The sequence below is a fragment of the Neolamprologus multifasciatus genome, chromosome 3 (genome assembly GCF_963576455.1).
Source record: "Neolamprologus multifasciatus chromosome 3, fNeoMul1.2, whole genome shotgun sequence".
Taxonomy (NCBI): Eukaryota; Metazoa; Chordata; class Actinopteri; order Cichliformes; family Cichlidae; genus Neolamprologus; species Neolamprologus multifasciatus.
In genome coordinates, this window is record NC_140441.1 from 29,916,539 (window position 1) to 30,055,921 (window position 139,383).

Here is a 139,383-nt window from a genome sequence, read left to right on the forward strand (position 1 = left end):
CACCAATGCACTCTAATGCATGCCTTTGAACTGTATGTTTTTAAGTGCATGAAGTGTACCTCTACCTCTGTAGCTGAAACGAGTCTGTATCCATCATTTGTGGATTTACTGATTTGTTTTAATGTGGCACCTTTTTTTTTCCACAAACTGCAGATGGACAAATCTTTTGTGGTCACAATTAATGATCAATGGTGATTGAAGAGGAAGCTTGAACCCAGGCTCTGGACATTTTCATGACAAGTAACAGCGCAGACATCTGCTAATGAGAGAACATGTTTTTTGTTCACCCCAAATTTGACAAAACCCTCAGACATCCAGAGTTAACTAACTAACAATGTGGAGCAATCTCAGTGTATTTAGCTGCTTCTTCCCTAAACACAATCAGTTGACTGAGACAAATGCCTGTAGTCATCAACTTTGGTCAATGTGAACGTTGAAGGAGATTTGTTCCATAGACACCTTATACTAGTGTTTCCTGCACTTAATCCAACACTTCTGTTTAAACCCAGATTACTTTTATAGTTTGTAACAGCTAACAGTCTCACGCGCTCTTTAGATTTTTGAAGTTTTGTGTGTAATGGTTTAGTCTCTCACACTTTACCCTTTTCTCCCCAGTATCACAACAGTATGACTCCCAAAGTACGGCTCAGTAAACAAACAAAGACTCTAAAGTCAGAACAGAAAGAGACAGTTGGAAGATTAATAATTGCGTTTTTATGATGCGTGGTAAATGACACCGTCCTCTTCTTCTTCTCTGTGTTTTTGTTTGTGTGTGTGTGTGTGTGTGTATGCCTTAGAAGTCAAAGTATACATTAGCCATACTTACAAAAACATTTTGAATTTCATTTAGAACTGAGATTCTAAGTTGTAAGCATTAATCTCATGCTCAGCCAGGAGTATGTTTCCCCACTTTCATAACGCTAAGGTGTCAAATCCGTGACCCCCAACAGATGGTTTGTTACACACGGGCGACAAGGGCGAGCCACCCTTAACTTACACAGCCTCACACACTATAGATTTTTAAAGTTCTTGTGTACAGTGGTTACACAGTAAGAGAAAAAGGAGAACACTAAGGTCGATTAGCTTAGAACTTTGTTTTATATCTTCTCTTTGAACAAGATAGAAATTTAGGAGTAACATGGCCTTACAAACCCAACAGTGAGATCTTAAGAGATCCACAGCCTACGGCTCTTCAATGGGGTGTCACAGGGTCACCAGGAAAAAAATTGTAAATGTAAAATAATAAAATAAATATTCTTCTGTAGCAATAACAAAGTATAACATAAATTATTCAGTAGCAATTACACAAGAATATCCAGTAATGTCCCTGCCTACAATTAAACACATTCAATTACCGAAAATCGGGGGCATCTGCTGTGGCAAATGGGTGCAAACCTTTTACCACAAACTTAGTCACTGCTTGGTGACATTCGTCTATCCTGGCCTGAAAGGAGACGCTACCGGTAGACTGCAGAGAGAACTGCCAGCATCTGAGCCAGCCAGACTCTGTCTGTCTCTCTCATCATGGTCATCTAAATGCACAGTAATGGCAGGTTTTGTAATAAGGCAGATCGCGCTAACATAATATGCACTGTTAGTTGATTATTTACCTGCCGCATTAACGGGAGAGGACGTGCAAACGTTACCGCTGCTTCTGGGTTGAGATTCACGAGTCCGGAGCGGAATTAAAAACACGACATTCATTTAAGGTTATCGTGCGTTTTGTGAGCAAATGCTTTTGCATATTTGTAGTGTTTCCTCCCTTAAATGAAATATCTACTTTGCAAGTATTGCAAGTTGCCCTGTTGTCATCCGTTCTCGTAAAGTATAACCAAACTTTTGAGCGTTTGAGCCGCCATGTTTCCTGCCACGTAAGCGACGCTCCGCAACGTGTTGACGTCATTCGGGGCGACTGGAATCGATAAGGGAATCGTTTGCAAAAATGGCAAACAATTCCAAGGAATTGAAACAGTGTGAACCGGTTCTCAACAAGAACCGGGTTTCGATACCCATCCCTATTAATGACCTGATGATTTTCATTAAGAAATCAAACACTTCTTACATAATTCTGAGGAGTGAAAGTCAGGGGCGATTTTAGCCCATTTTTGGGGGTGCTTCAGCACCCCGAAAATGAATCAAAGCACCCCCAAAGATTTCTTATTTTTTTTGACAATATTTGCTGTTTGTGTGACACACTACTAAAATATAAAAAGCATACAGTACTGTACTTGTTTGAGACGTAACATTTTAACAACAAAAGTATAGATAACCCCCCCTCCCAAAATGGTTTGTTCCAGCTCGCCTCTCCCCTACTCTGGCTCTAGCGCCGTTCAGTGTTGCCAACTTAGCGACTTTGTCTCTATATTTAGCGAGTTTTCAGACCCCCTAAAAAAAGACGTGAAAGCGCATATCGCTTTTACTCTCAACAAGCAGCGGGTGCTGTAACGCAGTCAGTTCTTCTTTTACTCTTTTACTCTTATGCTGTTTTGTGGATCACAAGGTTTAAAACTACTTATAAACACACACACACAAAGTAACTCCACCAGAGTGCCTATTTCAGGTCACTTTTGCCGGTGTTGTGCCAAAAAGTGATTGTCTGCCAAAAAGTGATTTCCGGTATTTGCCAAAAACTGATTGCTCGTATTTAAACTGCTATAAGTAACTTGTTCGGCTATAATATGTGAAACATATGTTAAATGCATCCCTCATGGATGACATAAAGTCATATTGAGCCACAAACAACATTCGTGTAACAAGGTAGAAGCCGCAATCAGTTTTTGGCAGTGACTTTTATATAACCTTTATTTATGCAGTTAAAAAAAAATCTCATTAACATTAAAAATGTATTTTGTCAGAGTAAGCTGGCCAGGAGGACAGCAGAAATGGCAGCAAATATGACAATAGTTCTGTAAAAATATTTTAAACGAGGATAAAGGACCGGATTGGTTATAATGTAAGTACAATAACACAGAGCTGTAAAGATACTTGAAAAAACAGATAATTTTTGAATTCCATATATAACCCCTTTGTAAACGCTGTTCACCGAAGTCTATTTACCAACATACATAAAGATATTACACATAAAAAAATACACGGAAACATTGGAAATCAGTTTTTGGCACAACACCGGTCCAAGCCCAGGTAAAGGAGCAGGGTTGGAATTGTGACATTAAAAAAACAATAATTGCTAAAATAAATTTAATTAGTAGTTCTAAATAAATTCTAAATGCATTTAGGACGTTTTTTACTCACTTTATGTCTCTTCCACGATGTTATTTCTCTCTCCAACAACATAGATTACAATTACATTAGCATGACCAATTATGCAAATTAGGTGATGCCGTCATTTAGCGACTTCTAGCGACTTTTAGGACAACCAATAGCGATTTTCCTTACTGAGGAGTTGGCAACACTGGCGCCGTTGCTGCCAGAGCGATGGTGGCTGAGACGCAGCAGAGCAGAGGTGTAAGTGCCTGGCTTAAAACAGGACATGTTAGCTGCATTTAACCTTCAGTTACTCTTAATAAAGTTAGGTAGGAGTCAGACCATGTTTCTTTTTAGCTGAAAAACATTACACCAGGTAACCTGCAGTGTTGAAAGCGTGTTTTGCGACAATGTTTGCTACCCTACAATCCGTCCTGCTCTGTAGTAAATTCAGCGACATTTGACCGTCCTGTTGCTCCCATTAAAATGTATATAGCCTATTTAAAATCGAAAACTTTAAATTGTCGGCAGCCTACTGCTGTTACCACCGTCCTGTTTGAAATGGATACTAACTAGCTAACTGACTGAATGCCCATTAACCTTGTAACTCCTGTTGTGTGTGTGTGTGTGTGTGTGTGTGTGTGTATATACAGAGAGACAGCCAGGTTCATAATGGATATAAGGAAGTTTTTTCAAAAAAAGGAGCCACATTCAGGTAAAAGTGTAAAATCAAATGATCTGTCAATCAAGAATAATGTTGGATCAGTGTTTCAATGTTTATATCTTTTATTAGATGTTAATGTGGTTTGGTTATTTGCCTTTTGGTTGAAAGTACACTGAGACAGGACTTTTTGTTAGTGATCTTAATAGAATTTTTTTCATATTAATGTAATTTTCCATCTAATTGAATACAATCTATTTGTGTATGATTGTCAGTCCAAAGAGGGAGAGAGGAAAGAGGGGAACATGAGGAGAAAGTACAAGGTCAGGAAGAACCAGGTAAGAAAACAGACAGGGAACAGTGACAGGCACAACAGAACAGGGTTTTAATAGTTTTGCAATTTTCATTAGTTTTTATTTTTATTTAGTTTTGACTTCAGATTTTCAATTTTATATCAGTTTTAATTAGTTTTTACCAATTGTTTGCCAGTTTAGTTTAGTTTTTATTTTTTTGAAAATCCTTAGTTTCAGTTTAGTTTTGATTAGTTTCAGTTATAGTTTTAGTTGTGTTTGCAGTAATTAAGTGTAACAAAATCCCAGTTTCATCATATCAGTCATTCTCTTCTGCTTATCCTTGGGTATGTTGCTATTCCAGCTACCATACCCTGCACCCTGGACAGGTCGCCTGTCTGTCGCAGGGCTAACATGCAGAGACAGACAACTCACATTCCCACCTATGGGTTCTTTAAATAAATAAATAAAGGCAGATGAACAACCATTGATACCAGGCAACTATAAAATGTATATCTTGGCCCCAATGAGACTATTAACTCTTGCAGCACCGGGTGTTCGTAATTTTGGTTCAAGTGAATTGATAAACTTTTTGAAGGCAATTGAGTCACACAGTTATGTAGATATCCCAGTCCTGTTGTCTCGGGATGCATCACGCTGCCTTGCCTGGGGTTAGCTTCTGTTTTCTGGGGATGAGGGTTGAGTGTGCTCCCTTACCTTCTCAAGGTAAGCTAGGTTAGCCTTCATGTGTGAGCTTTTCAAGTGCACTTTAAGGTTTGTGGGATTTTTTTCCCTTTAGAAATGTCCCTCATAATTTGTCTCTTTCCACTACAAGACACTTGCTTTATCCAAAACACAGTCATATTCAAAGTAATCCCAAATTGGACTGTGGCGCTTTCTCCCGACCTTTCTTGACATGATTCTGCGCGTGGATGGAGTAGCAACACAGACGACTCGACTAACGTACTTGCCACCTGCTGGCATAATGAGACAGCAAGAAAAAAATATGGAAACTAAACTTCATTTTCACCCTTGACTCTTGTATGACACGCACACATCAATGAAAACTAAACACATTTTTGCTATAAATTCAGTTAATTTTAGTTAGTTTTGTGAACACTCATTACAGTTTTAGTTAGTTTTCCTTTTTTTGTTTTTATTTTTTATTTCCGTTAACGAAAATGTTTTTTCACTTCTAGTTTTCGTTATTTCGTTAGTTTTCGTTAACGATAATAACCTTGCAACAGAAACTGTTAAACTGGCAAAGAAAAAAAAAACACAACTTATTTTACTCACACAATCTGGAAGTTGTGTCCTCCCTATATTAAAGCTGTTATACAGAATCTGCAAAACAAACTGGGTTGAAACATTTTTGACCCTCTTTAACAACATTCCAACATAACATTATCATTGATTGGGGAGATTAAAATTAATGATATATTTTTATGTGGTTCAGCCACAACTCTACTAAAACCTCAGCCAGTAATAGGTAGGCCAACTTTTGGACCGTCCAGTTGTCTGTATGACTGCCACAGTACGTACATCACATTTGCACACTATCAGAAAGTGCCAAACAGCCCTGGTGGAGTGAGGAGCTGTAAAGAGAAGCAGAAGCTCTGTTTATATTCTAAAAATGTTTTAAGCTTGTTTCAAAGATTCTGTACAGCAGCTTTAAATGTTTTCCAAAAGCACACATACACTAATCAGTGTTTCTCAAACGTTTTACAGTGTGTACCACCTGATAAAATGTTAAGCTCTCCTAAGTACCACTGTGAAAGCATGAAACTCATAAATCTTACAACACAAAATTAGTATTATTAAATTAGTAAAATTAGTATCTGCAATAAAGATTTTTTCATACATTGTATACATTCTACCACAGGCAAAGTTGCCTCAATTTTTATAGTTTTTATTAATATTTTGTAATAATTTATTTGTAATAATTTATTCTGTTCTGGGAGTGTATTTTTATGTATCTGTATTATATTATACATACACATTAAAAGTGAATCTCTGTCCAAAAAATGCACTCAGTTTACTTTTTACTCACTATGAGCATCATTCATTATTCTCGCCCAGTAATTAAGGTTAGGATTTTTTCTATTCCGATCCATTCTTCTTTGGCAGCATTTAAATAACCTTAATCAGATTTGATGGTTTTGTTACAGACTTTTCAAAAAGTGTTTTGCTTTTCTTTCACAAATGTGGGATTAAATTGTGTTAAAATGTACAAAACAGTGATGTCATGTTTTGTGACGAGGACCCAGGCACAGAGAGACTTGATGAATTTAAGAATCTTATGATTTAATAAAGAAATTTGCAGACTTGCACAGAGATGGTAAAATTATGATGACTGATAACGGAGACGAAGACAAGAGATGATGAGGACAGGGAGGAACAGGGGTTTAAATGCACCAAAGTGACAGTCAGAGAGAACTCGGGACAACATTTAAGGATGCAGGGACTGACAGAGACAGGTTTATCTTGCTTGACTGGGCAGCCTTCTGGGTGCTCAGCACCCCCAAAGCTCTGATCCTAGAACCGCCCCTGGTGAAAGTGCCCTGGTGGAGTGAGGAGCTGTAAAGAGAAGCAGTTTATATTCTAAAAATGTTTTAAGCTTATCAGTGTTTCTCAAACTTTTTACAGTGTGTACCACCTGATAAAAATGTCAAGTTCTCCCAAGTACCACTATGAAAGCATGAAACTTATAATCTTACAACACAAAATTAGTATTATTAAATTAGTAAAATTAGTATCTGCAGTAAAGATTTTTTCATCCATTCTATACATTGTACTATAGGCAAAGTTGCCTCAATTTTTATAATTTTTTTATTAATATTTTGCACATTTGTACATTTCATGGACTCTTCTATTTTTGGAGTGTATTTTTTAATGTATCTGTATTATATTATACATACACATTAAAAGTGAATCTCTGTCCAAAAAATGCACTCAGTTTACGTTTTACTCACTATGAGCATCATTCATTATTCTCCCCCAGTAATTAAGGTTAGGATATGTATTTTTTTCTATTCCAATCCATTCTTCTTTTGCAGCATTTAAATAACCTTTATCAGATTTGATGGTTTTGTCACAGACTTTCACAAATGTGGGGATTAAATTGTGTTAAAATGTACAAAACAGTGATGTCATGTTTTGTGAAAAGGACCCAGGCACAGAGAGACTTGATGAATTTAAGAATCTTATGATTTAATAACATAATTTGCAGACAACAGACGACGAGGACAGGGAGGAACAGGGGTTTAAATGCACCAAAGAGACAGTCAGAGAGAACTGGAGACATTTAACCTCCTAGGACCTGGCGTCCACATATGTGGGTTATTTAGACCAAAATACTCAATTTTGCTCTACAAGGGCCTGATATCCACTTACGAGGACAATATACTGCTACTGTTCTATCGTAATTTCTTAGAAACAAAAATCAGGTAAAAAAAACAACAACTTTGTTTTTACATTCATCAGGTCCCAATCAGCCCAAATATCAGAGAGAAATTAAAAATGCTGTGGAGGAGTTCGGGTGGATGCAGGGATTAACAGAGAAGAAGTCTTATCGTGATGAGTAAAGTTTATCTTGCCTGGCTGGGCAGCTTTCTGGGTGCTCAGCACCCCCAAAGCTCTGATGCTAGAATCACCCCAGGTTTACGTCATTGTCATGAGACACTCTCACAAACAGAATCACGATGGTTTAGTAACACAGTAACGCAATGTGCTTACTAGGGATGGGTATTGATAAGATTTTCACGATTCAGATTCCATTTTCGATTCTGTTTAACGATTCGATTCTTTATCGATTCTTTTTAAAAAGGAGAACACTAAGGTCGAATAGCTTAGAACTTTGTTTTATATCTTCTCTTTGAACAAGATAGAAATTTAGGAGTAACATGGCCTTACAAACCCAGCAGTGAGATCTTAAGAGATCCACAGCCTACGGCTCTTCAATGGGGTGTCACAGGGTCCCCAGGAAAAAAAATTGTAAATGTAAAATAATAAAATAAATATTCTTCTGTAGCAATAACAAAGTATAACATCAATTATTCAGTAGCAATTACACAAGAATATCCAGTAATGTCCCTGCCTACAATTAAACACATTCACTTACCGAAAATCATCTGCTGTGGTAAATGGGTGCAAGCCTTTGACCACAAACTTAGTCACTGCTTGGTGACATTCGTCTATCCTGGCCTGAAAGGAGACGCTACCGGTAGACTGCAGCGAGAACTGCCAGCATCTGAGCCAGACTCTGTCTGTCTGTCTCATCATGGTCATCTAAATGCACAGTAATGGCAGGTTTTGTAATAAGGCAGATCGCGCTAACATAATATGCACTGTTAGTTGATTATTTACCTGCCGCATTAACGGGAGAGGACGTGCAAACGTTACCGCTGCTGCTGGGTTGAGATTCACGAGTCCGGAGCGGAATTAAAAACACGACATTTATTTCAGGTTATCGTGTGTTTTGTGAGCAAATGCTTTTGCATATTCGTAGTGTTTCCTCCCTTAAATGAAATATCTACTTTGCAAGTATTGCAAGTTGCCCTGTTGTCATCCATTCTCGTAAAGCAAAACCAAACTTTTGAGCGTTTGAGCCGCTTAGGCGCCATGTTTCCTGCCAGGTAAATGACGCTCCGCAACGTAGTGACGTCATTCGGGGCGACTGGAATCGATAAGGGAATCGTTTGCAAAAATGGCAAACAATTCCAAGGAATTGAAACACTGGGAACCGGTTCTCAACAAGAACCGGTTTTCAATACCCATCCCTAGTGCTTACGGGAAAGTAACAGAAATCTAATTACATTTTTGCAATAGTAATCCCTTACATTACTCGTTATTTGAAAAAAGTCATTGGATTACAGTAACGCGTTACTGCCCATCTGTGGTCATCATCATCACATTCCAAGCCAGACTAGGATCATACCACTATGTGAAAGAAAGAGGGGAGGGAGAAAGATGCTCCAAGGATAGAGACTGCAGTAGTACAGAGGGCTGGATTTAAATGCAAGTTCATCGGGAAAGTGAAGAAATGGGCAGAATCAGAAAAAGAGCAGAATCTGGATGCATTTCACTGATACGGATATGCAGAATCTGTAAAATGACACCCATTTTTATTTTCAGTCACTTTCCAGTGAGGAGGACAAAAGACCTTAAACCACATGACCTTAGTAGTAGCAAATGCATAAAAATTTAACTTTTATGAAAACGCTGAATACAAATTGCAAATACAATTTTTTTCTGTTCAGGAATGCAAGTAATTAACTGCAATTAGGACAAAAATAATAACAATAATATTAATAATAATAATAATGTGCTTTATTATTGGTCTTTTTTTATAAATGGTAATTTTCAGAATTCATTAATAACAATAATTATATTTTAACATTAAGAACATCATTTTAGTTAAATAGCTTGTGTATCTGGTGGATTAACCATTAAACCGATATAAAAAATAATTTTGGTAGTTACCAAAACATTAAACTGGGGCAGTTTTGCTCCTTAAACGTACAACTCATGACACTGTACGATTTTATTGTATTTCCTGGCCTCTGCTCCATTCAGCAATTTAGACAGAGCTTCAGTATTAATGACACAGAGATCATTTCCCTTCAGGAGAACTCCCCAGATCCTGCAGAGCTCCTGAATGACTCCCCCTCGTCATCAGTCAACCTCCATTTACCCCGTATTTCGCCCAACCACATTTGAAGAATGGCCCCGCCCCGAGAGGAAAACGCATTTCAGCACGGGACAAGTTGAAGAGAGCTTTTACCCATGAGGGCATAAATCACAGCAGGAGACCCAAAGCTGGTTTAAAATATCATTATTATTATTTATGGTACTTTTTCCTCAGATGAGTGTTTTTACAGGTATAAAACAGGCCTTTTCAGTAATGCATGTTACAAAAAGAGACAAAAAAAAAAAATGGTTTGTATTAAATCAAAATGACAGATGGAAACATGAACAGAAGAATTATTCTCTTTCTCAGGTCCAATAAGCAACTTTCTGTCCCTCTCCTTTCAAATCAGTACATTTCCAGTCAATTTATAGAGCAGGAATACATTTAATATGTACAAAACATGGGAGTAACACAGTTTTAAGTTTAACTGGACATCTTAAGAAAATGAAATGATAATGGAATAAAATGTAGGTTTGTTCTTTGCTTCAGTTGATCAATAGTTAAATGATCAAACAGATTGGACCAAAGCGTTTCAGAGCCGTTTCATTTCCCTTCAGCATCACTTTCCTTAGAAATCTTTGGAATGGGCTTTGCTCTTCTAGTTTTGAATTTGTATTTATTCAGACAGGCAGGTCTGGACTCCTTTCTGAGGTTTAGGCCAGTGGAAAAAGCTTGGAATTGGATTTTGGCAACAAATCCCAAATTACAAGACAGAAGTTGTTTTAAAGTTTAATGGAGGGTTGTAACAATAAACAATTAACTAGAAGTTCTTCTCCCTTTCAGGAAAGCTGAATTCTCTCCATTTTGTCAACAAAAAACACAAATTTCAGTTTTCAAACAGGGTTGTATCTGCTCTCTAGATAAAATGTAGATGAGAAAACTGACACCACATATATCAATCTACTTCCAAGAGCGTGTTAGCTTATCTTAGCAGAAAGACTTGAAACAAGGGAACACTGCATTTTGTTTGTTTAATGTGTACAAACTGCACTTTAAAGCTCAATATTTAACACATTGTATCCAGCTTGCTTTATTCATATAATTTTAATTCATCTAAATTTAATTTATATTTAAACAGTTTAATGGTTATTTATGGTTTATTTTGTGTTTTTTTGTGGTTTACCTAAAAGTTAAAACAAAACCAAAACAAGCTAAAACAACTACACATCAAGTAGCTAGGTCTTTACACTTTTGTTCCAGTATCAACTTACCTTATGCTTTTATAATAATTCATATTAAATTGTGTTTAACATTTACTTTATGACTCACTGATTATATTGGTTTTGTTTAATTTGAGCTGAACTTTAAAACAAGGCTAAAATAAACAACTTAAAACAATTAGCCGCTAAATCCTAAATACCAAGGTGCTAGCTCCATTAGCATCAAGAGGTAGAGCTTTAAAACACTGCAGTTTTCACATGTTCAATCCTTTGTTTATGGATTAATAATCAAAATACAATGTGTTAATTATTTAATTTTGCTGGCAGAAAAAGAGTCGAGCTTGTCATTAATGCTAAACTAAGCTAACTGGCTGCTAGATGTAGCCGTATATATACTGAAAGGGTTTGACAGGGTTTAAATCTTCTTATCAAAAATAGCCAAAATTTATACAACATTTGGGACTCGAATACAAATTTTAGGGCAAAAATGGTGGACTTAAAAACATTTTTAAAACTTTACAGTTGCTTGAACAAGCTTATTGGACAGAAAAAATGAAAAAGGATGCACAAAGTTTAGTTTAGCATAAACCAAACACTTATCTGGATTCATCCATTGCCAAAATATACAGTAAACTTCAACTCCTTCCGGTCTTCTTTCTCATCTTTTACAACCTATTCCAGTCATTTCAAATATCAAAACCGCTATATACATTATAAACACGCATCTTCTGTACATAACGGTCACTCCGTGGCAGAACAAGTCAGTGAAGTGTCAAACTCCACACAGTAACACATGTTTACAGCCACAGATATTACAGTAAAAAGAATATAAAGTGATATGACAATATGATGCTTAGATAAAACAGTATATGTGTTGCTGAAGGCTGTAGAAATGACATGTTTAGCTGTTAATAATCCTGCAAATGGCATTTCACAATATTGGCTTTAGTGTGGTTAATGTAAGCACCAAAAAAATCCTTTAATTCTCTGAACCAGGAGATTTAAATACATTAAAAACAACAACAACAAAGTGAGCAGCGTCTTAGTGACACATTCAACAAGCAAAAATGTCTTTGGCAGCGTGGCGCGATACTGGTTAGAGGACAATAAATGTTACAGTACGTGGTTCATAACGTGAAGCAGAGGGTACAACATTTTCTCACGTGTCCATTCGGTCCACGAGAAGCCGCTCACTATGAATCTTCACCAGCTGTTTCACTCACAGATCGCCCCCCATTTCCAACACTGAGCATGCTCTGTGCTCTCAGATCGCATATCCTGGAGATTAATTGTTGATATGTTTTGGTAGATCTTTAGATTTATCCCTCCACTGCAGTCTGTAGTTAATGATAATAACAGTCTTTTTTCATTTTGACACCTTGGACTCGTGCCTCTCTCCTGGTCTCTGTTGTTGAGAGACCTCCATTCCTTCTCACCTACTTAGAGCCTTGCAGGGTGCTGATTCAGCTGTTGGTGTTGGACCTGAATTCTCTGCGTACAAGTCTGCTAATCCTTAAAAAAGCAGTTTGAGGTGCTAAATGTGAAGCTACATGAAGACTTCAGAAATCTGTAAGGCAGTCAGTTTTAGACAAGGTGACCATTTCGCTATCTGCAGATGGAGCCAGCCCGGGTTATTTCCAAGTTAATCAGCTCCTAGCAATGGTTTCATACTTGGTCTCAAAACAAGTGATGCAGTTTTCCTTCAAAATAAGAGCGGAGGTTCACGACGAAAATTGATGAGAAATGGCATCCTTTTCTCAGACAGATGAAATCGTAATCACCAAACCTCCTTTTCTTCATATCCAAGTAAAGTCTACAAAAAAAAAAAAAACCTTCCTTCTTCTCCGCTTTCAAGTTTTGTTGTTCCTAATATTGTCCATATCCCATCGACATGCCCATGCCCATTCCCAGCCCCAGTCCCAGGCTCTCCCTCAGCCCCCTCAGCTGCTCTTCTCCCAGTCGGATCTTGTCCTCCAGCTGCCGCTGCTCCACCAGCAAGGCGGCCTTCATCTTCACAAAGTGGCTGCCGAAGGGAAAAACACAAAAAACCCACAGTGAATATTATTAAGACGTTTGAGGTAGAATGTTTAGCTTTGATACTTTGATTTATGGAGTTTTAACATGCTTTAGTGTCTGTTACACGCTGCCCTTCAACACAAGAAAATGTATTGAGCTCAGCTTATATTTAGTGAAGCAGTCAGATTCCCATGGTTTGCACGAGCTCAGGTGCATGCTCAGAGACAACCCCACTAAAAACCCAGGTCATAACACACATTATGCACATGACCCAGACTTTTTAGAGTCATCCCGATATCTGGCTTCATGGCTTCCCTTGGCGACCTGGATACGGTCTGGCACGATACTTTAAACCATCTCCACTGGATTTTCAAAGGTCCAGAGAGAACTCACCAGACGCTGCAGGATCTGTGACACTTTCCAGTCTCCAGATGAACCCATTCCAGAACTCCTGACTACACTCTCAGAAAGAAAAGTGAGCTCTCACCGGAACTCTCCACCGGTGGGTTTGTTTATGTTGCCACACTGGGCATATATCCCACCTGTAGTCTCTGTGCTGCTCTGGAGAGAGGCAGCGGGCCAGCACGCGGCTCACAGCCTGCTCTCTGCGGTCTACGTGGTCCTTCAGGTCCTGAGCCTCGGACAGCTGCCTCATGAGCTGACGCTTTTTCTCCAGCAGGGGGAGCTACAGGGCAAATGGAGAGGGAGAATAGAGGTATTTTAAAAACAAAACCTGATGCACTACAAGTCCACTCTGTCTACATCTGCTCTTGTCCTCGTTTCTCTCCACCCTCATCACCCTCACCCTCTCGTGGTGCTCCGTATCAGGGTCCAGTGTGTCCAGCGTGGTGTCCACCCTTAGCAGCCTCCCGGACAGCGACAGCAGCAAGCTCACCACCTTGTCCAGATCGCCGATGAACATGCGGAACTTGTCCACCTCGTTGGGCTTGCACACGGAGACCACCATGCTCTCCACCTGAGAGCAAACACGAAGAGCAGATTTACTGTAAGTCAGTGACGTGATGGACAGAGCTGATGAAACACAGAGCTGATCCAGTGGATGTGAAACCTTACCCAGCATCAACACGCTTCTTCATTCTCCATAATGAAGATGCTATAAAAAATAACTGCCACGAACTTTTCAAATAAACCTGTCTGGCTTTTGTAGCCTCCTATTGGTTAGAAAATCCAACACAATGTGCTAATTTAAGTGAAGAAAAAAACCTAGCAGGCTGAACACTATTAGCTTTAAAGGTCCCCACACTCTTACACTCACTTATATTTGCACCGTTCATTTGTGTTTCTTAAATACTTCCTTAAAAGTCTTCTCCTTTAGGGTTTGTCACAGTGGCTCATTTGCCTCCATCAAACCCTATCCTTACCATCCTCCTCTGTCACACCAACCATGTGCATGTCCTCCTTCACTATCCATAAACATTCTCTGTGGCCTTCCTCTTTTCTTAGTATTTAAACTCTGCCTCTGCTGCCTGCATGCTTACCTATCCACCTGCCTCCATCTCATTCACACACATGGATTCTGTCTTGCTTCCACTGACTTTTATTCCCCTCCTCTCCAAAGCATACCTCCTCCACTCCAGGATCTCTCCCACCTGTTCACGACTCTCCCTACTGATCACAGCGTCGTCTGCAAACATCACAATCCACAGAGACTCCTGCTTGTCCTCATCAGTCAATAGAAAAAGGGGCTCAGAGCCAATCACTAATATAATCCCAGTCTGTGTGATTGTTGTGTTGGTGTTGTTCCTGGATCATCATAATATTTGTCCAGGATCAACACTGCATCTGACCAATCACACTGTTATGATGTCACAGAAAACAAAAATGCTGATGACATCCACTTAGGAGGAGAGGCTGTCCGGGTCAGGCTCAGGGCGGGGGTTAGGATGCAGTTGTGGTTAAGGGTATAGTTTGGTTAACCTTAACCCCTATCACTACAATGTGATTGGTCACTTGCAATGGTGAACCTGGACCAGAATTAGTTTTTTTTGTTTTGTTTTTTTATCAGGAACAACACCAACATGAGGATATCAGATCGTGCATATCATCCCACCCCCACCATGAACCCATCTGTCAATCCTATCGCACACCTCCTCGCTGTCTCACTGTCCTCATACATGCACCACCCTCACATACTTCTCTGCCCCTCCTGACTTCCTCATGCAGGACCACAGCTCCTCTCTCTATCATATGCTTTCTCTAGATCCACAAAGACAGTGCAGCTCCTTTTGACCTTCTCTGCACTTCTCTGTTCTGTGCTGACATAATGACCAGGTGAATGAGTTCGTCCTTACCTCCTCTCCCAGCTGTGCATTGGCTCTGATGTCCTCCTGCAGTCCTCTCTGAGCCTCCCTCAGCACTCCCAGCTTCTTCCGGAGGCTCTCCATCAGCTGTTTCTGCACAACAGAGGAAGAACTTAAAGCCCAATAACCAGGAGCGGTCCTCTCCCTTTATCTCCACCACACCCGTTCTTCAAACAGCAGTCGCATGAATTACCTTGTAGGTCAGCTCGTCATCCTTGTCGCGCTCTCTGTTATCTGTGAAGTCCTTCATCTGCGACAGGATCTGAGCCTTGGCCGTTGATGTGCTGTAATAGGACGAACAGCTGGAGCTAGCTCCTGACCGCCTGTGGAGAAGGCACCGGCAGGGGAGTTTATGTTATTCCCACAGTGATAAAAGACAAAAAGAGGTGCAAGACAGACAAAGCTGTAAAAATACGGTGATTACAGGTGCATGTAAAAGAAGTGCAATTAATTACGTGGGTTTAATGAGGCAAGACATTAACGAGCGGCATCTCGGCTCCAAAACTGTGAAACATGATGCCAAATGAGAGGACAGTAAAGTTTGTTTTGTTTTTTCAACACTGTGTAATGCTTAGGAGAGTTCTGTTTCAACATAACACCAGTGTGTGAATGTGAGAGTGAATGAATAGTGGCATTGTAAAGCGCTTTGGGTGCCTTGAAAAGCGCTATATAAATCCAATCCATTATTATTATTATTATAATGGGTTGAAATATTAAAAATAAATCCATGACTTAGAATTTTACAATTACTTTAACTACGTTTTTTGGTAACTTGACCCGCTTCCACCTATACGGCTTTGTCTGGACTACAAGTAAGCTAAAATAAAAGTTTTCTCCGTTAAGTCAAAGAACTTGTCTTCGTCAGGGTTCAATCCAGGCCTTTGGAAAGGTTTGTACGATGTTGAAATTAAAGATAAGAAGGGTATTGTGTCCGTTCACAGAGATAACAACCTGCTCCTAAACACATTCATGACAAAAGGTGCTGTCTTTAATTATCAGTGGGAAGTATGTGGAGGCGAGTCACAAACATCTGGTTTCTGGGAGTTTACATCAAGGAAGATCTGATCCCAGAAAGCACAGCAGAGACTTTACTTCCCGAGTGTCCTCAGGAGACTAGCATTTTAACATACTGCTTCCACGTGGGGTTTCCTTGTTGTGTGGTGGCACAGAAAAAGGTCCAGAGGGTTATCAGTGTTATCAAGGGTTAAAATTATTGGAAACTGTGAGGACCTACACAGTTCCCACTGCCTCAGACAGCCTAATATCATAATCATATCACAGATCTCTCCCAGCCCGGTCACCTCCTGTTTAATCTGTGAAACAGACTAAAAAACTGTTTTTATGCTTTTCCCCTTTTTAAATCTGTTTTTAAATCTTATATAGTTTTATATGTTTTTTAGGACTGTTTAGATTGCTGTACATAATACAGTGACAATAAAGACACTTCATTAAAAAAAGTGAAGACAAAAATGAAAAATAAATGTTTCTTTGTTGATTGAACCCGTCTGCGCTCTATGTGGTGCTAATTACCCATCATGCACCTGTGTCTGCGACTACAAACCATCAGTAAACCTAACAGAGAAGAACCAAGTCTTTTGGAAAGGTTGTGGGAAACAGAATGAGCTTAGATGAGAACAGTTAAGTCTTGTACAAATCAAATGGTCTGTGTAACGCGCGCGCACACACACACACACACACACACACACACACTCTTCTCTTATACCTATCCAGGCTGTCTGTGCTGTGCTCTACGGGTTGTGCTTCTCTCCAGCTCTCTGTGCCCGACTCGCCCTCACTGCTCTGGGGGAAGAGCTCCTCCAGGCTCAGCCCCTCTCTGCTGCTGCTCTCCCCACCCTCCAGCTCCTCCTCCAGGGAGCTGCTCTCCGCCCTTGTCCTGCCTGACGGCAATGCCTCAAAATCAGGGAGCGTGTCGATGTCCGTCTCCAGGACCGTGACAGGGAGGGCGAAGCACGGGAGCTCGCTTGTGATGGGAATGTCCTCTCCCGGAAGCTCCTCCTCCTGGAAGTCATCGATGTCGGTCTCTAGGGGGACGTCCAGGTCAGCCTCCAGGCTGTGCTCTGGGCTCGGGCTGAGGGTCGTCTCTGATTCGGTTCCTGTTTCAAGGATCTTCTGCGGATCTTCCATCTGGAAGCCTCTATCCACACGAAGTTGCTCGCAGTCGGTTCGACTGGCATATCTACCGGAAGCCTCGATGACACCTCCGTTTTCTAAAATAGGAGGGGTCGCCGTGTTGCTGTGAACCCTGGGGGCTGAAGCTCTCTCCCACTCGGCTCCAGGTCTCACGCTGGGCTGCTGTTTGTAAGGTTTGACTGTAATTTTGTTGTGGTCTGGGCTGTAGCTGACGTCCGTCGCAGATGAACTACAGAGAAACAAGAGAATTTAAATAATCTGACACATCAGTAAACCAAGCACAGGAATTAGGAGTCTATTAAAATCAGTGATGGGAATAACGGCGTTACAGTTGCACGGAAGTAGCTATCTACGCAAGTAATCTGGGTGCTACAGCTTTAAGCAGCGCTCCCGTGCTCAGCTATCACTTTCTGCCCGACGATCACTTTCTGGCACAACACCTGGAGCTCAGGGGGCAAAACAATCACATGAGTGCTGCTGTTTGGCTGAAGAAGAATATAGTAGTCATGGTAAGCCAATAACATGACCACTTAAAGATGACAAAGCAAAATGGTGATATATACCAGTTTTTAAATTGTGTTGATAGGCCACGTAAAACCAGAGTCATGATAAACAATATATACGCGGCGTTTTTTCCTCAATAGTTTCGTCACGTTTACTGTCTAAGGACAGCGCAGCAAGCGCTCTCTACTTATGAGCAAAAAAAATCACAAAACAAAAACAGCCCGTTCGTCTTGGTGGAAAAATACACCATGTCGACCAATTAAAAAAAGATATGGCAACATGACATTTGGTTGTTTAGGAAGAGGGGGACGTTTTAGGAGTGACGACAAGAGAGAGAGAGAGAGAGAGAGAGACAGCAGAAAAACAGAGAGAGCGAGTTTTGAGAGATTTGTGACGTTTAGCGTGTTTGGAGTGTGTAGTTAATGTGTTGTCTTGTGTAGTGTTGTGGATAGTTTTGTGTTGTGTGTCAGAACAATGAGGCGACTGCTGTCTCCAGGTAGAAGCAGGAGTGATACACCTGCTGCTGTCAGACCTGCAGGTATCAGGCTGTGATGTTCTTCTTTATAGTGGACAGAAATTATTTTTTGGAGTGGCACAAATAATTTGTGCGGCATCTTATTGAATGCAGAACAGCTGATTGTTCTGTAAATAGTTTGAAATGGTGATAAAAGAAAGTGGTTGTTACAGTATAAAATATAAATTTCTACTTTTATTTTATTTTATGTTTTTTTGTCTGATTTTAGATCAATTGTGTTAATACAGTACGTCAAAATGAAAACATAACTGTACTTTCAGACACGTGAGGTTGTGCTGAAAAGAATGAGACCAAACAAAGCAAAGTAAACAGTTTTTAAAGGTAAAATGTAGAGAGAAAATCAAAAGTAGTCAAAAATGGCCAATTATACCCTGGACCAGAGGGTTAAAGATTTTTTTTAAAGTAAAGCAATAGTTACTTTTCAAGTAATTAATTACTTTTAGAATCTTGTAACTCAGTTACTAACTCTAGTAAGTAGAAAGTAAATAGTAACTATAATTAATTACTTTGTCAAAGTAACTTGCCCAACACTGATTAAAATATTAACAGTGACTGATATTAGCCCATTAAATATTGATCTTTACTGGTTTTCTATTCCTGAGAACAGGAATCGATCATTTTCTTGTTCTGTTATGCAAAAGTTTTTTCTTCTCGTTTTTCTGACTTTTCTAAAACAAATAATTCAACATTTAATGAAAAAACAAAGTTATTTATAAACCTCAGCATTTTCTCCAGTCTCACCTGCTCACACTGTTCTCCTTTGCTACTGAAGGAGGATGAGGCGGTGGAGGCGGCAGAGGTGATTCAGCCTCCCTTTCTCTATGGGGCGGAGCCACCGGCCTGAATCCCCTCCTGGAGAACATGGGGCTAGGCGGAGCAACGGTAATGAGGCGTTCCTGAAACTGAGGCTGATTCTGATTGGACGGGGCGATTGTGCGTTCCTGGGTTTGACTGCAGCTGCATCTCGGGCACCCGCCCTCCACCACTTCCTGCCTCTCTGGAGGAAGACTGAAGGACCTCTGCCTGGAGGTGTCAGGTGGAGGGACGTAGGTGGACGAGTGAGCTGAATAGTGAGCCCCTGGAGAGTTGAAGGAGGCAGGGATGGAGTGAGGAGCAGCAGAAGCAGATGAGGAGGAAAACAGAGTGTGGTGAGACGCTCGCCGGCGGTGGAACTGCTCCCACTTTGGGGGTGGTGGTCTTGGAGGAGGGGGTGTCTTCTTCCTGTTTTGCCTAGAAACACTCGATGCATCTCCACGTCTCATGTTGCCTTCCTCCACCTCACTCAGGGTCTGGCTGGTTGCCATGGAAATTGAAGGGGACCAGCGCTGGTTGCTGTCGAAGCGGAGGTCGTTTTCGGACATGGCTCGACCTCTGAGATAAAGAGGAGCTGGTGGAGGTGCAAAGGCGTAGCCGTTGTGGTCATCGGTGCTACTGTCTGTGTGTCTGAGGCCCCATCGAGGCTGCTGGAGGTGCTGCTGGTACTGACCGATGTTCTCTGGAGGTCTGGACTCCCGCCTCCAACTTGGATAGTCCCTTTTGTTGTAGAGAAAGAAGAGTGACACGAGAAAGGTTATTTTATAAATAAATAGACAGTGAGCCAAGCTTATAGATAAAGGAATAGCTCAGAAACATCGCAACACAAATTCCTTGTAACAGAGCTCAGCTGAGGATGAGGCTTAGTCAACACTAATCAGAGACAGAGCCAGCCTAGCTGTTTCTCACATTCACACCACATGAATTTTCAGCCTTTGCCGGTGATTTCTATATTTCTAACTTTGACAAAGCCTGAAATTTACAATTTAAAAATTTCTTCGGTTTCTTTTTGTCTAAATTTGAACAAAAACAGTTCAGTTCAAACACCAAATGACTGCAAAAAACATTTATTATGACAATGTCCAAAGACTGCATGAACTGAGCATCAGAATGATGAAGAAATGAGATTTAAGTGACTTTGAGTTTGGGATGATTGTTGCTGCCAGACGGGCTGGTCTGAGTATTTCAGGAACAGCTGATTTGTGTGGGATTTTCCCACACAACCATTTCTGTGGTGTACAGAGAATGGTCTAAAAAGAGAAGATGTCCAGTGAGGAAAACAGTGGGTGGGTGAAGAAGAATGACCAGATTGCTTCAAGCCGATAGGAAGGTAACAGCAACTCAAGTAACCACTCGTTGCATCCAAGGTATGCAGAAGATGGGCTACAGCAGCAGTAGACCACACAGAGTGCCTCTGCTGTCAGCTAAGACCAGGAGACTGGGGCTACAATTCACACGACATTTAGATGGCATGCTGAGGTTTTTCCTTGTATCACTGGTTCAGGCTGGTGTCGGTGTAACAGTGTGTGGATACACGTTGGTCCCCTTAGTACCAACTGAGCATCATTTAAACCCCACAGAGTATTGTTGTTGACCGTGTCCATCCATTTATGACCACAGTGTACCATCTTCTGATGGCTGCTTCCAGCAGGATAACACACCATGTCACAAAGCTCACATCATCTCAAACTGGTTTCTTGACCATGACAATGAGTTCACCGCACTCAAGTGGCCTCCACAGTCACCAGATCGCAGTCTAACACAGCACCTTTGGGATGTGGTGGAACGGGAGATTCTCCTCATGGATGTGGAGCTGACAAATCTGCAGCAACTGTGTGATGCTCTCATGCCAACAAGGATCCAAATCTCTGAGGAATGTTTCCAGCACCTTGTTGAATCTACACCATGATCAATTAAAGCAGCCGCAAAGGCGAAAGCTGTCCAACACTGTAATAGCAAGGTGTACTTAATAAAGTGTTGGTCGTTGTGTCCTTGGGCAAGACGCTTCACCCGTTGCCTACTCGTGGTGGTCAGAGGGCCCGGTGGCACCAGTGTCCAGCAGCCTCGCCTCTGTCAGTGCACCCCAGGGTGGCTGTGGCTACAATGTAGCTGCCATCACCAGTGTGTGAATGTGTGGATGACTGGTTGTGTAAAGCGTTTTGGGGTCCTTGGGGACTAGTAAAAGTGCTATACAAATACAGGCCATTTACCATTTACACCGTAAGTAATGATGTTTTCCTTTATCAAAGAAGCAAAAATAAAATGAAGTGTGTGCCAGTTATCGACTGCACTTATACAGACTGAAATCGTGAGCATTGTGCTTGCTTTTATCCATGCTGGCAGGATTTTCTTACAGTTGCACGTCACAAAACACATGCATCTTTGATCTTCTATTTAAAACTGAAATACGGGAGTTGCTGCTGAGAGAAAACATGCTTCAAACCTTCTAACTGAACAGAAAAGGTGGTTTAGAGCAGGTTGGGTTGAAATTTTTGTTTTGAATTGGTTCCAAATGCCACGTTTTTCACAAATTCTTCTGATGACATTGTGCTCTATTTGTAAAGTGTGTATACTGTTAAAGTTTTGAAAATGCTTTTGGAAACAGTTTATTTGCCCCCCAAAATTGAGTCTTCCTGTTAAAATAAACTGCTAAATAAAAACAATCAAAGTTCGAGTAACAAAAGACAAGATGGACATTTCCAGAGGGAGTATTCCTGAAAAAAAGCACATCAGGAACAAAAACACAGAGACAGTGAAAGTTCAATTACAGTAAATGTTTCCTTTGTGCATACCATGCTCACTGAACTGTTTCTGTCTCTGGTCAAATCCGAGCAGAGGCCCTTTAACGAGCACTATGCGTCCTAAATGCCCCTCCCGCTAGCATACATCCAACCACATATCATTATGGTCATTTTTCGAGCACGCGTGATTACTCCACACACTTAGAGCTCATTACAGGCAAATCACAGCCGGGCATGACTGAGTGGGATTTCCGCCCGCCAGTGCACAATGGCCCGACCGCACCTAAACGCCTCCGGAGAACCACACAGGGGATGGAGCGAGTGAAAAGAAAGGCCGTGAGCAAATACGTGAAGATAACCAGGTCAGAAAGAAGAAGGAAAAAAAAAAAAGGTGCGGGTGAAGAAGGAAGCGGCTCACCTCTCGGTCAGGCTGTACTTCCTGTTGAGCTTGCTTGTTTCCTGCTGCCTGGCAGGATAGGTCTGTGGAGAGATTTAATGCCGGTTAATAACACCAAAGGAATGAAGGAAGGCTTCAATTTGGAGCTGAGTGATGTTCAGCACACGTCCCAGCTGAAGGGAAATTGGTGTGTTACTCCACCCTGCAGTGGTGACGGGGTTTAGAGAGGTGGAGGTAACTTGTGCTGAGTGTGAAGCATTTATAAGTCTAAAACCAAACTTGATGAACTACAATGAGTCAACATTTTATTGTTATATAGATTGAAATGCACTTTTGTTTTTAATATATTCTCCATCTCTACCTTATTTAAGTTGTCTTCTAAAAACGCATTTGTCTGACTTTTAATAATTATATTAACATTTGTTGTGTATTTTTGTGTAATTTAATTGTAAATCTCTTCATCTGTACATTTTCCACTCCGAGTTGTTTGTTGTCTTCCTATTTATAACTTTTCTTTCTTCATCACATCACATGTGCTCGAGTGAGGACTGTTTAGTAAGGCTGCTTTTTGTAATGGAAGGCAGCGAGACCTTCATAACACTGAAAACACAGGGTTTACCCTGAAGTCAGTTTGCTGGGAATCATCCTTTGCAGTACACTCCTCTGGCTGTCTTCTTTGTGGACAGCATTTGTGATGGACTGTTCCTGCTCTCTGTTTGGATTGCGTGCCTCGTTGTCGTTCTGTGTTTGAGTTCTGCTCTTTTTTGCTTTTGCTTTGCATTTGGGTCCTTTTCTCCCTGCACGTAACAGTTACCTGGGATGCAGTTAAAGAGATTGCTAACCTCATCTTCGCATTATTGCAGGATGTTTCTGTTTGTAGTACATGTAGCTTTTGTAGATTTGTTTGTTCACTTAAGATTTTATTTAGACAGGATGGATCGCTCCTTTCATCTCCTGCACTGTTGTCTATTTTACAGTCAAAGCCACTATTTTATGTCAGTAAAACAAGCATATTTTGCTTCCAAGGAGCCGGACTTATTTTTTAAATTGGTCTTGAGCAATAACTCTCCAGGCCTTCTTCAGTTGATCCATCTACTGTTCACTGAAGCCTCATCATAAATGTCTCAGTGGACCTTCTTAAGCAAAACAGGGAGAAACTGAAAACTGAAAATCAATGGAAACAGGTTTGATGGAGTGATGAATCCATTTTTTTTACATTTTTGGTTCAAATCACTGACAATATGTATGGAGGAAGTCAGGAGATGGGTCTACGGCCATCTGTAAAACATGGTAGAGGCTCTGTCATGGTTGGGAGCTGCATTTCAGCCGGAGGTGTTGGAGATCTTGTCAAAATTGGTGGAATAATGAAGAAAGAAAGTCCCTTCAGATTTTGATTCACTATGCAATATCATCTGTAAAGTGTCTGACTGGCAACAACTTCATTATTTTTTACCATGATAATGACCCCAAACACACTGTCAGTGTAGTAAAAGCATACCTGGACAGAAAAACCCAGAAGTGACACACTATCAGTCAGGGATTGGCCTCCCCAGAGCCCAAAGCTCAATATACTTGAAGCAGTGTAGGATCATCTAATGGCAGCCAACATCCAAAGAAGAGCTTTGAGAGTCCTTCAAGAAACCTGAAGAACCATTCCTGAAAACTACGTAAAGAAGTTAGCTGCCTAAGACAGTTCAGGCTGTGAACTTAGGTGTCAGATGGAATAATATGAAGACATATGAAGGGGTGGCTTAAGACTTTTGCACAATTTTCTAGAAGCTTCCAAAATTGTTTTGACTACACAGGGGAAATAGTGAGCGCGCACACACACACACACACACACACACACACACACAGCTGTGGAGGAATATTTTCTGACTGTCTGTGATGCAAATCAGAACGTTCAGATGGTTTTTCTGTTGGCACAGCTGGAAGTGAATTTTACATATTTGGCCGTCACTTGATGTCAGCAGAGCATAAAACCAAAAGATAACAACTAATAATAAGCTCTATTTCACAAGCACTTGGATGGCTCTTTGACTTATTATTAAAAGGGACTTAGCACTATTTATGACACGTTTTGGCCATAACTGTTATACAAGAGAAACATTTTTATACAGGAAGTCTGGAACTGCAGAATAATGCGTTAAGCTGTGAAATAAATGTTGTGGAGTAGACCCCATGCCCTCCCTCTGGACACACAGAACAACTGACGGCTGCTGTCATTTAACCAGGTTGTTTACATTCTTTATTCTGTAGCTCTGTCACTGTGGTGGATGTAAAAACATTTTTGTCCATCTGTCATCGACTCCCACCCAGTCTGCTTTCTGGTGATGCTGTTCGGTTTGTTATCATTCTTTACGTGGCTACCGTAAAGAAAGCTCTCAAAGCTCATGACTCTACTGCTGCCTCAGCCTCGGACTGTTCCCACCTCGCAGACATCCCTCAGTGGATGCTACGGCTGGTCTTAGTCCAATTTCCCCATCACCTCATGTATAAAATCATGCCAAAGCTAAAAACAGACTCATAGAAGAATATTAAGCTGGAAACACGGCTGGATTGACATCTTCATCTAAAAATAATTTCGTAACCAAGTTAAGTCTTCCAACTGATCGTAATCTGCTGCCAGCTCAATGATTAACATGAATTTGTTTCATTTTGAGTATAAATAACAACTGATGGCCTTTGGGGAAGGATATATTGCTTCAAAGAGTACATTGTGTGTTTTTGTAATGACGTGGGAGGTAAAATTAGAAGGAAAAAAAAAGGAATCTAATTTTGCAAAACATCAATTGAATTTAAAGGCACAGCCGGCCTCCTTTTACTCAGTGACAGACCACAAATAATAAAAGCGGCCGCAAAGATTTTGGTTTCTGTCCTGTATCCAAAACACATGACCACACAGACACACACACACACCTTAATGACAGCACAAACCTCACTTCTCAATACAAAAGGGAACTGCGTGAAATGAGTGAATTTTAAGGCTGACCGTCACATCGACACCTGGATATTAGGGTTTCCCCTTATCACCCATCCAGCACATCTGTTACCACTAAAAAACAATGGACCTTGTCAGCGGCAGATTTAAACACACGGGGTTATCGCTGTGGCATCAAACCAGCAACCTTTGACTTGAGAAGAATGCCGACACGGAGGAGGCCGAGGTTCACGGCTCCCCGGGGGCCTCGGTGTGGCGAACCCTCACAGAAGTGTCCTGAACCAAACATATGCTGAACTCAAAGTACATTTAGTCCAAAACAAATGTCAGTGTGGATTGCTTGGTGTTGAATGATGAGGGCACGAATGTGCATGAGTTCACAGAAGAAGCAAAAGTTCAGACGAGGGTCTGTGCCCCCCTAAGTCGAATCAATTTGTGGTAAAGATGTAACCCTACGCCGCTATTATCGCTGACACAAGTGTCCCGCCGCTGCTCGTTCTCTCTCTCTCTCTAAGTTCTGCTGCAACAATCTGCTGAATGAGAATTTCAGACTGTGACCGCATGCAGGATAAGAGGCCCGGCTTCAAACCCACTGTTCAACCGCGGAGCACTTGGACCGAGCGGCCACTTAGCTCCAACATCCAAGCGAGGCCACTCGATCCCTTTGTGGTGCTGGTTGAAAGGAGCGAGATAGTTTTCGGTCTCCGGTGATCATCTCAGCTTGGTCCAGCAGAAAAGTTTACTTTTCACTCTCTAAAGAGGTACTAAGTTTCAATGCTGCTGGAACACTGGCTGTGATTCAACTTAGGCAGGCTGCCTCTCAGGATCATTGCCTCAATATGATAACGCAACGTTAACACAGAAATTAGTTTATTGGTAATTATGGCAAACAATGGTTTAGCTTGAGCGCCACTTGTGAATGCACAAAAAGGTGTTTTACACAAAAAAGCAAAATAAATTGGCATTCAACCCAACGAAAAATCATAAAGTCTGACTGACTGAGATAAGTATTTTTAACCATTATTTTAAAGCGAGGTTTACTCAAGCATAAAATAACAGTTTTGCTTAGTTTAAACGTTAACTAAGGTGCTTTTTTTAAGGCCTTAAAAAGCAAAAACACAAAGATAAAATCAAAAGGCGTCACTAGGGATGGGTACCGGTGTCCGGTGCCATGATGGCACCGGTTCTGACATAAACGGTAGTAACCAGACCGAAAAGCAGCGCACATTTCGGTGCTTTATTTCGGTGCTTTTTTTTCCTGAGATGTGATACACTTTAGATTCTAGCCAATCATTTTACGTTTCCGAGGATAGTAGGCGGGGCCAGGTACGTAAGTTCTTTTAGAGCAGAGCTACAGATTAAAAATGCCCAAGGCGAAGCAGTCAAAAGTCTGGCTGTACTTCACAGCAAAATATGCAAACTCAGCAGCCTGCAACAAGTGCTTTAAGCTGATACTGTGACACTGTCAAAGGAGGTAACACCTCGAATCCGATGAAACACCTGGCGACGCATAGCGCTTTTTTTTTAAAGCCGAGAAATGCGCCGTATTTGATAGCTTGCTGCTAGACCTCACACCGTGCACATCTACTGCGGGTGTGGTGCCTGTTATCGGACCCGGAGCCCTGCTAGTGTAGCAGAAATGATGATGGCAGCAGCAGCCGTTCTTCTCTGCGTGAGTAGCTTCATGTTGTTCATGTGTAATTTACGTTGAGTAGGCTAACCACGTTATTACATTAATGCATGTAAGGTGAACTAGCAAACACTGTCATAGTTACATGCGGCTGTCTTCTTGTTTGATGGCAGATACTCCCTTCACCCTGGCCAAAAAGGCTAAAATGACCAAAGAAAAAGTGGAAAACAGCTAAACATGAGAGGTTTTTGGACAAAGTTTTTGTTTTTTCCATTGTTTAAGCACTGCTTCCAGCCAAGAGTGATACCATATATGCCCCATAGCTGCAGAAAAGGCTAACATTGTTATCTTTTTACAAAAAAAAACAGCTAAACATGAGAGGTTTTTGGACCAATTTTGTGTTCTCCATTCTTTAAGCACCAGTTTGAGCACCGTTTAAGCACCGGCACCGTTTCAAAAGTACCGGTTTGGCACCGGTATCGGATAAAACCTAAACGATACCCATCCCTAGGCGTCACTTTGATCTGTGGTTTTCAGTATTTCCTGTCCACTGTACAGCAAGCACCCCTACAAACAAAATCAGCGCTGTAGACTAACCTTTTGCCACGGTTAGGTGCGCATGTCATGTGACGGGCAGGAATCTCAGCGACCTCGACCTCAAGGTCAAGGTCAGAGGTCAAGTTTTCTGAAAATCATGTGAATGTGGTAATTTCATAAGGAAATTACCCTAGAATCCAGAAAATAATAACATAGGTGTAAATATTAAAAATCTCAGACAAGTTTAAATTTCAGTGACCTTGAGTTCAGAGGTCAAGTTTTAAAAAAAAAAATCTTTGAAGGAGTTTCACTGGCTGCTGCCAGTACTTTTACACATATAAAATCAACACAAAAGAGTTAGTAGAGCAATCAAAAAAAGTATTACATATTATTATTGTGCAAAACTGGTATAAAAGATTAAAAAAAAAATTCCTGGCTATTCATTATTATTGTTATTATTATTGTTATTATTGTTATTGTTTGTTTGTTTTTTAATTTCCAACTGCTCTTAAATGTTTCACCTGTAATTTTCCTATAGGAAAATTAGATGTTTTATACCTTATTATTACTATTATTATATTACCTTATTATTATATTTTAAACTGTAATCCCACATAAATCCTTTATCAGAGGCCAAAAATTAAAATATGGAGATAGAAACTTTGCTGGGGTTTCTTCCTGTTAAAAGGGAGTTTTTCCTTGCCACTGTAGCCAAGTGCTTGCTCATGGAGATAATTTAATTGGGGTTTTGGAGTCTTCACCTTACAACATAAAGCAACCATTAGTAGTAGGGTTACTGCAGGTGAGGCAGAGGCAAAATATGAAGTGAACAAGTCAATGAGGGTTGTTTTGTTTTTAAAAGGGGACAGTAAACGAATTCTACTTTGCTGATGCTATTGTAGAGCTGGGCGATATATCGAGTTTTTAAAAAATATCGATATATTTTTATACGAGATATAAGATGTGACAATATCCTTTATATCGATATAGTCTATGTTACGTTATAATTATACTTGTGGAGCCGCAAATTTGCCTCTCTTTCGTCCACTTTTCTCTTTACACAACGTTACTCGGCCTCGCCTCTCCTTCACTGAACACAACTCCCCCTCCTCCCCCATCGCTTCACCTGCAGGCAGAGACAAGATGGACACGGCAAATCTCCGTTAACGAGTTACTGCGCATCGCCCCGTGTGTGGGGCTGGACGCCATCAATGTGTTAGCTAGCTAACCACGCTAACGAGCTAACCACGCTAACGCCATGCAGCCCAGAGGCGCTGCACAGCCTAAAATCCTTTCATTTTCTCAAAAGCTGACAGCGCGCCTTATGTATGAATTCTGGTTGTGCTTGATGGCCGCGAACCGATTTTATGTGGTACACAGCGCTCAGCAATCTGTCAAAAAATGTTTTAGTACGACTTTGGTAAGCTACGGTGCTGCACCGGTTGATGGATTGTCAGAGCATTACGGCTACCGAGGAGCCTCGCGGAGTGATACGTACTGTGCTTCAACGTAATATTACCCTACTGTGTATAAGGACCATAAATGGCACCTGTTAAGAGACGTGGTTACGACGAGGATTTCAAACTCAAGGCTGTCAGTCACGCAGTAGAACTTGGGAACAGAGCAGCTGTGAAATCTGTCTTTGTTATTATGCTCATCGTCTGTTAGTTTACATTTTGACTGCACAATTGTGAGCTTTTTGTTATGCACAAAAACAACATTGTTTTCTTTTATTTATGGAGCATTATTATTTAATAAATGCTGATAATTTATTTTTGAGTAAATTTTTGTACATCTACGCTCTATGTTAATAAAAGTGCCTGTGTGACATCTGGGACACAGCTTTGACTAAGAACTCTCTTTTTGTTCTTACTTTATGGCTTTAAAAAAATATATCGAGATATATATCTTATATCGCCGTCCAGGTAAAAAATATCGAGATATGAAGTTTGGGTCATATCGCCCAGCCCTATGCTATTGTATAGTCGTATCTGGGGCATTACCATGTTTCCTGCTCACTTAGTTGGGGCAAGGCAAAATAAAATGGAGTAGACCCTTGGAGCATCCCTCTTACCTCTGCAGATGTGTAGCTCTGTGCTGAGAATCCCGGGGGCAGAGCTTGTCGGTTCTCTGGTCGCTGGGAAGGGGTGCTGACTGGATAAAAAGCTGATCGTGGGACGTGACTCTGGGTTTGGCTGTGGGAGAATATCTGAGGTTTGGGCTGGAAGTTGTGGAAGTTCTCCTTGTGTTGTTGGAAGTCTTGAGTTTTTACTGTGAAGCCACAGCTACGATAACACTCCTGATGAGAGGTGAGCTGACAGTCTTCTTCCCTTTCCTTCTCTCTTTCTCTCTCAAGCTCTTTCTCTCTTTGATTTTGGAGTCGCTCTCGTTCTCTGGCTCTCTCCATTTCTTTTTCCCTTTCCAGCTCGAGCTCCCTTTCCCTTTCCCACTGTCGGACCCGCTCCTCTCGCTCTCTCTCCCGCTCCATCTCTCTCATCCTTGCCCTCTCCATTTTCAGTTCCCTCTCTTGTCTTTCCTTTTCCTGCTGCTTCTCCCTTTCTCTTAGCCTCTCCTCTCGCTCCCTCAACCTCTCCTCCCTTTCTCTCGCTTGTTCCCTCTCCTTTTCTTTCTGCCTCTCCCTGCTGTTACTCACAGACTGCCTCCTGGCCTCCACAGTATTTGAAAGCAGGGAGCTTTCCTGCGGTCCCCCCTGATAGGAATATCTCCTTTGGTTTGGAGGCTCTCCCCCTCTGGTGCTCCGGATAGACCCCAGGGCATTTGAAACAGACACGCCCTTGCTCGTTTGCTCAAAAAACTTCATTCTATCTGCAAACGGAAGGATATCAGAATCCTCCGTTCGAGAACCTGAAGACGAGCGGCCGTATGTTGATGTAGATGATGAGGTGAAAGCACAAACTCCATGACGAGACCCTGTTACTCCTAAAACGCTCTCATTGGAAACTCTGCACTGTCTGTCTTGATCAGGTTCTGGTTGGAGTTTGTGCTCAGGGGTCCAACGCCAACGGCGGGCCTTGCCAGCGGGAGCTGGTTCCTCCACAACTCGGATGCCAACACCAAAACTCGGGGAGCCTGGGTCCAGAATTTGGACAGACCTGGATAAACTATTGTTCTGAGGGTAGGTTAGGGAGTGAGACTGAGTCTTTAAGACATCACAGTCTGATTCACTTGAGGTGTTTGATGGTATGACTGGTTCTGAGGTCTGGGAATCTTGGGGAAGAGAAGGAGTGGCAAATGTAGCCTTGGCACCCTCTTCCTGGGCTGGCTGTTCTGCATCTCCCTCCTCATTGACATCTGGATCCTCCTCCTGGACAGTTTCTCTACTACACAGTAACCCTCCTGGACCTCGACTGCGCTGAAGCTGGGCCTTTTTCCTCTGAATTTCATTGCGCAGGTTGGTGGCAAATCTCTCGCTTCGCCGGCGGTTCCTTCGATGGTTCCTGGAAGAGTTGGACTTTTTTGCACTTGCCTCACCTTCTACAACTTCTTGTTTTTTTTCTTCACCTTTTCCTCTGTCCACTGCTCTTTGCTCATCCAGTAAGGTATCCATACTTGCAGCAGCACTAAGAGGCTCAAAGTCCCGCTCAAGCATCTGCTCAGAGCTCAGTCTTTCCTGTGCTGACAATCCTGTGCTCTCCCCTGGCACGCTCACAGAGCGACCCCATGGCATGTGATGCTGATCCGGTGTGAGAGAACCGCCATTCACATTCAGCCTCTCTCTTGAATCTTTGTCATCACCATCTCCTTCGAAGAACACAGATCCTGGGGTTGAGCATCGGCTACCTCCCCATTTGTTTGACGTGGCATGAAGGTGGTTTTGAGAAGCTTCTTGGTGTTCACTCATTGGCTGAAGTGATGAAGGGGACCACTGGCTGCTGCAGGGAGACAAAGAGGGCTCAGAAGGGTTTGATAGACTGCATGGTTCCACAGAAGGGCTGTCACTGTTAAACTGCAGCAATTGAAGTTGTGTAGCAAGGAGCTTCTCGGGAGCACTGTGCCTGTGTAGCACACTAGAGCAGTGCTTGGTCTGAGTGTGGGAGATACGGGACTGCTCTTGAACCTCGGTGGAGGCTTCTGCAGGCAAGGCGTCAGAATCAGAGGGGAGCTTGGGATTTAAGGAAGTTGTCAGTGGTTCAGAGAGGTTTTCTGAGGTGCTCTCTGAGTTGTAGTCTTTATGAGCACTAGTGTCACATTTTATAAATCTAATATCTTCTGTCTGGATACAGTGCGTATCTAAAGTATCCTTCTCGAAATTCCCACTTTGACCTCCTTCTCCTGGTGCAGGGAAGCCATTATGCATTCCTGATTCAAGATTAAGCGAGAGCTTGTTTTCTTCATAATAAGAAGAAACACCAGAACTTTCAATAGGAGCAGAAGCACAACGTGGGTTGGTGGAATTGGGATGACTCCGGGTTGCCCTAAAACTATCCTTTCTGGTTGGAGGCTGAGGAGGGTTCTTTTTTCTTTCCATTCCTGTTTCTCCATTTCTTAGAATCTCAAAGCCTCCACCCCTCCGTTCCTGCTCATAGCAGCAGGACGAGGGTCTCTCTTTTACCTCGATGGGCCTTGGTCTCGGCCTAGTCAGTGATCTGGACTTTTGTGTGATCAGCGGTGCCTCATCTTTGCCCTCACTAGGTGACTCGCAAAGGGTTGAGGTGTCTCTAACAGGGTAGCCTTGACAAGACAAGAGGTTATCCATTGAGTTGGCTTCACCGGGTCTCAGAGGGACTGTCGCGTAGTCAGATGTGTTTGAGCTGGCGGAGAAGGAGCTGTAGGCAGAGTCTCTCTTATTGTTGAAGAGGGTGGGATCGACTGGTGAATTATGGGAGTCGGAGTATGGCTGCGTGGTGGGTGTAGGTGTGTCCAAGCTCTCCATGGAGCCCAGGGAGCTGCTTCGGTCAGTGGAGGAGTAAGGTCTGGACAGCTGACTCCACTGCATGGACAAATCACTGCAGAGAGATGGAGATGCAGAAGGTCAAACGAAATGTTTCAAAAACAGACACTGGGTGGTGCTTTGGGTTATTTTGCAGACTAAATAAGCAAACTAATGCCAACTTGATCTTTGGACAACACATCAAAAACTATCCAGATTTTTCCCAGAAGGTATTTTTTTTAAAACAAGGACTTTTCTGTATTCATTTTGAAAAATCTCTCTAATCACCAGTTTAAGGTGCTGTCAAGATTATGGCAAAATAACAAGTAAAAATATAACTCTAACCATAAAGGAGTAACACTGCACACAGTCTGATAAAGACAAAAAGAGAAATGCACTCAATGGCCAATTAAAATGCAGCTTCGTTTTAGTTTTAAAGGCAAAATTAACCCTGCGTGTGTAGTCAATATGATCAGTGCTGTATGCAATGGGCCCAGGTGTTGCCATTGCTGCTGATTAGATACATGCCACCTCTTCCACAGTGCCTGCAGAAATGTACACCAAAACACGTGCGCCAAAATATCTATGTACATGTGGGTGGGGTCATAGGGTTAGGGGTGGGGTTAAATTTAGGGCTTGGGGTCATTACCACTGAAGACTTCAGAGGTAGTTTTATTGGTATTATTGAGTTTTGGGGAACTGTTCAACTATTCTTTGATTAGCATAGTTAAACAGCATTATGGATTTAGGGTTAAGCTACTTGCCATTATTAATTATCAAACAATTCACATCCAACACGTAATTGCCGACTCATCTAAAGATTAGGTTGCGATTAACATTCACTCCTGTTTTAGGAATTTTTACTAGATTAAAAAAACTTTACCCTTTGGGTTTTCCAACACACAAAAATACTCTGCCAAAAAGGACCTCATTTACTCTAACCCTGGATGGGTTGACCCTAAAAGCTTCATTTAAAGTAGTTTAAAGGTTTTTGCTGGGGAGCTGGACTGTAACAACTGCAGGGAAAGTCAATACAGTATCAAAATCAAAGTAAATTTTAATGTACTCTAAGCAAATTCATGTGGTTTCCAGAACACTATGATGTTACTCCTTGACTGACAAAACAGTTAATGCCTTTAAAAGCTACATATACGAAGTCATCTTTAATTTTCATACTGCAAGTTTCGATTACCCCGCCCTTCACATCCCATCCATACAACATTTCCACTGAACAGCTGGTGGATCTGTTTTCTATCAGTGGTGAGCTGAAGATCCACGGCAGCCCCATGCGTTTTAAAGCCCCTCAGAGGAAGCCTCTTTAGGCAGAGAGGGATTTCCTCCTCATCAACTCACGCTGCCTACAGTCAAGATGTCTAAGTCATTCCTTGATTCCTCTCATCCTTTTTCATCTTCCTCTTTCATTCCTTTCTTCTGATTTTTGTCCTACCCTGTCCCAACTTCTTTACATCAAATGCACAATATTTACCCCCCCCCCCACACACACACACACATATATATAGCTTTTAAAAACCATTTTACTTTCTAATAACTATATATATATATATAGCCAAAAAAGAGAAGCGTCTGTACAATATAATCTATCCTAGCACATTTGATTTAGATAAGAAAAAAATACTCCCCCAGCTGAATCAAGAGAGAAAAAAAGGCAGATGAGAAACAGATGAGGTATCCCTTCTAGGGCAGACAGACATGCAATAAATGTCATATGTACTGTATATCAAATGTTGCTCAATGGACTCAACTACCCGCCACTCAACCGCAATGTTGGGTTTGAATTTGACCTGTGACCCATGTTACACATCATCCTCTCGAGCTCTTTGGCCCCCCTTGTAGTTTCGACTGTTTATTAGGCCAAAAATGACCCCGTTTCCCCCAAATGACACACAGGAAAAAGAACAAAAGAATTCCCAACCATCTCAACTTCATGGAGAAAACCACACGAGACAGAATAACAGGGAGCAAAAGGAGAGCTTAGGCAGCAAGGATAGAAAAATACACTTCGCACATATTGTCTTATCAAGCGGGCTTTGAGGGCACCCAGTGTTCACGTGCTTGGTTCAAATCCAGCGCCATAAAGGTTCCAATAAAAACCTGCAGGCATTTTTAATGTGGTATTTCTTTTTCCTGTAAAGAGGAGAGAGTGGTCACTCACCCTTTTGTTATTTCTTTGGTGTCTTATTCAAACAATGGGGAAAGTCGCCAGAGGAGGGGTTACAGGAGACAGAAATTTCTGAAGGGCTTTGATCTCAAACCAACATGGGCAAGACAACCAGCAGACTATCTCCAGGCTGCTGCTTGTGGTATTTATGGTTTACAATTCTTTGCTTCAGAAACTTCAGTTGTAAACTATTCAACCTCAACTTACTCTTTTACGCTAAATACAAGTTTTATGCTCATGTATTCCAAAGTTTTGATGATTTGTAGTACGCGTATAGGTCATTTTTCTTTCCATGCTCTTACCAGTAGGCTCTATGTACATGGTGTCTCTCACATTAGACAAGCAATGTTTCTGTGTTTGACAGCTACCGTTTTCCAGTATGGCTGGATAATGTAAGAATTATATGAGCCAACTCTTAAAACTTCACTGGCTTTTGGAACATGAAGAGGAATTTATGTCCTTTATATAATGATCATGGAGTAATAAAGTCAAGACTTTAAAGTCAATAATAAAATTATTGCAAGTGACCTTTAACTCATTAATATGCTGTATAACAGAAGTTGTTTAGAGCTGCATATCTGGATATGTGGATCCAAACAATGCCTTGAGGGAACTGTGCTACTGTGCCATATAAATAAAATTGAATTGAACTGAATATTTGGTTTGATAGACTTTTACACCAGAAGCGATTTCTTATGCAGGGATCTGTGCCAACTCCCAGTTTCAAACCAAAGATCTTTCATGTGTTATGTGAAAATGCTATGAAACCACACCAAGCTGAAGCAGCAAACAACAGCTCTGCAAAATAAAGCAAACATGGAAATGCCGACAATTGCAGTTTCTCTAGTGTCCATCCAGACATGTTCAGGCATGTTCATCAGTCTCAAGCGTTCAGTACTATAATGACATAAATGGGAGCCCTGGGAGTGGTGCAATATAAGTACATAAATCCCTCAATAAGATCACGGGTAAAACAGTGAGACACAATACTCTGACTGGCAGGGTGGAAAGTACGCTTCATTATCTGCATGAGAAAACAGTCTTTGAGGGAAGTGAGCAATGGATGGGAGAGGAGAGGCTTCTGTATAGGTTTGACCTGGGTGACAGAGAGAGGAAGAGAGGAAATGAGACGGGAGCTGGAGAGGAAATGACAGTCACTCCTGCCCAATCAGACGCAATGTGGAACATGTGAGTGTGAGGTTTGACGAAGATGCACCAGCACAAATACACAAACGCATGATGTGAGAGTTACAAAAGGCATACACACTCCTGTAAATGTGAAAGCTGGAGATATTTTATCCCTACTTTACTTATTGCTTACACATGGTTAGAGCAAAAATAAAACACACACACACATGGACTGTACAAAATGTACTCTCCTTCACACAAACACAGTTTATTGAACGTCTTCCTCTCTTTGTCCACATTTTCTGGGAGTCACACGACATTGTCCAGAGTTATGCCGGGAGCTGCCTCCTCATCCGACTGATGAGATCAGGCGGGAGAACTGTGGGAATAAGAACCCCCCACGCACACATCATGTGGGACTATTAAAACAGTGGTACGTTAGATCACTGATTGCTATCAAAAGGAGAACAACTGACAAACAAAGACATAAAGGCTATTTTTACTGTGAGTCAATATACAGGCGGAGGGGACTTCCGTGTGCTCTTTGAAGGATTACAGTGTAGCTTGGTGAGATCATACTCTAATACAAAGAGTTTTATTCAACCTGACTATCCGATTCAATTATTTGTCACTGATGTATTACAGTAGCAGAAAAAAAAATCTCATAGTTAGACTCAGAGCTGAAGTAATACTCGTTGATTAGAGAAATTTTCAATAAAAAGTAGCACTTTCACTAAATAATTAGTCATTTACACATGCTGCTTGACAGCTGGCCACCATATTGGATGTGCTGCACCCAGCGGTTGATGGGGAAAAAATGTGTAGTCCCCAACTGGATGGCAGTGGTTCCTGGGGGTTTCTGGCTCTCGCTGGGTGAAAATTCAAACGATGATCACAGCAATATGTTAGCAATCAAATAATCACAAGAAGGTCTGCCAACCAGTTGGGTGACACATGTTTTTCCCTAGTGACAGGTGGTTGCCAGGGGGTCACTGACTGGTCTGAAAATCTGTGTGACTGGGACTTGAGCAGTCCCATCGACTGCAATCAACCTCTGGAAACCACTCACAGCCGATCAGGGAACACTAATTTTTCTCTCTTGGTTGCCAGATGGTCATGGATCAGTCTCTAGGCCTGTGTAAGTGGGACCTTAGTCACTTAATCCCACATTGTCAGCATGAGCACCATGATATCTATATGTCAGAAAACATACTGCAAAACTACAAAGAATACAGTTTATGTACAATGGTCTCCCACCTGATATTTTATATGAGCACATGGGCAAAACACTGTCAGAGGGCCAGAAACTCAACAAAAGGCAGCTTCATGTTAATGAATTTGGAGGGGAATGACTAATGAGTCTGGACTGCTGTTTAACTTATTATTCCAATTATGTGCACAAACAAATCTTTTCTGTCATGAGTTTGAACATTGCAAGATCCCAAATGATGGATAAAAAGCTGTCTGTGCTGCATGTTTTAACATCGGGTGGTCAATGGGTGGCCAGGTATAGTAATAGTCTTTTGTTTTATTTTAGAGTTAAACCAGTTTGAAACATTCAAAAGTATTTTAATGTACTGATATTCCTTAAAAGAATCACTATTTTAAAAAATCATTATTATCTATATTCTTTTATAGACGAAGGCATTTATTCTGACTTCAAATATTCAGTTTTAATGATTGCAAAATTGTCATCCTGGAGTCCATATTAAGACATGTTTTATGCTAACCTAAAATGACAGCAAACTGTGATTCTTTTAAAAGAAAAAGGGAATCTGTGGATGTTTTTTGGGCTGGCTGTTGTAAAATGATGTTGTAGATATTGAATTCAGTGAGTTTAAGGTCATTCAGCACCATGTTTCTTATGTTTTAATTTAGCCAGATAAGTTCAACATCAAATCTATGAAAAGTGGGATTTAATTTAAAAGTAATTTTGAATGGAGTCATACAGGACTTTTATGACCTGAGTAGTAAAAAAAAAGAAACTTGAATACTTCCACAATTTAGAGGTTTAGCAAAGCTGGGCTTAATGACATAATTAACTACTATCTCATGGCTCAATGAACAATTGCTAGAGTCCGAAGATCTGTAATTGGTACAGATTAATTACACCACATGGCAGGAAGATATGATACTGAAAACACACCAAACTTCAGCCGAGAGGGCGTCTGCGATAAACCAATCAGCAAAACAAGGTTAGCCATTAATGCGTTGCTGTGTGATTTGGATTAGTCGCTGTGAAAAAGACCACACTGGAAAAAGTGTGACTCTTTCATGAAGCATTCAAATGTTTGGTGTCCAAAACTCAAGTGTACACCACCACTTTTTAAAAACTCTGCTTTTCATCAACATCTCAACTGGAAAGGTGAATTACTTAAACCAATTTCCACTCCACCCCATTTTAGTGTTATTCTACATCTTTCTTAAAACGTCTTGATTTAAACTGCAACTATTAACTGCAGAAGGCCAAATAACAAAACAAAATCCATCTGAATTTGTTGTTGCATCCTTTTCACTTTTTAAAACCCCGAGGGCTCTGAATGGATTTGCCACCGCAGCAGAAAACATCTTGTCCCCCACGAGCAGACGAACAAAGAGCTGGTCCCCAGAGAGATCTGATTGGTTATTGCTTTGGAATGTTTAAATAGAAGCCAAAAATAGACCTGCTTCCTGTGTGGGCCATGTTGACATTAAAACAGTGATGTCACCTGCTTCCTGGCAATTGTTGGCTTTAGGGGCACAGTCAGAGTCATGGGGACCAATTTTTTTTTTTTTAAATCCCAGGTGGTGACTTGCAAATAATGGGATCATACTGTATGACTAATATAAAGTATGATGTTTTTGGTGGAGCAGCAAAACCTGATTTGCTGTAACTCAAATGAAGATGCTCATCTTATATTCCCCAGCTTGTAATTACTCTTCCCCTCACTGAGGAAACGACAAATTAAAGCCAGGAGAAAAACGAATCCCAAAAGAACCTTAAAATCAGAGATATCACTGAGCGCACCATATAAACAACAGCTTTACATGGAGATCATCTGAAACACACTGTGTCAAGACTACGTCAAAACATCTTGCATAAACCTTATCGGTAAAAGGTCTATTGTCATTAATAGTCATTAGGGAAACAAAGTGAATATCTCTGACCTCTTCAGTTGCTTAGGCCCATTTTACACCTGCCATTTTTTGTGTGCATTGCATGTTATGCCACTGCTACCGCGACCAGGTTGATGACACAAGTGTACGATCCTGTCAGATTTTACTGCCATTTTATAATATAACACAATTGAGTACTAAGAAGGTGTTTCTATGTGTTTAAAAAAGTACATTTAAAGGGGACCTATTAAGCTTTTTTGTTTGTCTTCTATCCTGTTATATATTTTTAATAATGGATGATCATAATAAATAATTAAAAGTTTCAAATGATGAGGTCAGTGTTTGTGTAAGTATTCACTACAAGGCAAACGCTCAGGCTTAACAGTCCGCTTCAGTTTTTTTTCTATTCTTGGCTCCATATGATGTCAAAAAATATGGAGCAATTTATTTGGTATTCCAACTCTGTAACATGCAACTTCTGTCTGCTCAGGAAACTGAATTTCCCAGAGGAACCCACCCAAGGGATTAATACAGTTTTATCTAATATATCTAATCTAATCTAAAATACAAAAGCCCCTCCCACTTGCTTTCAACCCTTTCTTTGAGCCAATCAGAAGAAAGTTAGTTTCAAGACAAAGGTGCTAAAACAGCTTATTTCAGCTAGATGATGAACTGCTCACTATAGGATGTATTCCAAAACCGAATCCAATGTTAAAAATATGGAGCTAGAACACAAACGCTCTCGTGTTGTATCTTATATCTGAAAAAACATCTTGACTCCCTCACGGGGCTCAGCTCAGACCCAGAGACCACTGGGTTTGTGCACCACTGGAAACCCTGAGGCCCATAAACATCACGCTCACAGGCTTCATGCTATAAAGACTTATGTAGTCCAGTGCCAAATGTCACTATCAACAATATCAGTCAGTATGATGAATGTCTACCTCGACCTTAAGCGATATAGTACACTTCGAAAGTATGTAAATATTTATTAAACCAAGTGATTTATTGCTCAAATCATCTTTCAAGCAAACAAACAAAGCTCCTGCTACTTTCACATTCTACATATGTAAGACTTACATCACTGAAAATAGTAAGGCTTTTACTGCTTTACATAACTGCAAGCTTCAACATTTAATATATTCATTACGATAATTAATTTAATTATGAAAGCAATTCCCCGTAGTGATATAATCATGTAACTGCATTCAAATATAGAAAATCCCCCGTAGAGCACAAACAGAACTTTACATGAGCTCGGAAGATTTCGTTGAATAAAACCCACCTTTTTATGGCGGCTTTTATTGAATGAAACCTAAAGGTTAGAAAAATTGTCAGAAAAAATTAGGGACCCCGACTCCCCACCTCTCAGGAAAATGCAAATAAACAGCACCACCTACTTACAAGATACATAAAAACTTTGTTCACACGTTAGCTCACCTGTTGTCAGTCGTGTGCCAGGGTAGTGTGTAAGGGCCGGGATGGAGCTGCATGGCAGGTGGAGGGGGTGGAGGAGGGGGGAGAGGTGGAGAGTCGGCGGTGGGGAGGCAGGGTGGTGCTGGAGGAGGGGACGGAGGGGGAGGGGGAGGGGGAGGGAAGGGCAGCTCCGACAGCTTTGCCAGGTGCCAGGAGTGAGGCCTGATGAAAGGGACACTACGTCTGTGGAGAAAAAAAGAAAAACAAAAAAACACAGGTGAGAATCAAGTGTTTAATCAATCAATCACCTGATCAGAGAGGAAGGTAACAGGGCCCTGATAGCCAATTTACCGGCAGTTCAATGGTACCTACTGCAGTGTCCCTGTATTACAGGAACACTGCGTTCTTCTACTAAAACACATCCAGAAACATCCTTTAGCACCACTTGAAGGCCAGTTGAATTTAGGGGACTCCTGAGATTTTGGTCAAACATAAAGAAGCTGCTGTGGTGTTGTATTTCCCGCCCGGATGCTTCCAGTGTGTCTGTATAAATGTGAAACATGCTTTTCCCCTGGCAACTAATGTGATTTCCTTGTTTTTAATAGGGCCGGTTTTCCTTTTTCCTACCTACCTCATGTCTATGGGATCTTTTTACCCACCACTTCTAAGCAGGATGTCTGAATATGATTAATATAGGCAAAACGTATAAGATGACATGCTTGTTTGCAACCACAAGCCTAAGTGTCTTGGATCGTAAGAGCTCACATAAAATGTATCCCTATAGCGGCAGCGCCTTGCCAACCTAAATTCTGTGGAAACGGCTTCCTCGCAAGCTGTTTGGACTTCAGCGCTATGCCCATTAAAAACTCATCTAACGTGTACAGTAAGCCCTCCGGTCTGATCTAAAGCCAGGCATTCCAGTGTATCCCAAGATATTCACTAAGTCCCTTGTTCAGACTTCCGATCACATATGCTCGCCAGATTCAGCTCAGCCCCCCTGCAGACAGACTGCCGAGATGGGCTGATTGAGCAGAAGAAAAGAGTGAGAAGACTAGACAGTTAGAAATGTTACATTCCTCAAATTTGAATGGACCTTTATGGTGGTAATCATATCTTTAAGAATAACACTGACTTGGAAATACTGTTGCTGGATGGAAATAACATACTCCTAGTTCCTCTATAGAGAACAGGAACTAAGAGGTGTGAGCTTGAATCAAACTGAAGTCAGAAAAGCTGGGAATTTGCTAAGAGACTTCACCCAGTGAGAAACTGACTTTAAAAAAGACAAAAGGTTCAAGTATCTGGTGCAAAAATCTTAGATATAGAGTATAACAATTAATAAGCTTTAGTAAAAAGGAAGTGTTTTTGGAACCAAAAGGATGCTTTTGGATATTTAAATCAAAGAAAATCTCATAAAATTCAATTTGAAATGATTTTCTTTATTGTATTTTACTTCATTTTGACTTTTTGCCACTGACTTTGACTCGGCTTGTTTGACTTGACATTTTCTTTTACCTAGTCATTGAAAAATGCCATCATCAGTCAAATAACAACTCAATTAACCTAAAATTTCACAAAACCTAAACTGGCTCGCTCCAATTTCAAATACACTTCAGCCTTGACTGGCATTTTGTCATTTGACTCGAGAGCTTGACTTGTCCCAAAAGATTTAAAAGTGAGTTTGAAAACACCCGAAATACCAACTGGATGACATGGTGGATAATTATGACAAAAAAGGGCCAAAGTTTAATTCCCAACAACACCCTGATGAGAGGACTATTAAGGTCATCAAGCACAAAGTACAAAAAATGTAAAATTAGACTATTTTGGAAAAACATAGGGAAGTACAGTTTTGGGAGAAGAATGCAGATCCTGGCACCAAGAGGGAAAGGAAAGGACCATTTTTGCATATTATTGTTTATGATAAAGCAGGGGCAGGAGACCCATTTCCAAAATAAACACTCCAGTTTCCTGATTCTGGCTCCTTAAGAGGGATTTCTATCTGAAACCGCTGATTGTTCAACTCTGCTGACAATGTCCTTAAATTATCCCCTGAGAAAGTTTATGCAGAGCCTGCGTATGTGCGTCTACGCTCCTACGTGTATGCTGCACTATGTGTGGGAACTATCCAAACTTGACCAGACAAAATACCATTATTGAACAAAATACAAACATTGGCAGACCCCCCCATTTCTCACTGCCACCTCCTCAGTTTCTCCAAGTTTAGCTTTCCAGAGATTGATTACTGTGAAAAATCAAATGAAGTAATGCCAAAGTCAGATGGAGATGGTATGCACGACAAAGGGTAAAAAAGAAAGGAAAAATGTGCAGCTTAAAAGAAAACAGAGCGCTAATCTGCTGTTGTGCAGCAATGCAGGGGAGAAGGGAAAAGCTCTCCAAAACCACAAAGCCAATCAGTGCGTTTCCAAAAGGCTGAGAGCAGCAGCCAAGAGGGCAGCAGTGATCAAATTAGGGGATTTACAGCTGCACCTCCAACATAGGAATACATAAGTGTTCTTACAAACTTGACTAAAGTGCTGTACAGCTTAAAACAAAACCAAAACAGAAAGTTTCACAGTATGAAAACTTGGATGAATGACTAATAAAATATTATTTTAAAAAAAATCTCAGCTAATAAAATAATAATAATAACAATAATAATTATTGTTATAATAATAATTATTGTTACAATAATAACAATAATAATAACAAACAAAAAAAAGACAGAAAACATATGTTTGAATCATTTCTGTAAGTCTCCATGCAGCATAGAAACTGACCGTGAAGCTATTCTAAAGCGTTGGAAAAGCCGCCATTAACCTCCTAGGACCTGGCGTCCACATATGTGAACATCACATTTTGGGTCATTTAGACCAAAATACTCAATTTTGACTACAACGGCCTGATATCCACTTACGAGGACATTATACTGCTACTGTTCTATCGAAATTTTAAATGAATATCCTCATATGTGTCTCTCATTCTTCTTAGAAACAAAAATCAGGTTAAAAAAAAAAATCTGCAAATTCTTTGTTTTTACATTCATCAGGTCCCAATATGTTCAAATATCAGAGAGAAATTAAAAATGCATGCCGTGGAAGAGTTCGGGTCTTAGGAGGTTAAAGCACAGCCTCCCTTACCCTCTAATCCCGATCACAGGGCAATAACAAGTACTTCTTCTGATAATGTTACAGTGGTAGAAAAGGGTCAAAGCTGTTACGAAAACAGCTTTTTAAAAAAACGTCACCATAAATTTTTGGTCAAAGATTATTTAAAATGAAGAAGACTGTGTGTAGTTCAAGTTTCGTAAACCAATTATTAAAACACAGGGTTTAAATTAAAAGCTGTGTTTATGTCAGTTACAAAAAAATGAAACAACTCACAAAGGACTTAAACATTGGTGTTAAATGTACACCGTAGGTATCTTATAACTGAAAACTCTTAGGAAGCCCTACATCCTAATCTGACATGGACCTCCATAGAAATCTACATGTCGCATCAATACAGCCCACAATGACCATGATTGGCCAGTTGCATATCCGTTGAGTTCCCCTGTTCATTCTCAGATGCTTTCTTGCAGCTTCATAGAATTATGGGTAATCTCGCTCTATTTCCTGGAGGGTTAGTTTCTGAACTACTGGAATGGATGTAAGGGAATGCACAAAAAAGAACAGCAGGGAAAATCTAAGGGTATATATATATATATATATACTGTATATAAAACTTTAACCTATTTTACTCAAAACTGTTCAAGATCTGTACTACATTATAGTAACATTATTATAGTAACATCCACAGGGACTCTTATTTATGAAAAACAGGAAACACACAAAGGACCCGGCTCTTACTGTCCTTTTGACCACGGTGACTGAAAGATCTGGATCAACGAAACAGGCTTAATAATAAATCCACAGAACTCCCACTTTCCTGTTCCTGACACTGTAACCCAATTGGCTACCTGTCCCCCAACTGGCAACAACAAGCAAAGAGGAATCACATGAAGCACATTTTTCAAATAATTCCCTGGCACACCCTGAACAGCAGCTTGTGCTTGATGTGGAGTCAAAGTTAATGAGATAACAGATGATAATTGTTCCGTTTCGACCGCAACCAATTGGGAAATTCAATCACGTTGGCTCTACGTAGCGAGCTTCTACTTCTAAATGTATTCTCTGGGAGTTATGCAGGTTTTTTAGGATCTTAAACAGAAGAGCTGGACGGAATGAGACAAGTGGCAAGGAGACGAAAAGAAGACACAAGCTGGCGACAGCAGTCAAAGGCCGAGAAATTATGAATTCTCAACTCTGAATGAGCCTCTATTAGAGGATCTGCTGGAATGTCCCACTTAATGGTCAGCAACGGCAACAGCTAACTGATACCGCAAAGGTCACAGCGCATAATCTCAGTCACACACACTGTCTCAATACAGTACAGACCGAATGCCAGAAAGGCGGCTGGACAAACAAGTAAGGACTGAAACTGACTGAAGACACTTTGCTTTGGAGACAGGACGGATTCAGTTTCTTTAAAGATTCACAGTGACAAGAAGCTGTGATTTTAAAATGAGCCTGAGGATGCAAATGTTCAGATTATTCCTCGTAAGTTTGAAAATAATGTTGCATAAGGCTGTCAAACTTACCAGACTCCCCAAGCTGAAGCGTCCACTGTCAAACTGATCAGGTCTCTTCACAGCTTCCCTGACAGCCACAGTTCAAGTTCAAAGACACTCTGCTGCTTTAAATCCCATACACAACACTCTCTTGCTTTTATGGTCACAATTTGGAAAGAAATTCGTCCTCAAGCCAGCTGAGGTCTGATAAGAGTCGATGTGTGACTTGAAAGTGGAGTCCAAGCCAGAGAGCTTGTTGTCCATCTGAGGAGGTAAAGTAGGTGGCAGGTTCTGACCAGGAGGGAAAAACCAACCGACAAGCCTCATCTCCCCTCTCCCTCCTTTTCCTCTTTACTTCCTCCCTTGCTCCTCTTGCTGGAAGACAAAACATGACTATTACTCCCTCCTGTAATCTGCATTTCTCTCCTTACTTCCCTCCCTCTCCCTCTCCCTGCCTCTCTCTCTCCCATCTCATTCTTTCCCTGCCTCTCTCGCCCTCTCTCAGGCAGGATGTGTGAGTCAGTGAGGGAGGAAGTATTGTGGAGGGCAGATAAAGTAGCGCACGGCTGCTAGAATAATACCCAGAGTTCCACACTGTTATTGTCTGACGGGGGTGTTCAGAGGTACTTCCTCCTTGTGTGTGTGTGTGTGTGTGTGTGTTCGTGCACATGTGTGTTTGCAGAGCATGAAAAAGCCATCGAAAGAGTAAAGACAGCAGAGACTGCTGGAGAGACATGGGGGGGGGGGGGGGGGGGGTTACACTTTGGCAGAGAGATGAGAAAAACAAAATGTGGTGAAGGAAAGGGAACGTAGTAGAGGATGGAGAGGTCTGCAGAATAATTATAGACAAACACAATGAGTGGTGGTGATGGATGGACAGTAGAGAAAACACTGTGCTACCGATAAGAAATATTATCCTTTGCAATTCAAACTTTGCGCTGTAGTGTTACTCAAAGGACAGAGCAGCTGGCAGGAGAAAAAAAATTGGTCAAATTCTAGCCTCTGTCTCAATTTTGGCTCCCAGTGATTCAGGAAACAGGATTAATTTGGGGGGGGGGGGGGGGGGGCTATTATGATCTCGAAGGTTTAGTTTTGCCTTGTTGTTTGTACCTTTTTCCATTGCAGTGGTGCAATTCTGCTCCTTTGTACAAGAACAAACTCATTCAATGTTAGTTTCACCTAAAACTGTGATTGCTAAAAGAACTTCTGGGAGTACTACAAGCAGAGAGCCGAGTACAGCCGTCTCAGACACACACTTAGATAAGCTGTAATAAGTTGTACCTAATAAATTTAAAATGTCATTTTTAAGTTACAATTTAATACTAGTATTTACAATTTGCTAAAGTATGTATCAATGGGTTACAACAACAACAAATGCATTGCAATCATATCTTCATACATTGTTTTTTTTTTTTTCATTTAAAGCACATTAGTTTTTAATTTTTAATGTTATATAAATAAAATTTACTTATGATGATTCTTTTTGGAGAGTGGGTTTTGGACATACTAAAAAAACAGAACAAGAAACAAACCTAACTGTTCCCAGTAGGCTTCTAGTAGCTTAAATTATATTCAAGTGTTGTGAGAAGAAAAAAAAGCATCAACCACATAAAAATCCCATCACGGCATTCCCAGTTTAGACTCTAGCTGGGAACTTACCATGCATGTCGTTACTGTACTGCCTTATCGCTCATTTCATGTCAACTCTCAACCATGCACTTCTAGAGGAAAGCATGAAAGACCATTTATACTTAAAACACACAATTGAAAAACCACATAACATGACAGCTGAAATACTTTTAAACTAAAGCTAATGATGATGATGATACCAAAATTACTTTTTCAATTAGATTATAAAATGTTGGAAAATCCCAAATTCACAAAAGAAGCCAGAAAAACTTCAGATAGGTTCTTTGAATTGCATAAACAGTCCAAAAACCAGATGTTAAGCAGATGTTAAATTTACAGTGGTTGCCTTTAAGAAGCTGAGGGCAGAAAATGTCTGGATTTTCCTTTCTTTAAAAACTGATTTATCCTCCAACAGGTTTTTTCAGATTAATCTATCAACTGATTACTCAAGTTTCAGGTTGAATGCAGCTTGTGGGTCAAAGTGGACATTTTTTCATTTTAAACCAATTCAGATTTGGGGAGAAAATTTCACCCAGTTGTTTGAATGAAAACAGTGTTGGATAAGAGAGATGTAGAAAGCTATATTTATGAGGGTTTCATATCTTTTTCTTACAGATACCGTGAGGAAAACTCAACTAACCTGCAGTCAAAATTTAAAACTGTTGGATTGTTTGCTCTGCGCAGCAACAGACCACCAAGGCACGCTTAAAGAAATTATGATCATCCACTTATTCCAGTAACAGGTGAACCAAGCCAAACAATCACAAAGTTTATATAAAGATGATCTTTCAGAGGGTAAACTCAGCCTCAAATCTGCATTCTTCTTGATGACCCGTAGGGGGCAACCAGTGTGGCTGCACAATTAAGTCTGACTATATAGATGTCTATGGGGAAATGATCGTGCTTCTCACATGATTTATGACCTCAGTAAACAGTTTCCTCGAGAGTTTGCGGTCCCCAGTCACAGCTTCAAGACTTATTTAACGTGGTGTGATGTTGATTTTGCAAATTATGGTCCAATTTAGAGTAAAATCAGGCTTTTTTCTGGTTCAGAGTAAGTCTTTGGAAGGTGAATACTTTCACTTAAGGTAAGTACTTACGTTGATTGGTCTACATTTGCTTAGCATAACGAGTCTTCGTTACCTTACTTAGTCACCGTTTTCCTGTTATTTCCAGCCATTTGATAAACAACAATAATGTGCTTTATGCCTGCGTACATTAAACCTCACAGAAGCAAATGGTTAAAATTTCCTTTTGGTGTGAGCACAAAACCTATTTGGTGAGTGCCAAACACTGAGAAACACTGGGTCTATTTTGTGATTGACAAATCTATACCTTTTGAGCATGCAGTATCGCTCACTTTTTATGTTTGATATCCAAAGTCTAAGATGGCACTCAGATCCAGGCTTCAAAAACAGGAACCAGTGGTCACTGTGACTATTTGCACCTTTTATAAAAGAGTCTTTTGTTTTTTTTCTTCAGAGGGTAAATTCACCTTTGCGGTGTCGGGCTAAAAGTGTATCAATGTCACTATCCCCTCAATACTGACCAGACATGAAGCTTGCAGAGCAAACAGCAAGAGGTGAGTGTCCAGCATGAACGGTGTTAAAGTTTAACCAAGCACACAACCGCTGATACTTAATAACATGAGGCCCTCTGTGGGCTTCAAAGGACTTCCCGGAGACGTATATCTCCTGCAGACCCCACGGAAAGCACACTGTGTACATGCATGTGGGGAGATTCCTTACATTCCCTGTCTGCTCCGTCAGGGTCAAGGGTCAGCTATGCTAGAAAGCCTTAAACAAGCTCACCTCCTCCCCTCTATCCCCTTTGTGTTCGCATGATAAGAATCTATTTGTTTGCTTAATGGGTCTCTCTTGTGTGTGTCTGCATGCAATCAGACCCTTGTTTGTTTGCCTTGCAGCCCCTCATCACCATTGATTATGGATTTCTGACTGGTACCCGCTTGTAGGCATGCATTTACTGCGTAGACACAGGCATGCAAACATACAGCCTAGTTCCAAAGGGTTAAACACACACATACACACACAGCTTTCGCATACCAGGTAATCAGTACAGTGAGACTAGGCCCATACCAGAGGCTGATGGCAGGAAGGGTGAAGTCCACTTTAGCCTCTGCAGCACAATGTGCTGTTTGTTACTGGCTGATCCCTTCGATTGTGTGCGTGCTGAGTCTGAAATTAACTTTTTGACTCACAAGATAAAAGCACAGTTAGATTAAAAATAAGCCCCCTGCAAGCATTTTTTACAGCAAATAAGATAATGTTCAATACAACAGAATACAAATCTAATTTTAAGTAACAAGCAGTTATTACTGGTTAATTCAAATTTTTTAAGTAACCAGTGCCTCCTGTTGTTAGAACTAAAAAAAACTACATTAGAAAATTATTTTAACACAGAAGGAATCAAGATGAGTCTAGTGTCAGAATGTAGGTAAGAAGGAGACCTTTCATATGATGCAACTTTGTTTTGACTGGTAACCCATCTCACGTCGTGGTATGAACTTGTAAAGTTTATCCAAAATGCACTTCACAAAGTTTTCTCCAGTGAAACTATCAGAAAACAGAAAAAACATCCAATGTTGGTTTCTGTTACTCTTTGTTAAAGAAATTAAACCACTGCAGTTTCTTATTGAAATCCCGATGTATCCCATGATATATGTACTCAAAACTGGTCATAGAAAAACAAAACTGTGACCCCCTTTAGATTGTGACACTGAGAGGGGTATAAAATTGATTTGACTACAGTTTTAAGCAGAATTTCAAACTGAGCTTAAATGTATTTTTTTCTGCCCTAAAAGATTCAGATTGCAGCGCTCTCATATACTTGTGAAGCTTTGAAGTAGTTAAAAAGCACCAAATTTCAACCCATCGCCATATACACTGATGGTCTGAAACCTGGAAAACGTGAAGGTATAAAGGTCATAACAGTGACTGGAATGAAAGCATTTATTAGGTCACCATCCAATGTAAAGGTTTATGCTATAGTGGGCCTCAATTAACAGTACTGCTAATTATCAAAACCATTTTATGTTTCTTTAATGGCTAATTCACCAGTAGCTAAAATACAGTCAAAAGTATAAGACCACTAGAAAAATATCATATTTTGCATGGTTGGATCTTAACAAGTAGAGCTCAACATGCAACAAGAAGAAATGGGAGCGAGACAGAACATTTTTTAAGCATGCAATTTATTGAAAACAACACTTAAACTGACAACGCTTAAACTGCCTTAAACAGGCTATGATCAAAAGTTTAAGACCACACCTCCAAAAAATCCTGTAAACCCCGCCAAAAAAGAAATCAAAGTTCCAAACATGAACTCAGTATTGAGTAGCTCCACCATTATTGTTGATCGATTCAAAAAGTTGTTGCCACATGCTTGATGCAAGTGTTTCCATGAGGTGTGAGAGAAAGCATTTCTCCAAGAGGTGAAGATGGCCGTACGAAGGGCATGCACTGACTGGAACTGTCGTGCACTTTTGTGAACTTACCTTGCCATCCATCCCCAAAGTTTCTTAATTGGATTTAGATCAAGGGAACATGCAGGATGGTTATCCTCCTGGAAGAAGTCCCTTGTCCTGCAGGCATTGTGTACTGTAGCGCTGTCCTGCTGAAAAACCCAGTCGTTACCACACAGATGAGGGCCTCAGTCAACCCTCTCTGCAACATCTGGACATAGCCCTCCTGAAGCTCCACTGTTCCACCGAAGGAAAAAGCACCCCAGACCATTATGGTGCCCCCTCCACTGTGGCACGTAGAAAACTTCTCAGGTGGGATCTGCTTTTCATGCAAGTAATGTTTGAAACCATCAGGACCTTCAAGGTAAAAAAAAATTCTCATCAGAGAATAAAACTTTCTTCCTTGGTCTTCTTTGGCATTCAAGGAGATAAGGCCTTTGAGGCCCTTCAGTCTCAGATGCTGTCTGATGGCTATGGGGTTGCAGTTGGCACCAGTAAAGGCCTTAATTTGGGTCGAAGATCATCCAGTGTCTTGACGGACAGCCAATTGGATCCTCCGGCTCAGTGATGGTGAAATTTTTTGGGTCTTCCATTTGACTTTTCGTTCCATAACTCTCAGGGTCATTTAAGAAATTCCAAGTGACTGTCTTACTGTGTCCCACCTCAGAAGCGAAGGTGTGCTGCGAGATACTCTGCTTATGCAGTTCAACAACCCAACCATGTTCAAAAAGGGACATTTTTTTTGCCTTTGCCATCAGAATATCATGACAGTGTGACTATCTGACAGAAAATAACAATGAATCCACATTTTTGCACAGATTTGGCCTTTTAAAAGGCACGTGGTCTTAAACTTTTCATCAGCAGTAAATCAGCCTTATTCAGTTTAAGTGTTGTTTTCAATAAATTGCATGCTGAATTTTTTTTTTTTTATCTCACTCCCATTTCTTCTTGTTGCATGTTGAAGCTCTACTTGGAACCTTGTTAAGATCCAGCCATTGCAATCTTTCAAGTGGTCTTAAACTTTTGTTTGGGACTGTACCATTATGTTATCCATGAATGTTCAAATTACCAGTTTCCCAAAAAACCATAAAAATAGTAAAGACCATTATTTTCTGATTAAGATGCCAAATTACAGTTATTTACATGCATTACTGAACAGAAAATGAGCTTTAACAGTTGAATGTTGTCCTTGACTAATTTCTGACTTCTTTAGTCCACTGTGCCAACTCAAATTGTGATTTTTTTGTTTTTTAATGTTCAGTAATATATGAAAATAAATCTGCTTCTGGTAAATAATGACACAGGCTCAGTGCCTTAGCTACATGCAGACTTATCAGTTTTACTGTCATTTTAAGTCCATCCCAATAACAAATGGGTTTGGGTTTTATCTGACTGATGTACATTTAAGTGGTGCAATCCTTAAGTTAAACACCGTTAATTTCAGTTCCTGTGTATATTGCTGAAACGTCTCTGAAATCAGCGTTATGCTACCATTTACTACATTCAACAATCTGGAAAATTTTAAGCAACATTTTTCTTAAAGAACATCACTGTGGTTTGTAACTAAGAAGTAAAAGGTCCTTCCTGCTGATGCACAGTAAAACTTTAAATGACAGATTCTTATGTTACGAAATGTGTTCGAATGGCAGTAACAGCTTAAGATAAGACATATAAGGGAGCTGAAGTTTAAACACTGAGTAACTGTCTGGTACTCACACTGTTTAAGTGCCAAAGAGAGTCGAAATGTCAGATGAAGTATAATCTGAAAAGTGGTTGAAATGCTGAAAGTTCAGGTATTAAGATCTGAAACTATCAGTAAATACTGAAAGACGCAGCAGTTAATTCAAAAGAAAGTGCTGAAAGTAGCTTATATAGTGCTAGCCTAAACCTCAAGAGACAGAAATCACTCTTAGCTGACTTGTTGTATTGATATTTCAAGCAAAGAACAGCGAAGGAAAGAAATCATCAGAAAACAACCATATGAGGTGTCTTCATACAACTGATTACGTTTATAAAGTTCTTCTGCGTCAAACACATCCTGTTCCAAGTTACAAAATGCATTTCCACTTGTTTTTTCCCCTCACAGACACTAAATGATGCCACAGAAAATGAGAACATTTCCTGTTTGAATTCAGGTTTTTTACTGTGAATGAAAGGATAAGACTAGTTTTATCCATGACAATTTATCACCTAAACACTTGCACCCTATCAAAATCATTGCTCTGTACATTAGCTTATCTTTAACTTATGGACAGTTTTTAAACCATTTCCTCATGTGAATGAATGCTCAGGGGATTCAATTAATAACTATTTGAATATATAGATTTGCTTTTTAACATTAACTTGTATTGCCATGTAATTAACCAATGAAGTACTTTTCAATTTGTCAAAGCATAATGTGTGTTTAAGAGCACGTAGCTTCCAGATCTAAAAGTAAAGCTATTATGGAAGTGAATTAAACCTGCACTCCTTTTAATGGCGACCAGGTGATGGCTCTGGTTGCAAAAGTCCAGCTGTATAGAGATGAATGGGAAAACAGCCTTTAACTCCCATCATTTAAGACCTTAAAAGCTTTTGGTTTCAGTCTCTAGTTTTAAGTCTTCGTGAACAACAGGAAGTTAACTTTGTAAATTATGCTCCCCATTAGAGTCAAGCAGGGTAAAGGAGGGTGTGCATTTAAAAACTAATAATTAAAAAATATTCCTCTACAGCAGATTCTTAAGAAAACGGTTTGCTTTGATGACAGACTTTTTGTGCTATCCTGCAAACTGTAACACAATGCCCCATATCTGCAAATATCCATACTGGCAAGAAGGAAATGTAAATTAACTGAAATCAGCATCAGATTGTTAAATGTGAGAGTTAATGAGTATGTGAAAAAGATTTGGCTCTGTATTGTGTTCTGCAGCAGACTAACTTGTGAATGACAGTCAGGCTTATCTTTTCACTCAAGAGTGTGGCTGCTCTTCTCTACCGCCTCACATTACAGCAGCTCCACCATCACTTTCAAAGCCAACAAGTTTGCACATAATTACTTAAATGCAGGATGCCACAGACACCAGCCCCGGTATGTGCAGATCAAAAAACTGAAATAAGGGGCTTATTTCTGACGTCAGTGTTTAGGCAGAGAGATTAGGAATAGTTGTAGGATTATTTTGTGAGTCTTCTGACACTCTTAGTCAGGTTGAAAGTGGCTTTAAAGGAGAGGAACAACTTGTTTCAGACAGAGGATGAACTGGTGGAGTTACATCATGACCCAGTATAAGATGAATACAGATTATTTTGGACTCTGAGTCATGCAAAGCTTCTCTGATAGCGTGCAAGAATAAAAAAAATATGGAGCAGAAAATGAGTAGAAATAAGTCATCTTTAAATTGAATCAAGTGAAGTTTTTAACTGGATTCATTTTATTTAGACCAAGTCTGAAGTAAAACAGGGATTTTACAAAATAAAAATGAAAACAGTGAATTCACTACATACTACATTATGGCTCATCTGTCACTGCATGTCAATGAACACCACTCAACCTACTCGAGTCTCAGCTGCCTAAGCCAAAGCCTGAAAACATCATGTTCACTAGTATGGCTCCTGTACAACCTGAGCTTCCTTACTTCCATTTCTAACCTGTTTCCAATCACAGTGTCTCTCCATCTTTTACCACTACCTCCCTGGGTGGTGATGGACTAAACATAAACTTTAGGAGCTATGGGAAATCACCAAAATTAAAGTTTGGAGCTGAGCTGATCACACTTAAGGTCTTGGTTCATGTGTGTCCACATTGGCCCCTAGGAATTTGTTTTAATTTGAGACGACATTGTCCATCTGTTTATGTGTGTATACATCTGCGTGTGTGTGTGTCTGTTGGGGGGAGTCAAACCAGTGTCATGTATCACAGTTTAATGGGCCAGTTAATAAAAAGCAGGCCGGAGGAGACAGATAAACTGTAGCAGACCACACGCATTTAGGAGAGACTCAACCACATGTTAATGCTGATACAACACAGTGTTAGGGCAGCTAATCACCATTTCCAATATGTCATTAGAGATATTAGAGAAATACCTCATTAGAATATAATCCAAAACATGGGTCTCGGACTGGTTGGAAATTATTTTAAACTGGTTCTCAAATCAGTCAAGATATAGTTCTTACCTGGGCAGGAAAAGTAGGAGAGAGAGCAGTAGCTTGGGGCGTACTGAACCCATGCCACCAAATGAGCCTCATAGCATATTGGCGTCTAAACAGGTTAAAGAGAAAATATTAACGTACTTCTCTGAATCAGACTTTAGACGGCTCTAAATATTCTGTTTAAGTCCATACTTAACTCTGAATGCTTTCGAAGTACAGCAACAACACACACCTCCTGTTTAAACCTTCTGTTTGCGAGGGGCAGCCAATCAGAATATACTTTGGTCAAAGCAGAAGAAGGTATAACAACGTGCTTCAAACAAATGATTAAGTGACGGGCTTCACAACAACCACATTTTGGTTAAATAGGGATTATTTTTAGCAGTGGATTACACAAAGCTACTCTGATAGTGATATAACCACCAATTGCTAGGGCTGCTGGCAGATTATCACAATTACCTGCAGTTTTCTGCAGGGTGCAACTTTTATAATTGTTTTAATCTGACCATCACTGTCACAAAGACCTTTCAGTTTCAGTCCCAGCTCGGCATGCCACTCTGCTTGTGTAAAGTGAACTCCAACCTAAAAGTTGGTGTCCATCCTGTTGATTTAACATTTTGCAGGAGAGCAGTCACCCTCAGACTAAAGCACATAAACACACGCTCTCTTCTGTTCACAGTGTCGATATTTCATGCTAAACAGTGTCAGATCCAAAATCATTTGCAGTTGGGGCTCTAATCAGACCCAGAGTGTATGTATGTGTGTGTTTATCTGCGTGTGAGGAAGAGGTTTTTGAGGAATGCCAGGAATGTCTATTGTTCAGTTTGGGAAGGAGTGATGGGGGGCAGACTATTGTGTTTCATGGTTCTTGGCACCGCAGATCTCAGTCTTACGCCGGTCTCCAGGGGCCATGTGGTACCAAAAAAAAAAGCAAAACAACGGGATGTGTGTGTGTGAGTGTACTTTTTAACCATCTATCTGTCTGTGGAAAATTCCCCCTCAGAATTGAGTATGTTTGAGTGTGTGTGTGTCTGGGCCCACAAATCAGACAGAGTCAAACAAGCATTCACTAACAAGAAAAACAACAAAAGAAACAAAACCGCTCGCCATGTAGAGCGAGATGAGCCGGGCTGTCAGAGGAGAAACTCTCTTCCAGGAAGAATGTTTCAAATGAACACGAACAAACAAACTGCGAAATAGAGTAGCACTGGTAAAACAGCCAGCCTGTGGACAAAATCAGAGAGATTACAGCAGTGCGAGGCAGGAAGCGAAATGTTTAACTTAAGATTTTGTTTTAATCTGTAAAACATTCAGACAACACTAGAACTGATTGAGCTAGACTAAATATACAGGTGAGGCAGGATATCACTGACATTACAGCTAATTTAACTGGGAATGTCCAGGTAATCATGCCCTCTTTTATCCGTCAACACACTTCAATTACAATCCCCCAAAACAATCAAGACTAACAGAGCTTAATACTCACAATTAGAGGCACTTTTGTGAGCGGAAATTAAATTATTTAACTGTACTCTGATGAAGCACATCAATTCTGGTATTAATATTGAAGTTTTAAGGAGTTAAATGATCCTGAAGGTTTCATCTAGAAAAATAAACCCACAGCAGAGACAGAGCAGGATATGGGCCAAGAATACATGTAAAAACTAACAGCTCCAGCTTAATCCATGTATTGCACAACAAAGAACCGTAATGTTTCAATCACACCTGCCAGTGTCATTGGAAACAGCATTTTTTTGACTAGAGATTGTCAAGGGTCTCTGGACGTACCTGACTGAGGCCTCAGTGAATACAGTTTTGCAAAAAATATATGTTTTATTTTTGTTAATTTTTCAATTCACATTAGTTTCAGTTATTTCAAGTACTTTCCAGGGTAGGTTTGCTAGTTTCAGTTTAGTTTTTATTGTTTAAAAATGTTTAGTTTTAGCTTGGTTTGTACTAGTTTCAATGTTAGATCTAATCTTTTTAAACCTTATAATATAAAGGTATTAGCTGAAGGGTGAAACATAAGAAGTGAATAAGTGATAATAAAACTGAAACCAGCAAAGACTAAAATTCTTCTGCACTTTTATTTTATTGTAGTTAGTTAAACACAAAAACATTGTTTTGGTTCTCTATTTTTGTAAAGTTTCTAGCTTTTATTTCTTTTTACCAGTTAGGTAAAAAGTTTCACCACATCTACTTTATTAATTTTTCTCTATTACATTTTCCATTAATTTTCTGAGGTTTGAGTATCACCAAGCACTTTGTGCCTCACATATCCTCTGCTCCTCGTCATCTTGCAAACTTTTAATGTTTAAAAATGATGCATTTCCTGGAGTTTTTCTTCGAATTCGGGATATAGTTTAATCTGCAACAATTTTGTGTCTCATTTTCTGCATGAGTTAGTTTCTAAACCTAAATTTGATAATTCACTCATTTCCCATGTGAGCATTTGACGTAAAAAATGATTATTAAAGAAAATAAGAGACACTATGTATAATACAACCACAGTGGAGCCAGCAGATGGCAACCTGGTTTCAGTTGGTTCAAATTAACAAGCACTTATTGAAGCCATTATCTTCTCAAAATGTGAATGAACTGATGTGCAGTGCGGCTGTGGAGAGGCTTAGTCAAATAATAAAATAAAACAATATAATTAAAGGCTCGGCACACTCTACCACTTCTATGCACAGTTAGAGATATTTAGTAATCTATCCATCAACCTTCACATCCATCCACACATCCAGTTCAATCAATCCATCTATTGATTTGCAGATCTATTGATTTATCTAGCCATTGACCTATCTAGCTGTCAACCTATTCACATACATTTACAACCATTCATAATCTACGGACCTCAACCTATCTACCAGCCCATTAGGGCTGCCACAAACTAGTATTTTGATAGTCGACTAGCCACCGATTATTTTTGCGATTAGTCGACTAATCAGATCATGCATCCATTGGAGGTAAAACGTACAGCTTATTGCACCAGCATGCATCTGCTCTTATATAACTATCATTAGCTTAGCTTACAGTTTTAAGTGTTTAAGGTATGTGCTAACTAAAAATAAAGACAAGATGATAGTTTATTAAATTTTAATGAAATCCGCAGACTGTTTCGGTGAAGTTTAATAAACTCAGCCGTCTGCTCCTTACTATTTAAAATATAACAGGACATCGGAGTAAATTCTCGAGCATCTCACACTTCTGATAATCAGTTGTCTGCTTGACGTTTATTCAGCTGTGTAAAAACTATAACTTTGATCTCAGCCAAACCGATTTACTCAGGAACAAATAAAATACAAAAAAAAAAAAAGCCAAACAATAACATTTTTAAGTTATCTAAGTGACTTATATATGTTTAACCTGAGTAGCGAAAGACGGCGGTGGGTTTGAAAACGATTTGCCGGGAGTCCGGTGTTTTCACGGGCTCTAGTGAGCCTTGCCCCCGGCTAGCTATTGAGCTAGTGGGTAACAAACGTCTCCGAAAACATCGGAGCGCTTTTGAAAATATGTGGTGTCTTGATAAACTGAGCAAATATTTGAGGTTTACACAGCTACATTCTCGCCTGAAAATATGTTAAACATTAATTTTGTGACCCAGAAAGAATAATAAGAGTAATATTAAAACTAACTAGCTGCTGCCATTGTTGTCAACTGAGCAAGGTCGCGCTGGGCCGTGCTATGAATTCTGGGACACAGTTTCTTCTTCTTCGGGGTTTAGTGGCAGCTGGCATCCTTGTATATGCAGTGCTGCCATCTTCTGCTTCAGTCCGTTATTACACTCTTAAATCCTACTACTTATTCCTGCGTCTTTTGGGATCTTACAAAGCTTCAAACGACGCGTCGACTATTGAATCAGTCGTCGACGATTTTGATAGTCGACGTAATCGTGACTAGTCGACAGCCCATCAATCAATCCATCTATTGATCCATCTAGATCTATTGATCCATATTTCTATCTATTAATTTATATCAACCCACTTATAGTATATCTTCACCTACCTACTTATCAGTCCATCTACCATCAGTCTAACCGATCCAGCTAACATCTATTCATCCATTCATCTACCTATTTATATCCATATCAATCAATTGATCCCTACATCTTTCCATTGATCCATGCATCAACTATGTGTCTATTGACAGATCTACCTATCTATTTGTAAATGGTAAATAGACTGATATACATATGGACTTAGTGCTTTTCTACTCTCTACAACCTGCTATTCACACCCATTCAGACAAGCACTTTCTTCTAGAAGAGTAAGTTATTTACTTACCTGTTAGCTAACATTCACACCTAGATGGAAGCATCTGGTTTAATGCCCAATGCATCTGTGGTCTTGCTCAATTTGGCATGCAGACTGGAGCCAGGGATCAAACCACCAACCTTCCGATCAGTAGATGCCCTGCTCTACCTCCTGACAGCCACCCCGTTAATCCACCCATCCATTTATTTGTCAGGGACAATGCACACAAACTGAGCTCATATGACCTGATTTAACTACTAGTTAATTTTGTGTTAAATTAATGGCCTAAATCTTGCAGCTTTGCTACATGTCATCTTTTCTCACGTTCCTATCTGAGTCAGGAATCATGTCAAAACATGTCAGTATTTTCTTTCACCTAAATACCAGAGAAGTCCCACAAACCCCGGATTCTTTTCTCCCCTAGCCACTTTCCCTGGGTCCATTCTTTCATCTCCTCTCCCTCCTCCCCACGGCGGCCTTCGGTTAAAAACAAATGTTTGACTAATGTGAAGCGCAGATGAAAGGGTGAGTCGAGATGAAAGGGCTTTGTCATAAAGTCGTGTTTACGCTGTCAAAATCATCAAACGTGATGTCAGGCTCTCTTGTAATTATCATTTTAATTTCCTTACGTATTCTCCTTCTGCCACGTAACTCCAGCCTTTGCCTCGCTGAGTCGGTGGGTATTTCCTGTTGTTCTGTTGTCTCATCTCTATGAGTTTTAGACATTTACCAGATTGCTGACAGAGTATTTATAGAGACGTATATAAAAATGAAATTGGGTATGACAGAGCGAGATAACCTTGATCTGTGCGGAGAGACTGAGCAAAAGGTAGGTTAACACAGAGAGAGACAGACTCATGCCTGCATCCACACCAATGGCTTTCTAATTAAATTAAACTAACATTCATGTTTGGACTGTGGGAGGAAACCAGAGCACCCAGACCCAACCGAAGCTGCCAAATTACAGACCTGAACCCAAACCGAGGCTTTACTTCTTTGGCTCTTTCTGCGCTACCATTTACTCTGCAACATGTTGCAAGTCTTCTTCATTATTACAAAATCATAGAGAAAAAGAGCTCTATGTCTCTATACTGAGACCTCCCATATTCCTCTTCATAAAGGGAAACCTGTACGTGGAAAGCAGCAGTAAGACCCAAGCACAGCACAGATAAGCCATCAACTGTATGAAAGGCGGCCCTGAGGGGGAGGTGGTTGCAAAGCTGTCTGCAGATTTGCAGTAAGTGGGGGAAGCTATATGGGATGAGCTGAGCCACCCGCTGAGCAGCAAAATCTAAATTAAAGTGTTTTAAAAGCAAAAAACACCAAATTTTGCCTTCACCACCTTGGTTGTTAAACCTGACGTGGAATGAGAGGTTTACGTGTAACCGAAGACACAGCGTGTTCACTGGGTAACAACTAGTGATGTACCATTCATTAGCCACTGAGTATACTTTGGATAATTCTGCTTAGGGCTGGGTATCGTCACTGATTTCTAGAATCGATTCAATTCCGATTCACAGGGTCCCGAATCGATTCGATCCACGATTCGATTTAATTCGATTTGATTCGATTTAATTCGATTCGATTCACTTTGATTTGAATCTGGGAAATTTTGACAGTCAGAAATATTATAATTCAGATCAGTACATTTACATATTTTTGTATCTATAAAAAGGAAGCTGACACACCAAGACTTTATCAAAGGTGTGAGCATCACAGCAGAGGCCTTTGTGTCAAAGTAGCTGAGGATCAAACACAGAAAAACATGAAGGTGATTTTCCTGTTCTGGGATTTTATAAAAATTTTCTGCAGTACATCAAAAACGAAAGAAAACCATTAATCAACATATGAACATTACCTCTGAAGTTACAGCGGTTTTATTAGAGACAAGGCTGAGCGTTTTGCATTTTGCATAATTTTAAAAAGTTTAAATTTGTTCGGTATTGAACGGCAGAAATTAGGTTTTATTTTTGGAAGTATATAAAACGAGCGCTGTAAACAACGGTAGACTTGTGCGTAACAAGCAAGCGAATAATGCAGAAAACAGTACAGAGAGAGAGAGGGAGAGAGAGGGAGAGAGAGGGAGAGAGAGCGCGCAAGAGAGCGAGCATGCGAGAGAGAGCTGTGCATCGTGGTCGAAGCAAAACAATAAAAGTCAGAGTGAATTCATGACGTTGTTTATGTGAAGCCTAGTTTGGATCTTCTTTTGCTGCTGGTTCGGTCAATATTGTTTGGAGAGAGATAAAACTAACAGCTTTAGAATCAGCGCATAAAGGGCGTGAACACAAAGCGCGGACCGCCGACAGATCAGAATCAGCGCGCTGTCGGCTTTCAGCCCCGACTGTGAGAAAGGCAACATCTCACTGATTCTGATCCACGGTTGGGCTGTGTGTTTAAGTCTTTGTGCAGAATCCATGTTCCTGCTCTCATTTACTGTCTTAGCTGTTTGATGGTTGTTGAAATTTTGTGAGATTTCACCAGAGATTCTGGCATTTCGGGCAAAATAAATTTATATTAAAAAATCGATTCAGGATTTTAATGAATCGATTTTACGTTATCCAAGCCAGAATCGATTTTAATCGATAAATCGATTATAAAAACCCACCCCTAATTCTGCTTTTAGACTCTAATAATGAACGTTTCCCATCTTTTTGCAACCAGAGAAGTCGCCCCCTGCTGGGCATGAAAAAGAATGCAGGCTCACTTTTTAGACCAGGAAGCTACCTACATCCATTTTTACATTGTGACACTGGTTTATCCAGACTTTGAAGACACAGTACATTTTATCTGTAAAGTCACATTCTTTTACCAAAATACTTTGTTACTGCTGCACATTTATTAAATGATTTTTCCTCTTAAATTCACACAGATACATATTCTTCGTACAGGAATCACTCAAAATAGCTTAAGTGAGATGCAACAAAGAAAGTCAAGCAGTTTGACTCTATCTATAAATACTGACGTGGAATTAATCGCTTCTGTTTCGCACCAGTTAAGATTCACGCTATGTGTAGTTCACTGCCGCCCCCTAAACGGGTTTTTTGGTACTGAAGTTCTAAAGATTTGGTGCTTCCATTTACAGTTGCACACATCAAAATGGTCGAATAAAACTAACATTTTAAATGCTTCTTCCGGTTTCAAAGTTCATGTAACTGTTATCATGGCTGGCAAATGTAATATAAACATAGGCGCATGTACACCTGCATGTACAGAGGAGCTTCCTATTCCATCAGTCGCTGTAAATAAACTGTTTGATCTTTGTCCGCTTCCCATTAAAGATGCTGCTTTTCACACAAGTAAACACACAAATCTTGCTAACACATTAGCTGGACAGGAAGCAGGGACGGGAAACTCTGGGAAGAACAGGAAATAATGATCCAAAAGTTGAAGAATGTCCTCCTGCATGCTCCGTGGCTGCCCACCACAGAGGGAAGCCAAAACACACTCACACACACACTGCAGCTGAAATTAACAAAAGGTCTCTGAAAACAGGAAGTACTATAAAAGAGACATTTCCAGGTCGGGCCAACAAAACATCCCCAAACTTCACTTCCAGAAATATATTGGAAAAATCCTCACTCGCTTAAAAACACCCCAAAATATGTAAAGAGACAAAAATACTCAGAGGTGACAACACTTTGAAAAGGAGGGCAGAGGGCTGGCAAGCGTAGAAACGGAAAACTATTCTTATCAGAGAACACAGACGCTTAAAAAAAGCTCTTATGTTTCATTTATGTAGGAAAATGTGTGAATGAGATGTTCATTTCATTTTTAAGAGATACAACAATGCAGCAGAGGAAATGATGTTCCTATAGATGTATGAAGCTAACCTTTTATGCAAAACATATTTATGAGTTAGAAAAGAGGGATTAGAGCTTCAAAATGTCTACTGAAAGTCATCAAAGTCCAGTAAGACAGGTGTACAGAGGCGCAGGTAATTTCCACTGTGGAAGGTGGAACAGGTGGTATTTACAGACTGTTCATAAAAGACAGACATAGTGAAGCCAATGCAGAAGTGCCTTAAACCTGGATTCTTTTGAATGGCCAGCAGGGGGCGACTCCCCTAGCTGCACAGAGACTTCAGGTTGTACGGAAGTCTGGGAAAATTACTGGTTTCATTCTTGATTTATAATCTCTGTAAAAATGTTTCTAGTGAGTTTATGATCTAAATCGCTCATTTAAAGTCTGCTTCATTACAACATGGAGCTCACTTTGAAAATTATTTACACATTTATGTAAAATGGATTATAAAGCAAACTGTTTCCATATGGATAGCTAGCGTTGTTATTTACACTGGCATTTTCCTCCTTTGACATATCAAAAGAAGTATATGTCAGTCATATCGAATTCACATGAAGAACTCCCCTATATAACATGTAGCAAACGATCATATCTACATAAGCATGTCTTCATGTATGCTAGTGTGACTTTTATTATATAGTGTGGCTAATTCTGGGGCTGTTTTGGGGTAATTAAGGACAAAAATGCTCTTTACTGCCCTGTCTTTCATAAAATGATGTTCAAATTCATGTTTTTTTGCTTTTCTGTTAAAAGAAGCATTTTTAAGACAGTGGTTGTCTTAATTAAGAGAAAATACAGCAGTAGTTAACAATAGTGTGGGTCTCTTTCACCCTTAGCTGGCTTGTTAAAGGAGCCATAAAGCATCACTCCTGAAAATAAAAGCTAAAATGGACCCAAACACACTCCCCTTTTCTTACCCTCCACTGAACTGCTGGGCAGGCCAGTAAAATCCTGCGGTTTGCCAGATTTAGCCTGTGGGCCTTCCTTTGGCCTGCTCCTCTTTCAGCAACAGGACAATGTAGTATGTCTGATCTGAATGTGTTTTATTTAAAGAATAAACAATGGCGCTAAGAATGGCGAGAAACAGATAGAAAACAGACTAAATGCAACATCTCCGTAGCAGCTGACAGGCACGAGAGTGAAGTCCTTACTGTAAATGCAATGGAAAGCTGTCAGACACAATACGCCCTTTTGTAAATCATACACAAGCCTCTATTTCAAAGCTTTCCAAGCACAGTTTAGCAAAAAAAAGAAAGAAAAAAAGAAGTAGTGCTTTTGTGCAAAAAAAAAAAAAGTTGCACAAAAGTACTATTATCAAAATCATCATCTCTCCTCGCCAACTCCACATTTCCTTCCACTGAATTTACATCTCATAATTAAATCCACAGTGTGTACATTTTCCCCACAGGCCCCATCGGCTGAAAAGACCATTTATTCAGAGGCCACTACTGTACAGGGGACCCCCGGTGAGTGACTTCCTGATGTTTCCACAGGCAAACGTGTTGAGCACATAATAATCCACAATATTACTCCCCATGTAAGGCCGTTTAGACCATTTGAGCTTTAATTGAGCTTAAAATAACAGAACGAGTGCGCAGGATCATTTCTCACCTTTATTAAACACATACACATGTGCATACAGATGTAAAAACATAGCAGTGCTTTAGTTTGGTGGGGGAAAAAGAAATGAAATGTAAATTAAATGTAGTCTTGCCAAATTTTTACAAAACAAGATGATTGGTTGAAAGATTCCCTTCAGGTTGCCAAGCAAAAAGACAAAACGGGCACAAGCTTAGGTTCCAGAAGAGGGCGCTGTTCAGGCCTTGTCAGACTATGAGCTTATAAAGCGCTGATAGGGCTGTGCTTTATCAACTGGAAACATTTCCTGTGCTTGATGAGGCCCTCATCTTTTTTTGTATGGAGAAAAAGACACAAACTTCAGAAACTATTCAGCTGTCATTCTCAGCCTGTACTGCTCATTTTTACAACGTGTCGTTTTCAATGCAAACGACACATACAGTTCGTATACCTCTTTGCAACTGACTGATCTCTAGGCCTGTGTGAATGGGGCTACAGCAGCTACTTACAACCATTAGCAATACTTATTTTTTCCAAAATGACCAGTAATTACCAAGTAGTTGCCAGCAAGTCTCGAGGTCTGTGTAACTGGGACATATGCAAGCTAGCTAACCACTGGATTAGCACAATAGCTTCTTATCCAAATATAGTCAATTCTAGCTTCTAAAAACTAACATGTTGTGGCCAAAACACTAACATGGAGGATTCAAAATGTGTCCAAAAGTCATTATGTAACGTTACAGTGGCTACGTCCATGCTTTTACACTACCTGTAACTCTGGTGGATAAAAACATGTTATAAGCTACTTGCGGTTGCTCCCTTGCTACAAGGGGTCACCACAGCTAGCAGCTCGGCATGTTTCATTTGGCATGCTTTTATACCGAATGACTTTCCTGATGCAACCCCAAAGTGGATTTGTGTCTCCAGCTAGAATAAACCAAGAATTGTGCAAACCACTGCACCACCAGAGGCACCAATGGATAAAAAGATGCTAAAATGCCAAATGTGCCACACAAAATACATAAATAAATAAATGGTAGGCCTTTATAAACCTTGGTGACCAGCTGAAGCAACATCTATGTGCAGGAAAACACTGCTGCACTTTTTTTTTTATAATGAAAGCACATAAAAAAATGGGTGTTGAGTTAACTGAAACTGTAAACTTATGAACTGTGAACTAATCTTCCACATTTTGCAGTTTCAAGTATTCATACAAACACTGTAATGCTACTAAATTAGTCTGATGTGAAACGAATGGCAAAAGAGGGACGTTCTGTTCAGCTAGCCACTTTTTGGCATCACCGAGTCCAAGCCAAAAATATCTGTCCCACCAAACCACAGCATGTCACGCTTTTTAAACATTCCCACTAAAGATATAGTAAGAAACACGAACGTCCATCCATTTACATCTCTGCACCAACAGCCCCTATGTGTTACTAAAAGAGGTGGTAATGAGTTTTGGCTTTTGACTAAGGGCCCTTTTCCACTGTTAAAACTATACAAGCAGAGCCAAGTGTGAAAATGTGAGTATTTCATCATCCCTGGCCAGCCAGTATGTGTGTGCAGTACTTTCAGAGGGTTCCTTGTTCCTGTACAGTAATGACTAAAACCAGACTGGCAGGCGGGTGACGTGACTGGCACAGCGTCAGGGTGAAAGTGCAACACAGTCCCACCTAATACAGAGGCTGTGATTGGTCATTAGTGTCAGTAACGTGTCAATCACAGGGGGTTTAATTTATGTGTGGGTGACCAAAATAAGAGCACTCCAGCCGAAAAAACAAATAATACCTCTTTATGGGCACAGACAGAGAAACACGCAGGCTAATGGCACAGAAATGCTGATTCATTCAGAGGACCTTGCACAGATTGAAGGAGGTTATAATACTGAATGTCATCTTTACAAGGCTGTGCTGTTTTATGAGTTTTAAGCTGAGATTCGCCCACATTTTTAACCACCTGAGCTCCAAACAATCACAGAAGAGGGTGAGGGGGACAATCTTTAACGTTAACTTTAATTAAAGTTCATTCAGTTAGTTAATTCATCCATTTTCTAACCGAAGGCTCCCTATTTCTTGGCCACAGTTTCAGCTGTTCTGGGACATAAAAGTGTTCCCACCAATTAAGAGACCAGCTCTAATAGAGGGTGCAGACTGCATGATGCAACTGCAGTGGAGGATGGCCATTGTTAACGACAATTTATAATTCTAATTCACACAAAAACAGAGGTGGACATAAGTTTAGGTGGAACTTTTTTTTTCCTTTTAGCTGCTGTACATAATTTCCAGAGAAATCCTTCTTAAAGACTCCATGCACTTTGGTTTAATTTGCCATTCTTCACTAATGTATAGTCTATCTCTCAGATATAAAACGGTGAGCTTTTCTGACTATAATTGCTTCCTCAGACATGGTGACCATTGTAACGGCAAAAATCATGTGCATTCTGAGCACAGACCGCCTTTAGAGGAAGATCATTTCCTCCACCTGCCAATTGCTGCATATTATGCCGTCACCCACACTGTAAACATTATCCTTTCATCTTCCTGCGTTTATCCAGGTCCAACATGCAACAGTCCAACAGATGCCAAGATTAATCTCCAGCCCTTCTGATGGGAGGCCAAGGTGTTTCCCCAAATTAGCCAAGAGATAATGACCTGAAACACCTCACCCATGAAGCACCCTAGTCAGATGCTTGAATCACCCCAACGGGCTCCTTTCGATGTGGAGGAATACACGCTTGACTCTGAGCCCCTACCAAATGGCCAATCTCCCCATCCTGCCTCTAAGTTGTCATTGCCACAACTTGTATCTGCAATCTCATTCTTTCAATGATAAATCAAGGGTGGGAACGTAGATGAAATGCTTGCTTTCAGGCTCAGATCTCTTTCTGTCACCAGACTGGACCGATCCATCCAGTCTCACTCACAATCCACACTGAACTTGCATACATACTGTTCATGCAAATTTCATAACAAATAAGAGTAGGATCTGAGCTTTAGATAGAAGGATTACTTCATAGGTTTTATGTGCAAATTTGCCAAGTGTACATTTACTGCTGCCACTTAGTGGATGAAGGCTGAAATCTAACACATGTTTATATATAATAGTTTTCCCTGTTTCCTTACGCTTTGTTGTTTTTATCAACTTTTCTCTCACACTGGCGTTGATTTTTTCATACTACCTAACTTACTTAAGATGTAAATCCAGGATATTAGTGGTGTTACAACTACTGCTTTGTCTCCTTGGACAGCTTCAGACAGCTGTTTGGCAGCAACGCGCCTTGTTCTGGCCTTGAAACCAGACCAGCCGTCCAGCACCTCCGGGTTTTCTGCTCCTGTTTCTGCAGCAGGCGGATTAATTCTGTTAGGTATGCACACAACAGTATTTACACCCACATGCGTACTACGCTGTACATCATATTCAGCAGGCTCAGGCTGACAGATTGACCAGTGGACAGACAGAAATGTCTTTAGGAATGCAACTGGCGATGAGAACTCTCCCAGTGAAACGCACAGTGGGTGCTGGTGTCTGGTATGTGTTGCATGTCTGACTGCTGGGGCTTTCCCAAAGCTGTGTGAGAGCCAACATGTGTCCACACATATGCTAAACACTCAACACTAACAGTCTGATCGGTTACATAGATATGCTGTAGATGTACTGCCAAGTTAGCAGCTTCAGACTTTCTGGATATTTACAGCTTAAATTTACAACTTTTTCAGATGTTATGGAAAAACATGCAGCTCGTTTCTTCAGTTATTTGGCAAAATGTTAGATTTTTGTTGTTTTAATGCAATTCTCAGAGCTCTGGTTGATATTATTAGCTGCTTAATTGGTCTGAGCAGCAATTTAAGATGAAACATATAGGTTTAGTCTATACAAATAGCCCTTAACCCTTTCCCCTATAAAGATGAGCTCCCCTGTACTCTTAAAGACGAGTTCTGAACCCTCAGTATATCAATAAAGATGTGCTTTGATGACTATTTGAATAGTTTCCAAGGGGTTTCCAAGGGTAGCTGCATAGGCAGGGACCACTCTCACTAACCACTAATTCACACACGGTCATTTTGTTGTAAAAGCAGGCCTGAAATATGAGAGAGACTACTCACATCGGAAGAGAGAAACAAGGGTTATTCAATGTAGGCTCAGAGTCAATCAAGCCAACAAAAGTACCAGAATAAATATCCCCAAATCAAATCGCTGATAAGACTGTGACGTGTCATCACATGGGTCAGAAGTATTAAAGTTAAAAAGGTTTAAAATGAATGTATTCTTAATGACATTTAACAATACAAATGGTAGTATGACTATTACTAATCTGTGTGAAATCAGGAGAAGGTCACTTGAGAATTTGGTTCTGTGGCCCCAAAATATTTTAGAGTATCAGGCCAGCCATTAACTCAACTCCAGTTACTCATTCTGTGTGCTCTGAAGTAATTGCTTGTTTGCAGTCATAGAAACAAGTACGGCCTCCCTGAACGAGTCCCCGTAACAGAGCGCCCATTGTTGAAACACTTTATTACACTGATCAACCAGTATTTTGCTGCTAGGAGTCAACTGTATCACTTGCAAACTCATTTTCATCACCTGTTTTTTGGTTTGTTTTATTTTTCCCCAGTTATGACATGCCAACTGTTGGACAACTTAGGATGGCTGGACAGAAACAGTGATGCCTTCAGCATTCAAGAAATAAGTCTGGTCTCAAGGAAAGTGATGCCAAGTATAGGTAAGGAGTTTTTGTTGGTCCTGAATCAGCAGCAATGGGAAGCATTAACACAGGTTATCCAGAATTTCGTTGGCAATCACAGAGCAGAGAATTATGCTGAGCTTGTGGATAACACAATGAAAATATATCAGCTCATGAGTGCCAGAATGACACTGAAGACGCACTTACCTCAAGTGTTTTTCCACCAAATCTTGAAGATGTTAGCAGGCAGGACAGATTTGATGTAAGATAGAAAAGTGAACTGCTATCAGGGAAATTTTGATCGGGGCGTGATTGTGGACTACTGTTGGTTCTTGCGAAAGACAGATGGCTGTGCAGCACAAGCACAAAAGCAAGCATCTAAAAACAGTTTCGAGCATGCTGATCCCTGGTGTGTTTTCAGAATGAACAGATTAAAACAATTTTTGTTAGAAATAATTACAGTTAAAATGTAATTACAGTTAAAATTCCTGTCATTGCGTCGATTTATTATATTGATATTCAAAACTATCAAAACGTCAGTGATAAAAACCTGACACGCAAATTAAATTCAATTTCATATCTGAACTCACTGTAAAAAAAAACTTGATAAATAGCTGAAGTTCACAGTTCAATCAAAGTAGCAATCGGTTGAGTCCAGCTCCTGACAATTTAAATGCCAGAGCTCAGATCTGCTGTTTTTTTCCACCTGCACTTTTTTAATCCACATTAAGATGCCAAGTGGAGTTCAGTTGACAGGCTGAAACTGTCCGCGTCATTAGCTCCAGCTCCAAAGCCAAAACACAAACGATGGGTTTTTTTTCCCTTTGTGTGTCTGTGTGTTTTTGTGCACAATTTTCTACCCTTTTACTATGGCTCAATAAGGTGTATCCTTGTGTTAATCAATACAGCGTGTTTATACTGCACATTACTCCTAGCTGAGGAGTGTGCACCACTTCAACTTGCAGTTACACTTCTGTGAAGGTGCATGTCAAGCTACAGTGTAGGGTACAGAGCTGCACTGTAGCCTGCGCCTTAGACCAGCGGTCCCCAACCTTTTTTGCACCACGGACCGGTTTATGCCCGACATTATTTTCACGGACCGGCCTTTAAGGTGTCGCGGATAAATACAACAAAATAAAACCAGTACCGGTACCGAAAAAAGAAGATTTATTCATAACACACATGAAAAGACCCAGGAAAACAGAGTTAACGATAAAAACGATAACAAAATAACGCTGAAAAATGATAAAAACCCTGAAAACCATAAATTTCAGACCTGAGCCTCAACTCTCGCGGTACCAAACGACTCACGGACTGGTACCGGTCTGAGGCCCGGGGGTTGGGGACCGCTGCCTTAGACTACACACAATCTCACACATCCCATGAATCAAACATTAAAGTTCTTAGGAGAAACAATGCGTAGCTGTTTTTAGCAGAAAGCTCTGACAAGCATGCTAGTTGCAAAGTACCTAAATGATAAACAGAAAACACAGGTGGGATTTATCTGCTATAGAGCAAGATTGTTCTGGAAAGGACCATAAATGGTGCTTAAAGAGAGTTGACGCAAATGCAAAAGTCCAAGTCAGAGCAAGTGTCAGTTGCTGGATGTGTACACAGTCCTGTGAGTTTTTGAATAATGGCAATTATGACTTTTAAATAAAGCATTAAGGATATACAACTGCTGGTGTAAATGTCAACAAACACACACACACAAGCAGAGTCACCTATACTCAACCCTCACTGCTCATCAGTTTCCTTTCAAACACCCTGAAAGTCAAAGGCTTCCCGTGAAAAACATCTTATGTGTGAGAACGCGGCTTTTAGGTGCCGATGAACCGGGGAAAAGGACGGCGACTTCCTCCCTCACCTTCCTTCCCAATGCTGAGAATCAAACTAAACACAATATTAGGGGTCAACAAGTCAAAGAAGACGAATGAGCCAACGTTCACTGTGAAGCCACGAAATTACTTGTTGATGAAGTTTATGTACGAGTGCCGTTTATTTGACTATTCATTCATTGTGTACTATTATGGTTGTTTTTTTAAATTATTATTCTTTTCTGAAATTTGCAATCTTAGCTTGGGAGCTTGACATGCCTCAAAATAAAAGCAGAGAGGCTGACGGGAATGATGCTGTGAATAGGCCGAATGCTGAATGGCTGAAAAATAAAAGAGAAAGGAAGCGACAACTTTGTTCACCGTGAAGAAAAAGAAGCCATAAAACAAAAACGAACACAAAGAAGTGCCTTGAAGGGCAATGACAGCGGCTGAAGAGGACGTATTAAATGTTTTAAGCTCGAGTTTCACATCATCTCATTTCTAAGATGAAGAACATTAGCCCCTGCTGCAGAGAAGACCAAACTAAAGGCCCGGCAATATCATAAGCGTGAACCGCATTACTCTTTTGACACTGCCCCCTGGTGATAGTACACTGTTACAGCACGCACATGGCAGTCTGCAAAGCACGTGAATGTACATTGCACAAGGTTAAAATATCAATACTACAATCTAAATATCAGGAGAACAAATCGAGATGCTTTCAGATGTGTGGCTACATGTTGGTGAACTTTTCCTGGATTCTGGCTCCACTGACAGGTGAGAGGTAGGAATTTCAAACATGATACTGATAACCAGGAAAATACTCAATACTCAACACCATTTTCCAAGAAGACACAAATCAGGGGTTTAGGGTTGTATCAGGAAGGACACGCAGTATAAAACGAGCCAAATGAAACATGTGGTACCTGCTGTAATGACCCTTTGTAAATTAACCGCAGCCGAAGCACACTATCTTAACGATACCATAATGTGGCTATCGGGTAACTGATAATAGTTAAACCAGTCACAACATTTGGCAACACCTCCCTGAGCCTGGTTCAGCCACAGCTTTCTTCCTTTTAAAAGGGAGTTTTTCCTTCCCACCGTCTCCAAGTGCTGCTCATAGGGGACATAGGGGTCTTTACCTTAAAGGTGAAGTGTACTGACTTCATAAATATGCACTGACCAGGTTAAGAGTTGTGGTAACTGTTCAGTACTTTAATGATGTTGACATAAACTAGTTAAATCAATTACTATCTGAGTCTTGATTTATTTTGACAAACCTTACTTAGTAATGACCCTTCAGGTCATCTCCTTGTTGCCAACTGGTGCCTTTTCATTCCCCTTTAGAGCTTTCTTCCGCAGAAAAGGAGCACCGGGTAAAAAAAATTGACAGTGCTGCTCTGTAACCGATCTCCTGCACTCGTTGGTTTCCCACTGCTCAGCAGCTGCAAACACATGAAGCCCTTGCTCTGAGAACAAAGTAAGAGCCTTTCTGATTCTTCTGACTTTCTCTCTCAGCACAATTTCACATGTAAATACAGCCAAGAATCACAGCAAAGTCATTATCTTTACCAAACCTGTAGGGGGACTTTGTTGAACGATGTTGCAGTGATAACCTCATTCGTGAGCCCGTTCGCCGAGGTTCTTTGTTAGAGGTAATTACACATTATAATATTATCTCAGCTTGTTCTTGTTCAGTTCCTCTCACCGTTGCAAACTTTTATTTAAATAAACATTTACGGGAACTCTCACGAATGCTGGTATAGCTGCTTCTGCAGCAGCACCGAATCCGAGTCTGTGTGAGAGGTATGCGTAGCTTCTGATTTTGTCAAATGACATCTCCACCCACAGCTCTGTCTGCTAACCCTAGCATGAACCTCTCGTGGATCTGTGTAGTTCTCACAGCGTTTACCTCCTGACTGTGAGCTTCAGTATCCTGTAGGATCCCTTAATGAGAATCAGGGCTTCTTGTCTGCTGCCGTAGAGGGGGGATCCGTTTATGTTAATGAGTTCATCACCAACTTTCAGCTTCTTGCAGTGGGCAGCCTTCCCTCCGTCCTCGATCTGCAGACAAAGACACGATTTGGTTGAGATGAAAGAGGACACTTGGAAGGCAAACAGAAGGACATTCAAGAAAAAAAGAAATCATTCTAATAATAAAAAAAGTCACTCAAAGACACATCAGCGCTGCCAGAACGACTCCTTTAAAGCCCATTTTGAAGACATTTTTTGTTAAACTGTCTTTGTCCCCCTGGCAACTTCACCCTAAACAGCATCTCCAAAAACAGCCCGAACCAAACATCCCACAGAAACCCATCACATTCCCCTGTAATAGACTCTCTGTGTGTGCGTTTGGCACAGAGGTGACTGCGGGTCACACAGTGGTGAAGGCTGTGCCGTTAATGCATTGCTGAGATGTTTCAGGGTGTTTTTTAGGCTGCAGAGAAGTGAGACATTGACGATTGTGCGGTGCAGTGTGGTGAGAGGTTTCAGTTCAGCCATAAATCTCTCACACACACACACGAAGAGGAGAAAGCATGAAAGAAATAAAAGACAGGAACACACAGATGGACGGGGCAAATGACCTGCTTACTGAGCGGACCACCGGCAGGAAGACAGTCAGGCCAACAATGACAGAAAAATCAGGATGGATCTTTTTTTGTCATTTATTTTGTTGCGGTTTTATTCCCACATTTCGAGAAGTACTGGAACAACATGCTCATGCATTCAAAGAACAAATATGCATGTCACTGCAAATGCACTATAGCGCTTCTGCTGGCACCTCGTTTCAGTAGTACTAACGCTTCAACATAGGTAGTGTGTCATCAGTGACAGTAGCTCATTGGAAAAGCAGGATGGAAAATGCCCGCTGTTTACCTACACTTACCTGTTTACTAGGGGTGCAACGATACACAAAATTCACGGTTCGGTTCAGTTCGATACTTTGGTGTCACGGTTCAATATTTGTTTGATACAAAAAAAAATGTTCATGCCTTTTTAATTTGTCATTTATTAAAATTATAAATATATATTTTAACTCAAAAGTACAGTTTTTAAATTTAATGTTGCTGAAACAACAAAGTAATAAAAAAAATTAATATCTGATTGAGGAATCCCTCATCTTTGGAAAAGAAAGTTTATTACAGAAAATGTCTCTTTCCAAAATAAAAGCTATACTATACGCTTCTTCTGGGCTATATTCTCAGCAGCATATTAAACATATCAGGTCCCCATAAGGAGAATCATGTGCTAACGGCTGTCTAAATGACTCGGGTAAAGTTTGTAGCATGCGTGCTTGTTGTTTTTGTCTGCTTCCACTTGTCTTTGCACTAGGATGATGTCGGCGTAAATGTGCAGTCATATTCGTTGTGTTCCCACTAGTGCTGTCAGCATTAATCTCGTTGAAATGACGTTAACGCCACAACACGGCAAATCTCCGTTAACGAGCTACCGCAGATCACCCCATGCGTGGGGCTGGACACGTTAACGAGCAAACTGCGCTAACACACTAGTTCCCACCAATGTAATTGAGCATTGCGTGGCACATCCAACATACTGTTTTACTTTAGTCCATGACGCGCTTACCTTCAGGGTCATATGTCACATGAAAACCAAAATAGTTCCAAACTCCAGATCTGAATGAGGGTGGGGGAGGTTCAATTTGCCATGTTGCAAGGAGAGCTTAACTTCTGTCTCGCTAGCTTGCCCTGCGCTCAGTGAATCTGCGTTCAACTACTCCGCCTAGGCTGCACTGTCGAGCGCAGATCCACTGAGCGCTCAACACAGACAGCATCATCAGAAGGAAAGTTGATAAAATAAATTAAAAATGTTGTATTGTTCGATACATATGCGTACCGAACCGAAAGCACTGTATCGAACGGTTCAATATCGATACGAGTATCGTTGCACCCCTACTGTTTACCTATACTTACCTGTTTACCTACACTTAAAAATGCTGCAGCCTGGGAGCATCAATAAAACAGTTGTTTCCTCGATCATTGGAAACATTACTGTAAATTCTCTTAAAACATCAAAAAGTATCAAACCATCAAGTTGTCAGAACTTTTCCATCACAAAGTACCGGATCGCTTCTCATGACATCCGTACTACAAACCACATGAGAATGTCTGCTTATTAGCTAGCTGTGAACAAAGCAAATGCAGGAAGTCATTGGTTGATTTTATGGTTTACTGCTGCAGTGTGTGTACCCTCCAGGTCTGCAATACTCTGTGGCATCCCTGATGCAACGCATACCTGCTACTCTGCTCAGACCTGCGACGTACACCTGGTAGTTTAGTCGAGGCTGGACCATGTTCTCTCTATAAACGAACCGTTTTAGAGTTTAGATTCGAAACTTGACAGAGTCCGTGCAGTTGTCGTTGTCCGATCTCCACACACAATCCACAGCAAGGAGTAAAACAAACCCGAGTTCGTTTTAAACAGAAAGTGGTGCAGGTGTGAACGCACTCTAATGATTACGTCATATTTTTCAGCTGACTGTCTGCATCCCCACCTGCATGCCTCACAGAAACCGCTGCATTAGAGGGGGAGGAAGTCTTTTAGTGACCAACCATCATGTACAATCCAACGCGCCAGAACAGAATCAGTGGACAAGCTTTATTTTGAAAGTTCGAACGCTTATCTCATCTTGCATTTTCTCAACCGGATAAGCTTATTGGCCAATCTGGTGGCGTGGTTGTCTGTTATGTTATTCTTTAAAGAGGATTTCATCTCACGGTCTCCACCTTCACCATGTTGGTGCTCATACATCTCTTGATCTTTGTTCTGCAGCAATGAATTGAATATTTGTCCAGTACTTTGGTTTAGAAGCCATGAGACTTGAACAACTTTGAGCCTACTTTGAGTGACCTGTGTTTCTTTTTCCTGTACTGAGTTGGTTTCTGTAATATTTAAGTCCTGCTTATACAACAAAATGACTGGGTGTGCCTCAGAAGTTGAAGTGAGGGTGGTCTCTGCCTATGCAGCTACACTTGGAAACTATTCTAAAGGTCATTAAACCACATCTTTATTGACATATGCTGAGGTGTCAAAAATCATTGTTACAGGTGACGCAAAGGCGAGGTTGTCAAGTTTTGGGTTGTGTGTTAATCGGTCAACTCAAACACTTTGTCATCTTTTATAAGTATGTTGGCACTGTCATGCATTTTTTTCTCTCACTGCCTCTTGAGCTAAAACAGTTTTAAAAATGTACCTTTTTGCAAAAAAACAACAACAAACAAACCAAAAAGCACAAGTGAAGGTGGCAACAGATTTCTGTTCACAAACCACTGTCTTAATTTAAATGTGTTTAAACTAAGGCTACGTCCACACGTACATGGGTATTTTTGAAAACGGAGATTTTCCGTTTTCGTTTTAAAATCCGGTGGCGCTATATTCCTAACCGTGCAGAAATGCTGGCCAATCAGAAGTCTAGAAGCCTCGATGGAAAAAAGTAAACAAAGCTGGGGCATAGAAGCAGAACCGAGTCGTATGTGTGGAGGGACAGTAACTGTGTGTGTATATATGTAAGCATTTAAACACTGCAGAGAGTACATTTAACAATAACAGTATTGTAGAAATTAATTTCACCGAAACAATAACGTGGCGCACACTGTGACGTCAAAAAATGCGCACACCTTTAACTAGGGATGGGTATCGTTTAGGTTTTATCTGATACCGGTGCCAAACCGGTACTTTTGAAACGGTGCCGGTGCTTAAACGGTGCTCGAACCGGTGCTTAAAGAATGGAGAACACAAAATTGGTCCAAAAACCTCTCATGTTCAGCTGTTTTTTTAGTAAAAAGATAACAATGTTAGCCTTTTCTGCAGCTATAGGGCATATATGGTATCACTCTTGGCTGGAAGCAGTGCTTTAACAATGGAAAAAACAAACATAAACTTCATGTTTAACTGTTTCCCACTTTTTATTTGGTCATTTTTGCCTTTTTGGCCAGGGTGAAGGGAGTATCTGCCATCAAACAAGAAGACAGCCGCATGTAGCTATGATGGTGTTTGCTAGTTCACCTTACATACATTAATGTAATAACGTGGTTAGCCTACTCAACGTAAATTATACACGAACAACATTAAGCTACTCACGCAGAGAAGAACGGCTGCTGCTGCCATCATCATCCTCATCATTTCTGCTACACTGGCAGGGCTAGGGGCCAGGACTCTACTCTTCAGCTTTTTGGGGGATGTTGCTAACTCTTCGTCCGATAACAGGCACCACACCTGCAGTAGATGCGCTCGGTGTGAGGTCTCGCAGCAAGCTATCAAATACGGCGCATTTTTCGGCTTTTAAAAAAAACGCTATGCGTCGCCAGGTGTTTCATCGGATTTCAGGTGTTACCTCCTTTCCACAGTATCACCTTAAAGCACTTGTTGCAGGCTGCTGAGTTTGCATCTTTTGCTGTGAAGTACAGCAAGACTTTGACCGCTTCGCCTTGGGCATTTTTAATCTGTAGCTCTGCTCTAAAAGAACGTACGTACCTGGACCCGCCTACTATCCCCGGAAACGTAAAATGATTGGCTAGAATTCAAAGTGTATCACATCTCAGGAAAAAAAAAGCACCGAAATAAAGCACCGAAATGTGCGCTGCTTTTCGGTCTGGTTACTACCGTTTATGTCAGAACCGGTGCCATCATGGCACCGGATACCGGTACCCATCCCTACCTTTAACACTGCGTTTTCTCAGTTTTTCTCGTCCACACGTAAACGCAAAAACTGAGTTTTCAAAAATATCCACCCTGGCCGGAGTTTTTAAAAATCTCCGTTTTCAGTGACCAAAAACGCCGTTTACGTGTGGACGAAAGTTGCAAACGCATAGAAAAATCTGTGTTTTCAAAAATACCCGGGTACGTGTGGACGTAGCCTAAGACACTGATACTGGGTAATCTGGGAACACAAAACTTTGTTTCAGAGATAAGTGATAAAATGCTGTTGGTATGTATTTAATTACCTCTAAAAAGGATCTTTGTCCAGTAAAGTCACTTAATACAGAGTTTAGTAAGAGTGTAATTATTCGATTACAGCAGGGGCATGTAGGTTTAAATGGTTACTGAGAAGGGCCGGGCCGCCGCCCCCCCAAACCCCCACCTCCCCCAAATTTCACAACCCTCAAATAGTGACTGAAATCCTTTTTCTTCTTTGGCTTTGTCAGAGGTCACCAGGCAGCTAGAAGCTGGTTTTATTATCCATCACTTTCAGATATCAACCCCAGGTGAATTCCACTATTAACCCAGAATAAATGCTCTTTAAAGATGTCTGGGGCAAACGTAAAGGAATATATTCCAGGGTGGAAACGGAGAGCAGACCTGCCCCTCCTTTTATTAATCATTCATTCATTCACTTTTTTGCTTTTACTGCTTCAGAAAAGAAAAATCAAAGGAATGCGTGTCATGGAAACACAGGTCTGATTTCACGGTTTCAGGATTTTACAGACACGCAGCGGGAGACTCAGCCCTGCGAGCCAACTCAAACATAAAGTGAGATCTTTCACATATTAACTCATTCTTTCTGCCGAGCTCTCCTGGGTCTGATGCTGTCATCGACTTCAAAGGTTAAATATTTTCATCCAAACATGAAAAACTTTAAGCAGTTAGTCACATTTGAAAGGGACACTTTTATCACAACTTTGGGTTTTGGTAGCACTCTGTTTCCGTGCTGTTTTAAAACTATTTTAAGAGTCCAATTTAAGAATGATGACTTAGTGACTTAGGGTAAGTCATCAGGTCTTTCTAATATGCATTGGCCTGTGTCCATTTATCATACCTGAGAGGAACAATGCCAGAAAATAATTTTCTATCAACATCCCTAATTATAGCAAACAGATGACAAAAAACACCCCTTTGGAAAACCCTGCTGGAGCATCTATTAACAATAAAACAGTAAAACAACAGTAACATCAATGGTGATGAAGGTGGGGTCAGGTCGGCAGATTGAGGTATTACTCTCTTACTCTCCAGGTATATAGAATTTTCCAGGTTGGCTGTCAAATTAAGACACTCCTTACTGTTTTGTATTTGCTTCCAAGGACTCGGTCTCAAGCAACAGTGCTCAAGCCTTTTGGCATTGGCTGCCACTCACATTCAGTCCTTTCCTTGTACCTGACCAGGAATAATTTTATGACTTATTATTTAACTATTAATCATTCAAGGATAAAAAAAAGGGCACCTAACTCAAGAGATGAACCACATAACAGTTAACTTGACAGGAAACCAATTTTAAATTGTATCTTTAGGCATTTTATTATTAGCAGCCTGTCACAAAAACATCAACAGATTGTGACCCATCCTGTAATACCATGCTGAAACTATCTGATTAGATGCCAAACATATTGCCAGTGCATTAAAGAAACATAACTGGAAAGAAAAACACTGTGAAACATTATCCTCCCCAAAGCCAGGACCTCAACATTACTGAAGCTGTTTGGGATCATCTAAAGCAGTAATTTTCGAACTGTGGTAGGTGTACCACTAGTGGTACTTGAACTCTCTCTGTGCAGGAAGTCTCCATTTTTTTAAAGATTAAATAATATACCATTGTGGAGGTATGCAAAGACTACACAAGAGCTTTGAGTCCTCTATGAAGAGCAGCCTTTGCTTATCGCCAGCTGTCGTGGCCACTACGGAGTGCTTGCGGGCTCGTTTCCCTGGGTCTTGAAACTGCAAAGGCAGCACGGCGCTGTTAAGTTGATGGTAAAAACGCAGCCCTTTTCCACAGTGTCACCGTGCCGAGATCCTAGCCACCATCGATGAGTCAGAGGCCCCCAGGAGAATCGGTGGGGGTGCGGGAGATGCCATCAGTAAGTCGGGAACTATCGCCTGGATGCCGAAACTCCTGGTAGCCAGGAGAATCCGATCCGCTACTTCTGCGAGTGAGCGGTAATCCTTCGCGGCCAGCAACGGGCAGTTGGGTGGGTCATAAGTGTGGTACTTCAAGAGCCATATTTTATGAGGTGGTACTCATTGTGAAAAGTTTGAGAACCACTGATCTAAAAGTTGCTAACATCCAAAGAAAAGGTTTGACTGTCCTTTAAGAAACCTGGAGAACTATTGTTGAAGACTACTTAAAGTTACAAGAAAGCTGCCTAAGAGTCTGGGCTGTGTTGAAGAACAAAGGTATTATTGACTTATTAATAATGACTTTCAAACTGGATAGAAATCTACAAACTCTGCTTGTGCCTTGTTACCTGTATTTCCATGTACGTTTCAATAAATCCATCCATTCCGCTTATCCTTTTCAGGGTCGCGGGGGGTGCAGGAGCCTATCCCAGCTGTCATAGGGCGAGAGGCGGGGTACACCCTGGACAGGTCGCCAGGCTGTCACAGGGCTAACACACAGGGACAGACAACCATTTGCGCTCACATTCACTCACGCATTCACACCTATGGGCAATTTAGATTTTTCAATTAACCTTTCCCCACAAGCTGCATGTCTTTGGACGGTGGGAGGAAGCCGGAGTACTCAGGGAAAACCCACGCAAACACGGGGAGAACATGCAAACTCCTCACAGACGGACCAAAGGAAGGGCAAATGATAAATTGACTGGTTCTTATACATCACGTTTCTACTCAGCGTGAGCACTCAAAGCACTTTACACAACATGTCTCAATTAGCCATTCACACACATTCACGGAAGCACTTTTTTCTATTCACGCACATTCACACTCTGATGGATGCAAGAACTTGGACTTCAGTATCTTGCACTAGGATACTTTGGCACACAGACTAGAGAAGCCAGGGATGGAGCCACCAACCTTGTGATCAACAGATGACATACTCTACCTCCCAACCTATAACCACTGAAACTTTTCTTCAGTCACCAAAAAGCAAACAAACCCTGTGGCACCACTGACAGCTAAACATGGATGGTTAGTGAAACTAGCCTAACCCTATAAAACTAGGGTTACAGGAAAGTAAGGCACAGGGAAGCTGTAGGATGAATGTTAAACTGTTCTCAGTAAAAGCATGTTGAGCATCCCTGACAGACAGGGATAAATATCATTAAATGAAAGGAAGACAAGATTTTGATCTGGATTATTTACAGTGAAAAACTAATCCAGACGTCAGGTACAGACTGATTCTTACCTAGTCTAACATTTTAAAAACATCTGAGCCCTGGGCTGTTAAAAGCTCAAGTGTGTTACGCTTGAACCGTGCTGATAAAAAGCTGATTATTAGCTTTTTATTAGAAACATAAATAGTTCATAGAGTTTATGCCACAGCAAAGCAACACTGTAAACAAAAAAATAAAGAGCACAAGAGGCAGAGACCAATTCATTAATAAGCGGCTAAAACCACAATAACAGCTTCAGGGCATCATTTTGAAGCTGAAGTTTACCTTTGACCCCTACACAGAGGTGAGAACACAAAACATTTTCACAGGGAGCGGTGAAATGTAATGTACATCACACTGAACTGTGTCTACTGAAGCCACTTCCACACACACATTACTGTAAAATACAGAACACACACGCACGCACACAGACACACATATGCAAAAAGGCCGCCAGGCTGTGTTGAACCCATGTGACACAGTACTTATGTTCGCTTGTTTCTAATGAGTTTGTCATTATGAAAACAAACCAGGGGCAGAAATGGCTGCAGTGCTGGGATGTTTAACGCTGCTTACAATGAGGATCACTGTTACACACACACACACACACACACACACACACACACACACACAGTGTCCAAAGCACAACACGCATGGTTTAGGAACTCAAATACACAGCAATAATATGACCCCTAATTATCCAGCAATGTAATAAATGCTGGCCTCTAATGAAATAAACAGTGCTGGTGGAAGATTAAAACGCACTCTGGTCGACGCTTGGCTCTGCTAAAACTATCAGTGTGCCGTTAAGCTTCAGGAGTAATCTGTCATTTTCCCATGGATGAAAGAGGAGCGGAGCAGAGCGGAGGAATGTAATGAGGAAGGGGGAAACGTAGGATGAGAATATGATGAAGAAGAAGACAAGATGTTTAGAGAAAGCAAGGCAGCATGCGCTGAAAAAGGGAAGGAAAAAGGATTTTTTTAAAAAAATAAGCCAAAAGGTAAGTGCCTGAAGAAATATAAACAGGAAGAGAGATGAAGATGAGGGGGGAGATATACAAGAGGGTGAAATAGTGTAGACAGATGAAATAAAACAGAAGGGAAACTAAAGAGGAATAAAGTGAGATGTATAGATAGAAAGAGAATAAGTGAAAGGAGGTGGATGGAGGGAAGGGGTGGATGAAGAGCAAACAGAAAGGAGATGAAGAGGGGAAAAAAATCAACTACATGAAAAACAAAAGAAGAAGGAGATCTAATGAGGTTAATGTTTAAAGGGGGTTATAAAGAAGTATCAAAGGAAATGGAGATGGAAAACAGAGAAGAAGAAGAGAGGAAGCGCAATAGAAAGATGGGAATGAATGGGAAAAAACTGAAGGAATAGTTTAGGGGGAATGGTAGAAAAGCACAAAGTAAAGAAGATGCAGGACAGAACAACAAAAGGAGGGAAACTTATGAAGGCTAAAGAGCAGAAGTGAAAAACAGGGCAGGAAGAAAAGATGATTAAGATCAGAACCAAACAAGATGAAGAAGAGAGGAAACAAAAACAAGGAAAAACAACAGAGGAAGGGAACTTACAAGAGAATAGAGAAAGGACTAAAAGTGGAATAAGGAATTAAGGAGGATGTAATCAAAGGTAACGGTAGAAGGAAGAAGTAAGGTTTGGGTGGAAAGGAGAAAGATTAAGGAAAATGAGGAATAAATGAAGGATTAAGGGAGGAGGACTGGAAAAAAAAGAAATGTGGAAGAAGGGAAATGAGAGCCGGATGTAGGCTGTAGGAGTATACAGAAATGGGATGATGGGAACTCAGACAAAAAGATGAAAGAAAAAGAAGGAAAAATACACAGATAACAGCAGGATAATTAATAAGGAAGAAACTTAAAAGAGAATAGGCTATGTAGATAGAGAAGGAGTAAGGGAGGACAGGAGGTATGAGGAAGGTAGGAAGAAGAGGCTGGATGAGCAAAAGGAAGCAGGAGGAAAAGGAACAGGGGAGGGAGGAGACGACCTCAGGGCGGCGTGCTGTAATCTGCCGCGTACACCTGTGGGTTTTACATACTAAACCCCAGCATGTGGGTTTGTGGGGCATAATTAGAGAGCGGTATTAAGAGAGTTTATGACGCACAGAGCAGGCAGATGTGTGGGAGGCTGAAGTCATTACCCAGAACTCGTTTCTTGACAAGCTTTCGTTCTAGGTGCTTCACATCATCCTGCCAGAGAGCCAACTTTCCACAAAGGTTGACCGACGATCGGTAGCAAAAATTTACAGCACGAAGATGTCGGCTTCAGGACCCGCGTTAATCAAGAGTTTATGAAAACAAACTCAGGCAACATTCCTGGAGATACAAGGCGCTGGCTTGATAATCTATAATTAAATGTCAACTTAAATTACAAATTTGGCTTTGACATTGATGCTGCACTTCCTTCTTTGCAGCGGCGCTCTCATTTTGTCTGAGAGTGACTCTCAGTCCTTCACAGAAGCTGTAGCAAACGATGAGCTATGAGGAGGGAGGAAAATGAAACTGTAAAATGCAGTTCCTCAAGCGGCCACTTGAGGCACCATAGACTTCAATGTTAAAATGTCCTAATTTCTAGCAGAAATACACATTTATAGTGTGGTCCCCGTTTTGATTTCTTTGGAGTTTCTCCCTCATAGAAACTAGACAGAAGGTGTTATTGTTTGTTTGTTTGTTTAATAAATAAGCCTTGGTAGTTTCTGTTTTGTTCCTGAACATCCGAACCAATTTCCTCTCATTCGAGGGTGACGGTTTGTCACCACTTTGACAAGGTCTAGAAGAAGACCCACAGTCGAATAACTTTTACTCATGTATAATTGTTTGAAATGATGACCCAGTGTGCCATCATGCATGTGCCAAACAGTAGAAAAACAATCAAAACAAAGTGAAACAGCTCCAGAGACACACTCTGCACACAAAGGCCAAAACATCTCTCATCTGTCACACCCTGCTCGATAAAGGGTTTCCCCCTCACTTTGTATGTATCTATACACCTCCTCTCAGCTGTTTCACAGCTCAGCTTCACTCCAGTCTGACCTACATGTCTGCAGTGCATGTGTGTGTGTGTGTGTGTATGTGTGTGTGTGTACTGCTGTGGGATGTCCAGACAGGGTGAGGTCACTCCACGCACTGAGGAGTCAGAGAAGAATGGCCTCTCTGTGAGCTGAAACACACACACACACGCAAGCACACACACACACACAGGTCAGACACACCCTTTTATATTTAGATTCAAGTGGTGACTTCACAGCCTCGAGGTGTGTGTATGTGTGTGTTTATACAGTGGCACAGTGCCCACTGCTGTGCCCTGGAAAAAGACGGAAATCCCCCCACATGCTAGTCACAGGTTGTCATCACTCAGCTATCACCTGACTGCGCTGAACAACAGTCCCTTTATCAAAAACTGGAACGATTAGCTTCAGACTGAAGATCATTAACTGCAAAATTGTTTGTGTGTGTCTGTGTGTGTGTATGCGTGTGTGTGACAGAGATGATTAACACAGAAAACATGTGCACTTCAATATTAACCAGCAGGAGACACACATGCATGTGTAAACACATGTATTAGCCGAGTCGTGGAGGCATAACTGGGCTTATTTTGGCCTCATCATGTTAATCATTAGGTTTTTTTAAGGGGAAGACTTGGTTTAATGTTGCAGGTGGTTACCGTTAAATAGATGTCAACGCAGAGTCCTCTGAAAGCAGGCCTGTGCGCCTACCATGGGCGAGGCGGTGCAGGAACACGTGCATTTAAAACCTCAAATTGCAGAAAGGACGAGACAGAGAAAATGAGCAGCTCTAAGAAAGTTTGTGTGTAAAAGCAAAGATGCTCCGAAAAAGGGAAAAAAAACAAGCGCTGGCACGCAGCAGCAGAGTCTGGGAAAAGCTGTGTCATTTCTTTCATTGCTGGCTACAGAAGCGAGAGAAGGAAACCACTCTTCGATTGTTTACACAAAGACGTCCAGAGAGAATAAAACAGGGTTTTTTTTAGGTTTTTTGCTTTTAGGGAGGACTCTGAGAGTAGAGTGGATGTGTCATATGTTTGAATGACACAGAAGCTGGGTTTTGAGGTGCATGTAACATTCACATGCAAGAACACACACAAGGAGAGGATGAGGGCGCAAACATGAAGCTGAACAAGCCTGATGAAATCCTTTTGCCCAATGACCTGTAAACGTTTGTCTTAGTGTGGTGCTGTTGGTCATTGTGTGATTATAATATGCCACTTTTAGAGCGCCAAACACCTTATTGATCCCTTAAGTGTACTGAATATATTAAGTACATGATAACTAAATAATAATCAGTATTAGTGGAGTTTTTCAAGTTTTAAAATGCACTTTAGGGGGCAGCTATGCACATAGTTTGAATCTATGTTACCTTGTTTAGCATTTTTCTGTTTAACAAAAGTATTTTTATTACAAATGTGGCCAAAACCGCTTTGAGGGACACCTATTATTGTGTTTTATATGGACAAACCCCAATTATTACTGAAGCAGCGTTCCTAATCTAAGAAATGATTCAGATTCAGTTTTAGTCTTTAGATGAGGTCACAAACTGCTGCAATAAGTGCTTAAGAATTTGCTTTGCTGTGAGAAAGTCCCACGTCTTCCTCCCCTGCCCCTCTTCTGGTTTACACCAGCGACCAGTCTCACGGCAGCTTTCTAAGTCTTTGCTAACTGTTAAATAATAACAACGTGTCCATACTCCTTTAGTAACCTAACGCTTGACAGGGATCAAACCATTTTGCTTCTATTCTTTGGCCATGTGACCAACACACAAATGGCAACAACGTGGGGGGTGAAACTTGTATATTTTTACTATAAATGGAAGAATTTTAACTTAAAGATGGAAAATATTTTTGTGACTGAAAACTTTTTTTTGCAAGGAGGACAAATGATGATAACAATGAAGTCGCTTTTCCAATTATGAAATGCAATATATTGATAATTGTCTTGTTTATCTGGCATCTAGCCTTAATATAGCCAATAGGCCAATTTCATAAAGGAGTTATAAAAATGAAAGAATAACTTTAAAAACTATGATGATGACAGCAGACCATCTGCCTGGATCTCACCCTATCCCCAGCATCTGTCACACCAACCCTCTGCATGCTCTCGTTCCATGTAGTTTTCCTCTTTTCCTCTTGCCTGGAGCTCAATCTTCAACACCCTTTATCCAATATATCCGCTCTTCCTCTTCTGCACATGTCCAACCCATCTCAGCCTTTCCTCTCTGACTCCCAATGAAACTCTGAGCAATTTAAACTCTTCCACTTCCAGCACAGCCTCCTGTCTCTAAACCATACATCATACTCACTACCATCTTGTAAAACTTCCCTTTCACTCTTCCTGCTGTCCTTCTGTCACAAATTATCGTGTGCACAGTCTGATGCTTCGGATGGTCGCCAGGTATTTTAACGCATCCACTTTCACTACCTCTACTCTTTGCATCTTCACTGTTACACCTGTCTCCCTTTCACTCACACACGTTTGTTCTCTCTTGCCTCTGCTCACTTTTCATTCCTCCTCTCTCCAGTGCATACCTCCAGCTCTTCAGACTATGATCAACCTGCTCCCTACGCTCACTACAGAGCACAATGTCGTCTGCAAACATAGTCATCTGTCAAACTGTCCAACCTGGTTTTTGACATACTGCCCAAACTCAGCAAATCTCTCCTAGTTGTTACCATGCAAACAGACATACGTAAAGGAGACCTTTTTTTTCTTGCATTGTAAATTTGCCTTGTACAGTCTTTTGTTTTTTAAATTATATTCTTTACTTTTCCGTCACTTTGCTGCTGGAACACGTGAATTTCCCCACTGAGGGACAATAAAGGATATTTCTCTTCCATTCTATTCTATTCTATTCTATTCTATTCTATTCTATTCTATGCTATTCCATTCATGACTGATCACAGCAGAAACTTTGCTTCCTCATGGCAGGAAAGGCGATGATTTCACTGAGTTAGCTGGTTTCTTGTGAGCATGGAAACGCACTGAATGATGCTCAATGGTGCGTCTCCTCCGTGTCAAGGCCCTAAATAGAGCCATCAACATGACAGGTAAACACAAGACCCTCCATGAACCATGCCCCCCCAATCATGTTTGAGTGGATCCCAAGGACAAAGACCCTGGAAGTGGGTGGGGGGTGTTTGGGACGAGAAACCCCCTCTCAGGACCTCCTGCTGTGCACCAGCTTTGAGCTTCTGCTATTGTTTACTCCTCCATCTCCCAAGCCGAATGCCTGCGGATGCACTGAGGAGTAAATTTGGAAACAGCAGTTTGAAACGTGGAAACATGACTCGGAGGGAGCTGCCAGTTCTTTCTGCAGTTCTGAAGGTAGAGGCCAGTTTCTCCCACATTTCCTGTTATGATAACATTTGAATCCACCTTCTTTTCCACTACTTGGGGCTGCTCACAGCCACAAGTCTGAGTCACTCTGTGTTTGACCTCCGCAATGAGATCAAGAACTGTGAAGAAAATAAGCAATACGCTACAGACTCCAGAACTCCCAACACTCACAGAAGATAAAGAATAAAGCCTTTTCTGGTGCCTTTGAGGTGCACAAGTTGTCATTTGAGCAACCGCACAGGATAAATCCAGGAATTTATTTCTTTGCGTTTTTTTTTCATTTGATTCATTTTGGTGTTATGATTTTTCCATTCAAAGCTTTACTACCACTTGGCAATGCTTCTTTTTGTTCTTTTGCACTACTGACAACATATATAACAAGTTAAAGATTAAAAACTTAAATATTTATTAGCAATGTTCAACTAAATACCAGAATTGAAAATTAAAAGTTTTTTCATTTAAATGTGACTTTTCAGTCCCCACACTGGAAATCACTGCTCCAAAGAACTGCTCCTCTACCTTTGACAGGCAATAGCTATACAAGCTGACAATTTGCACCATTTTAAACAAGTGCAAAATTAGGTATACAATCATATTATATACTTTAACTATTACTTATTCATACTTTGCCAAAATTCACTGATTTTTATACAGCACTTTTCTTGTCTTACTAACCACTTAAAGCTTTCTTTATCACACATCTGCACCTGTGGCCAACTTAGAATCACCAGTTAACCCAACATGTAAGTCTGATTGCTGTTTGCCATGCTGTTTCTTCTAAAATGTAATCTAATGGTCTTTATAAAGGCCAATACTGATATATCGGTAAACAGCTAATATCTACGATATCAATGTAGCTGATATATCGTTCAGGTTCTAGTTCATTTTTAGTTCCTTTATTAACTATTTTTAAAAAAGGAAGTTAGAAAAAGTATCTTTAAAGGTGTACCTCTTTTTTTGTATAAAGGACTTTGGTTTTAAATGTGTTACTGCAATTAAATGTACTCACTTAGGTACAAAAATCCATCACTGGTCCGCCTCTAGTTTTCAGATGATTTTTCCAGTTATAGACAAATGAGGGCCTAATTAATCAATAAACAGCTGAAAAACTGAATGATGATGAAAACAACCATTAGCTAACCTTTAGGCAGTGGTGAATAAAGCAGCTTGAGAAACCTACAAACATGTTCTCCTTATCAGCCAAGTAACATCATGAACTTCCACGGTTTTGTTCCCTTTAGGCCCTCTCTTTGTTTCTTTGTCTCTATAAACGTGAAGTGGAACACTGAAGCTTCAGTTACCCTCAAACAGCATCAATAAGCTTGTTCTCCATTTACAACTGCCATTAGAGTCAGGAGAACACCAGCTGATGGGTTTTTTAATGACGCAGTGTGAAGCAAATCTATATTTGAATATTTTAACTCGTCGATTAGTGGAATAGGAGAAAATGCATTAGAAAACATGAAAACTCTTATTCTAGGACCCCTCCTTTTCAAGTTGTGACCCCAGAGTGAATCCCACAGGTTTAAAGCACTACTACAAGCATATTTAAGAGTTCTCTTCTTGCGTCCCCAGCATTTCATGTTATGTTCATTTTTTCCCCTCACTCATTCTCATACAGCTGCACACACCCTTCATCAACCTCTGCCCTCCACTCTGAGCCTTGTGAGCTTCTCCTCCCTTCCTCACACCCACACTCACACAAGGCCTCCTTTATCAGGGTGGGGAGGAGGGGAGCTGCAGGGACGGAAAAAAAAATAGCTCCCACGCTCACACCGAAAGCGCCAACGGCCACACGTATGTGTGCGTTTGCATGATGTATACGGGAGTCTAGCTCCACTGATCCGTGGTGTTGTCCTTAAATGGCCTTTTTTCCATGGAAGAACCCAAGGGCGCAAACATGACAATGCCCCCCCAGTCAGGCACGTCCTTTTTTGGGTGAGGTTCTACTGATTTGGCCTGTTTAGGAGAGCAGAGAGCCCTGGGTCACTGACACATTTGGATCAAATTCAAAACAAGAGTGAGAAGGTAGCAGAGGAAAGGAAAAACAAGAGAAGAGTGAGAGGAAGGCAACAAGAAAGAGGTAAAAGAAAGGAAATTAGGAAATCCAATGCCTTTTTAGGTTATTTTTAAGTCAGTCAAAATCTGAACACTGACTAATCACTGCTATCCTGAATTAAGACTCGAAACCACAGAAACATCCTGCGAGCTCCGTCACATGGATGAACTGCAGCATGTGAGCAAACGCCCTCTCACTTGTGAGCATAAGTCGTCTCTCTCTGTGCTTCTCTTAGAGGGGAAATGCTTCTTCGACTCCTGGACAAACTCTGGTTAACTGACCTGGACCTGACGAAGCCCAGACAGGAAGTGAATCACGCACATCTTTGTTAATCCACTGATTAACAAAGATGTGGCTCATCCTCTCCCTGTCTGGTGTTTTTTGCTCAATCCTCATCCCTGTATTTGCAATCTTGTCTGGAAGGCACTGCCCAATCACGGACGATCAGCTGGAAACTGGCCAATCGACTGATGCACCTGAATTTATTTATGTAGACTCCGTACAACAAAGGAAGTGAAAATCACCTAGGGTTAAGCAGTCTGATTACAAGCCACGTTTACGGGCCAGTGTTTACCCAACAAGAATACATCTTCTAGAAGCAAAGTTTAAAAAGGAAAATAAAAATATAATATTACAATAATACGAAGAGATTAAACATACAATGCAGACTGAAAATGGTAAGTGCAGCCATGTGAGTGAGTTTGACATGAAAACTAGAGGATTAAAGGTGCTCTGTGGAAGCGTGTACACTCTTTTGCTCTTTGCTCAGGAAGACTGAGCTGCATTAACCAAGGTTTAGCTTTAGCTGAAGCCAGAAAGGAAGCCAACAAAAATGCTTACTGAGTAAGTTAGCAGACTTATCAGTGTCTCAGTGTCACAAGTCTATCATTAAGAAATGGGAGAATTTATTGGATTATATTTGTTATCCCATTAAATTATTGCTTGTGCATGTGAGTGTGTAAGAGAGTTTTAGAAACTGTGATTTCAAACCTGTTGATTTATCATTTACCACAAGTTACCATGGAAACCCCCACAACAACTGAATCACCTTCAAAACACCAAAAACGAAAATTTACGTTAAACCTCAAGTTTCCTCCATATGCCCAAGTTCTGCGTCATCCTACGAGGCTCTAATTTCAATTATGGCTTCAGTAGTTTTCCTTTGTCATCTCTGGAGCAGAGCATGAAGACCTCCAAAAATCACAGAGAGACTCATGCTGACCTACTCCAGGCATCTGCAGGCCTGATGAAAGCTAGAGTCGGTGTTGAACCACAAAGGCAGGCTTGAATCCTCACCTTTTTTAGAAAGCAGAAGTGGCCGACAATATAAAACACAGTCATTTCTATAGAGGAAAAACGGGGAACTTCCTGTGATTCTTTATCAGTAGGAAAAGCTGTAAAAAATTCAAAAGCTATGCACTCCTTCACATTTTCCAAAGCTGTCCAGTGGACCAGATTGGAGGCTTTGACGGGCCTATTCTAGCTCCTGGGCCTTATGTTTGACACCCCTGAAATACATAATGTTGACAATAGCACTGGGACACCAACACACTGCAGACAGGAGCAGCTCAGCCATGAAGCTCCCAGCGCACAGTTGTTGTGCAGATGTTAATTCCAGAGGAATTTGGCGCTCTGCAGACTTAACGTGATCCGTCACTTCGTAGTAACTTTGCGTAACTTCGCAGAGTTGCTGTGGTTCCTAAACGCTTCCACTTTGCAATAATACCTCTTACAGTTGGTTTTGGAGAACCTAGTTTCACAAACTGCCTTGCTGCAACAGCGGCAGTGCGCTCGAATTCAATGAGCTCTTTTGAACAGCTCATTCTTTCACTCATTTGTAAAGACCTCTGAGGTCCAGTACGCTGCTCCATATATGCCACACAACCCACCAAATAACCGCAGTTGCAGCTAAATTGCTTTCACCGTGGAGCACGTTAGTAACAGGTTGTGGAAAACAAAACACAGTGGACTTTCTGCCCTGCCATGAGATGTGTGTCTGCTCGACATTTATTGAAACCAGTTGGCACATTCCTCCACTTACATCCAAACATATGTACATGTGATCCGACTTGGTGGCGTCTTCTGTTTGTTTTTAATCCAGGACGTTTTCAGTAATTATTTATAATGTGCCGCAGCCACTTTCTGGTGGGTCTCCCCACTCGTATATTTTTATTAGCTGCACTCCCGCGAGGAGACTAAATATTTTAAATTCAAATTAAAAAAAAAAAAAAAGAGCAACTCTTCACGTTTGAAGAAATGCCAAGAAGATGTGACTGGACGAAAACACAGTCACTAGCTCAAGCGCCGCGATGGCTTAAAAATGATGAGAAATAAAATACAAAAAGTGGAAAGCGTGCAGGATGTTTAAATGTCATCATCAAGTCCCACGTCTCTGCAGAAGCTTTAAAATTCACGTTATTTCACTTTTTATAAGGGCAAATAGAGGAAAAGCGCATAAATAATGGGGGGAAACTGTATTCTTATGAGTTTTATGAGGCTATAAACAGTTTTCACACATAAAAGGCTGCACTAAAGAGCTGCTTTAGGATTTAAAGTTTGATGTAGTTTGTTGCATAAATATTTGAACTTTTTCCTTTAAAAAAATTTTAAAAAATCACCTAAACCAAGAGGATCACTAAACAAAAGAAAGTGCCAGTGCTGTTAGGTAAACAGGATGACAACAAGAAGAAATATGCCGCCCATAATGTTTGACTGGCAGGTGACTTTGGAAATTCCCCCACAAGCATTTACACCAAAGATGCTCTTACCACTTTAAACTCCAGTAAAGCCGTCATAATCTCGCCTAATCTGGGAAAGCAAGCCCCTCATTACAGGCTCCAAGCTGTGAACCACATCAAAGCTCCACGGCCCAACAATCCTCAGGAAGCCCAGCAGCGTCACGCTAACCCCCGACCCAACCTGTCGAACTTTAACCCTCAGTCGTCATCAAGATCTATACATCATCAAAGCACAACAAGCCTCCAAATCCCATAATCCACCACAATCCTGACAATCAAACTATCACATTTAAAGGCACTCACACGCTAAAGTGACAGCGTCACACACAAAGAAACAGCAAGAACTTTGTGACTGTGCGACCTTCAGGATTCTCTCTCTCTCACACACACACACACACACGTTTCCATATCTCAGTAGGGACATCTAATTGGCAAAATACTTTCCGTTTACCCTAACTCTTGGCCCAAACCAAACCATAACCTAATTGTAACCCTGACACTAAAAACCACAGTCTTAAAAATGCCTTCAAACTCCTGGGATGGGCAATTTGTCCCCACAAGTATGGTAGCATTCCAATGTTTGGTCCTCACAAAGACGTATAAACAGACGGAGGCACGTGTGTGTATATGTACACACCAAAACGGGGGAAAGTCCATTTTGGGGATGGATTTGAGCTCAGGTTGATATGGGGATGACACAGATAAACAAATGAAAACAGTTCAGCTCAGAGGTTTTATGAGGACACCCTCACACTGCCTGATAACACATACACAAAGCACAGAGTGTGGCTCTGGTCATTCAACTCTTCTTGTGACATTTGGAAGACATGCACACAATTTTGAACGGCAAACTGAGACTCAAGCCAAACACCAACAAACGAAAAAAAAGAAGATAATAAGAAGGCCAGCGCGGTGTTCAGTAATCACTGTGACACTGCAGACTGCTTTAAATGCAAGACTTAAAACAGCCATGCATACATCCACAGCCATCTTCCACAGGAAAAACAGTTTTTCCTGTTTGCAGCGCCTCTGCCTCTAAGGTAAGACCATTGACAACCTATGGATTTTCTCCAGTCCCCTGATGTAGAAAATGAACTAATCTATGCAGCCTATGTCTGAATAAACCGCCATATAACCAGATTAAAATGAGCTTCATTCAGCAATCTAATCTGACGTTGTGTGTGTGCAATGATACACACAGTGCAGGGTGCTGCATATCCCAGAGACATTTATAAAATACGACTCAATTACTGAAAAATGTGATTGGCTGTTTCCTAAATACACACACTGTATCTGTATGGACACATTTAACCTCTGATTGTCATATTATTCTACACACTCACAGGAAAGTTATTCCTCTGTGTTTATGAAGTTTTGATATTTATACTGTTCCCCCCACACACACACACACACACACACCCCTGGCTGTGTGTTTCTGGTGGAGTATGGCAGCCATTAGTTCCGGTGACCAGCGCTCACAGCAGCAAAGGTTAAAGGGCTCGGCAGCCTGGTGGGACCAGAGGCCGGCCGGTTTGATCCATCAGTGTCATAAAGAGACTCTTTGTGTCTCTCTGACATACACACACTTAAATATGAGTGAAAGATTAACTTCTTAATGTGCACTAAACGACCCTGCCCTTCTCCACTGAAACCTGCCTCTACCCCCGACCTACCTACACCCGCCCGCGATTCCTCACTCTCTGCACTGGATGTGCTTTGTGTGTTTACGAGCACCACAGATAGAGGGTGTATTGTATATGTTTTTACTCCTGTCACATCAAAGCTGCTTCTCGCTCTGGACTGCCATTCAAGGATTTTTTTAATAGAAGTCACAACATGTCATACGGAAAAAGACGAGACCGAGTTTCGCCGACGATCAGATCAAAATCACAAAAGCTTTTGTTTGATCACAGATGAAGAAGCTTTTTGGCATCTTGCAAGTAGAATAGATTGAGTTCTTATACGTATTAAGTCCCAGCTTATTAGGGAGGAATAATGGTTCTTTTTGTTTGCCTTTATCTGGAAATGAAAACGATCATTAGCTGGCAACGACTTGCTCACAGCAAACCTGTCATCAGGGGATTAAAACAAACCTCAAAAATCAACAAAACAGTCTCGAGCAGTTCATTTAACAGTTGAAGACAGATTTAAAGCATCTCCAATTAACACTTACTGCTTTAAAACTACCAATGGAAAACTATTTGATAGCTAGCCACAGCTCTGTTTATATGTTTTGAAGGCCAACAACACCTCAGTTTTTCTGTTTTTCCTTAGGAGCACTGACACTCTGTTTCTATCATGGGGTAGCAGCAATGTCTAAGGTGGCACCTAACATGCATGAGCTTACATCATAACTTTAATGTTTGTTGGATATCTAATAAAGCATGAGATGTTCTTATAGGGTAAGAAAAAACACCTTTACAATTTTATTTAAGAACTAAAAAGGTAAGTTTTTGAGTCCTCATCGTCAATGTCAATTTTTTGACATGAGTATTCACTCACCCATCCAAATCATTGAATTCAGGTGTTTCAGTCATAACCATGGCTGCAAGTGTATCAAATCCATCTAGCCATGCAGACTGCTTCTACAAACATTTGGGAAAGAATGGATCGCTCTCAGGAGCTGAGGGAACTCGTTGCGTGGTACCGTAATAGGATGCTACCTGCATCAAGAACAGTCGGAAAATTTTTCCACTACTAAATATTCCACAGTCAGCTGTTAGCGGTATTATGACAAAGTGGAAGCATTGGAAATGACAGCCATGAAGTGGTAGGCTACTTAAAATCACAGAGCAGGGTTAGTGGATGAGGCATACAATGTGCAGAGGTCACCAACTTTCTGTAGAGTCAATCGATCCAGACCTCCAAACTTCACGTAGCCTTCAGATTTGCTCAACAGAGAGCTTAGAGAACTTCACGGAATTGGTTATTTCCTTGTGGAATGTCTTCCCAGAAGAGTTGAAGTTGTTATAGATGCAAAGGGTGGTTTCATATGTGTGTAAAGGCAGACGAGCGAATACTTCTGGCAACCAGATAATCCTCTGGGGACCATCCAATTTGAAATCTTCACTCTCATCAAAATAAAAGTGATGCCATCCTTGAATATGCAAGTGTTGTGTGACCCACCTGCCACGGTGCAAGGTTTCAATGCAAGGTTAGTAATATTAGGTCAGAATAATGAGCAATATCACAAACTAAGCACCTACTGTTACCAGTAGTTAAAGAATATTTCTGGTATTACTGCTGCCCCCTGCAGTACCTCCACAGCACACCAGGGGGGTACGTTGCCCACTTTGAAGATCAGTTCTTCAGTTCTGGTGCCACACTTCACAGGTACTTTGTGTTTACTGACAGGTAAGCATCTTCAATGCAAACTACTGCCAACCACAGTAAACTGACCAAAGCAATCACAAGAAGGTTTTCAGTTCAGCTCTGTATATCTTTTAGTGATAACTTCATGCTAGCAATCGCTAACAACCTCCACCAGTGGGAATAAACACTTTGCAGGTGGTTACCAGGAGGCAACTAACCAATCTCTAGGACTCTGTGAATTTAAGTGATAGATTTCACTCTGACAGCCAGTAACTGTGAACAACCTCCAGCAACCACTTGCAACAGGTTAGGGAATACATGTTTCCCTAGCAACTGGTGGTTGCCAGATGGTTGCCTACAGGTCTCTAGGCCCGTGTGACCAAGGCCTTAACCAAATGCGGCTTCTAACTTTCTTTTTGAGTACACATTTTACATTCAAATGTTGCAAGCTGGGGATGTTGCAATTATAAATAACAGTTAATCCTCAGCTTATCCAAAATATCAAGTACAGCTGCTGTGGCTGAAAGATGAGTTGAGTGCTAAAGTCAAATATTTTATGTTATTATATGTTATTAAAGGTCCACAAAAACTCTTGTCTCAGAGACACAAACCAAACCTTATGTGAGTTTCTCAGAGATGTGTTCAATGACTCGTAGAAACAGATAGTTAGCAAAGTGTATCCCGAAACCTGAAACCTTCAGCTCCTTCCTCTGCAGTTTTCTCCTCCTCTATCTTTTGATGTATTATCTCTCCATCCGTCTGTTATCCATTCATCACCCTACAGCTAAAGGGACCGCAGACGACCCCGGTCTCCCCCTTTTCCCACTTAAATCAACTCTTCTTAGCTGACGTCTTTTTTGACATATTTGTAGGCATGACACATCCTGCCTCTGTCTTTACTCTTCATTCACCCCTTTATCCTCCTTAATCCACCATCTTCCTCCCTTCTTACATTTCTAAGCATCTGTCTGGTCCCAGTTTATCCATCTTTCCTACATTTCACTCCCATATACATTACTTCTTATCATTCTTATCCCTGTCCAACCTTACAATTGGTACATGTGCAAGCTTTACTGTCAAATGAAATGACTGAACTCATAATTCTACATCTAAAACCTGCTCTTTGAGGGTCATGGAGGCAGTTAGCTAAGTTAAAATTTTATCTAGAGTTGCAATGATGAGTTAATCAGCAAATAACTCCCTTTTCAAGACAAGTTCCCAAAAGGAATAATTTAAATTTGGGGCATTTGCACCATCTGTCACACAAAAGGAGACATTAGATGGATATTTTTCACAGTTATGTAAGGGTTTTTTTACACCACTACATAATTTAAGATGCAGTCTAGTGTAGTCTTTCATCTTTTCCTCTAAAAAATGTATTTATATGACTGGTTGATTTAATTAACATTCAAAAACCAATTTCCCCACTACAACAACAACAGAACCTGCAATATTTTCTAGTTTTGGTTATTTTAGTCGTTAAATTTATCACAGCTGTAGCTTTAGTGTCAGTAGGAGTTGTTTCAGTATTTATTTTGTCTCCCACAATGGTCCAAATGCTGTCTGAGGCATTTTTGTTTTTAATGTGAAAAATAGACTTGAGACACCACAATCCCTCTCATTTGTCTGTTTGGGCACAGTGACAGCGAATATTGATTATCAGCAGCTTTAATCAGCTTTCAGAAACCAGACTCCCACTGAAACCCAGCAGATGAATAAACAATCTGGGCAAAACTCCTCATAAATCCTAACCTAGAGGAATGCAACACACCCACTGTCACCCTCCTCCCTGCACCCATAGACTTTGGTTCCCTGCTCAGAAGCTCCACTCGTCCCATTTCCAATGAAGATAGAACATGAGGGGAGAAATCCCACTTAACATCCCTCTAAGTAACCCACGTTGCCTGACAAGGACGGAGGAGCAAGACGAAGGGATGAAAGGACTTTTCCTTCAGACGCCACCGATGAGAGACAGGAGGGACGACGATAGAGGAGCAATCGCACAAAGAGAGTTTTGTGTCATTTTAGACCTCAAACTGGAGTAGCCTCGCCAGGCTAGCTACAAGTATGGACCGCATTGCGTGGTGGAATTTGTGTGTGTGGTACATTCTTCGGTTTGGGGCATGGCTACGCTGCAATAAACTGTAAACATATAAACACAGATGCAGAGAAACGCACACAAATTATTCCTGTAACAGCCCTTCTTAATCCGACATAATAGCTCGGAAACTGCTTCTAAGAGTTGAGGAAAATAGCTGCGCTGCGGTCGGTGGAAAATGTTATAGAAAGGAGCCGAAAGCCAAGAACAAGGTGGGATTAAAGGAACGCGGTAATCAAGGCAATCCACTTCAATAAACTGTGAAATGAGGTAAACTGGGACCGCAACCAGAAACAACTGGGACTGCGATCAGAAAGCAGCTGTCCATTAATGTGACCATTGTTTTACTCATTTGTCAATCAAGTGTTTGGTCTATTGAAGATCAGAAAATATCTCTCATCGCTTTCAGTGTCTTGGTTTGTCCACAATGACTTGATTTACAGTGACTATAACAGAAAGCAACTAATCAACTAATGAACAAATCCATCAGAGTTTTGTGCAAATCGTTAACTTTGCTTAACCTTGTGTGTCAGCGCCAGAAGCACGAGTCTTTTAATTTTTTTTATCATTTTTTTACTGTTAAAAGCCAGTTAACTGCTGGATCTGTTAACATGCCACCAGGGTTAGGAAGGGAAATCACCATGACTATCACAAAACTAACATAAAATGTTTTTACAGTGGAGTTTTTTTTACTAAAGCCTAAAATAAAATAAAAATCACATTAGTTTAGTAAATAGGTTAGTTAATCAGATTTTGTTAAAAGATAATCAAATGCAACTTGTCACTATAAATATCCTGTTTTGTCCATTTAAAGTAGCAACATTTACAAGGGTTCATTTTGGAGTGATGAATGGCTAGAATAAGCTAATGGTGTCACTAATATCTCCAGCTTTTAATTTCAGGTCATGTTTCCCAAAATAAACATATTTTAACCATGTTACTGAAAAAAAAAACAATAATAATAAGTGGGCCTTGAATTGCCAACACTGGAGGAGCTAAAAACTGGCTTGCCAAAACTTGCTTTAAAAAAACAAAAACCTGATGATTGCATGCAGAATATTACATGTTACATTTTGGGACATGGGAAGCTCCAACTGTTAAAATAACTAATGTTGTCTGTGTGAGAAACCCCTTTCGTCTGGTCCCTTATTCACAGGGGATCGTCACAGAGGATAGCACCACATGTTTGATTTGGCAGTTTAGTTTGATGCTAGACGCCCTTCCAAACTGAATCTGAAACTTTTGCTTGTTCAATGAATGTACTAACCAGTACACAGTGAAGCCAATACACCTACTGCTGTTGCCTTCCTAAACAGCAGTACATAACAGAAATAACATCCGCTTGCTGGTGCTGTTTCAGCTGGTCCTGGACCTCAGTGTGTATGATTGGTTTTTAAGGATATGTCAGTGCAGAAGCTCAGAGAATCTCTGTGTTCTTTAAATCACAACAGATGAGACTTTCTTTGACTTCTTGACTTGATGCTGGTGCTCTGGCTGACGCAGAGGTTTTGTCTGCGTGGTGACCACTATCGTCCGGAAGTGGACTGCAGCATTGGAGTAAATGGTGACATCACCAGTTTGAGGGTGACACGGTGGATTTTTTTAGCAGAACATCAAAGAAAAAATTGAAAAAAAACAAACAAAATAAAAACAACAGGTAAACATTAGTCTTTACCCCCTATGTCAGGGGTGGGCAATTCCAGGCCCACGGGGCCTGGAATTGCCCACCCCTGCCCTATGTGTTCAGCTGATATTTGTCCACTCGTTCAGTGCTGACAGTAATTTAAATTATACATTATTATTAGTGTTTCTACACACAGTTTGCTTTAAACAAATGCCAAACCTACTCAGGCAGCATTTAAGTACTTTTTTTATTTTTTAAAAATCAATCAATTAGAATGTCACCATCCTTACACTTAATTTCAAAGTTCAGGAGCTTCTAACAAGCTAGTCCCAGCCCTTCCCATCTTATGTTTTTCCTATCAGCTGTCTCATTGGCCAGGTCGTTGTTATGGTGATCCTTGATTGTCTCACTTTAGAGTCATTTTAGAGTGACTCGAACGAGCAGCAGGTGGACAGCTCTCCACCTGCTGCTTTACTGCTGGCCACAGTTTATGAGGACGGTGTTGGAGTTTATCTGCAGCGTGACGGGTTAAATTCGGGAGGGCATACTTTTGTGCCCTTTTGTGTGTGTTGTTTTAGAAACAAGGTTAGGCATGACTCAGTGCTCCCCTCACTTGTATATTCTCATTATAGTCGTGTCCAAATTCATGGGCTGCATCCTCCTGAGGACTTTGCGGTCTACATGGGCCGGGTCCTCAGAAGGTCGGGTAGGCCGGAAGTAAACGGCTGTGAAATGGGACGGTCTAGCCTTCTGATTAGCGTCACCGCTGTCTTGGTGGAGTTTAATAAACTCGGCCGTCTGCTCCTTGCTATCCAAAATATAACAGGACACTGGCGTAAATTCTTGACCGTCTCACACTTCTGTTTAATCAGTTTTCTGTTTGACATTTATTCAGCTGTGTGAAAAGTTTGGCTGGGCCGCGCTATGAATTCTGGGATATGGTGGGCCACGAAGGACACACCCGACCCATCCTTCAAATTCGGGGAAAAGGAGGACGCATTTGTCGGCTGCATTCGGAGGAGTCTACGAATTTGGACAGCCTTCGGCGCGTCGCTGTGATGTAATTGGTCTACATATACGTCCTCAGGAGGATGCAGCCCATGAATCTGGATACGACCTGTGTCTCTCTCTTTCACCAACAGCACTGCTGTGTCTTCTTCTGTGGGATCCAGATGCCAAGGAAACACATTTGCGTGCACTGTGAGCACGTGACGTGTTTCTGTTTGCTTCAACCTCAGTCTCAGCTCTGATGCTGAATCTCAGCACAGTCAGCTTAACTCAGGGCTCTGCATTATGATTTTAGGACTGAACTCTGATAACAGAGCACACTTTAAAAATTTTGTTTTTATTTCTCTGAGCATCCTAAACAAGAACAAAGTCACTAAAATGAGACTGCTGTAGGTAAGCGATAAAGACTGTAATCACCCTGAGGGTGCGCTGCAACTGGAGAACAGCCTAATTTGCTTGTGCTTCGTCTATTTGCATGTGTTTTCCCCAAACAGAGGAGCGCTGAGCTCTCAGGGCCCTGACAGGAGAGGAGTGAGTGTTACTGTGAGTTCATCATGATTGTAGGCATGACGTGTTTAAGGTGACAGGGCAGTAATAGTGTTGAGGTTTACTGAAGCTCTATAAAGGTGAACGTAAAGGTGAGCTGTGAGAATGATGATTTAAAAGGCTTTTACACTGCAGCTGTAAAGCCTGCTGGCATTTGTGAAAATAAAAATAATAAGGCGGATTAAAATTCAAGCGATTGCTGTCAAAAACTGTTTTCCATCATATCAACATTTCATGTGTAATCTGAGCTAAGAAAAGATGGCTGAGGTGTGTGTGGGTATGTGTCCTGCCCCTCAAGTGAGGGGCTAAAAGGGGGAATGCCTGACAAAAATAACAAGAATTGCAGCAGCCTCGAAACTGCAATGATATAATTTTGCTCGAGGGCAAGTTTCACTACACAAACAGGGGTTTTCGTTGTGTATCTTCGTGAGCACTGGTCTCATTAGCAGGCCCTTACGTTGGGATCTGTTTTATGATTCAAGTGTAGGTTATTGTTGGGCACTTATTTGTGATGCTTAAGGTAAGGGCTTCATTGTGTCAGCACGGATCCTCACATATCTACAAAGTGTGTGTGTGTGTGTGTGTGTCTGTGAAGGTTCTCAGTCATCCAGGTCATCGTAGTCAAAGGAGCTTGCAAAGAAAAGCGTCTGGACTTCTTTAAGTTACTTGAAGACGTTTCACCTCTCATCCGAGAGGCTTCTTCAGTTCTAAGGTCAAATGGTGGAGAGTCCCAGATATAAACCTGGTGGGAGTGTCCCCCCTGTGTGTGTGTGTCTGTGTGTGTCTCCAGACGTAGCCTAAAAGAAACCACCAAAGGCTCCACAGATCAGAGACAGAAGCATTCCAGCCCCGCCCAAACACATGCACACATCTGTCTACAACTTCACCTACTCACAAGCTACATGTTTCCCTCAACCAACCGTTTATCTCAAACATTTCATGTGTTAACTCCATCTGGATTATTTTCTGTGGTCAGGCCTCACAGTGTGGCTACAAGTCATCTGTGAAACACGATAACCTACAAAGAAAAAAGGCATGAAAACCGGGGTGTTTATACCAGTTTCTTGCATGAGCTTTCGAGTGAAAATCAAGAATTCGTCCCGTAATATCAGAGCGAGCAATGCAGTGCTGAAGTAAATGCATGAGAAAATAAGAGAGGAAACAGAAAGGTGAACTCATGCTGTGTCCTTACTAGACCAAAAATATTTATCACGATATACATTTGAAAATTTGCGATAACAATATGACTGACGATATAATTGACACTAGACAAAATACTTTACAACTCCACAACTTTATTAGTGCAAAAAACCCCATCAGTGTATTTTCACTTAAACAAGCAGCTTTTTTTTAATGTGCATTAAAGTTATATAAAAATGTAACAGTGCAAATTCCTTGCTGACAGTTTAACCAAAAGACATTTCCAGTGGAAACTGGCCAACATGTCCTCAGCATAACCATGTTTAATATCCACAAAACTTAAAAAGAGGTATTACACACACAATACGGTAATATGTTGAAGCACAGTACGTATCACTCCACGGGGCTCCTGCCTACGATAGCCGCACTGCTCCGACAATCCATCAAGCGTTCGTAGCTTAGCAAAGTCGCCCTAAAACATTTGACAGATTTTTGAGCACCGTGTACGACATAAAATCGTTTCGAGGTCAGTAAACACAACCAGAATTCATACATAAGGCACACGGGATTATAAGGTGCTCTGTCGATTTTAAGTGTGCCGTATTTTCCAAATAACACGGTAATAACGACGGCCCGCTAGCATGCTCTACCAAAAATCGTGCTTTGTTGTGTATCTGACGGACAAAAGCTAAACCAGTTCCACACCACTGAAGTTGCAGCATTTTTACAAACCAATTCTGGTTCATCCGTTTCATTCAACGATCCACTTTCGCTCTTCTCATTCTACGTCGCTGCCATGTGCGTATGTAAACAAAGACACTGCGCATGCGCGTTTTACCCAGATTCTATAGCGATATTTCATTTTCCTATCGTTGCCCAACATTACACCGTTATTACCGTGAACGGTATGATATAGCCCAGCCCTTGTCCTTACTATTGCACCTTAATCATTAGATACACACTTGTGGCAGTCTGTCGTGAGAGGATGAGAGGTGAAAATGTCTTTATGAAACTTTAAGTCAAGTCGATTCCTTTCCAATCTGCTGGGCTGGAGTCTGCATGCATTCAGCTTTAAAATCACTCTGAGTTCTTGGCTAGCTTTACTTTAGCATGTTGTGTGTGCAGGTGCTTACACAGAGCCAAAGTTATCTCACCTTCTCTGAATCTGACTTTTAAGTTATCATGTCATGTGTACCTTTGCTGGAATGGCACCATCAGTGGCCATGTTATGTTGGAATAATTGCAAAAGTAAAGTTACTCCCTCAATTGGCAGAATGAAAGCAGGAAACTCAACTAATCACAAGAAAAAACTGTTACAGTGTCAAATTAAAACATGTTGTTCATTTTCACTAATTATAGCGTATTTTTTCATAATGTTAAGAGTTTGATTTTAAAATGGTCTGGTTTTGACTCAATTCAGTTTTGTTTTGTCTGAAAAATGGTCCAAAAACTAAGAAGAAAAGCTGAAAACTAACAAAAAATATTCATATCTGATAGGCAGTAAAAAGTGGATTTTTTTGGCTCTGCTTTTGCTTCATAAATGAACAAAAAAGAAAAAAATAAACCTCATAAAGTAAAGTTCAGTACAAGTTGCTGGAAACATGAATACTCCCACATTTTTTCTGCCGCCCTCTCATCAATGCACTCTACTGTGCTGCTGTGCGCTATGTTACTGCACAACATATGTTTTTGGTTAGGTAGGACAGTTTGCAAAGCAGGGCAGTGAACAGGAAAAACACACACACACACACACACACAGAGTAGGTACAATAGCATCTCTATCTGATGGCATCTTTATCTACCCCCCTCTGAGAAGACTGCTACTGCAGGCTACCTTTACTGGAATGCAGGGGGAAAACACACACACACACACACCAGCTGTTTACAACCCCAAGACAGCTGGCTGCATACCTTTGACCAAATGTCAAAACATTCCTTTGTAAAAATCCCTGAGTTTTCTGTTTCTGTCGTCAGCAAAACAAAAAGCAAAACAAGAAAGATATCAGCTGGGAATCTCAGATTCTTGCTGTTTTGAAACTCATTGTGCTGGAATGCTCCCCACAAGAAACGCAGCTTGATTTCCAGCAGTAGAAGAAGAAGGAGAAAAATCCCTCTTAGCCACAAATCGAAAACATCAAACACTTTTGGAGGCTCACCCCTTTGTGCCAACATGTACTGATTTACAGTTTGGATTAAGATGAGACGGTCTTAAAGCGCTAAAAACCCTGCAACAACGTGCCATTGCCTGCTCTGCTTCAACTGCACTAGATTAACAATTTTAAGCAGACAAAACTGATCATTTAAAGGAGTTTTACCAGTTTATATCCTTATTTATCCTGTGATAAAGCCATTAAATCGAGATCCTGGATCAGTTAAGGGCTTCCCAGATTTCCTTATGATCTCAACTGTTGTGAAAATAGTAGATTAAGTACACTACTGTGCTAATGCCAAACTTTGTTAATTACTCCTGATTAACTTCAAAAGTCATCCAGATCCACAAAAATGTGAGGCATTAGTGCAAAAACAGGCAGGAGTTCATGACCAGCCAGTAGGGTGATAATCAGATAAAAATAAAGAAACACCCAATGAAATTTTCTCCACTGCAGGAGTCATATCATGGTCTTTGCTGGGTTTGTGAAGACTCCACAAAGCTCCGCATAATTTTACTCTGAGGGAGCCCAACTTAAAAACAGCTCGGTCAGAGTTCAGCCGTTGGAAAAAAACAGCACCAAAGCTACCTCCTGCTGCCGGTCAGTGCAGCGCTGCTGGTTTCTGTGGTTTCGGTGATTGCGCGGCCTGGGAGATTGGCCGAGAGTTTGCGGGCTGACTGAGAGGAGACTGGAGATGGTGATGGGAATGGAGACCCAGCTTTATGCAACACCTGGACCACAATGAAAATGGACCGTAAACAAGCAAGAGTACAGCTCCCAGAACAGTACAGGCTCTTAACTCTTTTCCTAGGCTGACAACTGAAGGAACACCAAACCAATCTGAACGTGCAATTTGAATTACTCTTTGTTTTGGCATGCTTCACCCTCAAGTGATAGACTGTGGTCATTTATTACCCCAGCTGCTTATTCACATGATTCGTTCTTAAAATTTTAATCGAGAGTGTTTCCTTCAAACTATTTCTACAATTTTTCGTTTTTTTGCAGTAATGAGCAGTTTGGAGACAAAGTTAGAAAGTGTCAGTGGATATATTTGACAAAGGGTGTTGAAGATGAAGCTGCCAGGCAGGTGAAAAAGAGGAAGACCACAGAGAAACTTATGGATGTAGTGAAGAAGGACATGCAGAGGGTTGTAGCTGTTAAGTTCTACCAGAGGGCGGTGTCACAAACAACCGGTCTGTGGGCTACTCAGCTTGTGCTATTGTTGGTCCTACAGCCAGTCGCAGAGAAATTCTAACATGGAAGTTAAAACATACATTTCGTGCTTCCCTTTCATCTTCCACGCCACTTCTCAACCAATCAGGATTTGACCGACCCACAATGTCTCCACATCGAGCTCCACATTAGAGTTTTTTTGGAGGTCTGCGTGTAAAAATGTGTGCATGGGTTGCATACCCATAAATCTTTACTACGCGTAGGCAAATACAGCCATAGAATATTAGCTATAAAAGGTGATGAGCAGGCTACGGAGGCCACGCTGTACTCAATAAGGTTGCAATGCAGAATTGAATTAATTTGAATTAAATTGAAGTGAACTAAATTGAATTGAAGTCCTTCCCTGGGATGAGGAACTTTCAGGAAAAAGCTGATTTCACTGTTATTGTTTGATTTATTCATTTTCTTTTTTAATAAACAGGACGGGTGCAACTTCTGTGTGCACAAGCCATTGCATTACCACACGCACCAATCCAACATTTGCCAGTTCTAGTCCGATATCTGCCAAGCCGAACTACAGATCACTGCAAGTGTTAACTCAAGCTTTGCTCCCGAGTCTGGGAAAAGAGACTGGCAATCATCAGGCTCAACTTAAACATTTACGTACTGGCATTTATGATTAAGATAATAAATGACAACGGGAGAAAACTAAGTTAAATTTAAATATTTTAAAATGTTATTCACTTTACACCACATTCCAAATTATAATGCAAATGATATTTTCTCTGTTTTTCCTAAATAGTCGATTCAAATGACAGTCAGCATAATTTTCGAGTCATCGACCAACAGAGTATAATCCAAATGTTACTGAACAAAACTCCCAATGAAAACAGTATGTTTTTCAAAAATAAAACCTTAAAATACACTGTTCCAAATTATTATGCACACAGAGTTTCAAAAGATTTTATAGGTTGTAGAGAATTGAAAATGGTCATTTGTTGAATTTGCAGCATTAATACATCAATTTCACTAAAATTAAAAGCTTCAATCAAAAACTTAAATCTTAACAGGTCAAGTTACATATTAACATAGGACCCCTTATTTGATAGCAGTTTTATAATTCTTGCATCCATGGAACTTGTAAGTTTTTGGAAAGTTTCTACTTGAATGTCTTTGCGGGATGTCAGAATGGCCTCCCTGAGCTGCTGTTTGGATGTGAACTGCCTCCCACCCTCATATTTTTTTTGTTTGAGGAAGCTCCAAAGGTTCCCAATAGGATTGAAGTCAGGGAAGAATGGGGACCACACCATGTGTTTCTCTCCTTTTATGCCGATAGCAGCCAATAATGCAGAAGGGGTTTCCTTGTAGCATGAGATGGTGCATTGTCTTGCGTGAAGACGGTTGTGTTGCAGAAGGCACAGTTCTTCTCTTTCTACCATGGAAGAAAGTGGTCAGTCAGAAACTCCACATACTTTGCAGAGGTCATTTTCACACCTTCAGGGACCCTAAAGAGGCCGACCAGCTCTTTCCCCATGATTCTGGCTCAAAACATGACTCCACCACCTCCTTGCTGACAACACAGCCTTGTTGGGACATGGTGGCTGTCCACCAGCATCCACCACTGCATCCATCTGGACCATCCAGGGTTGCACTGCACTCATCAGTGACCAAGACTGTTTGAAAATTAGTCTTCATGTAGTTCATGGCCCACTGCAGCCATTTCTGCTAGTGAGCATTGGTTAGGGGTGGCCAAATAGAAGGTTTATGCACAACTGCAAGTCTCTGGAGGATCCTACACCTTGATGTTCGCAGGGCTCCAGAGACACCAGCAGCTTCAAATATGTGTTTGGTGCTTTGTAATGCCCTTTTAGCAGCTGCTCTCTTAATCTGAAGTATTTGTTTGCCAGAAACCTTCCTCATTGTGCCTTTATCTGCACGAACCCATGTGTGCTCTGGCTCAGCCACAGATCTCTTAACATTATGGTGATCACGCTTAAATTTTCGTGAAATATCTAAGGTTTTCATTACATGTCCAAGGCATTCAACTATTTCACTCTTTTCAGCAGCAGAGAGATCCTTTTTCCTTCCTATATTGCTTGAAAATGGTGGTCTGCTTAATAATGTGGAACATCCTTCTTTAGTAGTTTTTCCTTTAATTGGGCTCACCTGGCAAACATAGGTGTCCAAGATTGTTTTCAGTGATACAAAGAGTCCTGAGACACAATTCCATCCATGGGTTTAATTGAAAAACAACTTATTTAATCTTTATGACACTTAAACACAATTTGCATAATAATTCAGAACACGGTGTGTTTATTTGGCCCTGCATCTCCGCTGCTGCGTCCTGCTGTTACTGTATTTATATTCAGGCTAGATTCTCCTTCTCTCAGTCTCAGTGCACCTCCTGTTACTTGTCCTCACGCATACCTCACGTGTGGAACTAACCAGAGACAGATGAAGTGAAATAATGTTAATGGCCTTGGTGACAACACATTATGTTCCAGTAAAAGTTTCCAAACTAGCGTTACACCGAGCGTAACGACAGCAGGAGACAGAAAAGCATCATGTCTGACCACAGCTTGGTTCGATCTCGGGAGGAGACACAAATCCCTTTGGGGTTGCGTGAGGAGGGGCATCCGGGATAAAACTCACTGCCAAATCAAATATGCAGAGCTGCCCACTGTGGTGACCCCTTGTGAATAAGGGAGCATCTGAAAGCAGCTTTTAGTCTATGATCTGACTAACACCGGTCTTCAGGTGTTCTTTATAATGACCAAATTCTATTATTAAAGGTACAACTATTGTACATCTGAGTAAAAGACAACCTCAGTGACCGTGGTTTTTTTGGAGGAACTGAAGGCCTTTTTCCCCCTGAGCTGGCTAAAAGAAAGCATCAATTTATTATCAAGAAATTCAATCTGAATGAGCAGAGTTTGTTTTTTAAACTGCAACCAGTCTGGTTTGACTCATTAAGACAGATTTGTCTGAAAAACAGTCAAAACATTAAGCAGATTATGCTATGAATTCAAAAAAATAGCAAATATTTGTATATGATAGGCAGTAAACAATGAATTTTTGCTCTTTTTTTGCTTTATAAATTAACTGAAACATCCTCCAAGTAAACACCAAAGTAATTAAGTAGTAGCTAGTTAGTAGTAATAGTAGTATTAAATAATGGTAAAGTTCATGTCTTCACTATCTACTATAGAAATTTCTGTTTTTATAGAAGTTTTTTTTTCAAAGAAAAAAGTCAAATTTCAGAAAGACAGTACAAACATTTTTCTGTACAAAGAAAACAAGTTTCTTAAAATTTAAGCTCAAAGAGTCATGCTGAGAGATTTATTTCTCCAGCAAGATTTCTTTATCACACAGAAAAACAGATGACCTGTTGCCCTTCCTTTGGTAACATTCAGATTTCTCAGGCATTAAATGTGTAGTTAATCTTCTTTGCACTGACAGAAAGGAGAGTTTCACTGGTCTGGCTGTATTTGGCCCCTCCTGACTTACACAGTCTGCAATGGAGCACCTCATATAAGGTCAAAATTTGGAGGCATTCGGTAAAAATGCTAAATTGCACAATGCAGTCTGAGATCTTTTAGATAGCAAACATGTCGGGTGTGCAAGAGCTTCAGTGGGAAAAACAATCTAAAGCACAGCAGTAAAGTGGGCAACTGGTATCCATCTAAAAACCTCAGCAGAGTTGAAAACATGAGCCATTAAATTTAATTCTGAGCATAACCAATTACCGTGCTGTATGCAAAAAGACTCAATTAGCCACTATAACTTAAAACTGTGACCAAAGCAAGATCTTTAAAGCCAAAGACGGATTTCTTTTAGATGTGCAATGATCCCGTTGGAGCGTCGTCTCACGGTCAGCCACCGCAGAACAGCCTAAAAAAAACCTGTTGAGGAGGCACCGAGACAGAAACAGCAGAGAGCTCGCAGTAGATCATAAAACCACACATGAAAGCGAGCTGACAGCACCGCGGCAGCTGCTCTGTCAAACACAAAAATGAAAGGAACTCATCACTTAGTCTGCCAAAACTACAAAGGACATAACAAATGTCACACAACATACGGGTCTGACAACCAGTAGGGCTTTTAATGATACGTCACCCTAAAACACACCTGTGTGACTGTAAGTAGGAGTTTCTATCATTCGTACAATAAAATTCATGCTTCTTTGGCTGCGTTCTGTGCATTTTTATTCAGTTTAATCTCCGCTAACTGAATTTCATTATTACATTTCTCAGGAAACTATGACGTGTGGCAGGGAATTTCTTGAAGTTTGAAAAACAATATTTAAAAATACCTGAAAAACAAAGCTTGGCATTAAACCGACGCTCTGTCAACATGTTAAAAAGTTTGAAAAAGGGTCTGATGTTGGATTTTTATTGTCGGAAATACGTCGTTTTAATGGATAACCAGTGTGTTTGTCGAAGACTTGGCGGGCCTTCTTGAACTCTCTCCTCTGTGCACCATTGAAGTGCGCCAAGTTAAATCATTTCCGCAGCCAACAGGTGCTAATTTAAGACTTCTTCACGGGCTTTGTATTTATTTTAAAAGTCGAGTGGAAAGATTAAAATAATGAGGTGGTGAAAAGGCTTTTAACCGTTCAAGTTTTTGTTTTCCCTTCCTCTCTGGCACACCGATTCAGCTCACCTACCACATGGAGGGCGTTTTCCAGCTTCAAACTAAAATACCTCTATTTACTTCGTTCCTATTTTCACTCCTTACTGTAGTATGTTGAGCTTTTTACATGGCATTTTATCACTTATTAAGATTTTATTTAATTTCACCATTTCCCTCTACTTCATTGAGCTATAGCAATAGCCTAGGTGTTTACACATTCACTTGAATGGTTGCAAGTTTGATTCCAGATAGAGAGACAAACAGGTCTTCTTTGGATGTCATCCAAATCAAAACATGCAAGCCTTTATTGAGCTATAGGCTCTCAAAAGTCTGATTTACTTACCAACATAACCCTAAACCATCACCATCAGTGCCCTGGCCCCAATTAAACACATGAAGATGTAGAAACAAACTAATAAAGTGCTTTTTACTCGCCTTTAGGTTTTCCCAGATGCACCGTGACTCATTTTTCCTCACCTCTATTTTCACCAAAGCATGTTTACGTCTCGACTGACCGACTGGCTGAAAAGCACTGGTAAGAGGCTCAAAGACCAAGTCGCTGAACGGCTGAGCGAGCAGCAAAGCCAACGAGTGACCGACCAACTTTAAACAAAACCTCAAACTCACCGTGTCATCACACAGCTGATCACTGGCTGAAAGGACACCATAGTATTCCAGTCTGGGAAATGGACACACACACACACACACACAGACACACACCCACAGAGAGTAGTAATTAGTTATGCTCCTGGTGAAATGTTGACCAAATGGCTTACATCCCTCTGCTGTCTCAGACTGGAGAAGCCAACCCTCCCCCTCCTGCAGCACACTCACATTCTTCAAAACACAGACACTGTGAAAAGGGCACCAGGCTGTTCCATAAAGACACGCTGCTGAATGACACTTGTATCCACATTAAAACTTTTCAGGCATAAATCCTGAGAAAAGGAAACTTTTTAAATGTTAGAAGCCTGTAAGAAGTGTGCTGGATCTGCTTTAATGACCTACTGTTGCCTCACTCGTTTTTCATTAACTGCTTGTTAAATAGAGGTATTCTGTTGTAACCTACACACACTCAAGGGATTACCTATCTCATCTGATCTGGGAGCGCCTTGGGAACCCTCCCCAAGCAGGAGCTGAGGATAGTGTGGACAACAGCATTCAGCATAAAAGCAAGCAAAATGAAAGAAGGTGCACCCATGCTTCGCTTTTTGACAACATATATCAAAACAGTGATCAGCCGCCTCTCCACCAAATTCCTCAACCCAAAGACGAACTCCAACTCCACCATGCTGGACTGTAGCTGACTACTACAACTGAACTCTTGTTCTCCTCCAGTGAGCCTCTGATTGTACAGATAAGACGCCCGCTTCACACGTCACGGAGCCAGCATTTAGCTCTGTGTAGCACGAGTCCCAGCTCTCCACCTGCTTCAGGATCTGGTTGGTGTGACTTTAAAGTGTGCAACAGATTGCCAGAGTTGCACCATGCTCAACGCATCAATGTATCAACAATGTAATTTCATTAAAATGCCACAGCGACGTTGAGTTCAGCGAAGGTGATCAATAACTTTTAAGCCTCAACAAAATCTAAGTGGCGTTAACAAAAGGAACAAATCACCCCTTCAGAGTTCTTACAAAGGAAGAAACTAGCAATAAAGATCAAAACTGGTTTTCACGTGAGGCTGTTAACCTACTTATCTCTGCTCCATTTTAACATGGCGATTTATACACTTTTCAAAGCAGCCTCAAGTGGCCACTGGAAGAATTGCAGTTTTTGTCTTTAGGCATTGGCTTCATTTATCAGCCTGTAACCTGCTGCTTTGTACTAAGGCACAACCACAACACAGGCTGTTATCAATCTTAGAAAGCTGGAATGGGACCTTGACTTAAGATTGTTTTGTAAAACAGAAATCTGTAGACAGTAAATAGATAAGATAAAGAACGTCACAGGCTCACACGGTGCTCATCCCTCTAAATCTGTGGTCCACACAGACACCGTAACGCTCTGTGTGCAGGCCCTCCCTGACCCTAAAACACATTCCACACTCACGCCTTTCACACACCTCAGCTTTACCTGCTGTCCTTCTTCCCCTTCCTTCAAGGACTTAACACTTAATCATTAAACACCCCAAACACATTTCAGCACCACACTTCCCTGTCCGTCACTCACCTTCCGAGCTGATTTTATTGTGTATCCATCTGTGTGTGAGTGTCAGCTTGCCACCGGACACAAAACAGCCACAGAGCCCAGCTTTGATTTTTATCTCCTTTAGCGCTCTCAGTCACATTTTCCCAGGGGCTATGTTACTGTGTTTCCAGATGACTGAGCCAGGCTTTTCCATTCCTCCACTGTGGTCAATCTAGACGCACACCAGCCAACATTTACACCACTACCACTGCTGCCGCTGTGACTTCTCAACAGAGTGGGAAAGAGACCGAGAGAGAGAGCACGAGAGGCACTGGGAGCAGAGATTGCATGTCCTACTAATGCACGGACCACCCCCAGCAGAACACACAGCAATAATTGCTTGTAGTAATTCAAAGACGCCCTCCTCGGTTCTACCGGCTCACCACCCGTGGCATCAAACTGTGAGAAGAGAGGCTGGGAGGAAATCTTGCCCCCACCGAGCGACTTGATCTCGCAGCATGAGGTCACATCAGCTTCTGAAAACCTGAAGGTAAAACTGCTGTTTTTAGCTTGCTGAACAGCTCTTTCAGATAGGTGGCGTTTCTCGGCGATGATGCAGCCCGCCACCATTTATTACACATTTTCGTTCATCTTACTTGACAGCAAAAAGTAATAGATTCTGTAGTGCATCAAGACTCTTCAGAGGGGACATGTGCTTTGGGGGAAAAAAGGCAACTGTTGTTCTGTGCCTAAGAATTAGCAAATGGATTAAACTGTCTGAACTTAGCTGATTAGCTTTCAGTGCACAAACCTTACAGAGTAGCTTTCTACATCTTGGGATGGGAAGGTGGACCGGCGGATTGTCGCAGTGTCAGCAGTAAACCAGACATCATAGTAGACTGCCGCAGCAGTAAGAGAGCTGAGCCAAAAGGCCGTCTTCGTTCCAGACCCCAGCCGAGGATCATGAAGTCCGAGTATTGACCAAGAGAGTAACGCAGAAAAGTTTCCTCCACATAGGGTGGCTGGGCTAAGCCTTAGAGATGTCCAGAGGGTGTGTCAAAAAGGAGCCAGCTGGTTAGGATGCCTCCTTTTTAGAGGTTTTCTTTTTTCTGGCGACACCCAACTGGGAGGAGATCCTGAGGTAGACCCACTGGAGATATTATATATCGCTTGTCAGGCCTGGGAACGTTTTAGGATCTGCCAGGAGCAACTGGAAAGTTTAGTTGGGTAGAAGGATGTCTGGAATACCCTGCTGCTACTGCGATCTGACTTTGGATGGATGGATGGATGGATGGATGGATGGATGGATGGATGGGTCACTGTATATCATACTGCTGTTGCTGGCGGGGCAATAAATTAAAAAAGATAAAATGGCCTTTATTTTGTTTGTTTGCAAAAACATACAAATATCCTCATAAATATCATTGTAACAAACTTCCTTAAAGTATTGTGATTTAAGCTGAGGTTATATCACAAGTTGTGGATGCAGGAACGCAACCAAATACTTTTAGATGCCTTCTTGAATCTGTGCGGACACAACATCACACCGCACCAGTGCAAACTCAAGTAAAAGCATCTTAGAAACCATGTGAGGAACATGCAATGAGCACAGAGAATCACAGGATTTCATTTACAAGGATTCCCACATCCCACAAACAGCCTCACGCTGGATTATTTATGGCCCAGACCAAGTCATCTAAAGTATGACGTCTGTCAACACTTGGGCATCTTTACCTCACATTAAATGACGTAACAAGAAGATGAACAGTCTCCTTTCATCCAGGATCCCCCCAGGCAGGAACTTTTAACCTCCAGGTTTGAAAGCACAGTGGCATTACATTCTCTCTGTGTGTGTGTGTGTGTGTGTGTGTGTGTGTTGGGGTGGGGTGGGGTGGGGGATCAAAGACAGTGACAGCTGAGAAACATCAACCAGCACCGGATATCTGCTTTAGCCTTGGAGAATCACTTGGTTTTTTTTCTTCACAAAAAGAGCAGGACTTTAAACTAAGCTGTGCACAATCACTTCAGTGGAAAGTTCAAACCAGCAACCCAGGGAGCAGCTACACAGACCTGCGACAATAACCAGCACAACCGCTGCTCTGTTGGGTCTGGCCTGTTGCAAGAGCCACATCCTTATGAAATCCAATTCCTACATCCAATGAGAGTGCAGTGGCATGCGAGTAACAAGCCAAGGGTTTAAATCTGTGCAGAAAACTTTACAGAACGCAACGTGCATTTAACACAGTGCAGCACAAGCGACTTTACACATACTTTCAGCCCGTACAAACAGGGAGTTTTCACACACAAACACACGTATACACGCTGTCAGTTGTTATGGTCACTCACTTTGGTGATGATGAGCGGCTCCCCGTGCTCTAGCCCTCCTTTCAACGTGAACCCCCAAGGCGCGCCCCCGCTCAACTGGACCTGAATGTGGTGGAAGGAGACGAGCTGCTCCACGGTTTCCATCCTTCTCCTTCCGCTCCGTGTATCCGTTATCCCTCTCGTTTTCTTCGTCCTGCTGTCTGTGTTGTTACGGAGGTTAGCGGCGCCGGTGGCGGTTCCTCCGCTTCTCCATCACCGCTGTAACATCAACGACAAACGGATGGATTGGCTGAGGAAGAAGGACGGAGGGAGGGAGTGCAAAAGGGGGAGGGCAGAAAGTTTTCACGCGGGGCTCAAAGTTAGCAACAATTACAGTGAAATGTCGCTTTCCACTTCCGGTTAAAGTGTTTAACTTGACCGCAAAGTGACTTCTAGTCGAATTTTATAAAGGTAGATTTGTGTTATAACGTATCATAAGCATCTTTTGGTAATACCCCCTCATATACTTAGCTTTTAACGCGAAAATTTCACATTAAATTAACTTTTAGTTTTATATCCACACAACCTATTTCCGGTCTAATATTCACAAAATTCCCACGGCAACAAACTTTGGGAAAACTTTTACAACGCGAGGTAGGCGGGGACTTCTCCCTCTAGCCAAACGCCTCGATTTGACTGATGGAAAGCTCAGCCAATGAGAGACCGGCTTTCGGACGTATCTTCCAATAGGATGTGCCAAGGAGGCAGAAGTTGTGAGGGCGCCTACCGCTGTATTGTTAACAGCATCAGGCGGTAAGCAGCAGAACGAGAGGACAGTCCTGGGCTTTTATTTGAAACAGGAGATCCGCTGCGAAAACTATCAGCTCATTTTAACCCGCCATCTCCACATATAATTGCATGATTTAATGCAAGAGAGCTGCTTCACTATAATTTTGCTGTATAACTTAATACTGCAGGCCTCTGAAGAGCAGATTGTAGTCATATCCAAGGAAATCACTCCTAAGACTTACTTATTATGGACTATGTTAATAAGATTACTACAGATTTATATGTTTTCTGCCCATAAATGTTTGTGACAGTCATAGAGGATGTGGCTTTCAACCAAGCTGTTTTTTTTTAAACTGTGTAAAACACTTTTATTTAGCAAATATTGAGAAAGACAGAAAAAGTACAGATGCCTTTAAGTTCAATTTGTCTTGATTTACTAGCCAAGGAATCCCTTGGCTAGTAATTAAAAGAATTAAAGTTGATTTTGTTCGTCTGAATGCAGCGTTTTTAGCAGGAGAAACGTTTAGTCACTCATTCAAGTGACATGCAAAGTTCCTCAATGTGAGAGGAAAGTCATGGGCAGGTGGGTGACATAATAAAGCATATTTTATACCATAATGAAGTGAATATAATTTTTTTAAAAATTAAAAAAAAAAAAGATTAATTTATGTGGTCTGGACATTGCTGGAAACATTTGAGATATTTTAATAAAGTTCTATTTTTTTGTAATAAATATATATTTAATTTAATAAAGTAAATATTTAATTATATGTATTATTTATTTTATTAATATACATTGTATTTAATTATTTTTTATAGTTAAATATGTTTTTTTTAATAATATTTTTTAATTAATAACTTTTAAAAACTACCCTTTTCTCTGTTTTAGTGTAGAAAAAGTTGCACATTATAATTTAAAATCTTGTTCCCGTTGAGGCTGAGCTTACTAAAGGAATGGGAAAAGTGTGAATTAGCACTCAATCCAGATATTGAAAAGCCCTCTTATCTGCAGCTGGAGGAAACTATTTTCAGTCATCAGTCATTTGAAGTTATGAAAGGAATCTCTGAGTGCAGTTTAAACACAGGTTATCCGTTGTGTTTCTGCATTATGCTGACAGACATACAGACACTCCTGCTCAATCTCAATAGTTGAAGATGTAACTTCCAAGTTAGGCTTGTTATGAAAAGATCTTAACTCTGTTCACGGACTTCTATTCCTATCACAACAAAGACTTTCCACCCTCCACCCTGAAGCTCTGCAGACCTACACGAGCACCTAATTATGCTGGTTTGCAGGCCAACAATAACATTTAATCACATCCCACATTTTTCTAAATTCTTACCAGTCTTCTTATATAACAGCTGTATTAAGACACAATCAGTCAAGAATACACCACCAGTCAAAGCTGTGGTGTAAAAACAACACACAGCATCTTGTTTAACATCTTGTTAAAGTGTGTCATGAAAAAAATGTAACACATGGACATTGGTATATAGCCTAGTCTAGCATGAAGACTTAGAGAAGGGAGTTAGCTACTCTAGTTCTGCCTGGGGGAAAATACACCTAACTACACATCTAAAGGTTAAAATTAGCATATTATACATAAACAGTTGTTGTAAATGTAATAAACATGTTCCCATGCGTCTTTGGGTGTTAGTTTGAGTCAGATGTATTGAAAATGTCTAACAGATATCATACAAAGCGATGAAAACAGCCAAAGAAGCCACTAAAAGGCATGAAAAATGTCTGAAATGTTAAGTTAAGTGAAGGGTAAAACTATACTAATGAACTGCATATAGATACTTATATTCCTTACCCAAACAATAATTGTGCTCTCAAATAATCCCCAAAGTTTCTTACATAAGGCATCACACATGGTGAAAATAACTACACAGCAAAAAAGAGTACATTATCTTTTTCCTGCAGAAGTTTATGAGATTTTCTGTGTATGGTAAATTGCAAAAATTGAATCTGTGGTCAAAAAATATTTTTAAAAAAAGAAAAAAATGTATTTACTTTTGAAATAGTACATTGTACAGTATTTTTTCAGGGTTTTCAGTGTACATGCTATCAAAACTGGTAGCTCCAACACATAAAATGTATTATGCAGTTATATTATTCTGCAGAGTTTCTGTATTTTAACTTAAAAATAAACAATTAATTTGGACAAAAGCGCTCTTGTCTGATCTCGCAGCCATGCTCCTGTCTCCAGTCTGCTCCCTGTAGCCTGAAGTTTTCCCACTCTCTCCCTGCAGACAGAAATGATTGGACTATAGATAATCACAGCTGTGGAATGCCACCAAATTGCAACGCATTTAAGTACATGTGTGTGTATGAGTCTCTATCTTTGTGTTTCAATAGAAAGAACAAACGAAGGAGAAGTGATAGAGAATCAAAGAAAACAGAGACAACAGATGTGGACATGCCCAGACATCCCACCTTTCATCCAGACCACGAGGACTTTGTTTTGGTCAGATTCCTCTCGGCCTTGTTTTATTCTAAGAAACTCTGAGCTGGAATATTTGGTTTGGTGGTAAGTGCTGCTTTCATGTGAGGTCAAGTTTTTAAAAAACAGAAGGCGCAAGTGGAGATGGTTTATAGTTTCTTTCATTTATTTTGATTCCAATGGGTTTAGCGTTTGAGGCTCAAACAGAAACAGGATGTTACTATTCAGATTTACCTCGCTCAGAAGTGTGTAATATCTCTCTCTCTCTCTCTCTCTCTCTACATATATATATATATATATATATATATATATATATATATATATATATATATATATATATCCCTCTCTACATATATCCATCTATCTCTATCTATCCATCTATCTGAGCTTCCACGTGGTGCTGAGGCAGGTTATTGGCCGGTAGTTGGATGGGACCGGTCCCTTCTGGGGGTCCTTGACAATCAGGACTGTCCAGCCTTCAGTTAGCCATTCTGGGGTTGTATCCAAATTCATGGGCTGCATCCTCCTGAGGCCTCATTTGTAGACCGATTACGTGACAGTGACGCGCCGAAGGCTGTCCAAATTCGTAGACTCCTCCGAATGCAGCCGACAAATGCGTCCTCCTTTTCCCCGAATTTGAAGGATGGGTCAGGTGTGTCCTTCGTGGTCCACCATATCCCAGAATTCATAGCGCAGCCCAGCCAAACCCCAGTTTCCAACAATGGCGGCCGCTACTAAGTTTTAAAATTACTCTTACTAATTTTTCTGGGTCACAAAATAAACTTTTAACATATTTTCAGGGGAAAAAGTAGCTGTGTAAACATCAAATATCTGCTCGGTTTATCAAGATATTGCATATTTGCAAAAGTGCTTTGATGTTTTCGGAGACATCTGCTACCCACCAGCTCGATAGCTAGCTGGGAGTTCGAGGGTCACTGAAGCCGCCGAGAACGGCACAACTCCCGGCACATCACCGCGGAGTTTCACTACTCAGGTTAAACGTAATATATAAGTCACTTAGACAACCTAAAAATGTTATTGTTGGGCTCTTTTCAGTGTTTTGTTTGTTCGTGAGTAAATCGGTTTGGCTAAGTTATTAGATTAGATTAGATAAAATAAAACCAATAAAACTTTATTAATCCCCTGGATGGGTTCCTCCTTGGTTTTTACACAGCTGACTAAATGTCAAACAGAAAACTGATTAAACAGAAGTATGAGACGGTCGAGAATTTACGCCAGTGTCCTGTTATATTTTAGATAACAAGGAGCAGACGGCCGGCACGAGACAGCGCTGACGCTAATCAGAAGGCTAGACCGTCCAATTTCCCCAGCCGTTTACTTCCGGCCTACCTGACCTTCTGAGGACCCGTCCCACGTAGACCGCGAAGGCCGGGTCCTCAGGAGGATGCAGCCCATGAATTTGGGTGTCTCTCATCAACTAGCAGCTGGTTCATTTGTGCTGCCAGATGGTCATGGAGTGCAGTCAGCTTCTTCTTCCTAACCCTTTGAGAATAATGAATTTGAAATACACGGTTATAATTGTATAGGAAAGACAGAAGCAGATTTGGAGGGGGCGTAGCCCTATACATTAATGAAAATATGGCAAGCAAACTACGTATGGACTTAATGTTTGACGATCTGGAAATTGTGTGGGTTTAGTTACATCCGCTCTATGGCAGACCTGTGATAGTAGGTTGCTGCTATAGACCCCCAAGTAGCAATATGTTGTATGTAGAACGAATCTGTGAAATGCTGGAAAGAGTAACTGAGGAAAACAAAGACATGTTCTTATCAGGAGATTTTAATATTAATTGGTCATCTCCTTCTTGTCCTTTAAGGAAAAAGACAAGTTAATCAGCATCTGCTTGTTGCCTGTCTGAGATGGTCACCATTCCCACCCGGGTCACGGTCAACGCAGGAGGTCATAGGTCATCATCATGTATTGATCATATTTATACAAATGTTCCTGAGCATTGCTCAAATATTGTTTCTGTTCCAGTTGGTTATAGTGACCATAATCTTGTAGGCTTGACCAAGAAAATGAAACTGCTGTATGATCTATGAAACCACTTTTATAGATCATACAAAGATTTTAATGCAGACAAGTATATTGATGATGTAAAGGAAATTCACTGGACTGACATCTGCCTTGAGCGTGACCCTGATATGGCATTATCTATAATTATTAAAAACCTTTGCTACCTGGCTGACAAACATGGCCCCTTAAGAAGACGCACTGTTAAAAAGAACTACGCACCTTGGCTGGATAATGAACTTAAAGCTGCAATGTCAGAAAGAGATACAGCAAAAATAAAAGCACATAAGTCTGTCAACCCACAAGAGTGATCAGATATCATAAATTAAGAAATCAAGTAACTAATTTGAGGCTACCCCACCTTATCACGACGTCTTATACAGGATGCTACCATGAATAATAGGCAATTTCAATTTAAGTTTGAGGCAGTGAATGTTGAGATGGTGGAGCGTTTATTGATATCAGCAAGTGATATATACATACAATACATGTACATACCGGCACTGATAACATAGACAGTAAACTGCTCAAAGTTGCAGCCAAGTTTGTGTCCCTTCCTATGTGTCACATATTTAATAGATCTTTGGCATGCAGCTTATTCCCATTGCGGTGGAAAGAATCGAAAATAATTCCTATTCCTAAAAACAAGAATGACGTTTTTAATGGTGCCAATAGCAGACCTGTTAGTAAAATTATGGAGAGGATTGTCTATGAGCAAGTTCAACATTACTTAACAGAAAATCATCTACTCAGTTTCAACATGCTTACAAACCGCGTAACTCCACCAGCTCAGCTCTCATTCACATGACACATAACTGGTATAAACATCTAGACGATGGGAATTTGGTTGGGGTGGTATTCTTGGACTTTAGTGCTGCATTTTCTTTGATAAATTATGATCTTTTGATAGATAAACTACAATGTTATGGATTTTCACCAGCTGCTTTGTGCTGGATGAAATGTTTTTTGTCTGGAAGAAGGCAAAAGGTTTATTATAATGGTTATTTCTCTGAGGGCTGTGAAATGAACTGTGGTCTACCCCAAGGCAGCTGCCTCGGTCCACTTCTCTATTCAGTTTTCACGAATGATCTATGTCTTGGATAAATCTCATCTTGTAATGTATGTTGATGATTCCACCATGTTTTATTCAGCCAGTGACAACTCCGAATTGACCACCGTATTACAACTAGATTTGCTGAACGTGTTTGACTGGATAAGTAAAAACAACATGATTTTAAACATGTCTAAATCCAAATCCATGTTAATAGGAAGTAGAGTACAGCGTAGAGTACGCTTAGTCAACAGCCCACAACTAAATCTTTCCATAGCTGGATCGGTATTAGAACAGGTCACCCAGATTAAATTACTTGGTGTTACCATAAATCACCATCTTTCGTGGTCTCAGCACATCAACTCTGTTATTAAGAAAATGGGACAGGGCATAGCTATGGCTAGGAAATGATCCTTTTATATTACTTTTTCAATTATGAAAGATGTCATTAATGCACTAGTATTATCTCATCTAGAGTACTGCTTAATCATTTGGTCAGCAGCTAATAAGACAGATCTGAACAGACTTCAGCTCAGTTGTAGTATCCTGATGAAATACATAATCATACTACATGATCTTCAACAAATCGCAATTTAGTAATTCCTTGAGTTAAAAGCAACTTTTGAGCATCTTTTAAGTGGAATAAATTGCCTTATGCAATTAGACAATTGGCTTCTATTTATAATTTCAAAAAACCCTTAAAAGCCTACTTACACAGCTTTTAATTATTGTAAATATTGTAAGAGGGCAATGTCATTTGCAATGGAAATTTGTGTATTTTGTCTCAGTGTTATTGATATTAATATGCTCATATTTTCACAATTGTAAAACCTCACTGTGGATGTAAGAGCCAAATTACAGTGGGGCAAAAAAGTATTTAGTCAGCCACCGATTGTGCAAGTTCCCCCACTTAAAATGATGACAGAGGTCAGTAATTTGCACCAGAGGTACACTTCAACTGTGAGAGACAGAATGTGAAAAAAAAAATCCATGAATTCACATGGTAGGATTTGTAAAGAATTTATTCGTAAATCAGGGTGGAAAATAAGTATTGAAGGACTCCACAACTGAAGGAGCCAGTTGAGGTGGTTCAGGCATCTGACTACTAGAACTCCTGGAAGCTCCAATGTGAGGTATTCCTGGCATCCCCTGCCAGGAGGAAGCCCCAGGGCTTGCTGATAAGATTAACATCTCTCGGGTGGCTTGGGAATGTCTCCGTTTCCCTGCAAATGAGCTTGAGGAGGTGGTGGGGTGAGGGAAGTCTGGGTTTCTCTGGTCAGACTGCTGCCTCCGCGAGCTGAACCCAGAAAGAATGTTATGTTTAAACTTGTGCACAGACTGCTTTTGTCTAACGTTAACGAGCCTTATTATTTCATTTACAAAATTCTTACATTCAAAGCTGATTGTGGGTGAATGGCACAACAACAGGCCTCAGGATCTCGTCACGGTATCTCTGTGCATTCGAAGTGCCAGCACTAAAATGCACCTGTGTTTGTTTTCCATAACATACGCCTGCCCATACCAGGTACGACAAACTCTTTGGTTATGCAAATCGATTGTTACTGCAGCTGTCCGGGTGTCTGGTCTCAGATGATCCTGGAGGTGAGCATGCTGGTTGTGGAGGTCCTGCGTTGGTGTGTGGTTGTGAGGCCAGTTGGATGTACTGACAAATTCTATGAAATTCCTTTGGAGACGGCTTATGGTAACAGCAATGGGCAACAGTGGTAAATGGTAAATGGACTGGTTCTTATATAGCGCTTTTCTACTCATCTGAGCACTCAAAGCGCTTTACACAACTTGTGCATTCACCCATTCACCCATTCGCACAAGCACATCTCTCTAAGTGCTTTTATAGCTAACATTCACACACATTCATACTCTGATGGATGCATCGGAGAGCAATTTGGGGTTAGTATCTTGCCCAAGGATATTTGGCATGCAGACTAGGCGAAGCCAGGAATCGAACCACCAACCTTCCGATCAGTAGATGACCTGCTCTACCACCTGAGCTACAGTCACCCCAGTCATGCTGACTGCAGTCAAAGCTGCAGTCAGCATGTCAATTGTACGCTCCTTCAAAAGTTGCAACATCTGTGGCATTGTGACCAAACTGCAAGTTTCAGAGTGGCCTTTTATTGTGGGCGGTCTAAGGCACACCTGTGCAATATTCATGCTGTCTCACAGATTTAGAGAGATTTGTGAACAATATTTGAGAGTAACGGGCCTTTTGTGTATGTAGAAAATGTTTCAGATCTTTGAGTTAATGGAAAATGGGAGCAAAAACGAAAGTGTTGCATTTATATTTTTGTTAAGTGTAATTGGATTCAATAATAATTAAAACAACAGACACAAAACAATTTGATATATGCATCTAATTACATACCTAAAGGAGATCACATTAAAATATCTGAAACATATACAACTTTTAATTTGACACTGAAGCACAACTGGAAGATAAAACACTTTCATTTTCATTTTGTAATATAAAACCTAGAAAAACGTAACATGCACGTTTTTCTAGGTTTTATATTACAAAATGAAAATGAAAGTGTTTTATCTTCCAGTTGTGCTTCAGTGTCAAATTTTCTGTTCACAAACACACACACACCCCTGTAGGAACTGCATTTGTAGCTTCACTTTGGCTCCACCTAATGGCACTTTTGATACCAGGCATGTTTACATCTGGTCTTAAGTTGTTCATTTCCACACTACCTCAAGTCTCCAACTGAACAGCTGCAGACTTTTGCACTTCAGTGTTTGTTTCATTTTCAGCCCTTAAATTTGTCTCTTGTCTTTTGTTTTTTCTTTATAAATAAGTAAAAAGCATCATTTATTAAATTATCACTATCACAATTCTGACCAATCACAATAGGCTATAACACAACAACTAGTACCTGTTAAATGTGAGGCTGTTCAGTGGAAGATGAAGAAACTTTCCTTTAGGATACTTTATCTGCATTTTACTGCTGCAGTTGCTGCGTTTTGTAATGTTGGCATGATGGTTGACTTCAAGTCTGAACCTGCAGTAATAATTTGTTGTAAGAATTTTAAATTTACTTTACCTTTTACATGAACAGAAGAAACAACAATTTCATTAATTCACTGGTGGGGTTTCCCTTTTAAACTATGTTTTAATGTGCCTTTAGGTGGAGCCAAAGTGAAGCTAGAAACGGAGTCCCTACAGGGGTGTGTATGTGTTTGTTAGCAGAAAATTACTGAGCATGTCTTTCTAGGTTTTATATTGCGAAATGGAAATGAAAGTGTTTTATCCTCTAGTTGTGGTTTAATGTCTAATTAAATAGTTGAGTATGTCTTCACATAAAGGTATAATCAACATTTCAATGCAGTCTCCTTTAGGTTATTTATTCATTAGTTGTGAGAACAACTGTGAGCACTCAATTATTTGATACCCTTCACAGGATTTTTTTTTTTAAACTCTTCAAGTTTCTATTTTTAACTGCACTGGAAGCCACTGAAGTGACGCCAAAACAGAAATTACATGTGATCACACATCCGTATGTTTTCCCAGTATGGTCTCATGCAAGTTAGTGAAAGAGTCATGTTTTTTTTGTATTTGTTATTAAGCACAAAGTAATGCATTTCAGTAGGACATGTATTTTGTTTTATTTGTCTTTATTTTATTGTATTTTTTGTTGTAGAAAAATCAAGGAGGTGTCACTATAACAAACATTATATTTTTGTAAATTTAATCAAGTAGAGTTTAATGTCCAACTCTAACCAAATAACTTTTAATTGTGTAACCACAAACTAACAAGACATTTGTAATTAATAAGATATTTAAAAATATGTGAAATACTATGACAAGTAGACCTACTGCAAATAATGTCAACATTGGGTGAAGGGTTTGTGTATTAGAAATCTAAGACAATCTGAAAGAATTGTAGTTAACGATGGTCTTGTTGCATGCTCAATCATCCAGGTAAGTCAGGGGTGTTGAACTCCAGGCCTCGAGGGCCGTTGTCCTGCAGGTTTTACATCTCACCCTGGGTCAACACACCTAATCAAATGATTAGTTCATTACAAGGTCCCTGGAGAACTTCAAGACATGTTGAGGAGGTAATGAGGAGGTAATTTAGCCATTTAAATCAGCTGTGTTGGATCAAGGACACATCTAACTCCAGGCCTGGAGTTTGACACCTGTGAGGTATAAGTAATCTCCAAAAGTTGATTCTGTTCATCGTCACTCATCCAAGTGACTTCTTTGGTCTCAGCTGACTGCAGGTTTCCCCAATCTTATAAACAGTACATTTGCATAATGACTGAACTAGCACCACTGAAGGAAGAATGTCTTGAGTGTTCTGCCCAAGTGAAAACCTGTAGTGATCCCATATGTGTCAGGAGTATCGGAACAGTTGAGACGCATTTTTTCTAAACACCGGGTCTCTGTGGCTTTTAAACCCCAAAACACGGTGCGCCAAAAACTGGTCCACCCCAAGGATCGGGTCCCCTAACACAAACAGAGTAACATAGTGCACGCTGTTAAGTGCCAGGAGGATTGCCAGGATTTATACATCGGGGAAACCAAACAACCTCTGGCGATGTGGATGGCACAACACAGAAGAGCCACCTCGTCAGGCCAGGACTCTGCAGTCTATTTACACCTAGAGGCCAGTGGACACTCTTTCAAGGATGAGGATGTACACATCCTGGACAGGGAAGAACGCTGGTTTGAGTGTGGAGTCAAGGAGGCCATTTACGTGAAAAGGGAAAGACCATCTCTGAATCGAGGAGGGGGCCTAAGGGTCCATCTTTCGGCATCATACAATGCTGTGATTGCAGCCATTCCCCAACTCTCTGTGAATGGTACTCATGGCCATTGATCAGTGGGCTTTGATCAGTGGTTGTTGATCAATGGTCATGAAAATTTGCATAATTATGATGAAGGAACTGACCTCCCAGCCCATTGTTCCTCCAGTGGTGCTAGTTCAGTCATTATGCAAATATACTGTTTATAAGACTGGGGAAATCTGCAGTTAGCTGAGACTGAAGAAATCACTTGGATGAGTGACGAAACGTTTCTCCCACTGAAAATGTTATGTCCAGATGAACAGAATCAAATTTTAGAGTAGTTAATGATGGTTGTCGATCAGTTTGTATGCTGGTTCACTGTGATGTTCATTCTATTTTTGCAAAAGACAGAAAATAAGGTTATTTTTTCTCATTATTGAGGTTATATCAGTAGTGGAAGAAGTGCAAGATTGATCAGAGGTACAAATGTAGGCTTTTCCTACTAAAATATTCCACCAGAATACTGTTAAGGGGAATTCCACCTGGAAGTTGCCGCAACAAAGGGAAAAAGAGTCAAAGCAGTTCTGTCATTTTTCTCCTGGAGTTTTAAGTTTGAGTTAAGTTAAGTTTTTATTATTAATCTTAGTTTTTACTAAATACCAGACCACCTCCTCTATCTGCTGGTGGTACATACAGTGCAAAGGCCTGTCCTTCCATCATTGTTCCTCCCCTTCCTCCTCTTTCTTGGGTTTCTGCTGCCTGCCTGCTGTATTTCCTGAGCATGCGGTCGGCTTAGCGATCTTCCCGATGTATTCATGGATGTTTGTTGTCTCATTGGGGACCGTGGTGCTGACAATCACCAGTCCCTGGCCTCCTTCCTTCCTCTTAGCATACAGTCTCAGGGTGCTGGAAACCCCCCATGCATGGTCAGGAGCAATGTTCCTTCTAATTTTTCATGTGTCTGAGCGAACACACAAACTCCCTGAGCGGTCCCTTGGACCACTGTGAGCAACAGTAGACGTGTGCTCACATCGAATCCATCCAAGTTACATGGTTTATTAAAATAATCAAATGACAGCATTTACATTTATGTTAGACTACTTTTAATTAACTGCTTTAGCCCACTTACAATGAAAAAAAAATCTAGTTCATGACCTGTGTAGTATGCTAACACTATTGGAAGTAAAAATAACTTGAACTCCAATTTTGAAAACAAAACTTTCTTTTTCTTTTTTTTTTTTTGATAAAGCTCTGACTTGTATTATGAGTATGAGTCTGTAACTCTCTGTCTGCAAAATACAGTATATAATGACCAATGTTGGGCAATTAATTATAAAGTTACTTCTTCAAAAAAGTAACTGAGTTATGCAAACAACAAAGTTTTTTGCAGCTCTTTACCTAAAAATGCAGCCAAGGCATTTAAGACTGATGGTCTTATGTCCAGATCACACGCTGCTCCGTCTTTTCACTTTCATTTCTGTGTTTGCGCATGCGCAGTGTGAGAGGCTGCGTCGTCGTCGTCGTCGGCCGACAGGATTTCAAACAGGTTTGATTTTCTTACGACCAAACGAATAGTGACCGGGAGCTGGTCGTGAGGTGTTAATCGCTTCTCGTTACCCCATGTATACTACACGATGCACGACACACGATTAAGGCGAAACTCGGGCCGATCCCCAAAACTCAAAATGGGCCAAAAATCGCACAGTGTGTGCCCAGCATTAAGAGTCTCTGCTGGTCCCTGGTTGGACTGGGTGAGCTGTTTTGGACTTGTTTTGATATGACAGCTACTGATTTTCCATTAAAAAAAAAACTGCCTCCAGCAGCCATTCCTCTTGCAGCAACTGGCAGCAGCAGCAAACCCTTTATTGTTTAACCCTGTGTGTGTGTGTGTGTGTGTGTGTGTGTGTCTGTGTGTGTGTGTGTGTGTGTGTGTCTGACGCACAAGGGGTAAACTGCCTATTCATCTTAGTATGAGGGTATGATGGTATGAGATGCGCTTGTCTTTTGTTTGGCTTTTGTTTCTCGTAGGGTTTAGGTAGCACTTCTGTGGAATAACTTGTTTTGCTTGTTGTTTTGACCTTGTTTAACTCTGGAGGTTATGCTTTCAGTTTTGGTATGATTAGTATACTCAACCTTCAACCCTATCACCCTTTTTTTAACCCTTGCTCTCCTGTACCCCCAGTCTAGGGTGCAACATGAGGTGGGGGCTTGTATGCATTTTTTCTGGGGGGTAATGCCATGCAGGGTTTTCTGGCGTATCAACCATTGGCCAATGGATTACTATAATTTCCTTATGTATATTATCTTTGCTCATAGTGGTAAATAAACTGCAATAAAAATAAACAGGATTTATGAAGAGCTCATATATAAAATAGAGATGGCACGATACCACTTTTTTATGTCCGATACCGATACCGATATTATAAATTTGGATATCTGCCGATACCGATATGAATCCGATATAGTGTTTTTTAATCAACAAAACGTTTTTTTAATATCTTGCTGCATTTTGTATAAGTTTATACTCAAGTTTAAATAAATAACAACACTAAAGCTATTCTGTTATACCTGTATGTAAAAAATACACTGCGTCCAAAATATGTCATAGTTCAGCAACACTGATCAATCTAATAAAGTTAAACCTGCTCCATCCTCCCTATTCTGGTATTTTAAAGAGTACTTAGAAGAAATTTTAAGCAACCTAACTAATAGGGTTGCAAACTCCCAGCAAAAAAAAAAAAAAATAGGGAACCACCCTCCACCTCATGATGCTTAATCGATGTAATCAAATTTAATTTGATGCAGGGGGAAAATGCACAAAAATAAATTATTTTTCAAGAATAATTAAATAGATTCAACATCTTTCTTCAACAGAATTGCAGACTGCACAGATGGTATCTTCCCAAAGGAAAAAGTACTATAGCTTACTAGGGTAATTAGACTTAACAGTTACTATATACAGTAATGGACTTCTATATATTTTACACAAGATTAAAACTTTGGGTGTAAGAGTCAGATAATTATTTATTAAAAACTAGACATTTTAAATGAGAATAAGAAAGAAAAGTATGTCTTTGTGCCCCCTTTTCCCTGTTCATGCCCTATCGGCCCCCCTGGCTAAACTTTGCTAGATCCGCCCCTGCACAATTACCAGCCGTCAGCTACGTAGAAAAAGATCCTGGTGTAGAAAGTAATATTAAATAAATTCTAACAACAGCTTATCAAGCTTAAACGTGCTGCTGTTGTTCAGCCGCTGGTTTCCTCTTTCTGGTGAGAAGTGGGCCAAAAACTAAGAAGAGAGACGGACTCGCGACAGAAAAGCCGATCAGCTGATCATTAATAAGCAGTTTCACGATTGAAGTAGCAGGAGAGAGAGAGAGAGAGAGAGAGAGGCAGTCGCTCCAGGTATGGTTGTTAAGCTTAACGTGGGAACGCTTTACAAACATTCAGAGATGAACTTACACACTTGCTTTACTTCTCTCTTGGAAAACGTCCTCATAGATGAAATGCTGGTTTGCTAGCAAGGCTACAAATACACACAGCCACTCTATCACGTGATGCACACTGCTGCTACGTGCTACGGTTATGAGCCGAGTTATGCCGGGTAGCAAGTTTTGTGAGGTGCGTTTTTGATATTTAATGGATCGGATTACATTTTTTATTTCTCGCCGATATCCGATCCAGTAATTTAGGTCAGTATCGGACCGATACCGATACGTAATATCGGATCGGTCCATCTCTAATATAAAATAGAGCAATTATGCATTTGCAAGTGTCTTTTATGACTCCACCCAGTCATTTTTGGCCACTTAAAGTATCTTTGCAAAACTGTTATAATTGTTGCTTATATTTCTGCTGCCCTCATGGCCAGAGTGCTCTTAAAAGACATTTTAATGTCATGTTTTAATGTCAGTGACGCTTTTTCACCCTCTTTTCATCATCCAGTCCTTAAGTGGCTGGAAAAACTAGAAGCTCTAGCAGCAGGCGGGTGCATGCAGCAAAAACAGCCAACTCACAAGTACGTGGGAAGAGAGAGAACAATACACGAAACTAAGATTGGGGAGTGGACCCCAGGAAGTGCTGGGACCATGACTATCCAATACAAGTTGCCAATACTACTGACAATAAAACAAAAACAAACCTGCATAAAAAAACAAAAAAACAACAGCAACAATAGTAAAAACAATCATTGCTGAATCGTAGCTTTAAAGACTAGAACCTTTGAACTTTAAAGAACCTTTGTGTAGAAATGTGGTCCAACTGGCTACACAACATCACAGTGAATGCATTCTTTCACCAGACCAAGTGAAAGTATGAAGACCATTATGTTTGATCTTTATCTCATGAAGCTAAAAATGGTTTACGAGTCATGGACATGGAGTGCCTTCAATCATGAAGTGTACATTATCAATATCACATGAACGTTTATGAGTATCTGCTTTGAACTATGATATTAACCAACATTTTTTTTTAAATTTAGCAACCTGACCTGGGCTGCTACAGCGGGTCAAATATAAGCTCTAACAAAGTGTCTCAGACAGTGGAAGATTTAATCTGGCATCCAGCATTCAACAACATCACGTACGAGAATGACATTTGTCTTGTGAAGCTGTCAGCTCCTGTGACTTTCACAGACTACATTCAGCCAATCTGCTTAGCCTGAGAAAGCAGCACTTTCCACAGTGGGACAAGCAGCTGGGTCACTGATTTTGGTGAAACTTGTAACTTACAAAATATTAATTTTATTTAATAGGAATATGCAGGATTTTTTAAAGCTGTTGACTATTTTTTTTATTTTTTACAATTAGGTAATGGTCCATTCCCAAACATCATGTGAAAATGTGAGAGTTTTGTATTACTTTATATATTACTTTCACACTGAATTGTTGGGGTGTGTGTGTGTTATTGTTTCAATTTCACTGATATTATAGACTGTTAGCTTTCATGACTTGCCCAAGATGATTTATTACTCATTCATTTGAGTTTCAGCAGAGCTGGATACATCTGTAGCATATAAAATACCTTCCAATAACTTCCGGGAAAAATGAGCTCCTTAGTTCAACATGTCAATCAGAAAAAGAGGCTGTGATGGACCGAGTTGAAAAACAGGAGAAGTCCCAGGAATTATTAGAAAAATATAGTTTCCATTTATTTAACCCCCAAAAATTATATTTACAAGTGTAATAAATGTTGAGCTCATAAAAGAGGTCAAAGAAACAAAACTGAACTCAGGCAAAGACTGCAAACTTAACGAACCAAATGACTGCTACAAACAAACATAACTGGCCTAAAACATGAAATGACATACAAGGGTATATATAATGGCTGATCAGACCATTGTGACACATGAGGGGTAACAAACAAACACAATCATAAATCACAAATGATGCAGTACAATCTAGTTTGTTAATAAACTAAACACTAAAGAAGAAAACCAAAACCCATTAAACCCTAAACTCAAATATTTAATTAAATTCTCTCTTGGCTCTTGGCGAAGGCGGTCGCACTTTTTCTCCTCTCCTCCTTCCCCTTATCTTCCCTGCTTAGCCTCTTGTGTCCTTGTCTTGTCTCGTGTGTATTACTTTCCCTCAAACAGTCTCTCACTGTCGTTCTCTAAAACCTAAAAGAGAATTATGGATTTGGTCAACTGGTCTCTGAATGCTATTGACACCCTTTTCTCAAGGAGAAGTCTGGGCTCGGGAGAGCCTGAGGGCCCTGGAGGGACTTTCCCTGCCGGATACACGATGGACGGGTGGCAGAACTGGAGGGTCATGTGCCTGGCGGGACTGTCGATCGAGGACGCTGAAAATATCTACCTATTTGGAACCATGATAGCAGGGTTCTTGCTGATCGGAGCTGGCTTGGCCCTGGCTTATCGGAGAAATAATAGAACGGAACCGGCTGTTCAAACCCCCCCCCCCCCCCCCCCCCAAGGCTGCCCGCTGGAATCGAAGCGATGGGACGAGGCGCGACCTCTCACAACGAACGCAGCATGGTTAACACCTTGGAGACGCTTACAGCTGCCGTGAAGACTCAAAACAACACCATTGAGCGTATGTTGGGATACATCAGAGAGGGCCCTGCTCAAAATGAGACCCTTGAGCGAAAGTTGGATCACATCGCAGAACGGCTCACTGCAGTTGTGGGGTCTCAGAATCAAAAGAATGACAACACCATGGAACAGAAGTTTGATACCATCATGGGGAGGCTCGCGGCTCTCCAACGGGAGATTGAGAGACCAGTGTCAGAGTGTTAAATGAACAGCTTGAAATTCTCCTGAGCTGCTCGCATAAAAGAAAAATCAACAACATCAACATGCAGACACCACGGCGCCAGCTGCACGGGCCCAAGGCTGGAGCCGAACAAAAACTCCCTGATAACGACTGTGTGATGACTATTCTTCCCATCTCATGCAAGGCCACCTGGGTTGGCTAGCAGACTGTTTACTTAGCCTGATAGGGTGAAGGACACTGTCTCAGCTGAACTATGGACACGCACACACATACACTTACACTGATAAGCACTCACTCATCCCCCCTCCCCTTCCAACGCCTTCGATGCTTGTTGCCTCCTGGGGAGCACGAGGCGGGTCTGGGCCCGCGCTGGAGAGTCGGCGCAGTGGCAGGATGGCTGCTGTGTTGCCTGGGATTACTCCTTATCCCCTACCCAACCCTGTTGCTGGTCACGTGCTCTATAATGTTGTACTGTGGACATTTATGTGCTTTCTGTGCAGAGGAGTTTTTTTGTTTCCTGTTCTCATGCTGTCCTCCTGTAGCCCAGCATGAGTAGAGGTCTCTTTTTTTCCTCTTGTACTTTCCCATTGTAGTGTCCATTTCAGTGTTTTTTCTGTAATGCAACCGTTCTCTGACTTGTATCCCCATGTGATGTCTGTGTTGTGTGTGTAAGGTCGGGGGGCGGGCAACCTGCCACTGCATGTGGCGAATAAAATTTGAACTTGAACTTGAATACAAATACTTTGTTTTTAAATTAAAGAAAACACACATTCTCCCCTTCAGCAGGAAGTGGTGGTGTGGTCCAATTATCCCTCTTTGTATGTAATGGTATCAAACCCTGGCTACCATCTTTTGTCCAGCAACTCCCAGGGATGATGGCAGGTAAGAAATAAAAAGACAAAGGTTAGTCAGAAAGCAGAGAAATGAAGAAGTATGAATACATAAGTAAACTAAATGTGCGCGCTTACAAATAGAACAAGTGTATCCACACCAATCAATAAAGTTATTGGTAATGTTGGATTATAATATTATTTTATGCCATGTTAGACCCCTAATTAAAGATTGTGAATTATTATGTAGTTTTAGTTTGCATTATGCTCCTGAATTAGAAGAAGGTGATAACTATTACATTTGTTAAACTGATCTGCATTACATTAGACTGCTGATTTATTGTGAATGAATGATATTGTTTTATGATGCATTATACTGCTGAGTTATAAGAAATACTGTTCCAGAAAGTCATCGCCTTATTTGTCTGGTTAGAAGAGAACAGAGCATACTGCCCCATCTCAGCAGGAGCAGATAAACAGGGAGCCAAGGTCGTAGCTTAGGCGCTGTGTGAGAGAAAGAATGTGAATGTTTAGGCTTTTATGATTAGGTGGGGGCCACTAGAGGCTATAAGAGTTTGATCAAGGCTCCACCATTTTGAGATCTGATGCTGTCTGCTGTATGGTGTCCATCTCCCACGCGTGTATTCATTAAATCATCGTTTGACTTGACCCGGCCGGACCAGTGTGGTTATTTTTGGTTTTCCTCTTGTATCCATCCTCAATATTTGAATCCGTGACAGTAACTAAAATGTATTACTATGTTCAAATGAAGAATGAAAATACAAAAGTTACCGACTTTAAAGTGTGGCCATGGGTTTGGCCATCACAGAGGCTTTAAAAGTATGTCTCTATTGAGACTGTTCAGTGTCTGCTTAGTTTTTCAGCACTGGAAGCAGCCTCTTGGTCAAAAGTAACCAAATCTTCAATATATCTTCAATATATTTATGATTAGCGTGCTAGCTATTAAGGTACAGCTCTGCCCTGTGAGCTCACTGCACCACCCTTCCTCTGCAGCAGGTCCAAAGACCACACCTCCACCACACCAAAGCCCCCCAAAAAGGTAGGAAATGCCCTGTAACTTACTTTCAAATGAAATATGTTCCCTAAAACAGTGGACAGAGCTACAGTGGCATGAGGCAGTTACTTACCCAGTTAGTTAGCAGCTATGACCCAGCACTACTTGTGCAGTTAATAAAAGAACAGGTAATGTTTTGTCGCGCTGTTGCACACACAGCATGCTAATTTCTTTCATTTCATCAGTTGCCACAGGACAACTCACCAACGTGTAAGTAATAACCTAATACTCCTTTGTGCTATAGACTACAGTATACGCTTATATATACCTTGTCACGGTACTGGGTCTCCGAACCAGTATATGTGTTTCAGCCCTTGTAATTATATTTCTTGACTATTGTTGTCCATAGTTTTTGGTTTTCATTAGTTCTTAGTGATTTCTTCCTCCCTTAGTATTTATCTTAGCCTGTGTTTAGTCTCTGTTTCCATGTGTACTCTGTACTTTTCCTGTGTCACTCTTGTCTCTATCTTCCCTGCTTCCAAGTCAGCCATGTGTCTGTGTGAAGCCAGTGTCTCTGTGTCTGTAGGGTTGCCAACTCCCTGAGAAATAAATAAGGGACACCTCATTATTTTTTTAACCATTTGACTTGAATTTGATTTAAGTAGATGCGTATTCTTTGTGATATCAACACATGGGAAACAAAAATCATTTAGCCATTTATTTTTAGCTCAAAATGACAACATTAACACAATAAAACAGGCCTCTTTCTTAAACAGAAGCTTGTCATGCTTAACTTTTGAGAATAAAAGTAAATCTTTCTTTAAAAGAACTCTGTCCTGCTTAATTTAAAATTATATAAATTAATAGAAAACAACAGAAAGAAAAATATTCTTGTAACAGTGCACATTTAGTGCATTTAGTGCAATTGGCTTCAGTAGAGGCATTATTTCAGCTTTTGCTCCCGTTTGTAAACCCACTTGTTCCCATGATTACGCATCATAACTCATCATCATTATTCATCTATGTATTACTTTTATGTATTACTCATCTATTTGTTGTAATCATCTATCCTTGCAGTTGTTTATTACACAAAATAAATTATATTATCACACTTCTGGCCAGATAGCGCTGATATTCACTGCACATGCCCATTTTAACCTTAACCAGAGGGTTTAAAAACAAACAAACCAGTGTTTACATACCATATCTGCTTCTGCCGTGGCCTGGTGGACAAAAATTGGTTAAGGGTTTCCCTGAGCTTTCACGCCCCTCATGTTCTTCATGTGCCCACCATTAGAAGCATGTCTATGGAAAAAGTGCGCCGGCACACAGTGCAGTGCGCTTAAGGTGTTATCGTGCACTTTTCCAGCCAGGTGTTTTCCTTTTCCCATTCTTCCCTGTACTTTTGCAGCCTTTTTGTCTTTCTCTGAGAGGAACAAACATTGCTGGTCTAATGCTGGGCTCACACTGTGCGATTTTTGGCCCATTTTGAGCCGATTTTTGAGTCGTGCGACCAATTTGGTGATCGGCCCGATTTTGGCCTTCATCGTGCATTGTGTAGTATACGTGGGGTAACGAGAAGCGATTAACACCTCACGACCAGCTCCCAATCATCAATCGCTCGTGAGGGTGTCACCGCAGCCGCTCACACTGCTCACGCACAAACACGTAAACGTCGTTGAAAAAGACGGAGCAGCACGGCAGTGCAGCGTGTGATCTGGACACAAGCGATGGAGGCACAACTTGTAGAACTTTGGAAAGCTCATCCGAGCCTTTTCGATGTGGCATCACCAAATTATCACGACCACAACAACCGTGAAAATAGTTGGATGGACATTGCTGCTCAATCACAGCTGCCTGATCAATGTTTTTCATTAGCAATTTAGCAAAGTTGATGGTGGTTGTGTGTGTGTGTGAGTGAAAGACAGAGAGGGAGAGCGAGCGATAGAATTTCTGTTATAACCTTAATTTTATGGATGCACAGTGTGAGCACTTGGGTCGCATCAGAGCATCGGGCGGTATAGTGTGAGACCCTGCATCGTGACCTACGAACCTATAACCCATGCGAGCCAATCGTGCAGTTTGAAAATTGCACAGTGTTTGCCCAGCTTCAGGTGTACTGTCGTCTGAGACTTGCACTGCAGTGTCGCCGTTTGTTTCCCTGTTGGCCATGCTTTTTGTTGTGGTCATCTGTTGTCTTCTGGTATTTTCTCCGCAAGCGACCTTTCCTCAACCAATGAGATGAGCGGTAATCTGAATTGTCATACTCGAATTGTCATAAGCGTGCTGTCAGCTCATTGGTCACAAAGCAGGAGCGGGGCTGGGAATTATGTTTTAAAACAAAGCGTTAATTACATTAAAACTTATAGACTACTTTTGATTCTCACTGTATTACGGGACAAAGTGCGTCCCTTTTCAGCTCAATACGGGACGTGTACTTTTGTTTCTAAATACGGGACGATTCCGTTTTTTAAGGGACGGTTGGCAACCCTATGTGTCTGTGAGTTCAGTTGGTGTGTTTCCTGTCTTACTCTGAACGTCCGTGTCTTATGTCAGTGTAATCGGTTTTGCTTCTCCTGCCCAGTTACTCCCAGCTGTGCTCTCCTCCTGTGCCTCATTTCCCTTGTTATCCCTCAGCGTATTTAAGCCCTGTGTTTCTCTCTGTGTTGCATCATTAACCTACCTCCTCAGTGCCGTATGGGTCCTCTGTGTTGCTAGTCTCTGTTGCTCTTAGTTTCTAGTTTTTTGGTTTCCTGTTTTCCAGTGCCCTGAGACCTCAGTTTGTTTAGCTCTAGTAATTCTTGTTTTCTGTACTCAAGGTTTTAACAGCGTAATAAAGATGCCTCTTTAAGTTAATTCCTTTGTGTCTCCGAGTCTTGCTATTGGGGCCTACATCCTGCCTGCTACACAGCACTCACCATGACACACCTACTTACTGGTTTTTTGTTGCATTAGTATGTGTCTCCCAGTGAATTTGTGGTTCTCCTACAGCTCCACACCGCTCAGCTGTCAAATTTGTGAGAAAGCATTTTTATTGGAAACAAAACAGATCCATTTTCGGTTAGTATGTTTAATTATTTTATTTTAAAATAAATAATTTTGTAACACCATCGTTGGTTTTAATCTAGCAGCCACGCTTTTGCCTGCAGGGTTTTCTGGCATATCAACCATTGGCCAATGGATTACTATAATTTCCTTATGTGTATTATCTTTGCTTATAGTGGTAAATAAACTGCATATATAAAATAGAGCAATTATGCATTTGCAAGTATCTTTTATGACTCCACCCAGTCATTTTTGGCCACTTAAAGTATCTTTGCAAAACTGTTATAATTATAATTGTTGCTTATATTTCTGCTGCCCTCATGACCAGAGTGCTCTTAAAAGACATTTTAATGTCATGTTTTAATGTCAGTGACGCTTTTTCATCCTCTTTTCATCATCTAGTCCTTAAATGGCTGGAAAAACTAGAAGCTCTAACAGCAGGCGGGTGCATGCAGCAAGAACAGCCAGCTCATAAGTACATGGGAAGAGAGAGAACAATACACGAAACTAAGATTGGGGAGTGGACCCCAGGAAGTGCTGGGACCATGACTATCCAATACAAGTTGCCAATACTACTGACAATAAAACTAAAACAAACCTGCATAAAAAAAACAAAAAAACAACATCAACAATAGTAAAAACAATCATTGCTGAATCGTAGCTTTAAAGACTACAGTCCGTTGAGGAGCTTTGTGTAGAAATGTGGTCCAACTGGCTACACAACATCACAGTGAATGCATTCTTTCACCAGACCAAGTGAAAGTATGAAGACCATTATGTTTGATCTTTATCTTGTATAGGAATTTCTTTTACTTATGTATTAATCACATTATTTTATTGTATGGTGCCTTGGTGCCACTGGATTTTAACAAGTCTCACACTCATACAGTAAGACAAATGGTGGGGGTCTAGTAAGGAAGTTGGGGGAAGCAGACAATTCCACAGGAAGAAACTTTTGTCTCTTTGAGGACTCTGGGAGTTAGCAAGGGAGTGTGAACCTTAAGGTGCGAAACAGCTGTGTACTGCCTTTTGTTCCTGAAGGAGGTATTTAACTGAGAGCTATGCTAGGCTCAGTGAGACTCTGCTGACCGTCTGCCCCGCGGTCATGTAGGCTCTCCACAAGCTTGGTTGTCTGTTGTTTGTGTGTTTTGATTAAAGATTGTTAGCTACCGCTCACCGCTCGTCTGCAGGCTTTATTTAAATGGAAAAACTTCCACAACAAAATGGCGACGAGGATGGGATGGTCCTTAAGTGGCTGAACAACGGTTCCGTGGACGGGCTGATCACCCTTGAGGGAAAAGGTACCTTTGTCCTACCGGCTGTTGAAGCAAAGGAAATGGAGGAGTCACGGAGCCGTGTGTTTCAGCCACCACCGAGACCATAAATTTTGAGGGGACTCCTGCAGATGGGTGAGTTTTTTGTGCCGTGAAGTGCTGAGCCGTGAAGTGCCTGCTGCTTCGAGTTCGAGTCTCCGGAAGGAAAATCCTGGGGTTCAAGTCCCCAGGCTTGTGTTCGGTTCCGGTGTTGTGCAAAAGAAAAGCAGTCGTCTGCCAGAAAGTAATTGCAAAAACACCGGTCCATCACAGGGAACGGTGGTTCGAGTCCACCGTTGATAATCATGTCTGCACAATACAGTGTGTGGAGTGATGGTATTTTAGCACTTTTCTGCCAGTAAGGGAAGAAGGCCATTGCAGAGGACGCTCTGAATGTAAATATGGGATCTAGATCCAGTAGCAGCAGACGTTTCACCCAGCGGCCAGAGATAAAACTCAATATCTGACTGTATGGTAAGAACTGAGTAAATGTGTGGTGTGTAAGATTGCAGAGAATGGTTGTGTGGGAAAAGTTGATGTTTGTGTAAAAACAGAAAAAATGGGGTTAAAAAATGTTGAAAATGGGGAACAAAAACAAGGACAAAATAAAGAGAAGAGAGGAGTGTAGAAATGTGTGTAACAGTTGTTTCCAACTAGAGGGAGAGGGTGGTACTGCAGGCCACCAGCTCCCCTAGGGTGGACACACAAAAATTTCTTTTTTAGCAGACTTGTTGATGAAAATAAGCAAAAAAATCAGAAAGAGGGAAAGAAAAAAAATAGGAAGAGGGTTTGGTGTTTTTCAATGTAGAACAGCTACAATCTCTCTGGGTTTTTAAGAAAGATTCGGAATCAGAGAGGGGAGACGTGTTGTTTTAAGCAGTGATAAGAATGAAAAATGTCTCAGTGTGTACTTGCAGGTGAAGAGCAGACCCGGATCAATTTTCCACGTGCCGCAGTCGGAAGAAAATTATAGGTTAACATCATTAGAAACACTCAAGCCAAGTTTTGGCTGAATTATTTTACAGCTTAACTTCCATGTGTTTGTCACCCTGAGAACACAAGCTCCAAGAATCTCTCCCTGGAGACAAGAAATGCAGTTCCAAAACAACGAGATGGATCTCAAGAGCTCACAGCAACATCCTGAGCAGTGAAGAAAATGTCCAGCAGCAACTGTGCAAGACAGCAACAGCAAGGAGAAAAATGGCATCATCATGACTGGATGGATGGATTTGCATTTCCAACGAGCTGCAACTTCACAGTGTGTGAATGGACTTTGAGAGGACTGCCTGAGTTGCACATTTGCCACTTTTGGAGCAAAATGGCAAGATGAGACAGTGGAAAACACAGGACAAAGCTGAAAGACAACTGACTCTCACTGCTGCAAGGGGGAAGATGAGATGAGACCACAGTGGAAGGAGCAGGGGACTACATGTAAGGCTGTTGTAGTGTGGGAATTAAATTTGGGTTTAGAAAACTGGGAAGGAAAAAAACGACTGCCTTGTGTGGAGAATTGAAAAGTGTCTGGAGCACCGCAAAGAGGAGAGGTACACAAAAATTACACAAACAGAAAAATGCATTAATCCTACTAACACATACACACATGCAATGAAGCTCATAAAGATGAAATGGTATTAAGCATGCATTTCTGTTACCATCATCTTGTCCGGTTCACTTAGTAGGTTAAGAAGTGATACATAGACTAGTGAACTAGTATTATTTTTGGGGAAGGATGATTGAATCATAGCAGTTGTGAACAGAATGCTGCAGGGGGTCAGATGAGTGGAAACTAATAGTTTCTTGTTTCTGATGTGTGGGGGAGGTCTTATCATGACACACATCTGGGTACATGGGGGAAAACAAAAGCTCATTATCTAATAGAATATTGTCGTTGTGTGAGGTGTGTGACTGGTGGATGAAAGTTTTGGAGATTTACTGATGCATTTTCCTTTGGTACCACTTTGAACCTGCCAATTAGTTGTTTTGAACTATCATTCTGAGAGAGTATGCTTAGACAACGTCTAAAAAGAGGCCTTCATATTTTTTGATTTTTAACAATGCACTGAGATTTTTTGTTTGGCAATTTTCTCTTTTTCAAGCAGGCCTGCAAGATCGGAATTGAAAGCGCTACACAACATGTTGAACAATCGCAAGTGAGTTTCTCCAAAATTAAAAGGGGCTCGGGAGAAAGCCACTTATTTGGGACAATCAGAAAACAAGTACCTGTCAAAAAGGATTCAGCGAGGTAATCCAGTCTAA

At 40.9% G+C, this 139,383-nt stretch overlaps 1 protein-coding gene and 1 long non-coding RNA gene across 3 annotated transcripts; one reads left to right on the forward strand and one right to left on the reverse strand.

Moving 5' to 3' along the window:
• The first annotated feature begins 2,097 nt into the window (after positions 1-2,097).
• On the forward strand, positions 2,098-6,681 carry LOC146522498 (uncharacterized). The gene is made up of 3 exons (XR_014873070.1): positions 2,098-3,580; positions 3,858-3,919; positions 4,141-6,681. It is a non-coding gene; the product is annotated as an uncharacterized LOC146522498 (long non-coding RNA).
• Positions 6,682-10,561: 3,880 nt separating this feature from the next.
• Positions 10,562-114,241, reverse strand: shroom4 (shroom family member 4). 2 transcript variants are annotated; one of them, XM_085153777.1, is made up of 12 exons: positions 113,663-114,241; positions 72,193-72,344; positions 40,325-40,543; positions 29,665-32,557; positions 22,504-22,565; positions 19,273-20,064; positions 17,065-17,721; positions 15,535-15,664; positions 15,333-15,434; positions 13,826-13,996; positions 13,563-13,705; positions 10,562-13,027 (listed from the first exon to the last, which is right to left on the reverse strand). In XM_085153777.1, exons 1-12 carry the CDS (start codon positions 113,783-113,785, stop codon positions 12,871-12,873), a joined length of 5,601 nt encoding a protein of 1,866 aa, XP_085009903.1. In that variant the 5' UTR covers positions 113,786-114,241; the 3' UTR covers positions 10,562-12,870. The 2 variants fall into 2 exon arrangements, with proteins under 2 accessions (XP_085009903.1, XP_085009904.1); XM_085153778.1 differs by lacking the exons at positions 72,193-72,344; positions 113,663-114,241 and adding an exon at positions 44,940-46,319.
• Between the last annotated feature and the right edge of the window lie 25,142 nt (positions 114,242-139,383).

Coding starts and splice junctions, on each gene's coding strand:
- shroom4 (XM_085153777.1), bottom strand. CDS start 113,785: ATGGAAACCGTGGAGCAGCTCGTCTCCTTCCACCACATTCAGGTCCAG. Junction 17,722..19,272: donor AAGGAGAACAGTGTGAGCAG/GTGAGACTGGAG, acceptor GTTTCTCTGTAG/TTCATCTGCGACGGACGTCA. Junction 13,997..15,332: donor ATGCACAGCTGGGAGAGGAG/GTAAGGACGAAC, acceptor GTTTGCTCTCAG/GTGGAGAGCATGGTGGTCTC.